The 120,882-nt window shown below is 52.0% G+C and overlaps 31 protein-coding genes across 31 annotated transcripts, besides 1 other annotated feature; 16 read left to right on the top strand and 15 right to left on the bottom strand.

Moving 5' to 3' along the window:
* Positions 1-740: 740 nt before the first annotated feature.
* Positions 741-4,033, top strand: SMAC4_00179 (uncharacterized protein; the record flags this gene model as incomplete). The annotated part of the gene is made up of 3 exons (XM_024655214.2): positions 741-1,398; positions 1,483-1,542; positions 1,653-4,033. The coding sequence occupies 3 exons, from the start codon at positions 741-743 to the stop codon at positions 3,692-3,694; spliced, it is 2,760 nt and encodes a 919-aa protein (XP_024510986.2). The 3' UTR covers positions 3,695-4,033.
* Positions 4,034-4,431: 398 nt separating this feature from the next.
* SMAC4_00178 (uncharacterized protein) lies at positions 4,432-7,048 on the top strand. Its single transcript, XM_003351588.2, has one exon. It carries the CDS (start codon positions 4,473-4,475, stop codon positions 6,567-6,569), a length of 2,097 nt encoding a protein of 698 aa, XP_003351636.1. The 5' UTR covers positions 4,432-4,472; the 3' UTR covers positions 6,570-7,048.
* Positions 7,049-8,033: 985 nt separating this feature from the next.
* Positions 8,034-11,913, bottom strand: SMAC4_00177 (uncharacterized protein; the record flags this gene model as incomplete). The annotated part of the gene is made up of 5 exons (XM_003351587.1): positions 8,034-8,697; positions 8,866-10,086; positions 10,195-11,103; positions 11,164-11,819; positions 11,875-11,913. The coding sequence occupies 5 exons, from the start codon at positions 11,911-11,913 to the stop codon at positions 8,034-8,036; spliced, it is 3,489 nt and encodes a 1,162-aa protein (XP_003351635.1).
* A 3,746-nt stretch (positions 11,914-15,659) lies between these two features.
* On the top strand, positions 15,660-19,831 carry SMAC4_00176 (uncharacterized protein). Its single transcript, XM_024655211.2, has 6 exons — positions 15,660-15,975; positions 16,047-16,611; positions 16,741-17,228; positions 17,342-17,395; positions 17,572-17,816; positions 17,878-19,831. Exons 2-6 carry the CDS (start codon positions 16,572-16,574, stop codon positions 18,947-18,949), a joined length of 1,899 nt encoding a protein of 632 aa, XP_024510985.1. The 5' UTR covers positions 15,660-15,975; positions 16,047-16,571; the 3' UTR covers positions 18,950-19,831.
* Positions 19,832-20,445: 614 nt separating this feature from the next.
* SMAC4_01207 (uncharacterized protein) lies at positions 20,446-21,867 on the top strand (the record flags this gene model as incomplete). Its single annotated transcript, XM_003351585.2, has 1 exon — positions 20,446-21,867. The coding sequence occupies one exon, from the start codon at positions 20,446-20,448 to the stop codon at positions 21,865-21,867; it is 1,422 nt and encodes a 473-aa protein (XP_003351633.2).
* A 1,235-nt stretch (positions 21,868-23,102) lies between these two features.
* On the top strand, positions 23,103-23,540 carry SMAC4_01208 (uncharacterized protein; the record flags this gene model as incomplete). The annotated part of the gene is made up of 1 exon (XM_003352325.1): positions 23,103-23,540. The coding sequence occupies one exon, from the start codon at positions 23,103-23,105 to the stop codon at positions 23,538-23,540; it is 438 nt and encodes a 145-aa protein (XP_003352373.1).
* A 98-nt stretch (positions 23,541-23,638) lies between these two features.
* Positions 23,639-25,880, bottom strand: SMAC4_01209 (uncharacterized protein; the record flags this gene model as incomplete). Its single annotated transcript, XM_003352326.2, has 6 exons — positions 23,639-23,852; positions 23,970-24,354; positions 24,826-25,127; positions 25,197-25,351; positions 25,418-25,553; positions 25,635-25,880. The coding sequence occupies 5 exons, from the start codon at positions 25,878-25,880 to the stop codon at positions 24,174-24,176; spliced, it is 1,020 nt and encodes a 339-aa protein (XP_003352374.2). The 3' UTR covers positions 23,639-23,852; positions 23,970-24,173.
* Positions 25,881-26,772: 892 nt separating this feature from the next.
* On the bottom strand, positions 26,773-30,718 carry SMAC4_01210 (uncharacterized protein). Its single transcript, XM_003352327.2, has 3 exons — positions 30,284-30,718; positions 27,286-30,198; positions 26,773-27,201 (listed from the first exon to the last, which is right to left on the bottom strand). Exons 1-3 carry the CDS (start codon positions 30,569-30,571, stop codon positions 26,959-26,961), a joined length of 3,444 nt encoding a protein of 1,147 aa, XP_003352375.1. The 5' UTR covers positions 30,572-30,718; the 3' UTR covers positions 26,773-26,958.
* A 3,181-nt stretch (positions 30,719-33,899) lies between these two features.
* On the bottom strand, positions 33,900-35,438 carry SMAC4_01211 (uncharacterized protein). Its single transcript, XM_003352328.2, has 2 exons — positions 35,101-35,438; positions 33,900-35,022 (listed from the first exon to the last, which is right to left on the bottom strand). Exons 1-2 carry the CDS (start codon positions 35,392-35,394, stop codon positions 33,979-33,981), a joined length of 1,338 nt encoding a protein of 445 aa, XP_003352376.1. The 5' UTR covers positions 35,395-35,438; the 3' UTR covers positions 33,900-33,978.
* A 160-nt stretch (positions 35,439-35,598) lies between these two features.
* SMAC4_01212 (uncharacterized protein) lies at positions 35,599-36,299 on the top strand. The gene is made up of 3 exons (XM_003352329.2): positions 35,599-35,828; positions 35,913-36,086; positions 36,153-36,299. Exons 1-3 carry the CDS (start codon positions 35,771-35,773, stop codon positions 36,254-36,256), a joined length of 336 nt encoding a protein of 111 aa, XP_003352377.1. The 5' UTR covers positions 35,599-35,770; the 3' UTR covers positions 36,257-36,299.
* A 222-nt stretch (positions 36,300-36,521) lies between these two features.
* Positions 36,522-37,679, bottom strand: SMAC4_01213 (uncharacterized protein; the record flags this gene model as incomplete). Its single annotated transcript, XM_003352330.1, has 1 exon — positions 36,522-37,679. The coding sequence occupies one exon, from the start codon at positions 37,677-37,679 to the stop codon at positions 36,522-36,524; it is 1,158 nt and encodes a 385-aa protein (XP_003352378.1).
* A 648-nt stretch (positions 37,680-38,327) lies between these two features.
* On the top strand, positions 38,328-40,022 carry SMAC4_01214 (uncharacterized protein). Its single transcript, XM_003352331.2, has 2 exons — positions 38,328-38,734; positions 38,813-40,022. Exons 1-2 carry the CDS (start codon positions 38,484-38,486, stop codon positions 39,708-39,710), a joined length of 1,149 nt encoding a protein of 382 aa, XP_003352379.1. The 5' UTR covers positions 38,328-38,483; the 3' UTR covers positions 39,711-40,022.
* Positions 40,023-41,125: 1,103 nt separating this feature from the next.
* Positions 41,126-43,180, top strand: SMAC4_01215 (uncharacterized protein). Its single transcript, XM_003352332.2, has 2 exons — positions 41,126-41,800; positions 42,048-43,180. Exons 1-2 carry the CDS (start codon positions 41,423-41,425, stop codon positions 42,807-42,809), a joined length of 1,140 nt encoding a protein of 379 aa, XP_003352380.1. The 5' UTR covers positions 41,126-41,422; the 3' UTR covers positions 42,810-43,180.
* A 458-nt stretch (positions 43,181-43,638) lies between these two features.
* SMAC4_01216 (uncharacterized protein) lies at positions 43,639-44,875 on the bottom strand (the record flags this gene model as incomplete). The annotated part of the gene is made up of 2 exons (XM_003352333.2): positions 43,639-44,176; positions 44,249-44,875. 2 exons carry the CDS (start codon positions 44,873-44,875, stop codon positions 43,835-43,837), a joined length of 969 nt encoding a protein of 322 aa, XP_003352381.1. The 3' UTR covers positions 43,639-43,834.
* A 435-nt stretch (positions 44,876-45,310) lies between these two features.
* On the top strand, positions 45,311-48,954 carry SMAC4_01217 (uncharacterized protein). Its single transcript, XM_003352334.3, has 2 exons — positions 45,311-48,503; positions 48,572-48,954. Exons 1-2 carry the CDS (start codon positions 47,718-47,720, stop codon positions 48,644-48,646), a joined length of 861 nt encoding a protein of 286 aa, XP_003352382.2. The 5' UTR covers positions 45,311-47,717; the 3' UTR covers positions 48,647-48,954.
* Positions 48,955-49,141: 187 nt separating this feature from the next.
* Positions 49,142-51,456, bottom strand: SMAC4_01218 (uncharacterized protein). Its single transcript, XM_003352335.2, has 4 exons — positions 50,405-51,456; positions 50,177-50,299; positions 49,660-50,076; positions 49,142-49,606 (listed from the first exon to the last, which is right to left on the bottom strand). Exons 1-4 carry the CDS (start codon positions 50,693-50,695, stop codon positions 49,163-49,165), a joined length of 1,275 nt encoding a protein of 424 aa, XP_003352383.1. The 5' UTR covers positions 50,696-51,456; the 3' UTR covers positions 49,142-49,162.
* Positions 51,457-51,831: 375 nt separating this feature from the next.
* Positions 51,832-53,177, top strand: SMAC4_12623 (uncharacterized protein). The gene is made up of 2 exons (XM_066091077.1): positions 51,832-52,757; positions 52,811-53,177. Exons 1-2 carry the CDS (start codon positions 51,941-51,943, stop codon positions 52,915-52,917), a joined length of 924 nt encoding a protein of 307 aa, XP_065945824.1. The 5' UTR covers positions 51,832-51,940; the 3' UTR covers positions 52,918-53,177.
* Positions 53,178-55,748: 2,571 nt separating this feature from the next.
* On the top strand, positions 55,749-56,858 carry SMAC4_01220 (uncharacterized protein; the record flags this gene model as incomplete). Its single annotated transcript, XM_003352338.1, has 1 exon — positions 55,749-56,858. The coding sequence occupies one exon, from the start codon at positions 55,749-55,751 to the stop codon at positions 56,856-56,858; it is 1,110 nt and encodes a 369-aa protein (XP_003352386.1).
* Positions 56,859-60,437: 3,579 nt separating this feature from the next.
* Positions 60,438-61,577, top strand: SMAC4_01221 (uncharacterized protein; the record flags this gene model as incomplete). Its single annotated transcript, XM_003352339.1, has 1 exon — positions 60,438-61,577. The coding sequence occupies one exon, from the start codon at positions 60,438-60,440 to the stop codon at positions 61,575-61,577; it is 1,140 nt and encodes a 379-aa protein (XP_003352387.1).
* Positions 61,578-63,543: 1,966 nt separating this feature from the next.
* On the bottom strand, positions 63,544-65,414 carry SMAC4_01222 (uncharacterized protein; the record flags this gene model as incomplete). The annotated part of the gene is made up of 2 exons (XM_003352340.1): positions 63,544-65,266; positions 65,329-65,414. 2 exons carry the CDS (start codon positions 65,412-65,414, stop codon positions 63,544-63,546), a joined length of 1,809 nt encoding a protein of 602 aa, XP_003352388.1.
* Positions 65,415-67,576: 2,162 nt separating this feature from the next.
* SMAC4_01223 (uncharacterized protein) lies at positions 67,577-68,595 on the bottom strand. Its single transcript, XM_024655221.2, has 5 exons — positions 68,270-68,595; positions 68,154-68,180; positions 68,062-68,091; positions 67,904-67,994; positions 67,577-67,834 (listed from the first exon to the last, which is right to left on the bottom strand). The coding sequence occupies exons 1-5, from the start codon at positions 68,559-68,561 to the stop codon at positions 67,693-67,695; spliced, it is 582 nt and encodes a 193-aa protein (XP_024511132.2). The 5' UTR covers positions 68,562-68,595; the 3' UTR covers positions 67,577-67,692.
* A 47-nt stretch (positions 68,596-68,642) lies between these two features.
* Positions 68,643-73,841, top strand: SMAC4_01224 (uncharacterized protein). Its single transcript, XM_066089555.1, has 3 exons — positions 68,643-69,776; positions 70,051-71,706; positions 71,761-73,841. Exons 2-3 carry the CDS (start codon positions 70,471-70,473, stop codon positions 72,913-72,915), a joined length of 2,391 nt encoding a protein of 796 aa, XP_065945823.1. The 5' UTR covers positions 68,643-69,776; positions 70,051-70,470; the 3' UTR covers positions 72,916-73,841.
* Positions 73,842-74,526: 685 nt separating this feature from the next.
* Positions 74,527-74,598: a sequence feature (Short protein (SMAC4_13112, WPJ58898.1) was converted to a misc_feature.).
* Positions 74,599-80,938: 6,340 nt separating this feature from the next.
* On the top strand, positions 80,939-81,518 carry SMAC4_04512 (uncharacterized protein; the record flags this gene model as incomplete). Its single annotated transcript, XM_066090123.1, has 2 exons — positions 80,939-81,447; positions 81,482-81,518. 2 exons carry the CDS (start codon positions 80,939-80,941, stop codon positions 81,516-81,518), a joined length of 546 nt encoding a protein of 181 aa, XP_065945822.1.
* A 648-nt stretch (positions 81,519-82,166) lies between these two features.
* On the bottom strand, positions 82,167-83,312 carry SMAC4_10028 (uncharacterized protein). The gene is made up of 2 exons (XM_003342752.2): positions 82,496-83,312; positions 82,167-82,437 (listed from the first exon to the last, which is right to left on the bottom strand). Exons 1-2 carry the CDS (start codon positions 83,144-83,146, stop codon positions 82,207-82,209), a joined length of 882 nt encoding a protein of 293 aa, XP_003342800.1. The 5' UTR covers positions 83,147-83,312; the 3' UTR covers positions 82,167-82,206.
* A 2,867-nt stretch (positions 83,313-86,179) lies between these two features.
* On the top strand, positions 86,180-86,518 carry SMAC4_01226 (uncharacterized protein; the record flags this gene model as incomplete). Its single annotated transcript, XM_003352343.2, has 2 exons — positions 86,180-86,199; positions 86,308-86,518. Exon 2 carries the CDS (start codon positions 86,321-86,323, stop codon positions 86,516-86,518), a length of 198 nt encoding a protein of 65 aa, XP_003352391.2. The 5' UTR covers positions 86,180-86,199; positions 86,308-86,320.
* A 4,092-nt stretch (positions 86,519-90,610) lies between these two features.
* On the bottom strand, positions 90,611-92,025 carry SMAC4_01227 (uncharacterized protein). Its single transcript, XM_003352344.2, has 2 exons — positions 91,351-92,025; positions 90,611-91,279 (listed from the first exon to the last, which is right to left on the bottom strand). Exons 1-2 carry the CDS (start codon positions 91,682-91,684, stop codon positions 90,942-90,944), a joined length of 672 nt encoding a protein of 223 aa, XP_003352392.1. The 5' UTR covers positions 91,685-92,025; the 3' UTR covers positions 90,611-90,941.
* A 1,129-nt stretch (positions 92,026-93,154) lies between these two features.
* SMAC4_01228 (uncharacterized protein) lies at positions 93,155-99,932 on the bottom strand (the record flags this gene model as incomplete). Its single annotated transcript, XM_003352345.2, has 4 exons — positions 93,155-96,011; positions 96,069-96,826; positions 96,887-99,436; positions 99,492-99,932. 4 exons carry the CDS (start codon positions 99,930-99,932, stop codon positions 94,004-94,006), a joined length of 5,757 nt encoding a protein of 1,918 aa, XP_003352393.2. The 3' UTR covers positions 93,155-94,003.
* Positions 99,933-100,830: 898 nt separating this feature from the next.
* SMAC4_01229 (uncharacterized protein) lies at positions 100,831-103,032 on the bottom strand (the record flags this gene model as incomplete). The annotated part of the gene is made up of 2 exons (XM_003352346.1): positions 100,831-101,670; positions 102,340-103,032. The coding sequence occupies 2 exons, from the start codon at positions 103,030-103,032 to the stop codon at positions 100,831-100,833; spliced, it is 1,533 nt and encodes a 510-aa protein (XP_003352394.1).
* Positions 103,033-103,522: 490 nt separating this feature from the next.
* On the bottom strand, positions 103,523-105,414 carry SMAC4_01230 (uncharacterized protein). The gene has a single exon (XM_003352347.2). It carries the CDS (start codon positions 105,201-105,203, stop codon positions 103,629-103,631), a length of 1,575 nt encoding a protein of 524 aa, XP_003352395.1. The 5' UTR covers positions 105,204-105,414; the 3' UTR covers positions 103,523-103,628.
* Positions 105,415-105,553: 139 nt separating this feature from the next.
* Positions 105,554-107,802, top strand: SMAC4_01231 (uncharacterized protein). The gene is made up of 2 exons (XM_003352348.3): positions 105,554-106,399; positions 106,470-107,802. The coding sequence occupies exons 1-2, from the start codon at positions 106,085-106,087 to the stop codon at positions 107,187-107,189; spliced, it is 1,035 nt and encodes a 344-aa protein (XP_003352396.2). The 5' UTR covers positions 105,554-106,084; the 3' UTR covers positions 107,190-107,802.
* A 211-nt stretch (positions 107,803-108,013) lies between these two features.
* SMAC4_01232 (uncharacterized protein) lies at positions 108,014-113,631 on the bottom strand (the record flags this gene model as incomplete). Its single annotated transcript, XM_066089556.1, has 4 exons — positions 108,014-112,148; positions 112,201-112,419; positions 112,485-112,556; positions 112,611-113,631. 4 exons carry the CDS (start codon positions 113,629-113,631, stop codon positions 109,597-109,599), a joined length of 3,864 nt encoding a protein of 1,287 aa, XP_065945821.1. The 3' UTR covers positions 108,014-109,596.
* Between the last annotated feature and the right edge of the window lie 7,251 nt (positions 113,632-120,882).

The raw sequence follows: 120,882 nt of genomic DNA, 5'->3' as shown, positions 1-120,882 counted from the left end.
ACATGGCCGGCATGATCTGGATGGGCGGGCGGCAGTGCACCATCATCCTCAGCAAATCGAGGACAAATAGGCAACACAAAAAGCAGGAATTCCACACCTGGCGGAGTGCCATTGGAGTGGGGGAATCCCTCGCTACGACTGTGGTTGGTTGGCGCCTGGTTTTCACATTGCAGTAGACCAAGACATGTTGTGCTGCTCCAAGGGTTCGGATCCCGCTTGTGATTGTGAATGGGTGGTAGTGGTGGTGCTTCAAAGATAAAAGAAGAGGCACCCAGACAGCCAACAACAAGGACAAAGTTCATGAGACCCTTGAAAGAGGCATATGCCTATCTTTTCTTGTCCCGTCCTTTTCTCGTTTTGTTTTCTTCTTCATCTTCTTCCTCTTTTACCCACATGATGCATCGCGGAAAGCTACCTCTACTGCTGCGGAGAGAGCTCTAGAAAGAGCCAACAACAACAGGCCGAGAGAATCGAAGAAGCGAAAAGCGACGAAAACGTTCGGTTGTGCCGTGTGACGCCGGGATAATTGGAGTCTCAACCACTTGTGGTGTTAACACCCCTCCTTCTTCGGGTTCCCGAGGTGGTTACACGAAACGCGCGACGTTCTCTTATCTCGACCTCCAGTACGGGGCTAGCCTGTAAACAACTGGGCGATCCAAAGAGAGAGAGGGGAAAAAAAAAGAACAAGGGCGAGATATCCAATATCAAGGCCGGAAAAAGCTGGGACGAAGACAGACGGGATGGACGCTCCAACAACAGGCCCCGCCCATGCAGATGCAAACTCTGACCCACCAGACGCTGCCATCATCTCAACTTCAAAACAACATGAAGAAACAACACCGGCTTCCGAAAACGAGCCCAGCCTGTTTTCCAAGGCCATTCTCTGGTCGCAGTCGCAGTGGCAGCAGCACTCGACGACGATAACGTCCGGAAGGTCCGGCAGCAGACCACGAGGGCACCCGCCATCCTCCTCCCCGCACCGAATAACACCACCACCGACCCTCGCCATCTATACCGGGGAGGATCCCAGCAGCAGCAGCACCCCTGACCACCACGACGACGACGACGACGACGACGACGACGACGACGACGACGACGACAACAACAACAACAACAACAACAACAACAACAACAACCAAGCCAATTACTATCATCCACAACAAATTACAGGATTTGACGGTCGAGGCCACTACAGCCACCATCGTCGACCTCCGTATTCTCATGACAACAACACCATCACCTTCGGCGGCTTCACTCAACCAGACATCAATGCCACAATGTCGCTTCTCATAGCAGTCGCCAAAGCTGCCCAGTTTACCGATGCTTTTCTGACGGGACTGTTGATCCCTCTTATCCCTACGATTCTAGAAACCAGGGCCGGAGTACACCATAAACATGGTATGTTTGGTCGGTCCAATGCCGTTGTTGCGCTTGTTGATTGAGACATTGGTTGGGCTGACATTTGATGTTACCATTTTTCAGTGCAATTTTGGACATCAATCCTCATCTCAACATATGGTGGCGCATTCGCTGCATTATATTGTAAGTCATCCATCACACCGTCCCCAATGCGGGCACACAACAAGGCTTTGCTTAATTGAATGTTGCTAACATGTTTCCTTTTTTTTTTTTTTTTTGTTGTTGTTGTTCAGCATCCGTCCCCTACCTAACCCGCCAAGGCCCTCTCCTCTGGGTCCTCCTCTTCGGCGGGCTCGGTCTAGCAGCAGGCTCCTTTGTCCTCTTGCAGTTCCACTCCAACCTATTCTTCCTCGTCCTCTCGCGCGCCCTACACGGTATCGCAGGTGTGGCAATTGCGAGAGCTAGCGCCAGCTTGGTGGCCGGCGTGGTCTTGACTTACAGCAGCGAAGATGACGAAGATGACGACGAAGAGCATGAAGACGATGATGGAACCACTGCTGTCGACGTGTTGACATGGATGACGCCCGCGTTTATCCAGAGTTTCGCCATCTCGATCGGCCCGGTATCTGCGGGATTGCTGCATGGTTTCTTTGGCGGACAGGCGGCCGTGTTTACGCTGGCTTATGCGATCATCGCTTTGACGCTTGTGTTTGGCGGGCTCGTGGCGGTTGTCACGCCCCCGGGAAGGTATCCGCGGACAAGAGGCGATCGACATGAGGCGGAGGGGCTTCTGACTTCTCAGGAAGACTCTCAGAATTATGGGACTCTCTCCTCCCGCGGCGGGTATTCCTCAAGAGAAGTGTCTCCCGGCCATGTCTCACGCCAGTCGACGAGACGACCCAGCTTAGCGGCTTCCGAGGTCACTGTTCCTCAGAAGGGAGCACTCGGCCTGCACCCGTCTGTTTTGCGCCTCATTGTACCGATGGGAGGATACGTCGCCCTCAGTCTGATCGGTTCGGCGCTACAGAGTGTGTTGCCGATCTTCGTGCAGCGGACATTCGACTGGCCTATGGCTGCCGCTGGCTTCGTCTTCGTCCCCCTTTCGGCTCCGGCAGCTTTGGTCGGTCTTTTAACGACTCCTCTTACGAATCGGTACGCGCAGGCCTCTCGGCTCTTGACAGCATTTGGCTTCATCGCGGCCGGTCCGGCTTTTACTTGTTTGGGCGGTTTGACTCAGAACAAGATGACCGTTCAGACGGCTCTACTGGCTACCCTTGGCTGGATCTCCGTAGCCTTGGGTCTTTGCGGCGAGCCGCTCGTGAAGGAGATTATCGAAGCAGTCGCCGGAGGAGATGATGTAATTGGAGTCGGCGGCCTCTCAACCGGTGCGGCAAAGGCCGAGAGTCTTCCTAGTCTCGCCAATGCCTGGGGCAGCTTCGTTGGTCCGCTGATTGTTGCAACCGTCATGGGAGTTTCTGGGTGGACAGGTCTGACTACGACACTCTCATGGTTGTGCGGGTGCGCCGGACTAACCGCATTGTTTTTCTTGGGCGGGTTGCTTACCGATGCGGATTTCGAGAGCGCTAGAACATCATCGTCCGCAGATTCGTCCGACGAGGAGGCGGCACCTTTGCTCCAGGACAAGCATGATCCGTCCGACAGGTCGCCTTACTCTTATCAAGATGCCCATACAAGCCAGAATGGGGGTCTTGGTAAACTTCAGAATGGGGTCCTTCATGCTCCTCCCAAAACGGAGCAGAGCAACATGACATCCGGATCAAGCAGCACCTCCGCAACCAAGGCCCGCCGCCGACAGTTCAGTATAGACAACTTCTCTCTTGCCACGACCACGCAGTCCACAATGCCGCCAGGCGAAAGCTTCATGTCGGACGGCTCAACAGCCTCCTCCTCCCAAGTCCGCTTCCAAGCATCCCTCGAGACCGACATACCGGTCCCGGCACGTCTCAAGCACCCCGAGCGTCTCGCGCTTATGAAGCAAGTTCCTCATCTGCCTGAAACGGATCCTCTCCTAGCTACCGGGAACCGCTACGTCACCGACATCTCCTCGAGTTCCAGGAAGCACGTGGTGGTGTTTGAAGAGGGCGCGGCCCCGCCTGAGCTACTCCGGAGTCGGCCACACCATATTGTGGTCATCAATCACGATAACACACCTGAGATATTGTCGCAGGTGGATCCGAAGTTGCATGATCACGCGATGCACATCACGGAAGAGACGACAGGCGAGACGGCCGAGCAAGAGCTACCGGAAGGGTCGAAGCGGTACGTGGTGGTCGTGCTGAACGAAGGCGAGACGGGGCTGGAAATGACTGACTGAGTCTGGATTACGGGGTTTTTGTCAGCACTACCCTAAGCCATATTTACAAAGCAAGAATGGGAGTTGAGAAGAGGAGGATACATACCCGGGGCAGAGATGGATAAGGCCCTCATTGTTTCAAGGTTATGGTTTTCTGCGTTTGCATTGTTCGCTCGGGGTTCCGGTCGTTTTTAGGTGTTTTGCGATGCATGTTGGATCTTATTTCCATCTCATTACTGTCTTATTTCCATTTGACGCATATTTCGACTTTCTGTTTCGCATCATGATAGCTAGCAAGATACCTTGTACCTGATAATCCCAGAGTTGAATACCTAGCTAAGTATCCGTCCTAGTTGACGAGCACCTTGATGACCTTGCATGTGATTGGGCAGTTGTTCTTGCCTGCCCGTTAAAGGCCCCTGTGTAACAGGGCAGCTCAGGGACTGCCCGGCATCTGTTGTCTGGTTGATTTACCGTTGGGATGGCAATCGGTGGGGTGCAGGGTGTTAAGCGTTCCGCCCTGCTGATCCGCTAAACCTTAACACCCAGGCTGGACCTTTAACTTTATCAATGCCTGCCGCAGTTGCATGTCAAGTACCTCTAAGGTAGCTTTGATTCGGGAACAACCAAGACTTGGAGCTTCTTTCTCCCGTCATCATCTTTTGTCCTCAACAAACACCCCCACGTCCTTGGTTCACGTACAGCACAGTCACACGACATCGAATGCGTTGACTATATATACCCGGCATAACTACCACCACAGTCGAACCACTCCACGAATTTACCACCAACACGCACAATGGACGAAGACGATCGAGAATATGGCAGCTCCGACAACGAGCAGGACGAGCTCATGGAGGACGCTGATGACAACGAGAACGACACATACGGCGAAGACTTTAACGAAGACGACGACGAAGAACAGGAAGAGCAAGACGAGCCCGAGCGAGATCCAGAGCCCGAACCTGAAGCAGAGGATGAATCCCAAGCACAAAACGCCCACGACCCAAATGCACCCGACCAAACCACGTCCCAAACAGCTAGACGCGTCTCCGCGACACCCTCAGGCTCAGGATCAGGGGTAAAATGGCGACCGACGATACGACCAGAGTACATTACAGCTTCCACTTACGACATCGTTCCTACCATGGCTGCTCCACAAGCCACCAGCATCAACGCCGTAGCCGTCACGCCCGACATGCGCTACTGGTTGACGGGCGGATCCGACGGCTATATCCGAAAGTTTGACGGTATCGGCACCATTAACGGCAAGCAGCAGCTCACAGTTGCCCAGAAACACCCATTCGTCGACAGTGTTGTCAAGTCCGGGGTGCTCATGAGCTATTGGGACAACCAGGAGTGGACAGGCCAGAACACCAGAGATGACGACAGGATCCTGTCACCGGTATACAGCTTGGCAGTTCACCGTCAGGCCTTATGGGCGCTGAGTGGCCTAGAAAGTGGTGGCATCAACCTACAGAGCGTGAGGCACGACGAGGGAAAGAGGATACACTGTCTACGGACCAATGGCCACACCAATGCCGTTAGCGTGTTACAACTGGCCCCTGACGAAAAGAGCGTGCTGAGCGGAAGTTGGGACAAGACAGTGCTGGACTGGGACCTCAACGACGGGTCGGTTATACGGCGGTTTGAGGGCAGTGGTGGGCAGATAGCAGCTATCGAGCTACGACCGACTTCGGGTGCCCCGATTCCAGCCGTGGCCAGCGATCCCGAGATCATAACAGACACCTTCGAGAGTAACGATTTAAAGCCAGTCATGAATGGCTTTTTCTCGAACGGCGCAAATGGAGACATGGACACGACAGGACAATCCAACGCGAACGACGGCGCCGCGAATGATGTCCCGTCCCCAGAACACGAGTCTCTGTTCGGTAGTCCCGCAGGGTCACTCTTCGGGGATAACGAAACAATAGGCGGTGGGAATGCCTTTGGGGATGATGAAGACGACAACGAGTTTTCCAGAGCTATGGGCATGGAACTCAAGGAGGAACAGAATAACCAAGGGCAGCACACCGACGACTTCCCCATGGGCGATGCCGAACCCCTAACGGACACCAACGACGCTGCCCACGGACCCGGGCCTGATGCCAACGGGCCCGCCGAGAACGGGGCCATGAACATGGACATATCTAATGGAGACTCCAGCCACACAATGTCAGACTCCGGACACCAAGCAGCCGCAATATCCGAGCAACAAACCCAAACACAACAACCACAACAAGACCAGAATCCCGTCCCCCCAACCGACCACGAACCCATCCCCTTTGAGCCCATCGCCCCCGCCTCTCCGAGTATCGTCTTCAACACAGCCCCCCCTCCCGCTGCTCAAAACGACGACACCCAAACATCCCCCAACATCTTCATGGCCGCCTCCATCGACGGCACCATCCGAATCTGGGACCGCCGCGTCCCCGACCCCGTCGCCCGCATCGGCAACCGCCGCGGCGTCCCACCCTGGTGCATGGGCGCCTGCTGGTCCGTCGACGGCAACTGGATCTACGCCGGCCGGCGCAACGGCACCGTCGAAGAATTCAGCATCCACAAGGCGCGGGGCGGGTGGCAACCCGAGCGAACCTTCAAGTTCCCCAACGGCAGTGGAGCAGTCAGCTGCGTGCGACCCATGGCTAACGGGCGACACATTATTTGCGCGTCGCACGACATTTTGCGCTTGTGGGACCTGCAGGGTGAGACGCAAGCGACGAAGCACTCCAAGGTTCCCTTCGTGGTTGTGCCGGGCCCTCCGAAAGCGGGCGTCATCTCGTCCTTGTATATCGATCCCACGAGCAGGATCATGATTTCGGCGGCGGGCACGAGGGGCTGGGATGGTACGAGCACGGAGGTGTTGATCGGGTACGAGATTTCGCCGGTGAAGTAGGACACTGTCGAGGGCAAGCTGCACATGAAGGAATAGAAGGAACGGGAGAAAGGCTCCGAAGGGAAGTTGGAAATTGCTATGATTATGGGGAATAGCCGCATAGACCGAGTTGTCAATGAGGTGCTTAGTGGGTTGTGGGGTAAATGATGGGAGGAGGAGGGACACATTAACTTTGGCTGATACAGAGCTTTTCTTCAGTGTTTTGCATTTTTTGGGTCTTTTTGGGCTTTCTCTTTGCGTTTTGGATATTATTTGCTCTACAGTTTCTTTTTAATTTACGACAAGCCGTCCCTTTCTTTCTACTCAATACCTAGTAGGATTTGCTTCGTGCCTTTGTCGTGGAGGGTTTACCATGGCTTGCAAGTCGAACCCCCTAGAACTGTATGTAACACAGACTGGGAAAGTCTATGTAATAAGTAGCGTATATGAGATTCTTAGAGCGCAGTTTGACCCTGAAAAGGATAATTGAGAGAGCAAGATCCTATGCACTAGAATAACTGGCGGTTTCAGAGGGTTCGACTGTACCTCCAATTCTCTTAGCGGTTATGGCGGTCTATAGCAATGGTTTGAGCAACCTATTGTGAGCGATCTTAATCGTTCGGTAGGAAACAGAGCTGCTGTTCAGACACTCGAACGCTATATCCTCGAAATCACAGTTTTTACTTGCATCAAGAGGTAGCAACTGCAGTGAAGCACTATAATAATATACACGAAAAGTCTCCCTTCTATTTGATAAAGTGGACATTCTTTGGTTGTCATTTCTTCTCAAGAGTGCTCCCCTGTTTTCTTTCTTTTTGAAATGCACTCACGCGCCCACACTTTAGGGCCTCGTTGAATTATGTTCAAACGGGAGAGCGGAATGGATCCGGAGTTTTCTACCATCTATTGTTGTAGGTATGTGCTCAGTCATTATTTTGAACTTGTCTATATTCCTCCATCTCTGCTGCCGTGAGATTCCATCAACATTGGATAGTTAGATACGAACAGGTACCTCTAGTACTATTCACACATCACAATGAAGCAATGGAGCAGGACACAGACTATAGAATTTCTTGTTACATTCCAGCTCAGCTACATACCGAGACCCTCTTCCCCCACGGAAATATTCCTTATTATTGCCCCTCTTGGGTCTTCCGCCCACTCCATTTCCCCTTCGAAGAAAACTGTGCTGGGACACACTCCGCATCAACAGGCTCCTTCCAACCACGGAAATTCTTGTACTTGCAGTACCTCTCCTCTCTTCTTTTGTGTGTTTTCTCTTCATTTTCCTCCCTCCTTTTTCTATCACTTGCCCTCCCTTTTGCTCTTTTCCTTGTTCTTTTTTTGCCCTTTCTTCATTGATATTCCTTCTCATTTTCTTTGTTTTCTTCCCTTCTTCAGCTCACAACTTGAAGCTGCAGAGCGAAGAGCTTTGGCGGAGTAGTCGCTTGCTTGCCAACTTATCTTTGAAGAGACACACGCCCATTAAGCCAAATCAATTAGGTCCTCTTCTTCAACGACCTCCAACTCTTTTGTTGCCTCATTCTCAATGCCGGACGCAGGAGCAGAAGAGTCGTATTCTTCAAATTGAATCAAAGGTTCGGGCTGAGCGACAGCGGCGATCTTCGGGAACTGGTTCGATGCGGGCGCAAAGATTGGACCGACACCAGAGCCAGCACGCAAAGTAATCTCGGAACTAGCCGTCAGAGCGCTTGTGGAGGTCGTGACCGGCAACTCGTTTGAAAACTGGAGGGATTGAGTGATAGTTGGACGCGTGATAGTTGGACCGGTTCGGATACGGGTGCCCGAGGCATCGACGCCCGTTGGCATCCATCGGTCTTGCATGTAATGATTCTGGCTGAGCCACTCCCCGTTCCGCTTCGCCAGCTCCTCGTCAAGCTGCCTGTCTTGCTGCTGGATTACGGCTTCGGCATTCTCCCAATTACCGATCAGAGGACGCAATGGCATTTCCCCAAGATGGCTGTAACGCCCATGAGGACTCCCTGTTAACGTAGGGGTTTTGCGTTTGACCGGCTCCTCATGTCCAAAGTCTTGAGCACCATGTTGGAGCAAAAGATCTTCAATGGTCTTCGCTTTTGGTGATCCTGTTCCTTGTCTCTGCGCTTGCTTGGCCAACGCCTTTGCCTGCCTAAAGGCCTTACAGTTGTGGAAACATCTTTCGCCGCAAAGACCGTCACAGGGGTGTCCACACTCAGGGACGATTTGGAAGCATGGACTGCTACAAGGAAGATTTTCATGCGGAATAGCATGGCACCTCAGAGTGCAAGGATGACCACAAGGCCTAGTCTCTTGACACCTTTCGTGACAGCCACCAGCGTTGTCGGCCCAATCATCAAGGTCCTTGATCCAGACCTCGTTCCCATGATTCTGGCATACCAAAGGAAGTCCAAGCTCTCGGTGGACCATGCCCTGATCCTCAAATCTCTTGAAAATAGTAAGCCATAAGAGAGTTGATTCGATCTTGGCCTCGACCAAGTTGGTGACGTTGCCAAACATATAGAACCCTTGCCGAGCACGACTGATGGCAACCACAGCTCGGTGTGGGTTGTCAAGAAAGCCAATGTTGCAGCCATAGGCTGGATGAGGACTACGAACCAAGGACAAGAGAATAATATCATTCTCTTCACCTTGGTACGAGTCCACCGTAAAGACGTTGAAGTAACAACCAGTAAGCGATGGATGCCCCTTCAGCTTCCTAAGGATCAGACTTCTCTGGCCCCTATAGTATGTCAAGATGGTTATCTTGTCACTAGACACACCATTGGCGACAAGATATACAAAGAATAGGGTGATCATTTCAGCCTCTTGGTCGTTGAGCTTGCTGTTGTCAGAGTTCGTGTCCTCAAGCCATTGGTGATCAAAGAACCAGCAATTACGCCCACCCATCCCGGGGACATCGGGACGTGCTTGTGGTGACAGAACGCTGTAGTGGTCCTGTAGATTGTCGTAGAATGGAGAAACTATGCGCCTCAGCTCTGGCCTCATACGGCGCTGTTTATTGAGCATGATATGATTCATGCTAAGGTTGATGAGTCTTTCAAACAGCGAGACGTTCAAGTTGTAAGGGTGTTGGCCGAGCCATCGAATATCGCATCGAGGCGACATCTGTTGGTGGTCACCAACCAGAATTAGTTGTTGAAGGGAAGGATATAGAGCCGAGGTGATATTGCCTTCCCTCGTTTCGGCAGCTTCTTCGATGAGTAGGGTAAGGGGCTGACACCCGGCCAGGAACGCGCGATACTTGGTGAGGCCGGTTGTTGTGCAGCCGATGACCGCAATATCTTGTTGGAAGACCATGTCGATATCTTGCCGAGCTCTGAGTGCTCTGCGCTGCTTGCATATATCGACGTATTTGGCCAGTAGCTGAGCCAGTGTCGGGGTTGTCGCTTGTACCAATTTAGACTGAAGGTGTTGGTAAACTGCGCCCCTCCACTCTTCGGGTATGTCAAAGAGGTTGCGATTCTCTCTGAGCAAGCGTTGTGCACGATGATTCCAGGTTTTGAAGTGCCCGGGCTCCCTGTTTGAATATTGTTAATATCACTGAAACCAGATACAATGGGTGCCACAAATAAACGCACAACTCAAATGAGCAGTACAAGAGAATATCAGGAAGCCGTCAACTTACTTTCCGGTCCATACATGCATCAGCTTGATTTCCCTGCCGTTGATCCTGTCTGCATCTTCCTCATCGTACGCGATGTTCTCCACGTCACGCTCGTAGTCGAAATCTTCGTCAGCTTCCAGAATTTCTGATACCAGAGGCTGCCTGTCACGAATAATCCGGGCCGGGATTCGGGAGTCTCCCAGCCATAAGGAGAAAGGACCAAGCTTCTCCAGCTCCGGGCATGTCTCCAGTTCTTCATCATACAGTGACTCCAGCTGTTCTTCGGTGATGATGCCATGTGTATGAAGCTCGCGTGGATCGATGAGACTGTCCCCAAAAACACTGTTAACCAGCGCCTCTACTCCGTCGATGTTGGTATGGCGGTTACCCTCGAGTTCTCTGAACCGCTTACCACCCCCACCACGAGAGCATTTGCGGCGGACCTCATACAAGCTGTAAGGCCTCATGTCCTCTCTGTCACTTCTCGATCCAAGACGCAAAATCTTTGCGTTCGCGTCAAGACAATGGCCAAGTAGCTGATCTAAGGCATGATTCGTCTGCGCAGCAACAATGAGCGGTGGGTTGGACCCTGGACGCTTCCGACGACTCGCAAGCATGACTTTGATTGCCTCCACCGAGGTGAAAGTCTTTCCAGTTCCTGGAGGGCCTTGGATGATGGCCAGCTCCTGGGAGACCATTTGATGGAGGGCGGATAACTGCGAGGCGTCGAGAATGCTGATGTCCTCCGCATCATCTGGGACTGGGAGAGATCCAGAGAGTACGTTGAACTCGCGCAGGGACTTGAGCCTGTTGGGGTCTGCAAGCGGTTGGCGCAAAACAGAAGAGAAGTCCATAACTGGATGTTGGGATATGAAGCATGGTGTCTCATTTTTCTGGTGATTGCCGGTGATGTACTTGTCGATAGGGGTACTAGAAAAATCATCATTAGCCTATGGTCCATCTCAGCCTGGGGGTCTACGCTATACATACTCTGCCTGCGCAGCCAGTTGTAGTCCGACCAAAGAATGACGCGAGGATTCGAAGTAGCCGTGCCGGGCCTCAATCATAACAAGCTCGAGATCACAGTCGAAGACAGCGTCTTCTTCTGGGTTGCCCCACATGATGTCGACGAGTGGAGGGGTTTGATCAAGGCCAAGCAAGTACGGCCTTTGGGCTACCACAGCAACCTTGCAAATGGTTTTGAACTTGTCGGCCTTGGTCGTGATGGCAAGGAGACTGCCAGGCTTCAGGCGGCCGGACTTGAGCCATTTGATGGCTCGCTGTGACATGAACTCAACGCGAGCAAGAGGCCCCAATGTTGTCATGACGTACGACTTGATGCGGACCTGATTATAGACGAACTTGTGGTCATCGTCATCCTGGCGCAGTCCGTTGTTATTGTTCCAGATGTAATTGTTGACTGCAAATCGCAAGCCTTCAGTGCCCTCGCGACGAAGGATCTCGTACTGAGCCTTCAAATAGTCCTCCTTCGACTTCCAGGGCTTGTTTACATGGTTGTCAGGAAGACCTTCGGCTTCTTTCTGGAGAAGGAGGATCTCCTTGGCCGTGGGGATTTCAGGGTTTGACTTCCATCCGTCGCCATCTTCGAGCTTGACGAATATATTGCTGCGGACAATCTCGTCTCTCTGTGAAGACTGTGTCAGCAATAAGGCCAACAAAGAGAGGATAGGAGTTTTGTACCATAGCGCTCAATCGCATCCACTCGTCGCGGCTGGCCATGTTGGGAGCGTGATGCTGAAGTGGTCGCGTCGGGCCAGAAGGACGGGGGGGCCGCGGAGATGATGAGCAAGTTGATATCAAGACAGAACCCCATGAAACGTTGACGACGGTCAAGTGATCGTGACAGATAAGTTGTCGCAAATGGTGATGGAGTCCAGAATAGAATGGATGACGAGGACAAGCTTAGAGGAAGGTGAATAAAGAAGCAAAAATGCTTCGACTCAATATCGTCCGGCGAAGCACGGTTGTACTAGAATCCGACAAGTGGCCTTGAGCTTTAAACGAGTAGAGCTGCAGTGTCAACGGCCACAGACTTGCAATGGAGAAACCGGGAAAATTGGAAATATAGATTCACCGACACTTCAGTTCCGTCAGTGGAAAAAGGAGGGAGCGGTTTGGGTAGAGGGTGATTTCCACGTGCTAGTGCCGGTGTTGAAGAGACAGTTTGCATTGGAATTGGAAGGCACGTTTGTCGGCCGGTTTTCCAGGCAGGGGCATCTGACGACCTTTTTTCCTACCAGCTGGAGGAATCAAACATGAGAAGGTCCCGTCGACATCTGACATAAAACTTCAGACGAAAAAGAAAGATTCCCTGGCTCGCCCAATGATTTTTTTGTGAGGTATTCCTTCGCGGTTTGTTCGTTGATTTTTGATTTCAAGCGTTTGGATACATCAATCTCCAAGGTCATAATGTTTTCCTCATGCAACTGCGATGGAAGAAGATCCGGCATGGTGTTTTTCTCTCATCCTGCACATGAAGGTTGTACAATCAGCCCGTTGTTTGACAATCTGATTGTCGCTGATTTGATAGAACATCAATGGACGTGAAGGCGTCACAGGAATCAGACTGGAGATACCCATTCTCCGCCTCACCGTGGCTGACCTGAGGTGAGCACAACAATGTAAGAAACGAATGACTTGCGGGTGGATGTATCGCGTACATCATGGCAGTGCCAGAGTCAAGAACCTCTGATGACTGATGTTTTGGGACACTCGTGCTGTGAGCAAGGCCTCCTGCCCCAGACACCCCAGGATGGTGTTAAAGCCACGTCGTGGTATGATAAGAAAAGCCAGCAAGTTCGGGTCGAAAGAAATCAATGCCAGTGTATTGAGCGTGGGATAAGATCCCGGGGACGCTCGATAATGCTGGTCATGTGCCCATCGTTCACTTAGAACTACAAGGCAGGCGTTGTCCGAATATTATTTAGTGCAGATACAGGTAAGCCGTTTGGAGAGTATATGGTGCCAAGCTGAGTTTCGACGGAAGTCTAGATTTGGATACCGGAGCGCCGGGAAGAGAAGTGGCGTGCTCGGACATACTCTGTCATGACACTACTCATTTGAGCCGCCCATAGGCCGCATGCGAGGCGTTAACCATATACACTATGGTCATCGTCTTCCAGATGCTCTGTTGGAGATGATGGCATTCTCCGGTCCACGTGGAAGCGGGTACAGGTGCGCCCTTGAACTATCGCTAGGCTAGATAGATGGCCCCGGAAATGTTAATCGACCGAACAGCGGAGTCACTTCTCGCCTATTGCCGAACTGACTTCAACGACGTAGCCTCACAGCCTCGGCCTCCCTATTTCCCTCCAGGAGCTCATGGTGTGATTCGTTCCTTGCTGGCCAATACTCGTGCGGATGGCCCAACATCACCTCAAATCTTACAAAAAGGCCCCTTATGACGTCAGGGGCGCTTCTGCGTAACGGAGAAGCCAGCCAGCCCCTTGACCTATTGAAGCATTTGTAGATGTTCCCGTTGGTCGCGGCGTGCGTGGTAAAAGGGACGTCAAGGGCCTGCCCTTTCAATGAACCGATGGAATGACGCGGGGGGACAAGAGTATCTTATACCTAGTACTTGAGCCGCATGCCAACCGACCGTTGACGACAAGAACGGAACAGGATCTGCGGTCTTGTAAACTGTATTACAAAAGCGAACCCGATCAAACAAGCCGTCTCGAGCTTATGAGCGCCGTCTCAGGTAGGATCAGAAGGATTTCCTTCAAGATCACCGGCATCAATGACGAATATCTGAATATTGTACGTGCCGCAGATGTGATCAAGCCCAAAACGCACCGGCTAACTCCCGTTGATGCCGCTATCAACCTGTCAGTACTGCGTTTGTTTGAGGATCTGACATGATGCATGTTGATCGCTGTACATTGGCGCTGTGTCGATTAGTTGTAGGGAACGTGGTAGCCATCCCATCCTTATGATAGGTACTGGGAGTGAATTGCTCCAAGTTCCCAGCGTGGCCGATAGGGGCTATGTCCGGATGACAAAGAAATCGAAGAGAGGATGCCCCTCAGGGGTGACCAAGCCGGGGAAAACGGACTCTCGGCTGGCAAGGGCGGTTGGACGATTCAGTTGGGAACCACGCGACTCATGCAATAGGGGTCTGGTGAAGCATTCGAATCGAAGGCTTTTACACCCACTCATCGGAATGCAAGCTCTCCGAAACGCGTCTTCCAAGAGTTTGGTAACGAGATATGCCTGACCCCGGGCGCCAGAAGAAGGTGGGCCGTGGAGCTGAACTTGGTTTCATATCTGACCTTGATCTGGATGCTTGTTTCGACCTAGACCCAGACCACAAGACCAAAAAAATATATGCCTTGATGTTTATTACATCTGCAGTGGTGTGAAATCTGATGGGGTTCCAACAATATGGGAATGAAGAAGAACTTTCAGGACGGAATGCGATATTGGAAATTGCGAGCAATCGGGCGTCTCGGTCGTCGTTGCAGGCAGTGGTGGCCGATATCTCTTAACTGCGTGGTGGTTGCCTTTTCCTCGCAAAAACGCGAACTGGGAATTTCCTCGGGCGGACACAGATGATGGCGCTAGGCTGCTTTCGGTCAAGCGGCAGTGGGATGACGCTCAACTACGTCATACAAGTGGGAATCCTGGATCTGATCTTGCCGACCGTGGAGACTCTGAATTGTTAGTCAAGCGGGAAAGTGGATGCCAAAGCATGGAACAGCACTCAAGAGTCAGAGGCACGTTCTTGCGAAGTTGCGCTTGTGCCCAATCCCATCGTCCAAACTGTCCCATTCCCATCACGCGTGGTACACCGCCGACATGGGCGGCCCCCTTCTGGACATGAGTGGTATTCCAGTCGGAGCAAGATAACATAAACAAGAATTATTCAGCTCAGCTGTGTAAGGCGTCCAGCGTCGGCGAACTTGACCACGCTTCACGGATTTCTTAGCCTACAAGCACGAGGGGATTTCAAGTCTTCAGCGCTATCGATGTGTCTCAATATCGCGCCGGCCACGAAGTCCGCCAAGGCAACCATTCAAGATCCGTACTATGTTGTTAGCTCGAGACCTCTGGTTTGTTCCATAGCCAAAGCATGATCTTACATTGTATGTGCCATGTTGGTTTTTGTTCATGTCTTTTCCATTTGTACACAGCCATTCATCTTGTCCTTATGGGGTTTGGGACAGTTAGGCTTTTTCTTGTCCTCTGCGGTAGGAGTACCGACTTGAATGAATAAGGTAGGTAAGTCCTGAAGTTGGACTGTAATATCGCGCCTGTCGTGGGTCCGGTTAGGCTCAACAGCTGCGGTCGACATGAAACTGTCTGGATAGTCTGGCATGGCAGCATGGATATGTAGTAGTCTGATGTATGTAGTGTAGTGTAGGTAGGTATCCATGGTAAGTACAGGTACAATGCGGCGCCCGATGATGAAAGAAATGATCACACACCCCTCCACTCCGACTCGGGTCACTCCCACCTGCAGCAGCCCAGCTCCTGCCAGTCCCAGTAAAAATAAGAACAAAATCCCTCCATGCCCCAGGGCCCTTTCCATTCTGTTCCCATTCCCCCCACCTTACCAAGCACAAAAGTCAATCTTCCGCCTTTCCATATCAACGAAACCTCGTTCATTCGGTCTGCAGGATCCTCCTTTTGTTTACGTGCGGCCTTACAACTGCGTCACTGCATTGCAAATTCCCATATTCCTTGGTTCGGTCCCGTGCAGCCACTGTGACCTTCCATTCCAGCCAATAGCAGCGCCCACCTGTCCCAACTTGAAGTCGAGCCTCCCTCCTGATTGCAGAGGTACCAATCTACCGCCCATCCCTCCATCGTCATTGACTTCCGGCAGACGGTTAATATCTTGTCGACTCCAGCGCGCGGTGCCTGCGATCGTCATCTAAAACTCTTTCCATTCCCGGTAACCCTTCTACGACCGACACAAGACCTACTAGACAGAAACGTCCTGTCCCTCCACCTACAAGCCGCGCTCGCCCTACTACAGTATAGCACAGCACCTTCGCGCTCATCTCTCCACATCGCCCTTTGCAAATCGGCACATTTTATCCCGCCCAACACTGCCCGACCCCGCTCACAACCGCTGCACGGAAATCCGCAGAACAACCACTCGAGACACTCGACAACAATCCTTCACTGGTGAAACCGCTTCTCGGCAACCTATTGATACTGTGACGACGCATAGTCTAGACTGCGAATATCAGTCCACCTGATTCACTAGCTAGCCCAAAGCCTCTAGCTTTGCTTAGCACCCAACTCAGCATCAAGGCGAGGATCCAGGTGCATCCTCCCACCGCTGTTCACCAGCCAACTCCTACATACTCCAGCAACCAAACCACCATCAGATCGAGAACAAGGCGTCAGCCTGGTTAATATCAGATAAAATGTCGACAATACAACAGTTGAAGAACTTCATCCGACACGGTATGTTTGCCTTGGGTTGCATGCTTGCACCTGCCCGCACTCGGTGCCTCTCTCCTACCGTCTCCTCGTACCCAGTGCCCCCTTCCTCCCGGCAAGGAATCACAAGCTAATATCGGCCTCATCAAACAGGAAAGCAAGCCCGCGCAAACCCTGAGGAGCCTGCGCGGTCAAAACATGCCGACCATTCTTCCAACCATCATCACCACCAGCCCGCAAAGATGGCGCCCCCTGTCTCAGAACCCAACCTAGGAGGCTCTCCGCCGCGGAACCACCAAGCGCCCGTTCAAGATGCCTATTCGGCCGTGCAAGCTGATGGCCACAACCGTGTTGCCCAGGCTGGCCATGCCGCTGCCCACCATGCCGAGGCCGACCAGAACCTAGCAGCCAAGGCCAAGTCAAAGACCAAGATCCCCGACGAGAACATTGCCAGGCTTGTTGCCGAAGAGAATGCGAGCAAGAGCAAGTTCCCCAAGTACCCCGGCCTTGAGAGATGGGAGCTCGTCGAGAAGATGGGCGATGGCGCCTTCAGCAACGTTTACCGCGCACGGGATTTGGAGGGTAACGCGGGCGAGGTGGCCATCAAGGTCGTTCGCAAGTACGAAATGAATAACATGCAGGTACGTGACAGCATACCGGGGATGTCCTCTTCTTCCTCTTTCGCCATCCCCGTTTCCTTTCGTCTTTGTCGTTTTTATAAGGTTTCAATACCAACCTCCAGGGCTCACTCTAGAGCAACAAACATCTCCATCCGGACTTCAAGCCAAAGGCCCCAAAGGCTGCAGAGGTGCGAGAAAACTCTCTTTTGTCTATTTTCCATTGCTGGTCGTCAATGTACTCGCCTCTCCTGATATGTCTCGACTGCTTTGTTATTGACGACCTGCCCCTACCCCGATCAAGCATTGGGGTAGGGACATACCCGCCTGCTAATGTTCTGTGAGGGTTAACCATGTCTATCAACAGCGAGCCAACATTCTGAAAGAGGTGCAAATCATGCGCCAGCTTGACCACCCCAACATCATCAAACTTGTCGACTTCGCCGAGTCTCGTCAATACTATTACATTATTCTTGAGCTAGCACCTGGTGGCGAGCTGTTCCACCAGATTGTGCGTCTGACGTACTTCAGCGAGGATCTCTCCAGGCATGTTATCACGCAGGTAGCAAAGGCTCTTGAGTATCTGCATGAGGAGAAGGGCGTGGTTCATCGGTACGTTGTCCCACATCACCGTGCCTAATCGTTTGTGAATCTTTGCTGACTCCTTGAAAAGTGACATCAAGCCCGAAAACATCCTCTTCAGCCCCATTCCACATGTGCCGTCGAAGCACCCGAAACCCAAGCAGCCAGGTGACGAGGACAAGGTTGATGAGGGCGAGTTTATCAAGGGCGTAGGCGCTGGCGGAATTGGTCAGATCAAGATTGCCGATTTTGGCCTATCCAAGATCGTATGGGACAAACAAACCATGACTCCGTGCGGCACTGTCGGGTATACAGCACCCGAGATTGTCAAGGACGAGCGTTACTCCAAGGCGGTCGATATGTGGGCGCTGGGTTGCGTTCTCTACACGCTTCTTTGCGGCTTCCCACCTTTCTACGATGAGAGCATTGAGGTCCTGACGGAGAAGGTTGCCAAGGGCCAGTTTACCTTCCTTTCGCCATGGTGGGACGATATCAGCAAGTCTGCCCAGGATCTTATCTCCCATCTTTTGTGTGTTGATCCCGAGAAGCGTTACACGATCACAGAGTTCCTCGCGCATCCTTGGATCGCCGGCTCGGGTCCTACCCCAAGAGACGAGCAGAAGAACCCCACCTCGACCGGTGTGCTGCGGGCCTTCGATGCATCCAAGATTGTGGATGGAGACAGGCGCTATGACTTCCGCTCTCCAGGTGCTGTCAATCTCCGCGAGGTGTTTGATGTCGGTTATGCCGTCCATCGCCAAGAGGAAGAAGGCAAGAGACGTCATAATCTTGGAGCCAAGGCGGGCGTGTCTCGTCTGGTAGGTCTCGACGAGAACTCCGACGAGGGAGAGGATGTTGCTATGCCTGATGCCGTAAATGGCAAGCAATATCATATATCTCTTGAGCAAAGCATGCGCAATGCTCAGATCAGGGACCAGCAACAGGAGCAACGCGGCAGGGACCGCGAGAGGAAGGCTCACCCACCCCCAGCGGCCGCTGAACAAAGAGGCTATGGACAGCACTCCGCAACTGTCACGGCTGCCGCCAGACAACAGGTTCGCGAACGCAACCGACAAAAGGGAGCGTTCGAGCTTAATCTGGACGGTGCCACTTTGCTCGGACGGCGTGGAGTTAAGCCGTCGCCTGCTGCTCGAGTTGCATAGGATACTACTGAGCAGAAAGAAGGCGACAAATCAGGCGACAAAGCCTGACGAAAAGCATGTCCAAGAGACATGTGGTGATGTCTTGCTTGCGAATGAGGCGAGCTCCAAGCTGCTGATCAGCGATACGTAGGAGTAAGGGAATCGTCGAAAGGATATTCAATTCTGTTGTGCATTTTCAGGAAGGGGTTGCTGGCCTACGGAGAGCCAGTAGTAGCATGGAGCATTACTCAACCTCTCCATTCTTCTCATCCCCCGTTTTAGCATTTATCCACGTTCTCGGAAGCGTACCATCATGTTGATTTTCTTGTTGTTGATGAGTCTAACAGGTTTGACCGTCGATATGGGAGGATTTTGGTCATCCCCTTTCATAGCTTTACATGACGGTGTTGGAGGCTAATTGATACTTTTACGATTACGATGCCTTTGTTGTGTTGATGCTTGTCTTACTATTATTCAGCTTTGGGTCGTGCGTTAGTGCCGAGGGATGCAGCTAGTGCTGGTCACGGTATCGTGGTGCCGTCCCATAGAGAGCATGCAAGGGAGGGCGCTTTCGAGTCGCTTCTCGTGGTGACGTCTCAGGAAAAAGAAAAGAGGAGATCGTCGAAATCTCTGAACTGCGTGTGTTGCTGGGATACAAGAGGCTGTCTCAGCCTGTATGCTTGCACCGTTGAACGCCACAACCTGGAGAGTGGCTACGCTAGTTGATGCTCGTGTATGATCTTACATAGGGATGAGACAGCTGCACGTTGTGTCTCTAAAACCGACTTTTTAGGTCACCAAGTCGTTGATATTCATGGTCCAGACCGTGCTCCCTTTATTGTCTTCTTGCTTGCAATTCCCTTTAGGGAACAAAACCCAGTCAATTTGCCTTTCCAAGACTGAAGTCGAGAAGGCGATGACATATCTAGACTCAACATTCGCCCTTTTGGCTTTCCAGGGACTTTGGCCCAAGGGACTGTGAATATGTCTCATTGTTTTTGAGGGGCTGAACTCTGACCTTCCATCATGGGTATCAGAAAATCAATGGCAATATTTCTTTCCAACAGTGTCTATCTGGAGGCAAATCTCCGGGTTCAACCACCGACATATTTGGAAGACTGGCGCTAATGTACGTTCTGCATCCAGAGATTCAACCATATTCAACCAGATAGACGTTGAACTTTCAAGACATGCTGCAAATTGCTTGGGAAAAAAAAAGGAGAGATGGCAACAACTGTCGTAGGCGAAAGGCGAGATCTGGAACATGGAGAAGAAGCAAGGCGTGATAGCCTCAACAACGCCGCACCCAGGGAAACTCTCTATATAACACAAGAGGAGCAGCCCATCATGGACATCACTTTTACTCCTCATCACTCTCATCTTCTTTCCTACCTTCACTACCTACCTTCACCACACAAACGACACTCACTTCACTTTCACACTCTGACTAATTTACACTCTTTAATTCTTCCTTCTCAACAACAATCAACGACACTCTCTCTATGAACTCATTCAAAATGGCTTTGAACCAGCTCCTCCCCCGCCTTCCCTCCCTCTCCGTCCTCGCCACAGCCGACAACGTCTGCCGCATCGACATCACCGTTCTCTTCCCTGACTGTGCCTCCATCGAGATCGGCGTCCCGCCCGAGCAGCCGCACTCGGTTGACGTCCAGCCTTCCACCATCTATGTGACCGTCACTCCTCCTACCGTCACTGCTTACCCTCCTCGTGGCGAGCACCCTCGTGGTCCCGGAGCCGGTGGTCCTGGTGGACATCCCCACTGGCCTGTCACTGCTACTACCACTTGCGATGAGGAAGGCCTCGTGACGGCTATGCCTATCCCTACTGGCAAGCCCCCTTTTGGTCCTGGTGGTCCGGGTAACAATGGCCCTGGCGGACCTCGCAGACCTGGCGGACCTGGCAGTGGTGGTCCCGGTTCCGGTAACAATGGACCGGGCAATGGCAACAGCGGGCCCGGTAATGGTGGCCCGGGTAACAACGGACCTGGCAATGGTGGCCCTGGCAATGGCAACAACGGTCCCGGCAACAACGGTCCCGGCAACAACGGTCCCGGCAACAACGGTCCCGGCAACAACGGCGGTCGCCCCACCACCACCACCCTCGCCACCATCACCCGCCCTGCTCTTCCTACCTCCACCAGCACCTCTTGCCCTCTCCCACCCTTCCTCTCTATCTCCACCACCCTCACCGACCTCCTCGACCTTGACTTCAAGCTCTATCTCGACCTCGCCTCTCTCACCTCCGGGGTCTCCCTTTTGGATTCCGTCATCCCCGGCCTCGGCAACCTTTTGGGAGCCAACAACCTCCCCGCTTCTGCTACCAACCCGCCTACCACTCAGCGATCTCGCTTCAGGACTTTGCCTTGCGGTACTTCGCTTGGTTCGCTGCCTGGTGCTAGCACCGGTACTGTTCCCATTGATGGCCCTGCCGGTAACGGACCTAATGGCTCTGATGGAAATGGAAACGGCCCCGATGGCAAGGACGACGGCAAGAACAACAACAACAACAACAACAACAACAACAACAACAACAACAACAACAACAACAACAACAACAACAACAACAACAACAACAACAACAACAACAACAACAACAACAACAACAACAACAACAACAATGACAAGAACTCCGGCACCTTGGTCATCGAAGAGTGCATCAAGCGTTGCGAAAAGGATGCCATCCGCGCCAGTCTCGAGCTGATGACGCTGAGGGAGTGCTTGGGCGTTACCGTTGATCGCAGGACTACCGTCGACAACTGCTTGTGGTTCGTTGGTCCCCGCGGCGAGAAGTTGCCGGTTTTGGATCTGGGTGTTGTTGTTGACCTGACTGGTCTTCTTGGCGAGGGCGGCGAGGGCGAGGGTGTCGAGAGCGCGGTTAGAAACGTCGAGGAGGTTGCTGGTGACGCCGCTGCTCAGTAGAGAAACATGATCATCATCAGATCATAACCGGGCACCTTATGGCAAGGGCGGGCTTTAAGAACTCTGGCATTTTTGGGGAATTGTATCTGGAGGATATGGTAATGGTAATTACATGAAAGTGTGTTGGGTACATACGCAGTGGGGTCAGAAAACGGGACATATTTCCTTTGTTTTGTTTTTACTTCATTTTTTTTTCCTTTGTCACTCAACTCTTCTTTTTCCTACCTTCGTTTGGGGACACTTATTAAAGGTTTCCTGCATGGTCTTACACTCTGGCTCTAGGAGTAGTAGACATTTTACATAGTATCTTGATATCTTAATTATAGTTACTTGCTGCTTTGCGCTTCAGTTTTCATCAAACGTCCTTAGAGGTACCTCACAGGCCGGTTGCCGCTGCCGCCCGGTCGCACCTTCCACTTCGATGCCTGTCATGCCTACCCCGTGCCTTCCCTACCACAACTTCTCATCCCGTTCGAACTTTGAACCCAAGCATATAAGGCACCCAGTTGGTCCCTCCTTCCAACAACAGCCGCTTGGTCAGATGGCGCAGTGGCCTACCGTTTGAGTCTCAAAACTCATTACTTGTCCGGATCGGGAACGGTTGATTGTGCGAAGACACGTAAGGGGGTCACCGCATACAACCTAGTAGCCGGTCTACCTATATGGTATCTGGGAATACTCCAGTCGACAGAAGAACCAAGATATCTATATGGTATCAACTGAACTTGAACGGTTTACCGTTGGTACCCTCTGCACGAGTGGTTGTTGTTTTTTTGCCTTTTTTTCGCTCTATTTTTTTTAGGGAGGAGAGGGGAAATCTGGATGGACATCTGGATGGACATGCCGTTTGTTCAAACCCTCCTTCGGTCGAGCATGCTTTAAACTCCTTTTTTTTTATCCCCTTTCTTTTTTGCCCGTCTCATTTGTTTGTTTGACGACTTCACTTCCTCAATCCATGATACAGCTTTCATCTACCTTACCTAAGCTACGGCTTCTACCGTATGAGCACCACCTGTTCTTACGTTTGCAGCGCGTACATTCTTCTTGTCTCTGAGGACTCCACGAGACCGGACTTCAGAAGACTCGATCCTCCCGTCTAACTCGAAATTGAGATTCTTGTTTCAAGCAAGAATAATCATCAACAAGTAACCATCGGGGTCCCGTCTATAAGCGCGTTCGATAAATCGGTATCAGTACACAAGTCCTCTTGTTCAACCAACTTCATCCTCGCAGTCATGGCGCCAACTAGACTGAGCGGCCGAGATGCTGAGCCACCCAAATTGCGACGCATACCACAGCTCCAAGGCGAGAGCAACTACCGGGATTGGGAGTCAGCCCTGTTCTTTGTGCTTACGTTCCACGGCATCAAGAGGTATGTCCCCGACGGCGTGGAGGAGGAGGAGGGGGAGGACGACGACGACGACAATGAAGATGAAGATGAGAAGGGACGGGTTTGGCGGGAGCGCATGTGGGAATATTCCCTTGTGAGAGAATACATTGACTCCAGGTTCGTCGACCGTCTCGAGTGCTACGGCTTGAAGTTTGGCAAAGACGAGGAATACCATCCCAAGAAGCTATACGACACCATCGTCAAGTGTATCGGCCCACGTGCAAAACAACAACAACTTGCGACCGAGAAGCTGGTGGATGAGTGGTTGGCCAAGCGATGTTGACTAAACACATCACCACAATAGACACTGGCAGCTAGGTACCTAAAGGTACTTACAATAAATCCTCTTCACTTCGTCGTTGGTGCCTTAAACTCTCCAACCCACTTCTTCATAATTTCCACCGCCTTCTCCTGCACCTTCACTACTTCTGGGTTGATCCTGTGTCCAGCACCCTTCATCCCCGCTTCGGTAAATGCATCATCGGCATGTTGAGAATTCTTGATCAAGAAAACTGGTGCGTCCTCCGTCGATTGCAGCGGTCCTCCCGGTCGCAGTTCGCTGGACATGGTGGTTGATCTCCATGGGTCAAATTCACTGTGTCAGAGAAGCCCAGGTATCCAGACGTTAGCAACCAACACCTTTTCTTTGTTCCTGACATTAGGTGGGAAAGGGTATTGAGCAGGACGTGATAGGTAGGAGACAGGAACTCACCCATTAGTCCAAATCACCCTCCTCCGTTCGTTCACCCTCCCCCACCCACCCGTCTTCATATTCAACATCTCCGTCGTCTTGCCCTTGGCGCTACCATACTGTTCGCCGTTCTCGGCCGTGGGAAAATGCATCTCGCATTGGCGCTGCCAGTACTCGGGTGTCAGTTTCCTCGAAACTATCGAGATCTGCTTCTTTTGTTCTTTGTTAGGAGTGTTCTTGGGCGCCCCAGTGGCCCATGATGCCAGAGGTTCGTTGCACAGGAACCAGTACCATGTTCGCCAGGGGTTGCCGAGCGTGCGGGCTTCGAAGAAGGGGTTGAGGAGGTCGTGTGTGTTGAGGCACCAGAGGGGGTCGTCTTGCCCCCAGACATCGAAATAGGTGCATGCTGTTTGGTGATGTCGGGGTTAGTGATTCTGAAAGGGGAGGAACGAGGAAGACTGAGAAGCTTCCAAGAGAGGAGGGGGGGTTTAGGTGGGGTTGGTAGGGAATGAGCCCCGGGAAAGGAAGGGGCGATGGAAAGAAGGAAGGAAAGGAAGGAACAAACTAGAATCAATAAACTTTTGCACAAAATACGAAGCAAAGTTCTTCACCGGCGCCGGGACCGTTCCCAGCACACTGCTGTCAATGGAGTGGTTGTCAGCCACCACGGCATTGCATAACCGGAGGACATCTTTGTACCCTCCCGTCTCTTGCCAGTATCTGAACGGGGTGGCGATGGCACTGTTCAGCCGAGCCGTCAGTCGTCTCATCTCCTAGAGGTACCAAGCCACTAAGTACCTGAACAGCGAGAAACAAGGACCACGAAACTTACTACGCAAAATCATCATCCTCAATAGGAAACCCCGCCCCAAAGAACTGTTTCAGCGCCTCCACCTTCTTCTCATCCCTCTTTGTCCCGTCTTCGGGAAGCAGTATACTGTCGACAAACTCACTAACGGCGTTGAGAGCCAGACTGCAGCTGGCGCCGCCGTCACCGTACTTGGTACCATTCCAAAGCGCATCGATCCCCTGCCGGATGGTGTCGTAGTAGTACCAGTTGTCCGGGTTGGCTTCGACAATGGCGCTGCTGAGGTGGAAGGCGTGGAAGACGCCCGGGTGAAATTGCTCGATCCAGGAACCAATGGTGGCGGTGTAGGAGGCACCGTAGTAGATCCAGGGCTGTTGGTAATTGCATTAGCAGTTGAGGTAGGTTGGGCCAAGCGGAGAGGTGGATGGATCGAAACTTACAGCTTTAGGAGAGTTACTAGTCTGGTTCTTGTCGAATGGGAACTGGATCTTCTGGGCGAAGTTGACGATATCCGCTGCTGTCTGCTCGGTTGTGAGGTATTGCAGAGTCTCGGAGTCAAAGCCATCGTAGGGAGATGATCCCCCAAAGTAACGATCTATTTGCCAGCCCTAGACGTCAGTGGGCACGAAAAAAGGCGTGCGGGAGGGAAATGATCACTGACGCTCAAGAACAACAGTAGCAGCACCGATAGCCTGCGCATACATCCCAGGCATGGTGGTGTTCTGGAGGAACGTGTATCCAAGACTGGAGGAGACTGATCTGATGATAGGCTCCTCTCCAGGGGTCATGAACACGACCTAACGTAAATAGAGCAGTCAGTGACTGAAGCTATCTTTTAGACCACCATATTTCTTCTTCCTTTTTCCCGAAAAACTCACTGGTGACCCCGGACCGGCCCACCACTCCCTGCTAACGCAGTACTGCTGCTGCCATGTTCCAAGCTTAGGGTCGTTATGGTCAACGGGCTGCTCGAACCAGCCGCAGGAAGCTCCAACAAGGCTGTTGATGGCTAGACTGATTCCCTTCGTTGTCGAAGAAGAAGTAATTTCCGGTATTCCTCTCAAGCTCGCTTTAGGTGCTGTCCATGCCGCAAAGGAGAGGACTGCCCCAGGGGAGAGCTTCATGGTGAATTTCTTTCGGTAGCCCGTTGTTCTTTTTCTTTTGGAAGTATGAAAATGGGGCGGGTGGGTTTCGAAATTTCGGTCTTCCCCATGGGGCCGTTGGTGCTTGTTATACGAAGGCACACATTCGAGAACAAGCCATCAACCCTAGAGTATACAGAGATCAACGAAGGTATATTTGTTTTTAATACAGGGCGTGTTACGACCCTGAAAGCGGTTATGTCCTCGTTCAGACTGCCGGACACACACACGCATCCAACTTAACAATGGTCCCGTTACCCCAGATTACTTTGGCGGATATGTGTTGTCTGATATACCTCATATGAGAGGGAGTCGCACGAGAAAGCGGCAGTTGTCTCCAAGTGGAAAAAATCAATGGGTAAGTCGACAAGCGCATATTGTGGATGGACTGAGGAGACTTTCCCATAGGATGAGGCTAAATGGCCGGACCCTGGGCCTGCTGAGGTGCATATGCCATTTTCCGATGGACGGGAGATTTTGACTTTGGACCAATACCTGTCTGAACGTCGGCATCACAGGATTGGGTTGGATATTACCTGATTGGAGAGCTCGTACTGCACAAGTTGGGATTTGGTGGCAACACCAAATATGGTTGAGTGAGTCGTTGACGCGGGCTTTCGGGCGCAATGTGATGAGCGGGGAATATGGTTTGTGCTCGTAAAGTCGGGGCGCAGAAAAAGGTGCGACATCGAGTGCCAAATCGACCAAGTGATATTGTATATGGCGGGTTGAGGCCAAACCACCGCGCCGCATGAGCAGCAATAGCTGGATAGCCATTAGAGAGGCCATGATGCAAGTCAGTCGCAACGGTCAAGATGTGAAGTCACCATGAGCACCACGTTCGTTGTCGGAGTGCCCTTCGGCTAGATTTGACCGCTGTCCATTATTTTGCAAGTCATATACACTAAATATACGAGAGATCTGGACCAATTTATGTCCCTTTTTTATCCCGAAGATAACCTTTTCCGATATTCCTATCCATAGAAAACCATGCCAAATGTCTTTTGCTTTTCTCTACCCAGGTTCGCCCAAATTCATACAACACATAAGGAAAAATCGTTTAGTGAGCACCACCACGACCACCGGTAGCACCACCAACCGCCAGGGCCTTGAGAACCTCAGGCTGAATCTGCGGCAGAGGACGACCCCTCTCGGTAGGCTTGGGGACATAGTTGATCTCAGAGAGGAAAGCAAGGAACTTGCCGACCTCCTCTCTGCCGATACCGCTACCAGTGGAGTCATCGACGCCAGTCCACTTGTCGGCATCGGCCTTCAAGACAGACACGGCGTTCCGGTCGTCCATCTCAGGGGCACGAGTGTTGGCGGGAAGGTCGTTCATGCAGAAGTGGTAGAGGGGCATGAGAGCGTGCTGCTCCTGATCCTTGACCAAGGAACCAGCAGAAACGAACTTCTCGAGCTCGGCCTTCCACTTCTCATAGCTAGTCTCGGGAGTCTTGTAGCCGTAGTACTCCAGGATAGCGAGGTACTCGTTCATGCGGAGACGAGGATGGGCGGTGACGTGGATGACGTGCACACCGCTGGGGATGGGGTTGAGCGCAGCAGCCACGACGGTACGGGCGACGTGGTTGACGGGAACGGCGTTGACAGTGTTGACGATGTGGGGACGAGAGGAGATCTGAATGCAGCCCTTGAGCATACGGACCAAGAAATCATCGACGTTGCACACACCGGTGTTGGCATCACCCAGGATGTAGCCAGGACGGACAACGGAACCCAAGAGACCACGCTTGCCGGCTTCACGGACAAGCTGCTCAGAGACCCACTTGGTCTGGCCGTAGCCAGTTCCGAGACCACTACGGCTACCCTCCATGTCGTCGGACTCCATGATGGCACCACGTCCGGTGCTGACTTGCTTGTCAGACAGGTTGAAGTAGTAGTCCGTGTCAAGAACACTGGTGGAGCTGACAAAGCAGAAGGCCTTGGGCTTGCCCTCGTTGCAAAGCTTCATGGCGTCAACGGTGGACAAGACGTTGGCGGCCATCATATCGTGGTAGCGCTTGACCCAGTGAACAGTGGCGCCGTTGTGAATAACAACGTCCACCTTCTGAGCAAGCTCCGCCCAATCGGCATCATCAATGCCGAGGTTGGGCTTGGCCAAGTCACCGACGACGGTGCTGAGTCTTCCAGTCCACTCATCATTCCAAAGGCCGTAACCCTGGAGAGAGCGACGGAGACGCTCGAGCGCCGCCGTGGAGTCCTTAACACCACGGACGTGGGCAATCAGCTTGACGGTGTGGGCCGTACGGTCAAGGACATCCTTGACCAAGTAAGAACCCAGGAAGCCGGTGGCACCAGTGAGGAAGACAGTCAGCTCCTCGGAGCGAAGGGTAGCGGGGTCGGCTGAAAGATACTTCTCGGGAAGCTGAGCCAAAAGCTCATCCAAAGACTTGGCGTATTCGTCCTCACCAGCCTCAGCAGTGACACCGCTGGTTTCCTGTCCGAGCAGCTTGTCAACTTGGGCACAGAAACCAGCGAGGCTAGGGTGTTCGTAGATAGTGTTGATAGACACATCCCTGCCAATTGCCTTACGAATGTTCAGGAGGAACTGCTGAGCCAACAAACTGTGACCACCCAGATCAAAGAAAGCATTCTCACGCTTGATCGTCTTGGGGTTAAGACCAAGGATAACATCGGCCCACAGCTGGGCCACGGTGCGCTCGGTCTTGGTAAGCGACTCCCAGTTCTTCAGGTCCTCATCGGAGGCATCCTCAACACGCTCAGCCACATCGGGGAAAGGAAGGTTAGGCTTGTCAACCTTGCCGTTGGGGTTCAGAGGCATCTTCTTGAGGACGACATAGATGGTCGGGACAGCATAGATGGGGAGGCGAGAGCTCAGATGATCGCGGATCTCAGCCTGCATGCGTCTGTACTTCTTGAGATAGACGGTGACGGGACCCATCTCAACACCCTCGTCTTCGACATCAGCGAGGCCACGGACCTCGAGCCACTTGAGCCACTCCTTGTGCTCAGGGACAATGTAGCTGACAAGAGTCGGCTCTTCGTTACGATCCCTGCGGACGAGGGTCTTGCAGTCACGGATGAGAGGGCTCTGGCTCAAGTTGCTGTCAATGTCGTTGAGCTCGATACGGAAACCACGAATCTTGACCTGGTCATCGGCGCGGCCAACGCACTCGACATCACCAGACTCGAGGTAGCGTCCAAGATCGCCAGTGCGGTAAAGTCTATCTCTAGGGCCCTTGTAGTACTTTCTCCAGGGCTCGTTCTTGTTGAGCTTGGCGTCCGCCTCAACCCACTTGTTGTTGTCAACAAACCAGTTGTTCAAGAACTTCTGCTCGTTCATGGCTGGGTCGCCGAGGTAGCCTTCGGCAAGACCGGCAGCACGGACGTAGATTTCTCCAACCTCGCCAACCTGGCACTGCTGCTCGCGGTTCTCACGGTTGACGACCAGGAGCTGAACGTTTTGCATGCCCGTACCCGCAGGGACAGTGTCCTTGAGCTCTCTTTCGAGGAAGTCAGGGTCCCTGTTGCGACTGGGGATCTCGAAGTAACTGACAGCACGCTGGGTCTCGGTGGTGCCGTACATGTTGATGATGTTGGCATTCTCAGCCAAACGTCTCAAAGCACGACAGTCGCGGGTGGTCAGAACGTCACCGACGAAGAAGACATTCTCCAAGCTGGGGAACTCAGCGGTAGCACCACCGACAAGAATCTGACCCATGGCGGGAGTCAAGTGGGTAACAGTGGGCTTGTGCTCCTTCATCCACTCAGCAAGCTTCTCATGCTGAATATCCTCGCGGGACGGGACAAGAAGCTGGGCACCAAGGAAGAGAGGGGTGAAGATGTCGCGCTGTACTGGATCGTGGGCAATGCCGGAAAGGAGGGTGTATCTGCTCTCGGAGGAGAGGTTGAAGCGCTCGGCCATCCAGCCAAAGTACTTGACCAGACTGTAGTGACGGCCGAGGACACCCTTGGGGCGACCCTCACTTCCGGAAGTGAAGGATAGTGTGGGGTTCGAGTCGGGACCGACTATGACATCGGGAGGCGCGGAAGCCAATTGCCTTACTTGGGCAAAGATATCCTTGCCATCGACCTCACCACCGTAGAGAATACCGTCGTCGCGAAGACGCAAGTCTGGTACGTCAGTCTTGAGCTTGAGCTCGTCGTCAATGTACTTCTGGACCAAGGGGGCCAACGGGCCATTCTCGTCTGTGGCACGGCCAATTCGTAGGAGCGCACTGGGCTGGGAGACCTCGAGGTAAATCTGCTGTCTTGCCGGAGGATAGGCAGGATCGAGAACTGTCATGGTTGCGCCAGAGGCCTACACATGTAAGGCACACCGTTAGACACGACTGCGGCCATGTGACACGGTATCATAGAGGAAGCAGTAGGTAGGTACCACATACCAGAATACCCATGAGGGCCACCACCAGGTCGACGGACCGATGGGCCCAAATCATGACGACATCGCCGTTGGTAATGCCGGCCTTGTGCAGGTACCAGGCTAGTGTGTTGGAAGCCTCATAGATCTGGCGGTATGTGAAACGTCTCTCTGGTGTTGTGGAAGTCTTGGTCTCGACGACGCATGTCCTTTCGGGGTGCGCCTCGGCGTTGCGTCTGAAGTGCTCCTGGATGGAACCGACGTATCCGGACCAGTCGAGGTCGATTGTGGGATCGGGTAATACGGACGCCATTGTGATTGTGTCGAGTTGTTGTGTATGTGGAGGGCGGAGGCCGATCTGGGTGTATTAGGAGCCAAGACAAGACCGAGGAGAGTTTCAAAAAAGGGCAATTGATAAATATTCTTGGAGAGGAGTAGCGGGAAGAGGAAGAAAAGCGCCCGCCGGCTTCGCGATATTTTATTTTCTGGACAAATGACGCCAAGTGTGAATCAGAGGGCCTAAAAGTTTAGTGGCTTCAAGTGTGACTCAATGGTGCAAGTTGTTTGGTTGAGATGTCCTCCGAAACTCCGACGTCGGCTGGGGGCCACTAACAGTCATCATCCAGTTTGGAGCTCCAATCCCGGCTCCACGGCAAACAGAATTGTGGGGATGTGGTGGGTCAACCTTGCGAGCCCCTCCCCCACAACTTTAAATTCCGAACTTCATTGAGAGCTTTTCTCTTGGCATCAACTTCAATCCCAGGGACCCTGCCTCGCGTCGCCCGTAACATCTTTCCGTGGAAAGGGACTCCTTGTTGCTTCTGATGGAGATGGCTTCGACTTGATTCATTACTTGGTGTGAGTCAGATTGGTCAATATCGTTGACCGAAACCCGACAGACGAACTTGGCAAGCACGCGCCATATAATCTCGTCAACTCAACAACGTCAAACGGCTTTCTCACAGATCGTTCCAGGTTGAGACTTTGAGTATCTCCACCGACTCACATGAACACGGGATCACAGAAATTCGACTGCATCAAGAACCGACTGAATGATGTCTACGTTTCACCGCTCTCTATCTCTCGGATTCCTGATCTCATAGTCCTGTTGAAGATGCTAAGTGCTGTTTACAGTTTTACACGTGTTATCCGATATTGTTCCAACTATCATTACCGAAGAAGCAGTTCACGCGCGGCAAGATTCCATCCAAAGTCTCATAAGCCTACCAGCACCTTCTACCTATGGTACTCCTCTCCTAAATCTCCGCCCATGCGTCTCTTGACCTCATTTCCATCCTGCTCCGGACGATACACACCATTCGCCAATGCCGCAGCCCTAACAGCAAGCTTGAGACGTCTAGGGTCCAAGAGCATGGAATCATTCACTTGTCCGCGACTCGGCAAGACAGAGCCCCTTCACTAGCCCCTTGAACACCTGTTATTATTGATTACTAGGGCACCTGGTTGCGCGGGTACATCTGCCATCCTCAGTGGCCAACAGCTCGGATCACCAGGCGGCTTTCGAAGAGGCTGTGGCTGATATGATTCAGTCTTGAGTCTTGTGGAAAGATTTCTGGTTTTGTTCAATCCCATGCCAGTGGCTGATTGCTGGTGGACTAATATTGTCAATTCCTCCAGGGAAGAACAAAGGTCGAAGTTGCATACACTGTACTCCCTCCACTGCCATCTACCCATACACGCTATCCTATCCATTCATTTATGATCGTTTACGTCTTCCACATGTCGGCTCAAAACCAGCGCATAAGAGACCTATTATAAGACGCAAAAAAAGGGGGACAAAGGACAAAAGAAAGTTACCCGTATAGGAGTCAAACCTGTAACCGGGCAATGGTGATACTGTTTTCATCTACCAGTACTAAGGAGCTGGTTACCCATATTCCAAGGCATTTTCAGTTGCAACAGTGGGCCACAAGACCACAAAACTTCCACGATAAACGCCGGGCTATTTCTAGCCATTATTCCTCACAGTTTCGCAGATAGACCTGCCTCAACCGCTTGAATGGTTTTTGTCTTATCTCTTTTATAATTATCACTGTTTCGGATGCCCTTCTGTGGCGTATGGACAAAACAGGTAGCGGTGTTCACATCAAGTATCATGTCCAACGATTTAAGGCTGAGGACTGGAAGTTTATTGTGCACAATTAGAAAAAGCTCAGCGGTTGGCAGATAGTCTCAACTCTCCCATATCAAGGCGGACAACCTGCGGAAACTAGAAGTCGAGACGTCCTTTACGACAGTAAGTTATGTTTCGGGCATGTTCCTGAATACGCAATCCAGTCAACAAGATCACAATGACGAACACTAGGACAATGCTGACCTGGATGAGATTATACCCAGTTCCAGCATCAGGAGATCCAAGTGAAATATGCAGCACCCAATCCTTTCCAGTATCATCAACCCAGCCACGTCAACAAATCAGGCAGTTCCTGGCTTTCATCCCAAGCTCAGAAGGACGTCCTAAGTCACCACAAGTGTCCATAATGTGATGTTTACTCAGTTCTCGTATTCCCCGATGATGTTTTGCAACGAAGTCCCCCCTCAAAGCTCCACCACGGAGGAAGTGAAGTCTCAAACATACACTCTACATAAGTCATCCCAAACCATCACCAAAAGCCCAAAAAGCTCAGACCACGCTTCATCCCCAAAAAGGTTTAGATTCACGGGACGGTCCGCTGTGGAGCCCACAAATTGCCGCAAAAGCTGGGATCCACTTGCAAAGGGCTTGGCAAGCACAGGTCTTGGCATACTGCGAGCTCCAGGTTGACATGAGTATTCCTCGATTTCCATGGTTTTGGATTACTCAGTTCCCGAAGGAGCTATCATGGAGGGAGCGCCCACGTTGAGTGCTACGAGACCGACTTTGGAAGAGAGTTCTAGCGTGAGGGTTGTTTCATGGCAGCTAGAAAGTGCGTGGAGGGAAGAGCTTTGGCTTTGTTCCTAGTACCGGTAGAACACACAACCTAGGTAATGGAAGCTAACTTGTCTGCGTCATGTTAACTGTGGTGTACCTACGGCATGGCTTCGGCAATAGGCAGGTACCTTGCCTTACATGTATGCAGGCGAGTGCCGGTAGCTGTGTGAATGAGATTTGCAAACTGCACACACCGTAGAGTCTTTCCCGTTGGAATTCTAGACGACCTGTACATGTGCCTATCAAGTGTTCCGAGACAGTCTTGAAGCGCTGAAGGTGAGGACAACAGCAGACTGTTGTCATCGATATGAAAGAGAACAGGAATATGCACTCTTCACTTCTCTCTCCACTTCTCCATCCACCTCTCTTTTCACCTCTCTATTCATCTTTCTTCACCACTGGGTAGACAGACGCAGCCATATCGATGGTGATATTGTCAGGCGGTTATTGCTATTTTGGTTGGGCACACATTTGGCTGCTAATTCAGCCTACGGGAATTATTGTCTTCTGTGCACACCTCTCTTTTTTTCTTTCCTTTTTTTTCTTCTTTTCCCTTTTTTCCCTTTTTTTTTTGGAAACATGATTGCTGATGCTGGTGCTCAGGAATCACAGGACAAAATACGGCTTCACGTAGCGGAGCGAAAGGTCAGGAGGGGAAGAAGAAGTAAGTTCCATCTGAAATGGTATCCATCAACAACTCTGTGTTTCTCCAAGTCTAGATTCTAGTGACTACAGACAAAACGCCAACATGCACATCCTCATTATCTCTTGACTTCGTAACAAATCGCTTAAGCAGAAAGAGCCTTTAGATCACCGGCGTTGATCTTGCCGGCACCGACGAGGCGGGCGGCCTCCTCGTTCCAGACAGCCTTGATCTCGTCAGAGACCTTGAGGCCGTTGAGCTTGCCAGCGAGAGCAGCGAGCTCATCGGGATCGATCTTGCCCTGGATGAGCTCGACGTCACCGAGAACGGCATCGATGGTGGCGACGGAAGCATCACCCTCAACGAAGTAGTTGGCATCCTTGACGGAGCCACGGAGGACACGCTTGTTCTTCTTGACAGCGTTCTTGGCAGCCTCCTTGGCCTTCTTGCTGGCTTCACGGTCGGCCTTGGCCTTCTCCTCGGCCTCCTTAGCGGCAGCCTCCTCAGCAGCCTTCTTGGCAGCAGCCTCCTCGGCGGCCTTCTTCTCGGCAGCCTCCTTCTCGAGCTTCTTCTTGTTCTTGGCGGCGTTGGCCTCCTGGCGGAACTTCTTGATACGCTCATCGGCGGCGGAGCAGTCGTCGAGCAGCTTGCGGAGACGAGCATTGTCCTCGGCCTTTCTCTTCTTGCGGCTGTTGAGGTTCTTGCGCTCGGTGTGGCGTCTCTGGTCGCGGGACTCGCTGTCATCGGGAACATCCTCATCGAGGTACTCGAACGACCTCCAGCTGTCGAAGTTGTAGAAGAAGTTGTAGAAGTTCTCGACCTCCTCGCGGGTGGAGTCCTCGTTGCCGAAGCTGGGGACGGGCTGGATGTTGCTGAAACGGCCCTCAGCCTTGAAGACGTTGCTCCAGAGCTTGTAGAAGTTGCCCTTCTGGAGCTGCTTTTTGGTGGGGGGCTCGACATCGGCCTCCTCATCAACGGAATCGAACTGGCGGCGCTTGATGGGGTCGAGAAGGACCTCGGTGGCCTTCTGGATGCACTTAAAGAAGTTGTCGTCCTCGGTGCGGCCGGCGGCAGCCTTCTTATCGGGGTGGTGCTTGAGGACCTTCTTGCGGTGGGCGCGCTTGATCTGCTCCTCAGTGGCCCTCCAGCGGTACTTGGAGAGACCGAGAACCTTGTAGTGATCTTGTTGCTGTACAGGGGCGCAAATAGGTTAGTGATCAAGGTCTCGCGGTTTCCGTGCAGCATTACTCCTCAATTGGGCACCAACCTTCCAGTCCTTGGCATCGCGAGAGAGCATCATGGGGTCCTCGGGCTCGCTGACGTCGCTCTCGTTGTCCTCCTCGACGTTCTTGGCGCGCTCCTGGGCCTGGATGCGGTCATCCTCGGAGAAGGTGCGCTTGTGGCGGGCGCGGCGGGCGTGGGCGAGGAAGTGAGGGCCGACGGGCTCGATGGCGCGCTGGGTAACCTCATTCTGGGCGATCTTGCCGATGGCCTTGAAGTCCTTCTCGGCGGTCCAGCCCTCGGGGAGGGTGGGGAGAGGAAGGGGAACCACAGTAGTCATTTTTGCGGTTGATGATGAGGATGGTGATGGTGGGTTGGGAGACAGACAGTGACAGGCGCAGGAACTGGAAGCTTGTATAGGCGGGCCCCTCTACTGTTTTTTTACGATTTCTGGAAATTTTTCGATGGCCAAGCTCCCCACATCTGGCTTATCGACCGCCAATCATGGTCCTCACAACTTCCAAGTCCACTCCGGCCGGCAAACCAACCCGGTCCTGGGCGACATTTTTGGAGGTCGCATTGCCGTCACTGCGACTGTTTTCAGACAAGCCTTCGATCTTCTTGTTAGACCAGAAACCCGGCGATAGAATACCATTTACCATCTTTTGAACTTGCATTCCCTTTCCTGACGCTCGTTTACCAGCGCACTTGTCATCATGTCTGCCCTCCACGCCTACCGTCACCTCATGCGCGCCGCGAGAGTTGCCTTTGATGGTACGATGTTCCCCTGCAGTCCCCTTGGTGCACCCGCCGGCCTATGTAGCTCCCCGGACTAACCGGCTGTGTCAAATGTTATAGGCGATGCCCGCACCCTTACCGCCGCCTACGAGTCTATCAGCCGTGGTTTCCGCGAGAACCAGAACCTTCCCGCCAACGATCCCACAATTGCGCCCGCGATTGCGCATGCCGAGGAAGTTGCCAGCTTCTTGAGATCCAACGTTGTTCAGGGCCGCAAGGACGGCGAGACCTACAGTGAGTGGAGTCCAAAGGTTCGGAGTTGTAAATAGGATACGCTTGCTGACTAGTGGTTCCTCACAGAGCTGCGGATTCACAAGGATACCGAGCGCGGCGACAACGATACCATCAAGCTGGGGAACCAGAACATCAAGATTGGCGGCGAGCACAAGTGCTGCTCGGCATAAAGAGAATACAAAGTCACGGTTGGAAAAGAACAGGGATTTTGGAACCTCAAGTTCGTGAGAACGTAATGGACCAACAGGACAGTACTGTTGCCCGTGTATATTTGTAAATCATCTATGATACCCCTCAATGTAAACAAATACTGGAAAACCCCATCCGATATTAGGAAATGCAATGTATCTGAGATACCCTGAGCCCAGCCCGCCAAATCATAATAGCCCTACAACGCCTTGCAATACCATGACCAAATCACTTTTCTGTCTCCTCTTAGTTGCCAGAAAGACTGGCGTACTGCACGTCTGCTGCACCGGGCGGTGCTGCAATAGTGAGGTTGGATGTCTCGTCTTTCTGCGCTCCTGATGCACCACCCTGAGCAGTTCCTCCCTCGATCGCCTTTCGGCCGCCCGTCTTCTGAGCACCGCCAAAGGCTGACCGACCATCTCGTAGCATCTCCGAGCGCTGCTCCTTGTTCATTGTTCCCAAGGCCTTGGGTACGCTCCATCTGACCCTCAAGGGGCATCCGGCAACGACAGCACGGCCCTTGCACTCCAACGAAGCCTTCTCAGCAGCCTCCCGAGTTTCGTAGTTGACGAAAGCGGCATGCGACATGTGTGACACAACCAACGACTTGATCTTTCCGAACGCTTTGAAGAAGTCACGGATCTTGAACTCGGGCAGGTCATCCTCAATGCCGGTTACGAAGAGAGACATGATGCTCTGATCGGCAGGCGGTTGCCAATCCTTGGGTCCGGGAGGAGGCGCCGGGGCAGCGTTAGGTCGTCGTCCACCGCCGGGTCTGGCGCCAGCAGCCGCGGCCGCCCTGGAGTCTCTTGTGCGAATCGGACCAGCCCCACCAACACCAGCTCCTACGGCAGGATTGCCTCCTGTCGCCCTTCCAGCACCGCTCGATGATCCGCCGACAGGGTTGCCATCTTCGTCAACCTCCCTACCCTTCCTGAAATAGGGCTTGCTTTGCGCCAGCCTCCTCAGCAGCTCTCTCGCCTTCTCGTCCGCCTTTTCGTATTCCTCGATACCAGCTCTTCCTTCTTCGATCGCGCGCTCGTTGTTTTGCGCAAAGTACTCGCGGTTGATTTCGCTCTGAGGACCGGGGGCCACGAGCTCGAGGGCTTTGTCTCTGATGATGATGGGTAGTCCGAACTGAAGATCGAGGATGCAGCATTGGCAGGCGTTCTTGAGGCGGGCGCAGGTGAGGCAGATGTTGGTGCGCTTCTTGCGGGCGTGGGCGCGGTCGGCGGCCCAGCTAAAGACGGTGAATGGGCGGGTGCAGAGCTTGCATTCGGCACCGTAGTCTTCCTTGAGCATTTTGACGTAAGGGTTCTCGGGCAGGCAGTTTTCGCAAACGGAGGGGAAGTCGGTCGCTTCCCAACCGGAGCGGTTGAGATCGTGTTTGATTTGCGGCGGCATCTCGTCTGGATTGATGCAAAATCGTCGTGGGATTGAATACGCGTTGATGGTCAGGTGGTGACGCGATGGTTGGTGGCGGGTGGGTGTGCGCAAGTGGTGATGATCTTGGGAACTTTCAACTTTCAACTGACGAAGGTGACCTGCTTAAGTTCGGGCCCTGGGCTTGTCCAGAACGCTCCTTATCAGAACTGTTATCGGACGGTGTGGCGTAACATTACACCATGTTTTCCGTTACACGCGTCACGGTACCGTAAGAAACCCCGGCGTGGCTAAGCTATCCGAGGACACCCCCACATCTCGGTTTAGTATTCGTATTCGGGTTCTGAGTGCACGGGCGCGAGGGGCGAGACCGTCCCAGTTGAATGAGCTTTCACATGGATTTCGAATTCGAGTTCGCATGTTTCGAGTGCTTCTTCGTCCAATTCTCTGGCGCCAAGTTTCACGGTCACAACGGTTCAACCCGAAGGTTGAAAAGGGGGTGGATCTTTCAGATTGGCCGAAGCCATTTTGTGGGGCGCTCGGACCAATTCACGATTGGGATTCGCCTATTTTGGACAGACTACAGCAGCTATCGCATGCTATCGCTGTACACCCTGGCACAACTCTCATCCAGGGGTAATTGCAAGGTGCCAGCGAGCACGAGGAGGAAAGGGGTCCGGGGTCATTATTTTTTGTTTATATGGAGGATCCCGACTGACCGCAACGTCTTCTTGTCTTCTGCTCATCGTTCGTGCCTATCCCATCTTTACTTCTTTCCTTCGTTCAACCACTCTTCCCCGTTCAACACCACAACCAGCTACCAAAATGCCTTCCGCACCACAAGTCGTTGCCCTCGAGAAGGAGGACCACCAGCGCGATGCTGAGTTCAAGAAGGTCATGCACGGCGACTCTGCCAAGGCCGCTGGTGGTGTCGCTGCTCTGCTGAAGAAGAACACCGAGGCTCAGCAGATCGCCGTTGACGAGTACTTCAAGCACTTCGACAACAAGACTGCCGAGGGCGAGACCCAGGCTGATCGCGAGGCCCGTACCAAGGAGTACGCGACCTTGACCAGGCAGTAAGTTCCCCCCGCCTTGCCTCGCAAGATGCTTGACTTTGTGCGCAAACATGGAGACTGACCATATGTTCCTCGCAGCTACTACAACCTCGCGACCGATATCTACGAGTATGGCTGGGGCCAGTGCTTCCATTTCTGCCGCTTCTCCCCCGGCGAGCCCTTTTACCAGGCTATTGCCCGCCACGAGCACTACCTCGCTTCCCAGATCGGCATCAAGAAGGGCATGAAGGTTCTCGATGTTGGTTGCGGTGTTGGTGGCCCTGCGCGCGAAATCGCCAAGTTCACTGACGCCCACATCACCGGCCTCAACAACAACGACTACCAGATCGACCGCGCCACCCACTACGCTGTTCGCGACGGCCTCTCTGGTCAGCTCAAGTTCGTCAAGGGCGACTTCATGCAGATGTCCTTCCCCGACAACTCGTTCGATGCCGTCTACGCCATCGAGGCCACAGTCCACGCTCCCAAGCTCGAGGGTGTTTACGGCGAGATTTACCGTGTCCTTAAGCCCGGTGGTGTCTTTGGTGTCTACGAGTGGCTCATGACCGACAACTACGATAACGACAACGTTGAGCACCGTGACATCCGTCTCGCCATCGAGGTCGGCAACGGTATCTCCAACATGGTGCCCATCAGCGAGGGTCTTGCCGCCATGAAGAACGTTGGTTTCGAGCTCCTCCACCACGAGGATCTTGCTGACCGCAACGATCCCATGCCCTGGTACTGGCCGATTGCTGGTGAGCTCGGCTACATGCAGAGCTACCTCGACTTCTTCACCGTCGTCCGCATGACCCACACTGCCCGTCGCATCCTCCACGGTTTTGCCGGTGTCCTCGAGACCGTCGGCCTTGCTCCCAAGGGTACCAAGAAGACCGCCGATGCGCTCGCCCGTGGTGCTGATGGTCTCGTCGCCGGCGCCAAGAAGAACCTCTTCACCCCCATGTACCTCATGGTTGGCAAGAAGCCCCTCAACTAAAGATGTGCTCGAAAAGATACCCCATATAATCATTTCCATTTCTTTGTACATTTGTTTTTCGGGCGGGGATATAAGGTTTACACACCAGGGTCATCATGAAGCGGATAAAAAATAATGACAAGGAGGGACGGCAACAAACTATTGCATTTACACGCTGATTTAATCAATAATTGCCGGTCAGACCGGGATTTTTGTTCGAAGGTTAGATCTTGGCTACAGCAAAGAGCCAGCAAGAGACCGCACATTAGAGTTGGCTATAGGTAGTTTACGACGTCGTGTACAATGACCTGTATGAATGAACCTAATATACTCTAACTACCACGTCTTTGAAGAACTAAACACAAACCGTTTCCATTCTTCTTGTTTGGTGAATTTTGTTGGTTTTTGTGGCATGTTTGAACTGTTGCACAACCACTGCTCAACAGCGAAGTCCGGACGGAATGCAAGAGCTGGAGTGACACGGTAGCATTTGTGCGACACCGACTCCGGCGGTTCATCTCACACCCACGGCGTTCCTGTCCATCTGCGGCGCGGCTTCGGCGTGTTATTGTTTGCCCCAGCGGACTTTGCTGTATTGGTTATAGTAACGTGTTAGATAGGTTCCTGAGATACGGACCTTCTCCAAATCTGAGGAGGCCGGCATGGAGAACGCTGGTGCCCTTTTGTGAGGCTCAAAACCTAATTTGAAGTATCAATCATACAAGTTCTATAAGATCGACGCCTTTCTTCCAAATGAAAGTCGCGGTGTTGATATTCGGGACCCTTCAGGCTATGACGAGCCTGACGAGGTCTCATGCTAACGAACTTGGCAGGGGTGTATTGGAGAGGAGGGGCAGCAATCCACTCTCAACGCCGTCAGATCCATCGACGGCGAGGCAAACAGTTGCCGATATGTCTTCCTATCCATGCCATTGCCCGCCATGGTTTTGCAACGCATTTTGCCATCAGAGACATTATGGGTTCCGACCTCTGGTTGACTTTGTGACGATAGCAATGACAACCCTAAAAATGCTCCGATGCCAGCCGGCGATGCCCATTGCTTATGAGCTAGACGAAGCTTGCTTATCGTGAGCGAAGCGGGATCGTGAGGAGTCGCGGCGTTGACAGGGCTGTCTCTCCAAAATCGATTGCCTCCGCAGCTGTCATTGCAGTGGGCCAGGGCTTGTCGTCGAAGGCGGCCAGGGTGTATCGAGCCAATCGATGGGCCAGGGCACCCACGAAACTGTCATGGATGACCCTTTGGCTAGGCCTTTTGTAAGCTAGCGCGGAGGAAGCGTTGGGGTTCAACGTTCCAGCTGTGAGAAAAAGCTCGAGTGCGGCGTAACGAGAAAGCTGGATCCAAGCTCCCTATCTTTTGATGGCGGATGGTGCAAGGCCCAAAAAAATCCCTCCCGCTGGTCTCTGCATTTTCTGATCATCAAACATCATCCCCAACCTGACACTTTGCCCTCAACAGTCAGCCAAGTGCCTTCTTTCCCCCGTCCTCACCTCTCTGTCTTCCTTTCCCGGCTCCGTTCAAAGAGTTGCAAGCTGCAGTCGACACTGACGGCAGAAATTAATCGGCAACAGCCCGTCATACCCAAAACCCTTTCATTCCATTTACTCCGCACTGTCGGCTAGTCAGTGCACTGCATTATTTCTGACCTGAGTCGGGACACCCTCTTTTTCTCCATATTTTCTCCAACCCACGAACAACCCAAGCACCCAGAGCCATGTCGCGCTATCTCCGACCCGCAGTCCGCCTGGCTTCCACGGCCTCGCGTGTCCAGGTTGCCCGTCCTGCGGCCCCGACCTTCTTCAAGCCCGCCTCCGTCGCCGGTCTCCAAAAACGGACCTACGCCGATGCCCCCTCCGGCACCAAGGACTACACGGTCCGCGATGCCCTGAACGAGGCCCTGGCCGAGGAGCTCGAGGCCAACCCCAAGGTCTTTGTCATGGGTGAGGAGGTTGCTCAGTACAATGGCGCATACAAGGTCACCAAGGGCCTACTAGACCGCTTCGGCGACAAGCGTGTTATCGACACACCCATCACCGAGATGGGCTTCACCGGTCTTGCCGTCGGTGCTGCTCTCAGCGGTCTTCACCCCGTCGTAAGTAAACTTCCTAAAGGAGGGACCCATCATGACGCACTGGATCGGCCCATGACTCGAAACCCGCCCTTCCCTGTCCACTAAAGGCTTGGGTTCGTCCCGAGCCATAGCCCTATGAGCAACATCGGTTTCAGCCCTATGGTTTGCGAATACGCGCGCCAGGACAGAGAAAGGACGACAGCAAAGAAACAGAAAAACAAACATGTAGTAGAAAGCGTACACAAGCTAACCATGCCCCCACCTCTAGTGCGAGTTCATGACCTTCAACTTTGCCATGCAGTCCATCGACCACATCGTCAACTCCGCCGCCAAGACGCTCTACATGTCCGGTGGTATCCAGCCCTGCAACATCACCTTCCGCGGCCCCAACGGTTTCGCCGCCGGTGTTGCCGCCCAGCACTCGCAAGACTACAGCGCCTGGTACGGTTCCGTGCCCGGCCTCAAGGTAGTGTCCCCCTGGTCGGCCGAGGACGCCAAGGGTCTTCTCAAGGCCGCCATCCGCGACCCCAACCCGGTCGTCGTTCTCGAGAACGAGCTCATGTACGGCCAGGTCTTCCCCATGTCCGAGGCCGCCCAGAAGGACGACTTCGTGATTCCCATCGGCAAGGCCAAGGTCGAGCGCGCCGGCAAGGACCTGACCATCGTGACCATGTCGCGCTGCGTCGGCCAGTCGATCGTCGCCGCCGAGGCCCTCAAGAAGAAGTACGGCGTTGAGGTTGAGGTTCTCAACCTCCGCTCCATCAAGCCCATTGACTTGGATGCCATCATCGCTTCCATCAAGAAGACCCACCGTCTCATGACCGTCGAGTCCGGCTTCCCCGCCTACGGTGTCGGTGCTGAGATCGTCGCCCTCGCTGTCGAGTACGGCTTCGATTACCTCGATGCTCCTCCCCAGCGTGTCACCGGTGCTGATGTCCCTACTCCCTACGCTCAGGGGCTTGAGGAGATGTCCTTCCCTACTGAGGCTCTTATTGAGAACCACGCTGCCAAGCTCCTCAAGCTTATCTAAGTGGTTGTGGTGTGATATAAGGTGTGTGTTGGGGTACGCTACGTTGGGTGTAGAAAAGGCACGGATGGGATGGGAAAATTACAAAAGCTATAAAGAGTTTCAGATGATTAGACTTAGCTTTTGAATGTAATGATTGTGAATGCATATGTCGTGGGCTTCTTGTTGCTTGGAGTTGTTGGCGAGAAAATGGGTTGTGGAACACTTTGCTATTCTCGTGTCCTTTTCTGGTGAGGTCTGATGAGGTCTGATGAGGATAGATAGTGACCCTAGCGGGAAGCTCTCAGCGGAGGGCAAAAGCTTGCTACCTAGACTGCTAGAATGGTCGGCTTCTACGAGGAATGGAATATGCTGTTTGGCCTGTCTGTCACAGCCATGAACACCACAGAGCACGCCAAGATGATAAAACCACAATCAAAAGGAGCATGACCACGCCCTATGCCCTATTTTCGCTGTCTGGTGCTGTATATCTGGCCATCTTCAATCTTTCATTCGCTCGTCATTACGCTTCATCTCTCAGTAACGACAGTGTCCTCCGCCCGGTCCGAGGCAATATCCCATGTGCTCAGATACGTAGTGTAGTAATTCTTTCTGAATCCTATAAAATGCTGACGATACTGCACCAAGTATCTTTTTAAAACTCTTCAGTTTCCTTCATTGCTTTCATCTCGGGTATCCGGGTATCCGTCTCTACCAAAAAAACTGTAAAATGCAACAAGCACACATGATCGCTTTTCTCTTGAAAACCATCAAAAACAAAAGAAAATGAAAAGCAAATGATCCACCCCATGACTATCCCAGGATACCTTCCATCACATCATTAATCGACTGAGAACCAGCTCAGGCCCAGATCCCGGAAATGGTGAACTTCCAAGCTTTGATGACAAGCACAGTGAGCCGGTTGTCTAAAGGTTGGCAAGTGGATGTTGATTTAAGGCGTCGATACCCCTAATCAATAGAACGTGCGGCAAGGGGAGACAGCCTGAGGATACATACGCATCCTCAAACAGTGGCCCGTCAAACCCCTTCTAGCGCTGGATCTGAGCCTCTCCACTGCACGGTCCAACACCGCCGACGACCTTCTTGGCGGCATTCGTGCTGAAGAAGGTCGTAGCCGCCTTGCCCCTGGGGCACTGCTTGTTCGGGTTTCCTTCGTCCTTGGTGACCATGACCTTGGTGCACGGCGTGAACTTGTTGGCACCGTCGTACATCCAGCCCGCGCAGCCGGGATCGCCGGAGAAGCAGCGGTTGCAGCACTCCTTGCCGGAACTGGCTGAGTCGTAAGTGGCCTCGTAACTGCCGGTCTCGGTTCCCATCCAGGAGAGGTGTTCGATGAAGGTGGTGTCGTCGGTGCATTGCTTAGCGAGGTTCTACGTACAGTCTTTGTTAGCGGAGAGTACTCCGTGGCGATGAAGCGACAAGGTAAAATGAGGTTAACTCACGGTTGAGCTGGGTGTGGCTGCGGACGAAGTCGAAGTTCCGGTAGCCGATGATGAGGGATCGATCGAGGAAGTGGCAGAGGCCGAGGACTCAGCAGTAGGCGTACTTGTTGACGTTAGTGATGTGGACGTTCCTGATGGATATGGATCACTCCTATTGGGGACAGACTTGTTGTGGTGGCCACCGAGCATGCCCATGGCTCCGAGAATGGCCAAGATGACGGCGATGATGCCCAGGGTAGAGATACCGCCAATCATCCACCATAGCTTCGCGCTCCTCTTGTACCAGGGCTTGTCGCTAGGCGGGACCCAGATGACCTCAGGCGGTTCATCCGCGGTTTGTTGCGACTCCTTGGTCCTGAAGCTGCCGCCAATGCTTGCGAGATTGGCGGCTCCTCCAGGTCCGCCGCCGCTATGATGCACCTCTTCCACCAAGCCGGGGTTCTGGTTGTTGCTGGCGGCGGCACCGGTGCTGACGACGAACTCAGGAGGAGGATTAGCCCAGGTCTCGGCGAACTGGTAGTCCTGGCCGTAGGATTTGAGCGTCTGGCTCTGTTGCGACGTCAACTCCGGGCGAGCTCCCACTGCTGATGGGTCGCTCGGCCCAGCGTTGTGGCTTTCTGATGCCATGGTACGGATACTCTGGTGTAATTCCTAATCCCGGGTCCTGGTCAGTTGGAAAATCCACGATCCGTCTTGGGCCCTTGATTGCAGAGTCCAGTGGAAAAGAAGATGCAGAAATCAGAATTGGGTAAGAATTGCTGACGCGGGTTGCAAGAAACCGCTTCAGCGTCGTAAAAGGAGTCACACTGGTTCCGGGGATGACGGGGACTGTCTCCTTACCTTTTTCGTCTCTACAGTATCACCTCGCTGGTCAGAATGGAGGCAAAACCAAAAGTCAAAGCCCGCCGGTGACTCGCGGTAACGTAGTGACGGTAGCAAGTTGAGGTGTGATGTGGAAGAAACACCAGAGTTTGACAAGCCCCTCGTGCGGTAGATGTCTGGTCGTCCGTAGGTTCCAGGTGTTGGTGGCCGTGGGTATTTCCGCGAGTCCGGGCCCGAAAATGTTCCAGGTTTGCGACGGTATCGGGGATCGTGACGTACCTGAAAGATTGTTCAAAATTCTAGACTCCTTGGCGAAGCGTTCTTTCCTTTTCTGCAAGTAAAATGAAGTGGAAGTCAGTTCGTATGTTCCTTCTTTCTGACGGAAGTTTCAACTTGGCAAAAAGTGGGAAAGTGGAAGGGGAAGAGAAGGGGTGTCGCAAACACTGACGGGTTTGGTGGGAGTCGCACCCTTTCACGTCCACTTCACTCAGCTATGGATCCCGTCCAACTGAGATTGAAGTGAAGGGCAAATGTTGAATGGAAAGGGAATGAGGGAAGACTGCGGGTGTGCACCACCAGGAAGAAACGTTCACTGAGTGCCGATGGTATTAGCGTGTAACTCGCAAGTCGTCGCACAATAGCCGTTCGTGCCTTCCCAGCCAGTTCTTGACCGTGTACGGGTTGATCATCTATGACACAGGTCTGAATCCATCGTTCGATCTCGTCTCCCCAACGCCACTTGTCAACAACTTGAACAGGGAGGGATCGTGACAGGACCGGAAAGAGGCAGGAAGTTAACGAATGCGGCGATGAACAAGAGAACCGAATAGAACCGAACCTTTTATTGTCGACGCGAAGGCCTACGGACCGGTCACAGTTCAATGGATTTCGCGACCAACACAGCACAGAGCAGAAAGGCATTCCCCTCTCAGTCAGTCGTCGGTTTTTAAAGAGGCCACCGTTGGAGGAAACACGAGCAAACCACTGGAATGCAAACAACACCACAGCCCTCCCTGGTTTTTCGCCATTCTGAAACCTCCAAACCATGCTATGTGCAACTATCCGTCCCTCTCGGCTCACAGATTACCTTCGCCCATGAAATCTACGATGGCTGAGAGAAGAGAGGAGAGTGGGTGGACAATCCGCGAAGAAAAGGTCATAGTCGACTAACGACCTTGTGCAAGATGTTATCCCCTGAGACATGTCGTGACCAACTCGGAAACCAGCCAAAGCGTCATCGCGCTTGAGATGAGCAGTCAAAGGACAAGGTAAACAGGTAAACAGAGCTTGAATGAAACATGAAACATGTCGTTCGAGATAGTGGCAGATCCATCCACGCGGCTCGCATGTCTCGTCAACGATATGTACCGCGATGTTAACATGCAAGACGAAAATGCCAACGCTGTTGTTGACTGTGGATGCGAATCGGGTCCTTCCGAGATTGACCCCTGACAAGAGCCTCCGCTGCAGCTGTCAAAAACCCCCTGCAGACATAAGCAAGCGCTCAACGCACGGATCGCCATCTTGGTTTTGAAGCTCCCGAGGATGAACCTGCCAAGCCAAACCTCCTCCGATTCCATATCGGGTCTATCTAACAACCGGCCATCCTCCTCCGGGACGGGAGAATGTCATGGTCACATCACTCCTCCACAAGCAAGTGATCAACACTGCGGTCGAGGGACAGCTACCCGGTATTCCGCACTCTGGTTCGCTTCATGGTTTAGGGTGGCATTTTCGGATATGTTTCTGATCTCTCAGTAGTCAGTACGCATCCTCGGCCGTCACCGTTGACCTGCCACTCTCAGCTTCACTTGACCAAGACCAAAACCCAACAAATTCAATATTTACAAATCTTCAACGTACAAAGCCTTCGGTGATATTGACAACAATGAAAAGAAAAGTCTCTAGATGCCATGCTGCCACCTGGCTTCGGCCTTCGATACTTGTGAGCCAGCGTCTTACTACCGAAGCCATCCTGTCTTGCTCACGACGACCCGCGTCCCAATATATTGGCCTCCTTTATCCTGAATAGCCAGGGCTATATCATTGGCCCTGTGTCTTCTATGCCCCCATCCTTCAATTTAATGTTTCAAGACTCTCTCGATCTACGCTGTGCCACCGCCAATTATTCAACCCCCGATTCTTTCCCCGGACCCCACGGCGCCGTGCAGACGCCATTCTCAAGGATATGATATATGTCACTTACAGCTGGTCAGCCATCTACATGACCCAGCTGCTCACCCTCGGTGTTTCTTTGACTACCACCCTGACCCATACCTACGTTACCACGTAGCTCTGCCACCACAACTGATTCCTGGAAAAGGAAGTCCATCAAGCTCGACTTGCACCCATCTCCCTCCGTTTAATCTATTTGATCCCTCGTTAATGCCACTCTAGGGTCATCAAGTCTCCGTCGGACCGCTAGCCGTGGGCTCGCATTGACCTTTTGCCATGGCTGCCCAATGTCACGAGAACAGAATTTCTCTTTCTGGATATTACGTGCCTTCAAGTATGGTCATCATCATAGAACCTGGGTGTGGCTTGAAAATTATGCGGGATGGTGAGGAAGTGCCGATGAAGACCAAGGAAACTCAACGTCGCCCAATCTAACCCATCCCGGACTCTGGGACGCATTGATTATCTTGTAATGTGGATGGGAACGGGGAACAGGTATAAGAGGCGGCGAGCTCTCACTCCTTCTGGTTTGCCTTCCGTCATCCACTCATCACTCACCACCACTACTATCAACAAGCAGAGGCAAACATACGCTCGACGACCAGACATCATGCGTTTCGACCACCTTGCTCTCTCGGCCTTCGCGCCGCTCGTCGCCGCCCATGGTGCCGTAACCAGCTACATCATTGGCGGCACTACCTACCCAGGCTACGAGGGCTTCTCCCCTGCCAGCTCCCCCAAGACCATCCAGTTCCAATGGCCCAACTACGATCCGACCATGACAGTTTCCGATGCCAAGATGCGCTGCAACGGCGGCACCTCCGCCCAGCTAAGCGCCACCGTGCAAGCCGGGTCTAATGTCACCGCCATCTGGAAGCAGTGGACGCACGAGCAGGGCCCTGTTCAGGTGTGGATGTTCAAGTGCCCCGGTGCCTTTGGTTCGTCCTGCAAGGGCGACGGAAAGGGCTGGTTCAAGATCGATGAGATGGGCATGTGGGGAGGCAAGCTAAACAGCGCCAACTGGGGAACCGCGTTGATTGTGAAGAACCTCAAGTGGAGCAGCGAGATCCCCAGGAACCTGGCGCCCGGGAACTACCTGATCAGGCACGAGCTGTTGGCCCTGCACCAGGCCAATACGCCGCAGTTCTATGCCGAGTGTGCGCAGATTGTGGTCCAGGGCTCCGGCAGTGCGGTTCCGCCCAGCGACTATCTGTACTCGATCCCGACCTATGCGCCCCAGAATGATCCCGGCGTCACGGTATGTTCTAGACCTTGAATCTGATAGGAAGTTTCTGGGCACCAAAAAGCTAACGCGAGATATTTAAGGTCGATATTTACTCGAGCAAGGCCACGACATATACCCCTCCCGGTGGTCGCGTTTGGTCCGGATTCCAGTTCTAGAATACGGAATTCAGGCATGACTGGATGCCCAACAGTGGCGATCCAAAGGATCATGATCAAGCGCAAGTGCCTCACGAGCATCCCAAGGTTGACATGTAGAGTCTATTATCCAACGATCTATATAGTACATACAAGTAGCACAGGGGGTATATCACAAGTATCCTTCGAGAACAAAACAAACCAGCACCCCGTCTATCCAAAGAAGCTGGAGTTACAGCCACCAACTGGGCGATCTATCTGCAATTAATCGCCCCCAACTTCGATGTCCTCTTCATCGTCACTATCAAACCTGTCAAGGTTCCCACCATCTCCTACCCGGAAACGGTTCTTCGCAAACCCCAACAAACTGTACCTAGCACCCGCCCCGACGAATATTGCGATTTTCCCCCTCAAGACACTCGCCCGGGCTCCTGGCTCAAGAAATTCCTGAAGCAGAGTCGGGCGCTCGATAACAGCAACATTCGGCTCGCCGTTCCGGAGCCGTGGCACGCCGGACTGATGACGCGTGTTGGAGCCCTATACGTAAACCTTGCCTTCTTGATCGACCGCGATGCTGTGCTTTTCGCCCGTGGCCACGAGGTCGAATCTACAATCCTCGCGGTGGTAGTGCCACCCCGCAAACTGCGGCGCCTGGGTATATCTATTACCAGGCGGCACGGCGGGAATCACCGGCTCGTTGTCCGCGTCCACCACCCCCATGGCACTCGGCAGCTCATGCTCGTTGCCCCACGCATCGCCCCATCCGCTGTGGCGGATCGCCAGCCCGTACCGCAACGATCCGGAAATGGCCTTTAGCGCCGACTCGGGCTCGTCGACTCTGTGTCCGATCCCGCTGAACCAGGGCGCTTTCGTAGGGAACAGCATAACCCGCATGTTCTCCCCGTCGGGGGCGTCGGGGTGTTCGGGCGTGGCCACGACTGTGGTTTTGGAGAGCGGGAGCGTGGTCTGCATGTCGTCGTTCTGCCCCACACGTAGCAATTCTGCATGCCCGACCTGACCACCGTCTTGCTGACGGCCATGCTGTAGTTGGCGCCGCAGGCTACGTAGCGGATGTTCTGCAGCTCGGCGACGAGCCCCGGCGCGAAGTGGTGGTCCATGTTCGCGTAGGGATCCAGCTGTTCTGCGTCGACGTACTGGCGGCGCGGGGACCGCCGGTAGGCGTTGCGCGGCATGAAGCGGCGGCCCAAAATTTGCGCGTCGTTGGTGCCCCACGAGTAGACCAGCCCTGACTTGGAGAGGGCGAGAACGTGGTTGGCGCCGCACGCGATTTGCACGATTTGCGGGTTGTCAGTCCCGGGAAAGCGAATCTTGAGGGGGTATTGCTGGTTGCGCCGTGGTCGGTGCTGGTCGTACTCCATTTGGCCTGGGTGGAAGGCATAGAAATGGTGGACGTGATGGAAGTCAATGAAGTCGTTTTCGCCGACGTAGTACTGTTGTGAGATTGGGAGGGTGAGGTTAGTTGATGTTGCTTGTTGGGGATGGGAGAGAGGAGGGGGTTAAAGAGAAAAAAGAGAGATAGAAAATGCATACCTTGAAAGCACCCCATCCATAGACCTGACCCGTTTCCGTCAAGGCAAAAGACGCATGATCACTCACTGCCACCTGAGTGAAGACGGTGTTGCGCTCGATGGCGAGATGGTTGATATTCCGCGGCTGTTGCAGGATGCCGCTGATTCTAATTCCGTCCGGATGGCGTGGATTCGGGTCCGGTCCTTCAGCGTGCTGAGGACTTACCCAATTGCCGTTCTAGAGCTGGACCAAGTGCGTTACCCGGCCGAGGGCGCCGTGGTCGTTCGAACCCCAGGACATGACCCGGTTGTCGTCCGTGAGCGCCAAGCAGTGGTTGTTTCCACAGGCTATATCGACGATGTCCTCCTCATCGCTAATCCAATCATTTCGCCGCGGAGATTGAGCGATGGTGAAGACTCTTTGACCGGGTCCCAAGCCCAGCTGCCCTTTCTCGTTGGCCCCCATGACGAAGACGTCCATGGCCTCCCTGGGGGCCCGGTTGATGATTTCATGTCGTTGTCGTTGAGGTCGTTGAGCCATCTTGACTTGGATGGTGAATGTATTTCCTTCACTCGAGTGTAAACTTTGTATATCCAAGTGACTCTGGCTGTTCAATGAACACCATGACTACGGCATCAGAGGTTATACCCCTTCTTATGCTGGACGGAACATGGTGATGGCCATGGTCGTCGAGTACCGAGTAGAGAATCGAACAATGGCACCTCAAGTGAACATCTCAAAAGAGAGTTAACAAGGCGCCATTGTTCAACCCATTTTTAGGAACCGAGTCCATTGTGCTGGCCCGAGACTGAAGCCCATCTTTGTCCCGGCTCTTTCATGAGCCCGCTTTGTGGTGAGAATGTCATTGTGTGATGTTCTGAGCTTTGTCCGTATTTTGAACAACGGACGAGATACTGGTAGGTAGTGTAACAGTTGAGTATGATTGGGGAAAATCGTCGGGTTGTAGCGGGGATGGTTGATGAGTGGCTATAGAAGAGTTGAGGAGGAAGTTTGTTGATGTTGATGCCAAAACCTCACGGCGTGCACGCCACTTGAATTCCCTGTCCACTTCTTAGTGCGGGACAATCATATCGCCATGGGGAACCGAAGACACGTAGAGTGAGGCAAGACTATGAAGTAATCAAAGAATAAGAAAATGGAGTTTGATATTAAACGTAACTGAATTACTCTCCAGGATCCTTTACATCGACTTTTGTTGTGATCGGACTGTGATGCTGCGATGGGTGGAAGAGCCAGGCTACCTTAACACTTTGAGACCACCACCGCAATTGTCGGTACCTCCCGCGATATTGTTAAGGTAGCAATCACGGGTTAGGGTTAGAAGAGTAACCCCTCTCTCCCGTCAGAAGCCCCGAAATGGCGCGGCCCGGGAGCGGACCCTTCTGGGGAGATCAACGTCATTCGTCTCGAGTTCACAATCCGCGACGACTTGATTTTCGATATCTGTAAGTGTAAATCCTCAGCTGCATTGGCCCGGAAGTCCTTTTGCATATTTCCTCTTTTTTCCAACCACTGCCGAATTTCCTGTTTCGGGCCTCTTCCGGACATTGAGAGCTGTGCAGCGGGTATTATCGGAGCTGCACCGGCGTGTCTTCCGCTCATCTGATTCCGCCACCTTTTAAGTGTCCTCTTCATAAGTGTGACTAAGACTACGACTATTTCTACACTATTCAAAATAATTTTTGGAACCGTTAACTAAATACCGAATCCCATCACTCACCAATCCCACCTTCAGGACTCATCGCAAATAAAAAATCGCCCATCATGATTGACATGGCCCTCGACCACGGCTCCCTCGAGCACATCCTCCCCGTTTCGTGGAAATCCCAAATAACGGCCTGGCTCGCTGAGGACACCCCTTCATTCGACGTCGGCGGTTTTGTTGTCGGCGACGCGCCTCGCACCGCCACTCTCTGGGGCAAGTCACAGGGCATCCTGGCCGGCGTGCCCTTTTTCGACGAAGTATTCAAGCAGTGCGGCTGCACCGTCGAGTGGCACGCGACCGAGGGCTGCCACGTCGAGACCCACGGCGGAAAGAAGGCTTTGGCGACGGTGAGCGGACCCGCGCGCGGCCTGCTAGAGGGCGAGCGTGTGGCCCTCAACATCCTGGCCCGCTGCTCCGGCGTGGCCACACAGAGCCGGCACCTGCTGGTGAACCTGCGCAGTGCCGGATACAAGGGCATCGTGGCGGGTACTAGGAAGACCACGCCCGGATTCCGCCTTGTCGAGAAGTACGGCATGCTCGTCGGAGGAGCCGACACCCACCGCATGGATCTCAGCACGATGACCATGCTCAAGGACAACCATGTGTGGAGCCGCGGCAGCATTACCGAGGCTGTCAAGGCGGCCAAGGCGGCCGGTGGCTTCAGCCTTAAGATCGAGGTTGAGGTGCAGAGTGAGGAGGAGGCCGACGAGGCGATTGCTGCTGGTGCCGACATCATCATGCTGGACAACTTCACTGGTGAGGGTGTCAAGGTGGCGGCTCGCAGCCTGAAGGAGAGGTGGGCCGGCAAGAAGCAGTTCTTGCTTGAGGTTTCCGGTGGTTTGACTGCCGACAACGCTGAGTCCTACATTTGCCACGGTAAGTTCTCCAAGGATCATTCACGCGGAGCAATATGGCTGACATGACACCAGATATCGACATCCTTTCGACAAGCTCCATCCACCAAGGTGTGCCGCACGTTGACTTCTCGCTCAAGATCAACGTTGACAAGGGCAGCGGCCCCGAGGTTTCGAGCTGAAAGCCATGTACCGAGTTTTAGAGTGTATGAGTTGTTCCTACGACATTTTTAAGAGTCAAGCACGTAGTTATACCCGACGTTGGTGAGCTGGTTGTGATAGGCCAATTCGACCACTGTGCGTGGTGATACGAGGTTGGTGGAACTGGAGTCACACCGCAGAGAAGAACGCCAGCAGCGTGCCACCAACAACGCCATAGAAAAATGTATCAGTAATCACGCTGCATCTGGTGTGTCTGGCTTTCCATGTCAAGTATCTGGAATATTATTTTGTTCCCAATCCAGCTCAACCAGGATTGTGGCACGGTGAGTTATTGACCGTGCCCTGTGAGGTGCACCGTAAGTGCAGGGTAGGTGACAAATTTGGCCCTGCCCGAGAAGGATCACCCAGCTCCCATCTTGACTCGTAAGGCTGTGGTTGCCTGCCCTGTGCCTCCTGTGCCCCTGACTAGAAGCCCCGTGCCCCCACAATTCCCCGCTGTCAGAGATTGCGCAGCAACCCGACCCGACCGGTCAACGGCGATAAGAGGTCCCCGCTCCGTACCGGACCAGTCAGTCGGTGTGTCTTGTTCGTTTCGGGATCTGACAAACCGGCCAGTGGATGATGTAACCAAGTCCAGGCCCGACGTCCACTGTAACTTCAACTGGAGCCTCATCATCGCCCTTTCCACCAACATCGTTCAAATCTCATTTCATCATTGTTTGTGCTTCATTTTAAACTCAATCAAGGCGAAACAACACACAGCCTCATCCGAGTTACACATCTGTTCCTGCAACACATTGACCGTTTGCTCGTATCGCAATCTCTTATCGCCAAAAAAGCCGTCAAAATAGGCCGATACGGGAATCACGGCCTCAGCGCCAAAGGAAAACTCACAGACTACGACGACGACGACGACGACTTTGTCGGCTTTGACGATTTTGCCGTCGGCGGGAAAAACAACAAGAAACCCAAGAAGCTCAAAAAGCCGAAGAAGCCACGAAGGAAAATGGGTCAAGAATTTTCTGCCGTTCCTGAAACGACCAAGCCTGAGAACCTCTCAGAGCGCAGTCTGCCCGCGGTCGCCGACTACATCAAGTCCGGCAAAGCTAAAAAGGTTGTTGTCTTGACGGGCGCGGGTATTTCGACTGCTGCTGGCAGTAAGTTTTTTCTCACTCAATATTGCTAAGGAACCTTTAATTCTTTGCTTACCCGTATTTACAGTACCCGACTTCCGCTCTCCCGAGACTGGCCTCTACGCCAACTTGGCCGCCTTGGATCTTGAGGAGCCCGAAGATGTTTTCAGCTTGCCCTTCTTCAAGGAGAACCCAAAGCCATTCTACGTGCTCGCCAAGGACCTCTACCCTGGCAAATTCCATCCTACCATCTCACATGTCTTCATCAACCTCCTGGCCACCAAGGGCCTCCTCTACCAGCTCTTCACCCAAAACATTGACTGCCTGGAGCGCCGCGCCGGTGTCCCTGCCGACTTGATCGTAGAGGCCCATGGCAGCTTCGCTTCCCAGCGCTGCATCGACTGCAAGACGCCGTATCCCGACGATAAGATGCGCGAACATGTCAGCCGTGCCGAGGTCCCGCACTGCGAGAAGTGCAACGGTCTAGTCAAGCCCGACATCGTCTTCTTCCATGAGAACCTTCCCTCCCTCTTCTTCGACAGGAGGCACATGGCTGAGGAAGCCGACCTCGTCCTCGTCCTCGGCACAAGCTTAACCGTCCACCCCTTCGCCGGTCTTCCCGACCTTGCCCCCTTCGAAGTGCCCCGCGTTTTGTTCAACATGGAGCGTGTGGGGTCTTTGGGATCCCAGCCCGATGACGTCCTGGTCCTCGGAGACTGCGACACTGGCGTGCGGAAGCTGGCTGACGCGCTTGGGTGGCGTGAGGAACTGGAGGCCGAGTGGAGGAAGCTGGTTGGAGACGAGGAGGCGGACAGGCAGTTGAAGGGCTCGGCGAAACGCGAGGTCGAAGATGAGGTCTCGCAACTGGTTCATGATGTCGACAAGGTGCTGCATGTGCATGATGTTAGCAGCGGCAGTTCTTCGCCTAGCCCCGAGGCTGTGGCGGCGAAGCAACAAAAGGAAACGCCTCCGACAACTCAGCAGCAAGTTCAGCAGAGCGGGCCGGCGGCTGTGGAGGAGAGTGTGGAGACGACAACGGGGACAGAGGAAGTCAAGCCTACCGGGGCCTGAGGAAAGGGAATGAACTGGCGCAGGCGCCACGAAAGAGATGGCTCATGTTGAGAACGGCATCGCCCCCTGCGGATTGAATATGGGCTATCGAAGGGGTTGGAAGAGGCCGTACGATACTAGCATCAGTGCATGATGGCGTTCGCAAGGTATGGGAATTGGGTATGAGAAAGGTCCGGGTGGCGAGTTGTCTCGCCTGTATCACGCTGTTTGTTTTTTTACTGTTGTTCACAATCAAGGATACTTGTCCATGGTGTTTGCCTATTATCACTCCTACTTCCATGTGCATCGTTTTCGCGTTATTTCATTGTTCGCTGATCAGGGTCTCCGCTCAGCAACCGCCGCATGCATAACGCCAGCACTTTTGCCCCAAGCACAACAGGACTGCTTATTTACCGGGACCACTCTGCATCGTTTATGCTCGCAGATGGTGTGTTTGAGGGATTAATTACTACACAGCTGCATCGTGAATGCGTTATGAGGAGAATGCATAACATGCGTCGCGCGATGTATAAGAATCCGCCTTCTCCTCTTTCAACTTCATCCGTCATCATGTTTGAGTTGAGGCTTGCTTTGAAAGCCAACACGAATCACACACAGCACGATTTTTGGCGCGGATTTGCGGCCTTAACGGCGCCTCAGAGACCCCGATGCTTTCATCCTCCAATCACCCTAGCGTGGCAGAAAACAGATACACCGACGTCTGGGAGGACACCGAATCGGACTCGTGCGGCAGCCCGTTGCCTGGCGTGATGAGCTTCTCTCGTCGGCCAACAACAGAATTCGGACGTCCTAAAGGAGGCATATCAGCTATCTCCAAACTTGTTGCAGCACAGAGGAAACAGGTCGCTCAGAATGCAAAACCTTCTCTCGTAACCGCGCTACTCAAGCCATCTCCAATCGTCGAACCGCTAGTCTCACCCACGACCACCAATGACCCCATAATCTTCCCGACCAACAGACCTGGTGGAACAAGGGTTAGCTGGGGCCTCGAGTCTCTTCGAAACTTTCAAGTCTTGGGAACATCGACCGTTCCCAATGTGCCCGTCTCTTCCGCACCCCAAGTTGCCGGAGCTTCTCCTGCCGACTCGACAGAGCCCTGCGAGGAGGATGTCCTTTCACCTTCGACTCCTCCCGCATCACTCGTCGTAGAATGTTTTGATCCCGAAGAATATCAGTATGGCCAAAAATACCGACCGAGCATCCCCGATCACCAACACCAATGGCATCCCATCCGCGAGGTCCAGCCGGTGTACTACGCCTTTCCCGCCTACTGCCCACAAGAGCAGCAGCTGCAGGAATTACTAATCTCGGCATCCCCTCTATTCAACAACTCGCCAATAACACCACGTGAGGAATGCTTCCACACCCGCAGTGACAACGCCATCGCCGGAATTTCCCCCGAAGCCGATACCGGAGTTAGCACCGAAGCCGTAACCATACCCGGAACCGCACCAGACACTCTTCCCCCGCCTCTCCTCCGTTCGCCACCCTTGCAGGCCTCACCCATCATGTCATGGATCGCTGACCCCAACGCTGACCCCGACGCTTATTACCCCGATCCAGCCACCTACCTCGACCCCGACCAAATCATCACCCCATCACCACCTGCAGCAACCTCACCGAAAACTGCAAGCTCCGCCTCCCTCTCTTACTGCACCCGTTGCGTCATACCCCTCACCTTCGCCATCTCGACTTCCTGTCTTGACCAAGACGAAGGTTGGGAATGCTGTAACTGCGCTGGTAAGAATTTGAAGTAGGAGTTTCATTGTTCTGGGTGTAGGGGGCATGGGAAGTGTGGGGAGTGCGAGCATGGAGATGCGAAATATAGGGGATGGAAGACAGGGCGGGAGGGTATTGGTAATGTGGTGATGGGCAGGAACTCGATTTTGAGGGAGTGGGTTGTGAAGGAGGAGGGGGAGGGGGGAGATAGGTTGGAAGGAAAGCGGCGAAGAGAGGGGGTGAGGGAGTGGGTTTACTACTGGTTTTGAGGCTGCTGTGGTTGGTGGTTGGAGAAGCTGGTAAATCGACCCGACGGCTCAAGAACCGGAGAATTGTTCTGCGACCGCGCCATATCTCTTTGAGATGTGTTGTGGATTGCTATGGTCGGGTATGTCAGCTTTATCAACAAGACCATGAATCCATGAGAGGAGCCTTGATTAGGTTGTTTTGGCCTACGTTCTTTGTTTGTGGAGAAGTTGTGCTGGAAACTGGACTGGACAAAGGGACTAACTGGATGTTGAAAGGAGAGAGATGTTGTAGCCGGTCTACATACATACACAGTCACTCGAGCAATAAGAACTCGTATTTGCTTGAATGACGATAGCGAACTTAACATATTCCCCGTTTGAAAGTCTTGAACTGTCCCTATCATCAGTGCATTTGTGATTCACAAACAAGAAAGTTTCATCCGCTACCAACACAGACCCAACACAACACAGTATGAAGGCTCTGTTCAGGCCTACCTCAGTAAGTTGGAAAACATTTTCGAAGGAGGTGGTGAGAAGCCTCTGGGCAATGGTCTGGTTGACGCACGCCTTCTCATCCTCGACCATGGTGACGTGATCATGTCCATTGGACACCATGCTCACCGGAGTCGAGGACTTTGTATATATGAGCCTTGGAAACATCGCCCGCTCTGATACAACCACCTTAAGCAGTCCTCTCTTCACATTCCTTCATCACACTCAAAATTTACTTACCTCGCTCCAAGACCCAAAGATTACCACGATCTCGATTCTCGACACCACTCCACTCCACCTACCTACCTGCTCAACAAAAAATGTCCTCAACCGGTTGGATCTGCTGCAACTGCCAAACCAGCAACTCTTCCTAGGGGCACTTGTGCTGGTATTGCAAGATCCACAGCAAATGCGACAAGTGTGACAAGGACTCATCGGGCGCGTCGTCCGTCGTGGCATCTGGGGCAGTCCGTTGGTTCGGCAGTCTACTACCTCTACCGGAGGTTCTTACGTGGCTTCTTCGAGTTCTACGTCCGGAGGAGGAGGAGGATGAGGAGGGCAAGGGTTGAGTTCTAGGGGGTTTCCTGGCCAGTGGGTTAGTGGTGGTGGGAAGACGACATCAAACAACAGGAAATGAAAGAGGGGGTGGTGCTGAAGAGGAATTGAGGAGAGGGTAGTGGTACTGAGGCAAGGAGAAATAATTGGGAAAATGCATGGTTGGTTGGTTGGTTGGCTTGGTAGATTGAAGAGGAAGGGGAATAAGTCCTTCAAGTTTTAGCTAAAGAGTCTACAAATAAAAGTTTCACGCGGGATGCACTTTCTGTTCGTAAAATTTTGCTCTTGGCTTCTAAACGCTCGAGACAGATTGCCAATGACGACGGTGTCTCTGTGTTAGCTCTGTGGATAACGGAGTTTTGCGGTCTTCAAGTAGTGGAGAACATGTTTACACAGTGATCAGGAGGCAATTGGGATAATAATAATAATAGGTATTTACCAAAGGAAAGGGGTTGGATTGAAGCTGGAAGCTATTTTACGTGGAGGAGGTGGATACGCCACAATCAATCGAGGTGGACAACTGGAAACATGACTATTGAGACTGTTTTAATGATTCAAGTATTGACGGATTTGATGAAATTTTCTTGCAGTCCTTGATCGTTGTTTGAAGAAACAATCCTTCGTCTCTATTAGATCATCTTTCTGTCAATCATACCTCTAGCGACCGTTCATCGGGTATCAAGTCGAGATGCCCAAACAGTACGTTGGGGGACTCCTCGGCCAGGCTTCAAGCTGCAAACGCTTCTAGATACGGTTGGAGAGACCACCGAGCAGTTGGCTGACACACTCCAGCCCAACCGTTAACAACCATGATTTGACGATGAAGATAAATCAATGTGTTCTGGCATTGACGACCATGTATATATCACCCATGAATTCCCCTTCCTTTCTGCAACCTAATCACCCCCGATCTTCATCGTACATCACTCTCCAGCTCTGGTATCCATAACTCTTCACCTCTACAACACCAAGTTTCTTTACCGCGACAAAATCCCAAACCGGAGTTGAGCAGTAAAGTCGACGGTCACCAACCCATCAAGAAAGAAGAAAGAAGAAAGGATCTCGAATCAAAATGGCCTGGGAATGCTTCAACGGCAAGACCGACAACACAGATTTGGAAAAGCTGTGCTGGTTCTGCAAGACCCATTCCAAATGCGACGACTGCAATTAGAGGTATCAACGGCAACGGCGAAGGCGCAGGGTGGCAAGACATGACGCGTACCGCCGCTAATGATGGGGTGAGAACATGAGTTTTGGTTCCGGTGGACATGAGAGACGCCCGTGCAGGAAGGAACAGGCAGGAAGCATGGAAGCAATGGTGGGGTAGGAGCGATGTGTTTTGAGTCTGCAAGTCTTGAGAGGAAGGAGGAGGGAAGGAATCAGTTGAAGGGAAGGTGAAAGGGGAAGGAGCGTACGCTCGCTGTTTCACCATCGGACTGTACAGTCGGGAGAAAATCTGGGATTCGAAGAAGCGTCACCGTGGTGAAGACTGCAGGAAGTTGCTACTGGTATGGTTCCTTGCACTTTGGGCACGGCGGGATAAAGATGGGAAAGTTTGTGAATCAAAAAGAAGGGCGGAATGTTCTGACATTTGAGATGGGCTCTCTGGTCGATGGCCGGCATGATCGAGGTAGGGAAAAAGAAATACCATTATGCGGCTTGGACCGTCAACACGTGAATGTAGAGCTGCAGAGAAAATTTTTGGAGCATTTGTGAACTGTTTGTTTCAACAGAAACACAGTCGGTAAGGTAGGTTGGGACAAGGGAAGAGAGGACTCGAGAGTATTGCTGAATATTTCATCCATAGTCCAATTCCTGCATGTGAAGAAGTCTTTCTCGGAGCCTTGCTGCGTGTCCATATTACATGTACGAGGTTGCACATGTGCCGGAATTTGACTCAGAGAGTAGTTCCGGTATTATTCCCACCAGCCTCATTGGACATGCACCTGGATGGAAAGGAAACAAGGAAGATCTTGGACACTCATGCAAGACCCATACCTGCATGGACGCAGAAAAGAGCTCTCGGATATTTTCTTTCAAGAACTAGTATAAATACCTCCCATCCCATTATTGAAGCATATGTTCTCTTCTTCCTGAACATTTATCCATCTCCACGATGTTCGTCTAACAACATCTCGCAATTTTAACCTGGCCACCATCCTGTCTTCACGGAACTCGATAAACATCCCCCTCAACTCCTATCACACGACAAACATTGCTTCTACCCAACAAAGCAGAGCTTGCCTTCTGAGAAAAGTTAGTGTGAAGCCAGTTTGCCAACATATGTCTAAAGTTCTGACGATTTCATTGTAGGAGAATACCATGGATCAACACATTTCCACTCTCACTACCAAAGTGACGCAAGCCAACATAACAATACGGCCACATAACGGGAAGCGCTCAAGGAAGATACCGATACCTGATAAGGAGTTCATTTTCGCCATGAGGCGTCTCAAAAGTAACGACGAGTACCCCACCGTTTGGGAAGAGGAAGGTGAAGAAATGCATGATAGCGGTTGCGACATTTCAGACAAGCCCCAGTCCCTTCTGACTGAGGGACCACGGAAGCAAAGAAAAAATTCTATTGCCCATAAGCTTGGACCTACCCTTCCAAGTGGCCAGATCAAGACGAGAGAGAGAGACGCTTGTGCTACCACCGCAGCCATTATCAACAAGCATGGAGAGCCGGAAGCCAAAAAGACACTGAGGCAGAATGCATCGACTGCCATCGCTCCAGTGCATGTCATGGCGATTATCACCAAATCCAACCCGACAAAGCCCATATTGAATAGGAAGGTCAACACTTATGGACAGTCAGACTTGAAAAGTCGACTTTTGTCGGAACAAATCAGGTTCATCGACCGCAAGATGGGTTGGACAGGTCCGTTCACATCACATAATCGGAAAACTTCATTGAGCTGGCACTGGCCATCTTCCGCTCTCCAGATCAAGGCAAAAACATCTCTGCAAGACGTGCTGCAGAATGACCAGAACAAAAGAGCAGCCTCATCTTCACCATCCACAGATTCCAAGAAGAAGGAGACCGAATACGTACCTGCCGATGACTCGGACAACAAATGGTTCAACCTTCCCGGTCAAATCTGGAATACCACCACCATATTCCTCACCAACACCGTCGAGAAGCACCTCCCTTTCTACGCGTCCCCCAAGGAGAAACAGTGGCAGGAAGCAACGCGAATGTGGAAAGAGGAGGATACCAACAAACGCACGACCGCCCCCAGCGTAACCAGAACTGAACAGGAACGCCGAGAAGCCCCACTATCACATCTCTCACAACACCACACCTTGGCTGCGCAACGAGTGATACACCCAGAAGGAAGTTTCGGCGAGGGAGAAAAGCTAAGGGTAGAAGGGAAGCCAACTCCTTGCTCCTGGCGGAACATGCCTTACGCAAAGGCTCTTGGTTGGTTATATGCTCCGTATACCACTCCCTGGCGCTAAACGGGAAGTGGTTCTCTGAATGCCCTCGCAACGGAGAATCGGGGGCTCGTTTATCAACCTGGTGCATCCCACAGCGAAGGAAAGAAGGAAAGAAGGAAAGGAGGAAAGGAGGAAAACACGAACGGACCATGGTCGTCAAGAAAACGGCAGCACTCATTCGACACACACGGACAGCACGACACCGGCGGAGAAGAAGAAGTACATAGCAGGAAATGGGAAGCAGGATATGGGAAACGAAACAGGGCGTCAGGAATTTTGGGCGAAAAAATCACTTTCCTACCAACGTCACGGCTTCTTTCGGCAATTTTGGGGTTTTGTTAGGTAGACCTGGGAGGTTTGAACTTTGAGGAGAGGCTCTTCAACAGGGAAACATGGTTTGTGATTTGAAGATTGGTCATCAGCGCAGCATCTGGGAGGAATTGGATATGGGAAAGGTTGGATATCGAGATACTTGGAGGAGGATGGAGGATTCAGTTTGGATTTCAAACCACAAGGCATTTTGGAAAATGAAACCAGGAAAATTTTCAGATCCGTTGAACAATGAATGAAGTTTGAATCTGAAACTATCAACACCGATTATGTTCTCCTTTGGACATGGTACTGTGGAAGGTGCAGTGATTAAAGCAACTCTCAAATCTCCAACAGGTTGGCGAAAATGCGAAGTGGCGATGAAACAGGGACAAATTCTGAGCATGCGACAACAGCTCGAAAACGCAGGTAAAAGTCCATGCTAAAGCAGACATTTTGAGATGAGATCTATTAATATATCTTCGTCTTATCATGTCTGTTTTTCTGGATATGCATGCAAGTTATGCCCGAGTGTCCTGCAACCCTTTCTTTACTGCTCCGTCCGCATTCGGTAATACGTAACTTACGCCTCGTAATTACGACCTACCCAAGCCTCCCGCCCTCGCGCTTGCCAGCTTGTAGCCAACACCGGTCCCTCCTCGTCCAGAAAAAAGCTTCTTCTCTGGACACAATCACCAGCTTCAAGGCAATCACAGAGTGTTTGGAATTCCTAACGAGAGTCTATCTGCCATGAAGGACCCGAGGTTGTTCCAGCTGGATATAAAAGTAGCTAGCTCTGATTTGACCGTAGATACTGGTGCCTGTAAGGTAATTATACTTAAGGTACTTACCACCACCACCGCCGTCCAGCCACTGCAGCCTGCACACCTCTTCCCGTCGTCGAACATCGGACGAAACTCACCACCTTACACTTCCCGCATACCTTCCAAGACTGCCTGAACCAGGGCACAGGTACCTTACCCGTGGCAGCCCCAGGCACCATATAAGGCCCGTAGCCTAGCCCCTCTACCACAACGGGGAGCCCTGCAGTCACCGATGCCCCTACGGGTGGTCTTATGGCGCAGTGGTTATCGTTGATGAAAACTTGCGTGTGGCAAGTTTTCGTAAAGTTGCAGCTGGCGGATTGTCGTTCGTTCTACAAGCGTATCTGGGTGACTTAGCTTTTTGCATTTTCCAATCGATCTAGCAAGTATGGGAAATGTCGGAAATGATGTCCATTCCTTTTTCTGATTTATTTTGGGGGTTTAAAGGCAGTTTATTGTTTGGGTGGTCGGTGATTGTGATGTTCGCATGGATCACTGATGTCCGTCGCTTTCTGAAAATCTCCGTTCAGGTGCTGCAAGACTTGCAGTCCGAATCATGGCAATGCGTGTCCAACTCCTTCACAATCCGCAACCTACTGCAAATCCCTCTTCCTCTCCCAATTTTCCTGCATCAACCTAAAGAACGGAGCTACAAACGGGCCAGCGTTCACCAGTAATGAGAGCTTTGAAATCAAAACATCCGACGGTCCGAAGACCACAACAATAACTATGATTCAAACAAAAGGGTATTATGTACCAAAAAATCGCCAGCCCAAAATTACACCTAACTCCCAAGTCCCTCCCATAGTTATGTCACCTACTATCCCTTACACCTCCTTCGCCCTTCCAGGTTATTATGTCCCACTATCAATCTGATCAACAACCTTAATCTGGCTCCACGCGTCCCACTCCCCACACACCTGCTCCATCTTCCTGGGCTTCCCTAGTCCTCCCCATCGTCTCTCTATCTCCTCCGGCTGAGTCACAAAACTCGAAAAGAACCCCGCCGACGCATGCCACGCAATATGGCAATGGAAAGCCCACACGCCGGGGTTCGTCGCATCAAACTGCAGCACCAAGTGTCCACTCGGCCTCACAATCTCCACATCTCGTCTTACGGGGTTCCTTGGGCGGGTGATGGTCTTGCCATCCCAGTTGCCCGGGCCAGACGACAAGACGTAGAAGTTGTGTCCGTGGAGGTGCATCGGGTGCGGCCCCGGGCCGTGGTGATTCACCACGATCCTGATCGTTTTGGCGTCGCCAAAATCCCGGACGTTCCACACCTCGGGGAAACTCAGATTTCCCCTTGTAACCATGTCCAAAGCCGGGTGGTTGTAATCTACCCGGGAACTGACGGCGTCGAACTTGAAAAGGAAGATATCCGACGCGTTTCGGTAGGCTTCGATCTTCATCTCCTTCGTCACAGCCGGGGTTTCGGTGACGGGAATAGGGTAAAGCGGTTCCCTGGTGTCCAAGTCGTCGCTTGCGCCGCAGTTCCTGTTCGGATCCCCCGCGTCTGCCCATGGCCGGCTGGCTGGTTGAGAGTCGGGGTCGGCTTGGTCGTAGTAAACGGCTGCTAGAGCGAGAGGCTGCTTGGAGGCTGAGCATCTGGTTAGATCGGAGCGCATCCAGAAGGCGGATTGGGGAGTTCCCGCGTTGGCGGTGACGAGAACATCGGCGCGCTGACCGACCGCGAGCGAGATGGCTGTAACGTTGTAAGGCTTGACGGGGACGAAATCGTTTGCAATGACGGTCATGGTATGTCCGTCGATGGAGAAGCGCTGGACGCCGTCGGCGCCGGAGTTGACGAGCCGCAGCCGGTGCGTCTTTCCGGTTTGGAACTTGAACTTGGCGATACCTGCGTTGGGCGTGCAGGGGGTCTTGTCGCCTGCGGCGGCAGCGGCGGCGCAATCAAAGTTCATCTTGCCGTTGATGAGGTTGTTGTCCGAGGGCACGCGGGGCGAGCCGCCGGGGGCGAGCATGTCCTTGATCAGATCAAAGTAAGGGCGGTGGTACCAGTCGGAGAGCATGACGGGGCCGAGATCGATGTCGTACTTGGTCTGGGTAGGGCCGTGGACGACAATGGGGCCGACGATGCCGCCGGCGTATTGCGCCGAGTAGTGGGCGTGGTACCAGGATGTGCCGTAGAGGCTTGCTTTGAACTCGTAGGTGTATGACTTGCCGGGAGCGATGGGACATTGAGAGACACCGGGTGCGCCGTCGTCCCAGGGGGTATCTTGATGGAGGAAACCGTGCCAGTGGATGGATGTGCCCTCCTCCGGAGAAGAGATGTTGTTGAAGACGTTGACAACGATCTTATCACCCCAGTTTGCTTCGATCAGGGGGGCGGGAAAGGCGCCGTTGACCAGCAAGACGTCCCTTTGGTATCCATCTGGTGCAATGACTCCTCGGCTGATGACAAAGTCGTAGGTTCTCACTGCTCCTGTTATGGGACACTCGGTGTATTGATTGTTGCCCCAGTCTGTTAGGTTTCCCCACGGATATTGCCCATCTGGTGTTAGGTTGCCCAAGAAGAAGGCTAGTAATGGAAACAGAAATGTCCCTAGTCGTGATGAACTAGAACGAGATGTTAGCGGTACTCTTACTCTTACAACGTTTCGAAAGGAGTGAAGACCTACCCATTTGTTTTCTCTTGGACCAGGTTCGCAACAACGCCTGATAGTTTAGAGCCGACCTCTACTATGGCGCGTCCTATTACGCCCATGATGAGTGTTATGAGAAGAAAGGAGGGTTTGGGTTTGGGTGTCATAAAAAGAACCCGCCTTCCTCGACAACGAAGAACTACATCGTCCCTACTTATACAAAACCCCCTTGGGAGAGATTACAACCGCAAGGAGCCTACCGCTTCGGGTCCATGACACAATGCTCACCACATGCGGCCCATGGCTGACCTGGTAAAAGCACCCCGTAATGTGACTGGCACACCGGGGAGAGAGATAAAAGAAGAAAACGCAGGGGTAGAAAGAGATCGCAGATGCGGTTTCAGTATTGACCCACACTACCTAAATCGACATCTTCCCGTCTCTGTCTCTGTTGCCCTTGTCGATGCTAATGTACACATCATCCCTGAGGGTGATGACGATGCGGTCTACCAAAGGGAATCTCGTCAGGTACCGCCCACCCAAGATCCAGCGTGGAAACTACATAGATTAGGTAAGTAATGTCCACCTCGTCGGAGTAATAAAGATCAGCATTGCCCTTAAGCCATGTCACATGCGGTTATGGAGCTTGATGAGCTGTCGAGCTCAGCTGGACCAGCAAGCATAGTAAGTCGGTGAGCACTAAGGCCAAGCTTGTTCTCGGCCATCGGATTTTGCGGGACGAAAGGTCTTGAGTAATTCGGTCTGTTCACCGCCAGGGATGGGAAACCGAGAGACACCAGCTGGGTAGAGTGAAGACAGCACAATGGAGAGGTCCACCGCTAAAGTAGTTGCAAGGCGGCAGGTTGGCCAAAACACCGGGCAGAACCACGAAGGGGTCACCGAAGCTGTGATCCGGGAGTCTGGGGTAAGCGCTAGCGTTGAGATCGCCGCCCCACAGCGGCTGAACTAGACCGCTGACGGAACCGCAGTCCAGCGTCCTCTAGGTGGGCAGACATTGAATTGTCAACGGTGCGATTGGTACAGCTCCTGGCTTTCGATGTTCGTAAGACGCGAAATGGCGAGCATTTAGTGAACGCATGAGGAATACTGGAAGTGATGAAAGGGAGCAAGCCATAAAAAGATGTAGTACTGAGTTGTTTCTCGTAAAGCCTGGCGACTTTGAGGGAGAGTCGATATGAACCACTCAGTATCGTGAGCCTTCAGTAGTCGATCATGCATTCAACCTCCTCGAAAGTGAAGAGACTATACCAAGATGTCAACGCCCCGGAAACGTACTGTGGAGTCTCCCACGGGTTTGATATGTTCCTCTAAAGTCGAAAGTGCACATGCACCTAGACTCTGATGCAAGGGGGTCGTTGGAGGCTCAATCACAACTAGGATCGCCGGTGCAGGACGCAAGAAACTGATGAAACAGAACACAGCACGGGAAAATGGAAAGGCTGTGGACAACCACGGAAATCCAAAGTATGGCTACGGATGCTGCCGAAACAAAGGGAAACTGTCCGGTCTAGACCCATCAGCCAAAGCGAGTGAACCAACGAAATGTGATGGGCTTTGGTCTCTTTGCTTGAAGAGAGAGGCGAAGTGTTGCTAGGTAGAAAGGTCCGGAACACGGCCGAATGTGTGCAGATGACACAAAACCCAGGAACCAATCCCGTTAAGACCGTGCCGTGTATAGAGGTAGGTACATCGTCTCGGAACGAATCTGAGAATCTTTGCATGAGCATATCTTGCGGTTTTCGAGCTGCTACTGTTATCGATATCCCATACAGTCGCAATGATGATTTTTCTTCAAGATTTTCTTCCGAGTCTGGGTCTCCGTCGGTGACTTGGCGATGTTCAGGGAGCAGACCATTCTCAAGGAGTGGTCGTTTAAAATTGCAAGTGTGACGAATTTCTGGAGTTGCATGTAATTGTCTCGGGCCGTAATAAGGTGACTTGTGGGCATCGATTATTTGACCGTCTTCAACCATAGTGTGAAGTTTTTGAGCGCTTATCTTGTTTCGCATAATATGGCTGTTGTCGAACTCCCCGTCGAGCAAAGATGACATGCTATCCAGGGATGATGCTGTACCACAGCCGAAGAGCCTCATCATGCCGGTCGGCTTGCACAGCATGTCATGGGTAAGGCTGACCTGTTTCCCATAAAGGTTAGCAAACACCTGCTGAACGTGAGCGCTAAAGCCACAACCATCCTTCTCGGATTATAGCCCGTCAAACGTCGTGTCAGATGCAAGAGGGCGCAAACTGCTCCGCCAATGATCAGAATTTCTGTGAATTTTGAACAAACCCCCAAGACGCCGTATCCACAGTCGCTCTCGCGGGCGACCCTGTTATTTACACATAAAGTACAGCAAATGGTGCCTCCTGCGTGGACGTTTAGTCGGAGCGGGTCGGGTAGTAGGCGGGGCGGAAGGCCTGGGCAGCCATGATCATGGGCCTCCTCTGGGCGCGATAATAGGCCTCAGCGACAATGGGGGAGGAGTCGGAACGAATGACGCTGCCGATGGACATGAAGAAGCTGGAAGGACGATGGTGTCAGTGCTAAGGTCTAGATTAATGGAGAGGTTCTGATCCGAGGATTTCTTACCCGAAAGTAGCGCCCGAACCGAGCATGTACTGGCCCAATGTCCTCATGATGCCGTTGGGGCCGGCACCATATCTGAAGATGTTGACAGTTCCTGGAGAGTCGCGCGCGTCAGGACATGCCTGTAAGTCAAAAATCGAAGCATTGGGCGATGGGCATACCGAAGATGAAGCCAATGATGCAGCCGACAGCTATAATCGCGAAAGGTTAGCGACTTTAACGCAGATCACTAGGAAGGGAGGATAAGACGTACTGCCGCCCATCATGGCACCCATCTTGACTGCGAGGATGGCATCATGTTAGCAGGCTCCTTGTTGTTTCTGTTATCGCAAACCCCTCTTGGGTTGTTGCCGCGGAGTCAGCCCATACACTTGTCAAAGTTGGAGGGCCCAACGGCACCACCATGCTGAGGAGGAATGGCAGGCATCTTGGTAATTGGTGGTATGGGATTGACGACAAAGCTAATTGCGGCCAAAGGAACTGCCAGAGCTATTGCGCTTGCGATCTCGAGAAGTGGGAGGAATTCCGCGATAGAGCTGGTTGCCGTGGGCAATTGCAAAAGGCGATGCACGGACCTCAGACGATCCTGGGGTTTGAACGACGACCCCACCCCCAACAGCCTTGTCCGCCGGGAGAAATTGGTAAGTGCTATAGGCAGCATTCTATGGTGATAAGGTCATATGAATGCATGTCACACGGTTTTGATCAAGCGTAAGTCCTCCCAAACCTCGAAGAAGTACATGGGTCTCCGTAGAATGTCTTCTTGAATCAATCGTACTGTATTATGATTATTTAGAACTTCCTTAACTCATCGTCGTGGCCAATTGCTGCTGTACTCTTCCCGAAAGCTTTAACACTTGGCATCTGAAGCTCTAACAAAAGAGACTCTCCCTCAACCTCGCCAAGGCGGGGATCATGGAATCTCTTCAAGGCTTTGGAACGTCCAGACGCTCGGGCCAACAACCTCGGCGTTGCCCGTCAAACTAGTCCCCTGGGCCGGCGACGTGCCATCGTCAACCCATTTCATATCCGTTCCAATTCCCCTTTACAGGCATTTCTCACGTGATAGGTCATTCCTGCTGGAGTTGGTAACAGACTGACAGTCGGCGAAAGTCAAAACCTCGTCTCTTCCTGATCTCGTTGGTGCTCTCTACCTTTTCTGAAAGAAGGAATCTCACCGGCACATATCATTCTATTCTAGCCCCTGGCGGTTGACCTGCACAAACCGCACCCTATTCCCATACAAACACTGTATCGTATATACAGGACACCGTAAGCAGTGGCTGCCGCTGCCTTCTTCAACTGGACCGCATCAAAAGAACCAAGGAATCAAACAGGACGAACCAGAGAGGTAAGAGCAAGCTTGTCATTCGAGCGAAGCAATCGGAGGCCCCCTATCGCTTTGTGGGAAGAACCAAGGACGCTCTCCATCCAGATCTTCCATCTCAACAAGGCAAAGGGACCAAAGCAACGGAACGTTGAGATTGTCTTTCTGTCACTTCCGCGCGTGCCTACCACTGCAGAAGCCAGCGTCCACTGGTCAGAGGCACAGCGGCAGTGCAGTCAAAGGCCCAATCGTGAGGAACGGGCGAGTCCTGTTTGGGATTTGGTGGGAAAGTTTAGTTGAGCCAGCTGCACGCATGGACCATCATGTGGCACGGGCGTGCTTTATCCCCCTGCTCGTAAGCGCTTGAGGTCACGGTTCGTTCCTCTCCAAGGCAACGCCAGGACTTCTGGAAACGTGAGTCGCCTCAAATTCTTGTTCAACCTCATTGATTTTATACTATTGCCCGTCGCGTCTCGAAAAACGTGCTTGCCATTTTGAACATCTCCCCTCGAAATCGCCGTCATCAGCTTACAATTACTTGATACCTAGGTATGCTGCTTCTCGCTTGCTCCTTACTTAGCACAACATCACGATCGCCTCTCGACCCAGTGGCTGCCCCTCCACCAACAAGGGCGCGAAGTTACCAAAGAGCAGTGCGCACTCCTAACTCGACAGTCGTCGGTGGCCATTGTCCACTTGTCCAGAGTCCACCTTGGAACCCCCGAATCCCTGCGCCAAATGTTCGACGTCACGGCCAGATTACCGCCGCGTGCTAAGTAACATTACCTTTTTTAACTGACCCTTTTGCTTTCAACCCCTATAGTTGCCAACAACCCGTCCGAACTGGCCAGAACCCACCCGCCCCGCGCTCCGTTCAATTAGATAGTCTTTGTCGTTGCCGTCAATAGTTGGTGCAGGTAGATTACCAGGTCAGAAAGAGAAGAAAAAGAAGTCGCATGAGTTAGGTCGAGCCTGCACAAAGGTCGCCAGCAACAGCGAGTTCGAGCCCGCGCGCCTGCTCCCGCTCCCCGTTTCCAGCTTTCAGCAAAAAAAAGCAGGAGGACAGTCTGTTGCAACTTCCACTTGCAAAGGAACAATCTCAAGAGAACCCCAGCGTCGACGGCAGCGACTACACTAGCGACCAGCGACACCACAACTGCTGCTTTTCCATCCCAGCACCCACGGCCCGTATCCACTTCGCTCCATTCCCCCAGAGCCCCGTCCACCACGCCCAGAGGTCTCAATGACGGCTGTCGCGAATCCCCCTAGCTTCGCAAATCTCAATCGGCCGGGATGGACTGATGGCGGCCAATCGCTAAACTCGATGAACCCCGACGACAATAGAATGAACATGTTCATGTCGCGAAAATCTCTGCAACGATCCAATTCGTCGTCGTCGATTTCGTCGACGGCGTCCTCCTCGTCCACCTCCACCGTGACCTCGACCGGCTCCGTCTCGACTGCGCCGACCAACGGCAGCCCCAGCAGCACCACCAGCAGCGGGAACGGAAACGGCAACCCCATGTCGGTCGGTGGAGACACCGCGCCTTGGTCGAACTCACAAGCTCTGCGCAAGAAAGCGCAACCAAAAAACAACACCAACACCAACTCATGGACTAATGCCAGGCCAGAAGGAGCGTCCGACTTTTCACGCTCAGCAACAGGCCGCCCGCCCATGGCGAATGGCGTCAACGGCGCGCCTCCAACTATGCACCACCAACAACAGCAGCCATCATCACAACCCCAGCCCCAGCAACAACCGCAGTCCGCCTTGTCGGCGCCGAACCAGATGATGTCACAAAACAACATCTCGAGGCCAGGCGCCGACCAAATGGCTCCCCAACGCCTGCCCGTGCTGTCGCTGCTGTCGCTCAATGGCACCTTCGAACGCAAGACCATCTCCGTCCCCTTTTACCCCGACATTATGAAAATCGGCCGACAGACGAATGCGAAAACCGTCCCTCTCCCTACCAACGGCTTCTTCGACAGCAAGGTGTTGTCGCGTCAGCACGCCGAGATCTGGGCCAACCAGGACGGCAAGATATATATCAAGGATGTCAAGTCATCGAACGGCACCTTCGTCAATGGCAACCGCCTGTCGCCAGAAAATCGCGAGTCGGAACCCCACGAGCTCCAGTCCCAAGACCATCTCGAACTTGGTATCGATATTGTTAGCGAGGATCAGAAGACGGTAGTTCACCACAAGGTCGCCGCCAAAGTCGAACATGCCGGATTCGTTACCCAAACAAATAACCTCTTGGACATGAACTTTGGCGATCTCGATCCTTCAAATGGCGGCATGATGATGCCCATGGGCGGCATGCCTCCCTTCCGCGGTCGAGCTGGCAGCGCAGCATCGCTAGCAAGCAACGGGCGTATGATGCCTGGAAATATGGGCGGTCCGATACCCGGTCTGGCGCAGCAGAGGCAGTTTTGGCTGAACCCTGTCACGACTGAACATATTGTCAAAAAGCTTCAGGTTAGTACAAGTCTTTGCACGTGGTTCCTGATTCATCTGCTCACACTACGAAAGACGGAAATGCGAAATGCCAAGCTGCAGCACCACGACCTTATCCGAACGGGACAGTTCATCACCGCCTTGGTCACCAAGGACGACATCAAGAACCAAGAGAAGCCCGATGGCATCGAGCCTCCCAAACCGCATGTAAATGGCAACGTCCCCTTCAAATCGGATAACAGCAAAACCCGGTTCTCGGAGCCCCCTGCTCCTCCACCATCACAGCCTGTCCCCGAAGTGCCGAGTGTTGCTCGCGCTTCAGATGCGCCTTCGCTAAAACGAGGAATCACCGAGCGACCCAAATCACACCCTTTCCCCAAGGATGCGAACGTTAATCAAGTTATGCAACTTACGGAGGCTTTGAACATGGCAAAGAATGAGCTGGACAGTAACAGTGCTCGGGTGCGAGATCTGGAAAGGATGCTTAACGAGGAACGTGAAGCCAGGTTACAGGCGGAAATTTTGATGCAAAAGATGGCAGTAAGCCAGCAAGCAGTAACGAATGGTACAAGTGTGGCAGCTTTGACCAACGGCCACTCAGAGCTGGAGAAGGCTTTTGAGCCACCGACGGAGCAGTCTCAGGCAAACAACTCGAGCGCACTCGGCGGTGTTGAACCCAAAAAGAGCTCCAAGCCGGAAACTAGCAACATCGAGGCCATGGCAGCAGCTTTCCAGGCTCGGATCGAGTCGATGACGACGGAGATGAAGGGGCTTAGGGAGCAGCTAGAAGCTTTTAGGAACAGGGCTGAGCAGGCAGAGGCAGAGCGAGATGCTGACCGCAAGACTCTCAGTCAGTTGATTTTGCAAATACGCCAGCGGGATGAGAAGGAGCAGCAAGCCGCGGCGCGCAAGTCGCGTTCGTCCTCCCGCGGTAGATCACGCCAGGGCAAGCAGGAGAAGGAGGCTGAGCAGGCGTTGCCCAAGGCCAATGGTGCTGCAGTGACCGGACCCACCCAGTCCGATGGTTCCTCCGAGGATCAGGCTGAGGAGGTGCCCAGTCTGGCGCTGACGGACACGTTGAAACCGTCGTCCTCGTCCGCGCTAGTATACCCGCACCAGGATCGTGCGTTGATACAGGCCATGCCCTACGTATCCGTTCTTGGAGTTGTACTCATCGGCATGGGTATGATGGCTTACCTCAATGGGTGGCAGCCGCAGGCGAAGAACTAGGGCAGACCGGTACTCACTCACACTACCACATCCCACACACACATCTACGCACGCACACCGTATCTTCAATCTCCTTTGTACAGTTTATAGGAACTTTTTATACCTGAAGACTACTTCTCATCACGTTTCTTGCACATGCACTTCAGTCTCTGTCTTTCTCATACCACATGTATTATGCAATCCGAACCCAGGCGGTAGGGCTTTTTGACAGAAAATCACCAGGAGTTTTAAGTGATAAGGCAGCTGGGCTAGCGTGGTTTAAAACATAAGATGCTTCAATAGGGCCCTACCTTCGCTTTCCCGTCACTTTATCTTGGTTTCCTCATCTTGCTCTCCTTTCGAGCTAGCTTTCGTTCCTATGCTTTACCTTTCCTTCTTCTTAACAAATACTACTTCATCAAATCAACAACGGGCTGAGAACTGTTACGAATGTTCTGGGGGTTATTTGTCTTCCGGACGGTTTGCAATTACACAAGCGGCGACTCTTGGTTTTTTCTGAGTTTTACAGTTACAGCAGTACAATAGCAGGGTAGCATTGCGATCACAGTCGGTGGTGGGTTGAGAGAGGGGGGCTTGTATGTATGTATCACAACACGGGACGGGAAGAAGCTTTTAGTAGTCGTTGGGAAGCAGGAGGCCTTGGTGTATGGTGCGGAAAAGAAATAAACGAAGCGCAAAGCATGGCTTTCCGTCCACTGTTATTGAAGTGATCATTTCTTTACCAACCAACGCCTTTGAGTTGGGCCGAGAGTTGACGAGCATGAACGGAGTGACTGACCCAGCTGATAAGAGAACAGTTGAGTGAGAAGCACTGACCAACATGATCTCACCCACACTGATCAATAAAATGGGTGACCACAGGCACTGACCACCCAAAGTTCACACACACCATTGCGTTTCCTAGGAATCAAGCATCACGCGGCAGGGGAAACATGGGCACCATCAACAACAGCCAAGATAAAACATCAAGCAAAGGTTGGTGGGTGGTGACAACGTGTGTCACAGCTGATCAATGCACTCTACATTTTGTCGCAGTTCGATGGTGGTGGGTGCACGATAACGCTCAGTCCGGCTGCCGGTAATTTTGGGTCACGACAGCGGGTTTGTATGACCCTGAGGTGATTCGCTTGGCGAAACGTTAGGTATTTACGTATGGAAAGTTACGGAGAGCAGGATACCAAAAGTGACGAGCGACACTCGCGCATTTACTGTCATTCATAGGTTTCACAAAGGTTTGATTGCGTATCTTGCCATTGGTACTAATTGCATTATCAGTTCCTTTACCCTATAATTTATAGGAATATTAGGTGGAATATCAAATGTTAAGTGTCCCAATACCTCTCTCCCTTCCTCTCGCCGAAATGCATCCCTATGTAAACGTACGTAATGACATTTCCTACCCTTCTCCACCAAGTCCCTGCCAACTCCCGCTGGTATAAATGCATAGCAGCATAGAAGTAGGTAAAGTGAAGCACGAAATAAAACGCCGTGTTTTTACCTTCTCTGTCGATGTCAAATGACATTTTTATTTCATTGTGCACAATTTGCCCATCCATATGCAGAAGCACCTGCCTACCAGGCATATATGCCTGCCTGGTCTATTCGTCGTCATCAATCCGATCGAGCTTCTCCTTCTTCCCTGCCAACTCCGCCCAAGCGTCTCATGACCTGCAGGAGAACCATGGAATGGAACAAATAGGCTATCGATCCGTGCGGGCTGGCACTGACACACGCGCTCTGCTCGCACCACAGCTCCCAGAGGTCGATGCCTAGTCTGGTCTGCCTGTCGGTTACCAGCCTTCTCGCTTGGTCGAGAAGACTGATGTTGGGATTCGGATCCCAATCTGTGAATAAGAAGAAAAGACGTCAGCTAATAACCGGCATGGACGTTGCTGAAGAGAAGACCATTTGGCCTGGTGAAATGCCGATGAGGGAAGGAGAATTCGATTTGACTTACCGCGAGGGAAGCAGATATGCCTGAGGGAGCATTAGTATGTTACTGGGAACCTGTGGCTAGGTAATGGTTGATTGGAATGCGTGGAATGCTTACGGCATGGTTTTTTTTTTTATGTTTGTTTGCTGCTAAGGTGACTGGCTTTTCTTGTCTGTGATGATGTGAGAATGTTGGCGACTGTGATAAATACAAAAAGGCTAAGTTATGTCGCGGTGCAGAGGGATTTATGGAACAGAGAAAGGGAAGGAATGACAATTAAATAGCGCAGGGCTCTGGGACGTCGGAGCGAGTGAAGCATCTAGGGCGGTAAGGTTTGGCTGTCTCGCCGAAAACCTTGGGTGTTTTCCCCCTTCACTGCGCATTTCTTGTTATCCGTACCAAATGTGGTCAAGGTTTGCGAAGCCAGGCAAAATGAAGAGAGGATGGAGCAGAAACAGAAGTGAGACTAGAGATCAGCGAGACCGAAGCAATTTTCGAGCAGAGTAGACGAAGCAAAGAACGCAGTGAAGGGGAAAAGGTAATCCACAAACGAGCAAAGGTTCAATCCATATTGTACCAGAAAAAGAGACTATGACTAACCAGAAGCCTCCATTATGCGCGATGCAGGTTTGTTCCTTAGTCTCTTCTATGCCCCCGTTTGAGTAAAGTAGAGGTGCCTATGCCGTGGCCAATCCTGAGACGTCGGGTAATACCCATATCCAGGCCGTACCTAGAGATACTGCAAAAGTCGACCGACCGATGTCAAGTATCCCGGGGTCTCAAGCTCAGTGACAACAACGGTGTGGAACAGCCAGACCATGCTGTTTGGCGGGCTGCTCTCATGAAGATCCCTTTGCTCCTTGAGGAGAATATCGCGAGTCGCGCCGGCGTTTAGAGCCTTCTGAATTAATTCGACAGCTTGAAAAGCGAGAGATCTTTTGCAGTCCCGGTCTATGAGATAAGCGGGGTCAGTATTTGGTTTACCGTATTGAGAACGACGGTGGCAACATCTGAGACATCAAGCATGTGCTTCCTGAGTGCTGACAGTCATAGAGTAGGCTAAATCGGGTGCTTTGATGTGAAAGCCTGAAGCCATTTGGAACACGGATGGAGTACTAACCACGGGCAAACTCAATGAAACTGTAAAGAAGTACATCAGTATGATATTCGAACAATCTCTAATAGCCGGCCGAAAGAGCGAAATGCAATACTTACGCCATTTTAGAAAACTTTGTATCTATGTGTTGAAAAACACGCGGAAAAGCCAGTTGGATTTGACAAGGAGATGTCTCGTCGTGGTGTTGAAGATTCCCAAAGACAGCTAGTTGGCGACAAGATAAACCCAGTATAAATAGGTAGGTAGTGAGAAGCATCGCAGGAGAACACAACAACAGAATTAGCATCCCAACTGCTTTTCCATTCACTTCCCAGCGGCCAAGGTTCCTTCCCATATTAATAATATATTATATGCGACTAAGCACAGGGGTTTAACTTAAAGGTAAGACATGACCGACTCAATGCCCTTCACTTGCACCTGCCATCCCATTACGTAGAGGTTGGAGAACCTCGGGCAACCTAAGGTGGGCGAAAGAAAGTAATCTGAGGATTTGTATCCGTAAAGCCTTCCTTTGGCGACCGCGATGAGTTAGGCGTTTTTCGAATCATGTCCGCGCTTTGAGAGTGTACACCACAAACTTTATCCATAGGTCCCATAACCTTCATTCTAATCCCCTCCAATACCATGGACTTTGCCGATGCCTTCAGAAAGCGTAGCTTGGTTGCTTCAATTCATCCACTTTCCGTAAGCATGCGAAGATAGTTCGCTTTTGAAGGATGATTCGCAAAGACACCACGTGGGAACGTTGGAAAAATCTAGACAAACGGGATGTAAAAGCTCTGGAGTCTGCTGCCACAGTAGCCGGTGAGGTATATTAGCAAATATTTCTACTCAACAGGAGTATCGAGAAAAAAAGTTGGGAGAACTTACACATGTAAGATGGCCGTTGCCGCACGGTTCGCCCTCTTTCTGTCCGTTGCCTCCTGCCACCATTTGCGATCTCTTCTGGTGACTGATTCTCCCTTGAGACGGGTGCCCCGGATGAATCTTTGATGTAATGGGCTCTGTCGGTGCAGGCGTGCCTCTGCCGCATGTTGACTAAGTACTAGGACCTACCACGCGTGGAGGTTAAATGGTAGATAGGCGGGTTGTGCAGGCAGCACAAGCGGAACCTAAGCGTCAGAGACAAAGAGGCAGGTGCAGTACACTCGCAGCAGCCAGAGGTTTCCGCTACTCTCACCCCGTCAGCACTTTCAAATTCCATGGAGGTACCGTACTAATTTCGCACTTCCTTTGCTCTGTCCGTCGCTAACTTTCCCGTCGTTAGCCATCTTTTCGACACGCCCCGCGCAATTTCCACCAGGCGCGCCGCTGAACTCGATGGCTATTTCGACCTCTCCAATTGCGCCATCATGCCTCTCCCCAACTCGGTCCAATGTACGTGGACATGCACCCCAACGACTCGCCGAAGGACAAAAAACCAACGAGCCCCTTCATCTTTGGTGACATCTTCCGAGATGCACCGATGAGGAAGCGGTTTGCTATCCCAGCCGTCATCGGACTTTTCACTCAATAGTCTGGGAATGCTCTTCTGTCTCTGTGGTTTCTCTGTTGTTTCTTATGAGGTATGGAATATGTGACTGCAGCGGATGTACTGCCAGATCAAATGCCAAGTGGGATCCGGTGGAACAGGTCAAACGCCAAATTGCCGAAGCTGCTCGGGTCTACTTCTGCGGTGTTTGCCTAGTCTCTTATGTCACCCAGGGGCACCTTGACCTTGATAATCACAACAGCTGCAAACTTCATTTGAGGAGTGTTCCTGCGGCTGAGATCAACAAACCTGTCATCATGGTCAAGCATTGGGGGAACGTAAAGACCGAGTTAAACAAACGTATGACAACATACCCTTCAGAGCACCCTAAGGTAGGACAGAAGATGAAGAAGTCAGAATGGACCATCCCATCACTTGGAGTCAACAATCTGTGAGTTTGGAACCTAATTACTGCCATTCCAAATCTGTCCCCCAGACAGGCACAAAGGGCAGAGAGACAGGAGGACAAAACTCAGCAGATCACAAAGGCCATTGATAATACATAGATTGGCAGAACGCAGAGTCTATCCCAAGGTAGAAGTGCTACTTAGTCCGACAGAGAAATCTCGCCAAGCAACCCTATCGCCCTCCAAACGAACCAATTCGACCCCCTTTCATTCCTCCCGAACAGTCCCGAGGATCTGAAAAATTGTCAAGTCACTTGGCTCCAGATATAACTTGTGAAATTCTCAAGGGAATGGGACGACAAGGTTAACAGAATTAATAACAACCATAGTTAAATTTTGAATTTGTATATTCCTCTATCTTAAGGATAATTGGATATCTGTCGTACGCGTAAGAAGTCTAATAGATAGAAGAATCGAAAATATTAAGATCGTCTAGAGCTTTGTATCGACATTTCAATGAAGGCTAAAATAATAGTCGTCTGTGACGATATGGATCCCGCAACTCTCACACATTATGAGATTAGATAAGGAAGACGGTAGAGACTGGCAGAATCTAGGCTCCTCTCATGTGAGGATGCACTTTAGAGCCCAGCTCTCAATCTCTTCCTCTTTTCTTCTTTAGCTTTAGTTATTTATTCATTTGTACCCAACTACGCGTTACGGAACTACGTGAGCTGGTGCATCGTAACAGAGTATATCGGAACCCGCCCCCTGTAGATTAAAAATTCCCTTCCAACTACAACTACTGTGACGGCGCGGCTCAACCGCTGGTCAGCATTGCTCCTATGGCTGCATGGTTCTTGGCAGTGCACAGTATATCCTTTGCGCCGCAGCCATCCTTTGTATTCTAGTTCTTCTTTTTCCTCATCTTTCAATCTTCATTCAATAGTAGGGTCATTGTCGCTTTGCCGCATTCCTTCCCTCTATTCGCCGTGACAATGACGGTCGACGATGTTACAATGCACCAGCTCACGTAGTTCCGTAACGCGTAGTTGGGTACAAATGAATAAATAACTAAAGCTAAAGAAGAAAAGGGGAAAAGATTGAGAGCTGGGCTCTAAAGTGCATCCTCCCATGGGAGGAGCCCAGATTCTGCCAGTCTCTACCGTCTTCCTTATTTAATCTCATAATGTGTGAGAGTTGCGGGATCCATATCGTCACATACTCCAATATTGGCGAATATTCTCAAGTAGTCTTCGGTGCGCTTAATGCGCTTCCGTACTTTATTAATTTGCTTTAGTATTTTGTTGTTGTTTATAGAGCTTGCCTTGCGCTTACTACCAGCTTACGTGGCAGTAACAAGGATAAAACTATACCAACGTTATTACGATATATCAATTTGGACTTGATGGCGTCCGTTATAGACCTTAAGCCCTAGTATATCACATCATCTGCGTTAGACTATTTTTGATACTACCTAAATAGGTTCTTGATCTGGCTGCGGTACCGCTTATAGTCCAGGTTCTCTAAGTCCAAAACATGAACGCAATACGAAATTGGGTATAAGTTTGATAGTTTATATTATTAGCGCTGTAACTTCGTACAGTTTCCCAGTTTAGCAACGCCACTGTCACAGGCATTACTGCCCTGTTCCTGTATATAAGTGCACATGCACATGTGCTGCAGTAGTGTAGCCAGCTGAGTGCAGCTGTCTAGCTGCAGTACATTCAGCAGTCTGAGCACAGACTGCTGTCATGGCTCTGGGTGCCCTACATAGTTCTCGTGCGCACACAAGATTCTCTTCCTGTTCTTCGTATAATAATTAAAGTCTTAGCTTAGTGCTTGCTCGCGCCCCATAACAGCCACCCACGATACTGGTAATTAGGAAAAGGAGCTTCCAGTTAGTTACGCCGATCTACTATACAATAAGGGCGGGACCAGGAGCGGAACTAGGGGCGGAACTAGGAGCTGGATAAGAGGCTCGGAATAATTGTCATGGAGCTGGCGCCTAGGGGTATTTGCCTGGCTTGAACTCTATGAAAGCCAGGCCTGCCCTCTAACTGGGTGCACTCCTAGGGTATGCCGCACGAACCACATTTTCGACCTTGGCGTTTCTAGCACCTTCGATATACGCACCTCTCTTGTGTATTTAGCTGTAAGCTCCATGCCATACTGGCACAGACTTCCCTTTTCCTCTTTGTCGAATATTATCACTTTCACCAAGGCCTACCTGTGTGTATACCTCGTAGAACCCTTACAATAATGAGTAGATTGTTAACGACTAAGAAAATAGTATCTGGATACTCGAAACTGGGTATAAGTAAAAAAAAAGCTACATAAAGAGACTTAAACTTACTTAAAATAATAAAAGTTTCACCCAGAGTGTGTTAGCTACGTACATTAGTATTGGTATAGAAAATATTGAGGAAATAGCGCCCTTCCGGTTCCTATATCCTTTTAGGGAGATTGATACAATGGTCAAAAGTAACGAGAAGTATATATTTACAAACCTTGGACACTATAGACCTAACGTACAAATAGGCCTCGGACCAACCTCAACATACTTAAATCAATTGATTTTATATTTAGCTTAATTATTTGGAATCATCATGTTACGAACTTATGAGGGAACACGGGCCAACCACGAGGCTGGTAACACAGACAACCAAAAAGGGTTAGACCGTGTAACGCTAAGACATAGGAAGGCTCACGATAAGCGTGACAGGTCAGGACAGTAGGCTCACGCGGCAACAAGGCTCACGGTAGTCATGGTGAGCCACCACACATTAGATAGACCTATGGGGCTCGACAAGAGCATCCGGAGACAGATATCTCGCAGAGGGCGAGCAGGTATAAAGGGACTACGGGAGAACTCAGATTGTCAGATAGTTCGACAGTAGTCAATTGATCATTATCACCGAGACTAGTATCAACACAAGCATACTTGTTGTGAACTCTTTAGCTTCACCGAACGTCTTCTGGTAGTATTTACCTTCAGCTATCCCACTTAGGCAGATCAGACTGCCGTTCGTCACACGTTGACTACTCCCTTTGGCCTATCTCGGATAGTGTACTGAAGGTATCTTCGCTTCATCATGTCTTCCTCCGCCGGTACCTCCACTCAGGGTGAACCCCTGAACGCCACTGCCCTGAACCGACAGCTCAAGGTCATGCAGGACCGCATCAACCAGCTGGAGGCGCAGCTCCAGGCTGGATCCGGCGCCCCCAGAGCGAAGGCAGGAGAAGGCACCCCCAAGGAACGCAAGAGAGTTAAGTTGTCCGCGCCCAGAGAGTTCGACGGCCAGCAGGCCGCCCTCGCAGGATTCTTGATCCAGATGCAGGCCTACCTTCACTTCTATGAGGACCAGTTTGCTTCTGAATTCGAGAAGGTAACCTACGCAGGAACTAGGCTCGTGGACAAAGCTCTCACTTGGTTCGAGCCCATTCTCAAAGACTACTACGAAAATGGAGACCAAGCCACGGACTTCACCAAGAAGGTCTTGAACTCCTATGCCGACTTCACCGAGGCACTCTCCAGAGTCTTTGGAGAAAAGGATGAGACTCGACGCGCGCAGGAACGCCTGACCCATCTCCGACAAACCAAGTCTGCCTCAGCCTACGCTGCACTCTTCAAGCAGGATGCACTTCGCAGCAACATCAACGACGACGGGCTGATGCAGCTGTTCTATAACGGCCTTAAGGAGAGAGTCAAGGACGAGCTTTACAAGGAGGACAGGCCCGAGTCCATCGACGCTTACATGGACAAGGCCATCCGCATCGATGATTGCCAGTTCCAGCGCGAGCAAGAGAAGAAAGGCAGGACGTCTGCTTTCGTTCCTCTCAGGTCCAATGGCAACCACAACAACACCAAGAAGAAACGGACCTGGGGCACACACATCTCCGGAACCACTCACTCCGGACCCATGGAAATCGACGCTGCACAAGCCAGCCAAGGCAAACGTGACCTCTCTCAGGTCGCGTGCTTCAACTGCGGAAAGAAGGGACACATGAAGAGAGACTGCCGTGCTCCCAAGCAGTTGAAGTGGAAGAAGGCCGAGGCCGCAGCGGTAGAAGGAGCAAGAGTCGTCGAAATCGCCAGCATGGAATACGGGCAAGACGACCTTGAGGATGCGATCGACCGCGCTATAGATGCCGACCCAGACAATCAGTGGCAGTCGCCCACGGGACCTGATCACGAGGACCCCCGACGGGACAATCAGGACCCTCCCAGGGGACGAACCACCACCCGAGACTATCAACCCCCGACATGGGAAGCAGTCAATCGCATTGCGAGCGTCGACCGTGGACTCCTCACACTTGTACAATTGTCTAACACGACACCTGCCGAAGGAGACATGGGTGATTACATCCAGCCTTGCAGGTTCGCATACCCCAACGATTCGGCTATGGGACGTTGGACGGAGTACTCCATGAACTCGACGCCAGTCTTCCAGCGCCAGGTATACTTGTCACCACCGCTCTGGATAACGTCCAGATCGTCCTGAATGCCAGACAGGATCTCAGGGCCAAGCAGCATAGCGGTACGAATGATCTTGACATCCTCGTCAACATAGAGGAAGGGGTCGCACTTCCACTGACAGGATGCGGAAACGCCATGCCTTGAAGATCTCGCATCTGCGGGCGGCACTGACGTTCTCCTTGCCAGTGAAGATAGGTGGGTTCTCCACCGTCTGTCTGAGGGAAGACATCTTGCCCGGGGTCTCAGCGAGGTTGTCGTACGGGGCTCGAATGTTGGCGCTGCGAGACTTGAGGGCGTTGTAGTCCGCGACCAGCTCGTCGTGCTTCCTCTGGAGGCTGTTGTACGAGGTTTCAAGGTTGACGTAGTCGAGGTTCTTCTGATCGAAGTTGTCCTGGGCCGCATTGGCAACGGCGCGGGCGGTCTGCAGCTCCTGCTCGCTGCGCTCGAGGTCGCTGGCGACGTCGTCGTAGAGCGCAAGGTCAGTGTGGTGAAGACGACCGAGCGGGGCGATGATCGAGCGGAAAGCGGGATGGTCGGCGATGATGGCGGCGTCTGCGAGGTGCTCCCGTGGGACGACTTGTTTGTCTTCGTCGTCGTCGATGCCGGCGATGAGGTCTTTGGCGGCGGCGGACTGAGGGAGCTCGAGAAGCGCGGCGCGACAGACGGTCGTATCAAAAGTGCTAACAACGTTGTCAAGGACCTCACGGACGTCGTCCAAGTTGAAAGACGTGCTGGGGAGGGGGATACCAAGATCAAGAAGATCACCGCTAACACTGCCAGCGGCGGGTGAGAACGTAGCGGAATCGCTGTCGTCGCTAGACATAAAGAGACAAGGGATGGTCGCTTGAGGCGAGGCTCTTATCCACTGGATGAAGAGTGCCTACCCTTATTCACTGAATGAAGGGAGGAGTGACCGATTGACCGTCGCAACTGCGACTGTTGTGGAGTGCTGGATTCAAGGTGATTCCTGCACGCGCGCGCAATTGATAAATCAACCGCACGATGAAAGAAAAGGGTTTGCGCTGTGAACGCAATAGTTAAGAGGTGCAATTAACTATCACGGGCAAAGGGTCGATGGTAGATGTGAATATGCGTAATTGCACGAAGGAGAAAGGAAGAGAGTGCAGACAAGTGCCCAGAAGGCTGGCCTTATGAGGGCAGTCCAGCTGTGGGCCCAATTGTGGGTCCATGGCTGGGAGCCGTCATAGCCAGCCTACTGACAGCGACAGCAGTCTCAGAAGCTGCTGTGCGCTGGCACAAGGCACGTGACTAATCACGTGCAACGACACAGGCTACCCCTGTGACAAATTGCACGAAGGAGAAAAGAGAACAGTCGCAAGCTGTGCGCAGAGGACTGGCCTTAAGTAGGGTCCCAGCCGCGTGGGGCTGGGAGAACTTGGACAATCAGGCTGCAGCAGTCTCAGAAGCGGCTGCAACCTGCACCAGCGTGCGACAGTCACAGAGGTCTAACCCTGTGACACAGTCGCAGCTGTGTGCAAAGGACTGGTCTTAAGCAGGGTCCCAGCCGCGTGAGGCTGGGACTCGGCCAATCAGGCTGCAGCCTGCACGAGCATACGACTAACCCTGTGACACATGTCGCTCCTCCAATCTGTAGCGGGAAGAAAGATTTATGTTAGATTTGTTTCATGAAGATGATGACACTTGGGAAGATAATTTCGGAGCGCGCGATCATGTGAGGAAGTCCTTACCTCTCGGATACTCAATCCACCTTGACAGCAAAGTCAGTCTCTCATTCAGCCGGGTTGGGAAGTTGGTAGCTAGTGCAATGAGATTACCTACAGAATTTTGAATTGGAGATGCAATGGAATCGCGAGTAGGATTGACGCAGGTAACGTCCGTTCGATATCTCCAGCGATTCTTCCGTGACGTGAAAAATGTATTCGCAAAATTTGGGGGGCGGGGGGAGTTGACGGTCGCAACAGAAAGGTGGAAGGAGAAGAAAAAGTTCTGGAAGGCTATATATGGAAGGAACGAGTAGTTAAGTGAATGGACGCGCCTTCCTGACCCCACCTCATTCAGGGCAACAATAGAAACGGTGACGGGATGAAAGGACACAAGATTTTCTGCGCTCGACATCCAGCTTTCCTAAATTCTGGCAAAGTCTTCAGACGAATCTTCCAGTTGCCTTCACTGCTCGGTCATGAAGTCATACCTCGCAGAAACTTGGACATCAGGCGTTTGTATCGACCAAAGACCAAAGGGGTCGACTTTCACCTGAACTTTGGTCCTTGTTTCCCTTCACGTTCGAACTCGATATTCATCATGTCTTGGTAAAAAAGACAGAGGATGTCACAAGGGAAGCTCTCGGAATCTCTGTGCTTCAAACCCCAAGTCGTAATGGAACCACACTTGCTCGCCTTGGTCGAAAATTGCCAGTGAGAAGTGTTCCTTGTGGCAGATTGGCAAACACCGCCACCTGGTTTCTTGGAGAAACCTGTTCACATCTCCCACGGTAGGGCTGTATCTTTTGAGGCAAAAGTATCCCCAGTGCTCGTAGGCCTCGACCAGGAAGATATGGGCTCTTTCCCAGTTTTGCGGGTTGGTGTAGAAGCGCGCTAGTGATTCTAGGGCTCTGATGGCCCCTCCCTGATCTAGCACGACATCCTCCTTATAGCGTTGGATGATGGTGAGGGGAACAGAACAAGATCTCCCAGACCAAACCCTCGCAAATTTTTGTTATGTAGGAGGTAGCAGTGCGTACATGTCGGCTGCGCCTGTCGTTAATGACAGTCTGCACCTGCCTATGCATGCTGGCTGCGTCAAGGAAGAGTGCTGACACTCTCTGCCATGTGCCGGAATCCCCCGCATCAATCGCGCACAGGACTCGTAATTCGACGGTCTTTCCAAGGGATCATGTCTCTGGCAATCTGGTTAACGGCACAAAAAGAAAAGATTAGCATTCAAGAGCATCTGCGCGATCTCGTCCCGACCCTTCCTCCTCTCGGTCCTGCACTTCGCCGGTACCGCCGAAGGAAACCAGTTTCAGAGCATCGGAAGCTATCCAAACTTCGTGTTTTCTCCTGGCTTAGTTCCGATGAACTCATTTTTCGTCAACCCTGTCCAGTTATCAAGAAGATGGACAAAGCCCTAACAGGAAAGCAGACGCCACTTATTTCCAGCTGATGGAATGCCTAGAGGTACCTATTGAGAGCCGCAACCCCTGGTGCGGCTTCTGATTTGCAGTCGGGTCATGATGAATTCAGACTCGATTCGCACCTTCCCCTGAATTTCGAAAATTGCTTGGCGCGCCACGAGTCGATCTTTCCACACCTCGATGGTCCCACGACACCGAAAATACCGCCCCGCCTTGTGCAAAATAAAAAAGTACAATACCATGAATACGCTGTTTCCAATACGCTCACCCATATTATATCATCATTCTGCCATTCTTCAGACGAAAAATGTTTCAAAACTTTGAGTGTCCACCCGATGTCCAATCGTTGCGAGATGGAGACAACAAACAATAAGAAAGCTATCTGACCCTGAGAAGGTAAGGATGAATAGAAGACATTTGCTATTGACATATCCAAGTTCTAGTTTATCCTCATCCTTCTCTCCTCCCCAATAAATATCACGGTTCTTCTTCCACTTGGTTATCCGGGAAAGGACATGAGAGTTTTGACCTCAAACTGTTGCCACCTTTCTTTTTCCAGCTTTCAAGCCAAATCAAAAACACTAGCCAACGATCATAATTCTCCCACCATCTTGCTCCCTCGGTTTCTTTTTTTTTTCTTTTTAAAAAAAGTCACAAGTAGCAATGGCGTAAGTAAACTCTCCTTTCAAATCTTCTAATCCATATCCAAGCAGCAAGAACGAAGCTAACTTCTACGTCCAGGTGGATCGAGTTTGAGAGAGGTATGCAACACACACATCCTGCCCGGAATGACCACAGCAAAGCCAACACCACTACACGTTCCCCCAAGCCCACAACCCACGACTAACCATATCTTTTCTTTCTGCTAGACTGGTCCAACCAATGGCCTCTGGTTGTTCAGGCCAGACGCCTGGTCAACAACCGTCTGGCGCACGGTGCCGACACCAACGGGCTGCTCTTCGAGCTGCACTGGTTACGGGCCGCCCAGCTCGAGCTCAACATCCCCTGGATGTTTTACAACGCCTGTTGCCTGGAGCTGGAGGGCCGGTTTTAGGCGGGTTGCGCGTGCTGGTCTGGTAAGTGTCTCCCTTTTGCGATCGCAGATAAATACGAAAAACCGAGACTGACGTAATTGTCGTTAAACATATCCAAGCCTACGCAAGTTTGCCTTGCTGGATGTCGTGGTTGACGCCGACTCCTCAGATTTCCCACAGACGAGCCGTTTTTTTTTTCCTTTTTTTTTATAAAAAAAAAAAAAAGAATTCGATAACTTGCTCCCTACATCTTTCTCTCCCTCCTTTTCCCATTGCTTGTAGTTGACAAGACCCTCCACGCTCTCCCTTGCCCTGATATTTATCCTTTCCCCCTTGCTTTCTGCTTCCATACTTCCACGTGCGCTTACTCATCTTCTTTCGACCGTTCAACTAGTGGTTGGTTCTTTGCTCTCGACAGTTCCCATCGCCTCTCACCCTCCTGCTCCACACAAGTTGCTTCTCTTCGTAGTCCTCGCTTCTGGAACCCACTGACCACTCCCCCTTTACCACTCCCCCTTTACCACTCCCCCTTTACTTGCTCGTAGTTTCAAGCAAGGGATGCGGGTTGAATACCCTGCCAGTTCACCACTGTTAAAGATATTTCCTAGCAGCTGACATCTTTCGCAACACTTACAGACTCTCTTCTGCTCGATCTTCCAAGCCTCCCAGGCTCGCCAAAACAAAGCATCATGAGATTTAGCTGCCGAAGGGCGTAAGAACATGCCCCGATTATACGATACGAACAAGCGAAACCCAAAAAATGAAGGGAAATAGCCATCTGGAACACGCGTCCCACCGAGCCTCGAATGCATCCCTAGAACGAGGGCCACGCAGAGCAGGAGACAGCAGCAGACGATCAAAGCGCAGGATAACCGAGAATGATTGAAGGAACTTAGGACAATAAAAGCTTCGACCCCAATGAAAAAAAGCAGAAGCGGTCGACGGACGAATCCATCGACCGACCTAATCCCCGCCGTAGAATTACAACAACTGGAATAACATATCCTCATAAAAAGCTCAGATCTAAAGCCACCTAGTATCTCGGCAACCCGTCAAAATGCTCCAATAAATGCTCGGTCAAAGCGACAACAAGTTTTCCAACTCCAGCATGATGGCATGGTGGAAAAAGCATGCCATGCTTCCCTCGGGGCACAGGGACATGAGGTACCTCTGCTGCCCCCACAGATCTGCCTGACTGATGCTGGAAGAGAGCTGCAGCAGGACTAGGAGCTTGACGTGGAAATCGAGGGGCACGTTGGTGTTACGATCCAATCGTTGAGCCTCATGTATCTAGATAGAATTTACCAATCGGATAGGACCCGGGGTCCCGAGTTTACGGGACCACGGGACGGGGCTGAAGACCAGTATAGAAGAAGGCCTCCCGGCCTTTGTTATTATGGTTCTTCAGCAAGCAATAGCTTTCACAATCAACCAGTACCTTTTGGCTACTACTACCGTTGTCCTACGTCCCAGCGATATACTCCTGTGCTTGTAACGGTTCGTCACAGTTGGGCCGGTAGTCTATGATAAAAGATTGTTAGTTTGATTATGATGATGATGATTATGATGGAGGTGTATAGGGTATGTGATTGACGACGGGACGCATACCTCTGGTGTATGAGACTTTTCTGTAATGACGGAGATTGGTTAGCTTTGTTGAAGGCATATGAGAAGGCAATACGCCTGTCGAGAATTCGGTGCTTACATCTGTCTGGCACAGATCTGGGCATAGGCGTTGTAGCACGCCATGGTTACCGGCCCTCTCGAAGTCCGAATGCGAGGGAGAGGCTCCATGTTAGAGAGTTGGTCGGCGTAAAGATGGTGAGGATGTGATGAATGTAGTGCGCTGTGGTTGTGACAGTGGTAGAAGGACAGCGGTAGAAGGACCGTGGTAAAAGGACTGTGGTAAAAGGATGGTGGTAGAATGATGTTGAGTGGGAATGGAATTTGGAAGCTTGAAAAGTTTACATTTATATCTAGGTCAAAGAAGAAAAATGCACTTCACAGGCCAGCCCTTCAACTTCCCAACCTGAAACCTATCCGCGGGACAATAAAATGAATAGGTAGGTCGAACCTGAAAAATAAAGTGAAGAAAAAGCCGAGAACCTCCAGCAGACCGGGCGGCTTTGAGCCAGGTTCTGCCCTGGTGAGGAAGTTCACAACCTTGAATCTCTTCACGTTGGTCACTGCATGAATAAAAAGTCCGCACCTTTACCCCACGAGAGAAGCTCTCGAGTAAAACTACAACATGCAGAAAAGACGAACCCGAGGGTTTGGAGGGCTGAACAAAAGATGTCGACAGGAGCAATCAGAATTTTTTAATTTTGAAGGCCAATCACTCCCAACTCTTATAAAACCACAAGTCTCTCTCCAGCTCCCTAATGATTGCCTCGTGAAAGATGAATGGCTGACGTCCCGGGTGGCTCAGACTCCTCATATTGTAGCTATCCCTCGCTGCTGGCATTGTGGATGTCTGACGTGAAGAAGAAATAATTTTTGGGAAATTTGGATGCGAATGCCCGTGGATGGAGAACGGATGCAGTTGCGGTTGCGATGTTGGTAGAAGAGTGGTGTGTAGGAAAAATAATCTGGAAGCATGGAGTTTTTATATCTATATCGACGAGGAATGATTACGCTTCACTGGCCATCGAACTTCCAAACCTTGAACTTTCAGAAACCGTGTTGTGGCGGCAGTGAAGGGAATAGGCCTGGCAAAATGTAAAGCTTGAGAACCTTCGTACAACAGCCAGGTTCTGGTCTGGCAGAGAGCCTTGCATGCTGTTACGGCAATTTCTAGGTGCCTGTCGAAAACATGATCATATCTCAAGGTGAAGGTTTGTACCAGACTGGACCTACGAATGTAGAAGCGTCAATCCCAACAGGGGTTGCATAACGAGCCACAAATTGGTGCAGAGCACATTGAATGACAGAAGAATAGATAGTTTCGCGTTGACCATTTTATTCTAGCTTGTGTCCGGATCCCTCCAAGTTTAACATCATTTCAGCTTCTAAAGTTGCCATCGACACTCCCCCGCTACCCTACCCTTCACTCCTTTTACTCTCAAGCCTCTAGATATGATCCATCTTCGAGTGTGGCCACGATCGCACTGTGAAACGCATGTTTCCTCGTTCCCAGCGGACTGTTGTCGAGCATACGTTTCTGTTCCATATACAAAGCAAAGTGTCCGACACCGGAAGCCAGTTGAAAAAGGATGAGGGCTTTGGCCTGATCGCGCGGCGGGAAGGGTGTCCAATCTATGAGTGGGGATATTAGTTCTCACGGCTTTTTTGCATGCATGAGGACGGAGGGGGGCGAAGAAAGGGGAGGAAGAAGGGCAGGTTAGGGAGGTGATGGCGACGTGATGCTCTGCATTCATGTGTGAGAAGAGCAGGAGCCACACGATGCTGATGGAAGCAGATAATGTCAGCATACCTCTCTCGAATGAGATATAGCTGGGAAGAACGATCGTAGCTTGAGTAATGAAGAAAGAGAGGAAGGTATGGCCAGGATGGTACCTACGGTTTCTTCGGGGTTTGCAAGGTCGGATCTCTGATGGAAGGCATGATGGACTGATGGTAGAGATAATTCTGTACGTAGGTATGTGATTGGTAGATTTGAGGAGTGAGCGAGGAAGTATTCCCGGCAAATGTTTGCGTTGACGATGCAAAATAGAAATATCAAAAGTTTTGATCGGTGAGATGCAAAATGGTGGAAAATCGGTAGCCAGGCAGATAATTTGGAACATGGACGAGTTCAACTAATTTCTCGACGTCGAGAATAATCGTAATGCACACACCCTTGAACCTTACGCTGAGCTGAGCAGGTATCGTGCATTATGCTACGCAGAAGGGAACAGGCCAGATTTCTGCCCTAAATCTGTGAACAGCACAGCTGTTCCATGTTTAGGTCATGGTACATGTACGTTCGGGTTAGTCGGAGGTCCGGAACCTTGAAATGTATCTTCACCATGCGCATGATCGAGCACATGTACCTTTGGGCATGGAATACCTTCTACGGAGCTTCATCGTGTGAAGCGATTATTCTGACACTGATGAACAAGAAACTAAAAGCATCGGGGAGAGCAAATGTCAAGCAAGGGTAGGAATGGAAGAAGTGATAAAAATCAAAATTTGCTATGCCATATCCAAGCTATGAACCGTGAGACAGGTCTCCGTAAATTCGAGAATAACCGCCAAGATCATGTCTCCCTCCTTTACATGTAATTCGTCTCTGCCACTATCGAAAATATGTCCATGATCTGTCCTTGCTGCCGCCAATTCCTTTCCGTCGGGGGTGAGATGTGAGTTAGGTAAGGTAAATCAGGGCTATAAAGGGGCTCGTCGTCGCCCGAGTGTCCAAAAAAGCTTCTCCAATTTTGTGCCAACGCGAGGGCAAAGTCCATACATATGTACCATCATCATCATCGCCTCCTCCTCCTTCTCTGGAAAAGAGCAATCCAATTCGATCTTTACATCGTGCAGCAGTCGTGGCCGATCGTCGACAGCTTTGCTTCGAACAGCGAGCGAGTTCCCTTGCGGGTGGTGGACACAACAGGGTTATGTTCGAGGGTGAGGATGATTGCCGTGTAAAAGCAATACTCATCCGAACGCACGTCGGGCACCACGGTCCAGATGCCGGCCAGCGGTCCGTCGTCAGGGCCCTTTTGCTCCAGAAACCTCCGGTCTTGAGCTTTCTTGCGGAGGACCAATGCCTCAATCAGAAGTTCTGAGTGGTCGAGTCCAAGATTGAGACGGTCTTGTACGAGGCGGCGAGCGAGGTCGTGCATGTTGGCATTGGGGTCGAAGTCTGTGAGGAGAGAAAAAAAAGTCAGTTGGGTCGGAAAAGATATGGTCACTATGCACTAGGAAGATATTTACCCTTTTCGAACGAGATGCATGGTTCCTTGGGAGTCTCAGGCTCCTCGGAGAGTGAGGTGGATTGAGTCTCGTCGACGACAGTATCCGAAGATGTGGGAGGAAGAGACCCTGGAAGGGTGGGAGGAAGAGTACCGTCTCCTACGACAGTGGTAGTGGTGGAAAAGGTCTGTTCAGGAGCTACGAGCGTTAGGCCCGGAATGGGAGGGCAATGGTAACCTCCAGTTCTCGTCTTCGGCTGAGCAGGGGCATTTTCGATCATGGTAAACGTTGAGTTGCCGCCTTGGGACAGCAGGTTTTGATAAAGTGATGGCTGGATGGTGTTTGAGCCGAACATGATGATGAGATTTTGGATCGAGGTATCGAAGATTGATGGTTGATAAACTGGGAGTATGTGACCAAGAAGATGATGAATTTGTTGATGGATAGAGGGAAGAGAAGAAGAGAGAAAGGAACACGGGGGAAGAAATGATTAAATAGTGCCCTGGATGCAGAAACCAGAAAAAAAGAATGAGAAGTTGGTGCAGCACCGATGTCCGTCCGAATATTCCTGCATTGCAGTATCTGCCTTTGGAAATTTCCTTCCATGCAGGGAACTCTCGCCTTAAGAAACAAAAGAAGTTGGTGCAGAATGTCGGAGTCCGCATATTAGTTCAGGAACAAAGTGTTCAGGTCCGGTGCGGTGCCGCTATGCGAGTCAATTGCCCGCAGCTTTCGTGAAGCACAATTTACATGGTGTGCCTAAAAGCACATTTAGTTTTATCAATATCATTGCAAATGGGTGATGGAGAGAAGCAAAGAAGAGAGACACGTGGTGATGTGCACATTGTGCCGAAGTGTGCAAACCGTTCAAGGGGCCAGTGGAGAGAAGAACCGATGCAGTATCAAAAGTCCAATGAGAATAGAAATGAGTTTGTAGATTGAAAAAGAAAGGAGAAAAAGAATAAGATGAAAACAGGATGGGGAAAGGGGCGCAAACCCGAGGGAAAGCAAAAAGAGAAAAAAAGTTGGAAATCCTGCGTCGTCCATCGCAAAGCCACATACGTTCGAAGCCCGCATATGCGTTCAAATATGCGGGACCCGGTGGTAAGTAACAGTCAGAGACCAAACTTGAGATCCCCTACCTTTTCCCTCATGCAGTTTGACCAGCTGGCCAAATACCCGATTTGATGTAGCCTCGCCATCACCTCCCTACCTACCTACCTACTCCCCGTTCGTACTAGAAACGCACCCCGCCAGGTCTTCACAGCATCGAATGCGGCTTATACGGCCGACGCCCGTCCATCCCAAAAGTTCGTTCCAACTCGCAGACGATGGCGTTATGGAAGAGGTACATCATGGTTCCCACGGGGCTCGCACGCCTAGACTCGCGCTGCTCCCTTAATAACGCCGGTACTACGCGGGTTCCTGTCGACCTGATGCAAGCCCCGATGAGCAACGGGGCTTGTTCAGTGAAAGGTCTGTTGGCGTCCCAATCTAGAGAGAGTAGTAGTAGTTGTTAGCCGGTGTGATTAGAGGACTCAGAAGGGCAGGGAAACTCACCGTGACTGAAGCTAATGTAACTGAAGGTAGGTTAGCTTGTGATCAAAGTCAATGCATCTGAAGACTACCAGAAAAGTTGCATACTTACGGGGGTCTTGAAGTTCCTTGGTAGCGAGCATAATACCTGTTGCGTGACATGTTGTGAATGAATTCCTGTAGCGCTGAAGTATTTTCACCTTTGTGATCCTACGACTACTCTCCTCTCGAGGCTCAAACACCAAAGTTACGGGGCGGACTGGAACGTGAAAGTAGGGAAGCGCAAGACAGGGAAGGAAAGCTTAAATAGGAGCTTAGAAGACATCAATGACCTATGTACCCATTTCTCTTGTATCTATCGCGACCAGTCATCAGTGACTCAGTCTGGATGAAGAACAGGAGGTTTTGATTGTTATTGTGTGTTTGGCGTTGAGAGACCAGATTGTGGCATTTTCACCTGACGAACTCTGGGGCAACAACTTTTGTTTCCGTTCGAGTCCTGGTCATCATGACCACCGATCCCATTTGTTATCGTGAGTCTTGTCCAGCATGTTTGCTTGACGGAGTCAAAGTGGTGTCAGAGCTCATGTCGTCTATTCTGATGTGGTGGCCTAGAGGTATCCAACCACCAGGTTGACGAAGGCGTACATGGCTCATTCTGTCCCAGGAGCTGAATGAAAAACAAAAACGTTCTCCATGTTGGGTCCAGGCAATCCGCCAGCCACACTCTCGCAGCCGCCAGCCGGCATTTGAGATGCGCACCTTCCTTCTTGCCTCCCAAACTTGCACACTCCCCCTCCGCGCCCGTGCCTTCCCGCATTTCATTTCATCCCATCCCATCCCGCCTCAGCCCTCAAGCCCCAAGCCCTATGCCCTAGGCACCAGGCACCACCTGCAGACCCGTAGGGCACCTTATAAGGACCCTTAATCGACTGCTCTACCACAACAGGAGCCCAAAAAGACTGTGTCTATATGGCGCAGCGGTTCCTTTGATGAAAACATTGCCGGGTGCGTGGTATCCCGTGGTACAGTGCGCCTTCCTACGGGTCACCCGCATCCGACGACACTATCCAAGCCGCGGACCTCGTGTGCTCCTCCTGACCCCGTCATATCGTCTTCCTACGCCCGATGCTCAAATCTATGAAGTGCTGCTCTTGTTGAAAATCCCCTTAAAGAAACTAGAACTCTGCGGCCTAGGCTGGCGCTGCAATCCTGGAGGTGGTGCCGGCCGCAGCGGCGGTGACGTCGGCGTTGAGTTCCTCGGTAATCCTCCAGCTACACTGACTTGACTATTACTGACAGTGGTGCTGCTTCCGCCGCCACCAAGACTTGATCCGCTATTGCTGTTGGTGTTGAGGAGAGGCCTGCTCCCCTGATTCCGGATGACGTGGTACGGTTGGTAGTACTGTGACTGCCCTTCGTTTGTGTAAACGATGTACCCGGCAATAGGGGGCCCAACCTGTGTTGGTACTGTTGGGTTGTATGCCCCTGGTTGTGATTGCGGCTGCGGCTGCTGCTGCTGCGGGATTTGTGGCTGAGGCAGAGTAGTTGACGATACAACCTCAGGAGCATTCTGGGGATTATGAGAATGGGGTGGTGGGGCATATGCCTGATACATGTTGCCATAGTTTGCAACCATGCCCGCTGCAGAAGCTTGCTGGCCCCATGAACTGCCATCATACGAAGACATATCACTGTACGCCATATACTGACCGTTTTCTGTTTGTGCCGCCATGGAAGAGAGCGCTTGGTTGTATGCTGCCCACTGCTGGAATGCCTGTTGTGCTTGTTCATTCTCAGACACCGTGGCTAACCCTGGAGCTGCTACAGTGCTAGGCAGCTGCTGTCTTTGGAACGTGGGCGTTGTTGGGGCTTGCGGGATCTGATCATTGGGCTCGGCCGAAGAGAAGGTCGGATGGGTTGGCTCTGACATCTGCCGCCCTGCTGATGCTAGCTTCACAATGGCAGCATCTGGGTCGTATGGTCGCTGCTGCTGTGGTTGCTGAGGTTGCGCTTCCTCTGATTGACCGTGGTGACCATCACCTGCGGACTCCCGTCGCTTGTCGCCGGCTTGCCAAGTGACTCTACGAGAGAATCCACGGGAAATCTGAGCGTCAGATCTGTCATGAACATGGACTTCGTACGAGTCCTCGGCAGTCATCTCGAAGGAGTCCGCGTTTGACTTGAGATCATCTCCTCCGTGCTCGGAATGCGCCATGTCCGTTTCATTCGAGGTTTCGTTCTCAAAACGAACCCGTCCATTTGTTGGCTCCTCTTGGTCTTCTTCGTCACTGTCTTCTTCTGGTTCGTCATCCTCATCTTCTGAATCCTCATCCGAGTCTTGGTTCGGATTTTTCGTGCCGTCGTCATAGCTTAGACCTTGCGGAGCCGCCATGGCAGCTCGCACAACTCCAGCTACCTCAGTGTTTCCAGAATCCATGGCGGACTTGAGCGCCAACATGATCTTTGAGACATGGTTAATCAGAACTTTGAGGCAAGATGTTTGGTCTTCTGCGAGTGCCACTTTCAGTGCGTTCGTTCCATTGTTAGAGAAGTGCATAACATCTGCACCATTCTTCAGCAGGAACCGGACGACACTCCGATCTCCTTCCTTCGCCGCAACAATGAGAGCGGTCTCGCCATCCTGGTTGGTCGCGTTAATGTCGGCTCCGGCATTCAAAAGCTTCCGAAGGGGATCCGTGCCAAAGATCTGCTCCACTGCATTGATCAGAGGAGTAGAGTTGTCCTCTCCACCGTGGACGTTGACATTTGCTTTCTCATCAACGAGCAAATCCAAAATTTCTGAATTGCCGTACATTGCCGCTGCGAGAATTGGAGGTGCGTCTGGCCCACCGCCAAGGTCTGGATCTGCGTTGTGTTCAAGAAGCAACGAGACAATTTCCTTCCAGCCAGCCTCGGTTGCTGCTTGCAAAGCTGTTCCTTCAGGAAATTTCTCACTTTTCGTGAACGCGTTTACATCCGCACCTCTGTTGAGAAGTTCCTTGACGATGTCGTAATGGCCTTCCAAAGCTGCTGTCTGGAGGGCCCATCCATCTGGCGAATTCACGTCAGCGTCTGCGTCTAGTAGGAGTCGCAGTATGTCTAATCTCCCATCGTATGCTGCGGCTGTGAGTGCATTTCCGTACCTGGCGTATAGCTGTTAGCGGTGAACAATAATTGAGAGACCGTGTGGGGCTACTTACTCTTCCCCAGTAGCATTGGGGTCAGCAGCAAATGTGTCGAGAAGAATGGTGACGGTACTGAGCTTTTGGTTATCGGTGGCCTCATATAACGATTGACTTAGTTTCTCTTTCGAGACAGTCCCGTCTGAATACTCCCACAGAATCCCGAGACTTTTGTCCTTGTTTTCCGTACTAACAGCTGCCTGATAGAAGGCCTCATCGCAGTTCAGCCCACGACAACTCTTGAGAATCACAGGTACGATGTCCCATTTTCCGTGAGCTGCTGCAGAGTCGAGGGCCTTTTGGAACCACTCGTTACTGTGCTCAAACCCGAGGAGTTTGTTGAAAGCCGTTAGTCTCCCAGCTCTAGCGGCCGCAACCATGGCTTTGCTGTAGTCTTCGGGCGGAATCTTATCCTTGAACTGCTCTATCAAGCAATCAAGCATGGATATATCTGTCATTTCAGCCGCCTGTTCAAGTGGAGGCTGAGTCTCCCAGGACTGAGTAGTTGGCAAAACGCCTTTCTGTACCAGCAGCTCCACTGCTTTGAAGTTTCCTGAAGCAATAGCTGCATTGATGACGAGACCGGTGTACTCGGAGTAAGCATTTGGGTTGGCTCCCCGGCTGATGAGTTTGTCCATCACATTTACATGGCCAATTCCCGCAGCCATATGTAGGGCTGTATCTTCAAAACGACTTTGGGTGAGGTCGATCACTGCGTTTCGATTCAACAGTTCCTCAACGGTATTCGTACGGCCAAAGTACGCTGCAAGATGAAGCTGGATTTGGCTGAATATTAGTCATACGCTTTCCCCAGCACAACAAAGGAGTGGACGTACCGGTGTGTTTTGGAGCGAATCGTACGTGTGCATTTCATGCTCATGCCCGTTGTTCCACAGCGCAACAACAAGTCGACTAAACCCGAGAGAGGAAGCAACATGCAGAGCAGTGAGAGACTTGCTGGCCCAGCCTTCAAGTTTTCCTGTCATGCGAATGTACTCAGTAAGCCAGCGGCGTCTGATTGACGAATCGGTTGTCCAGAATTCTTCATCCTGGCTAAGGTCGTCGGCAAACTCTGGAGTCGATTTGCTTCCGTGGTGAAGCCAATGCTTGACAGGATATTTTAGTGCTCGATCCCGAATTTCGTCGGCTTCCGGATCGAGATTTGCGCCTGCCTCCTCCCACTCCTCCGAGTCGTAATCAGAAAAGTCGGTTGTCGAATCGTCATCATCATCATCGTCATCATCCATCCCACCAATCTCAGAAATTGCATCCTCACCGGGGTCATTGTCCTCGCCCTGAGTTTCGCTACCCGGGTATTGATCATCCCCTCCATCCACACCATTCCCTTCTCCATCTCGTTCATGAGTTCCATCTTCTCCGACATGGTCTGCCACGGTTCCGTTTTCGGCAGCAAGGTCCACTCGTTCGGGGAAGTCAAAGGCTTCTTTCAGGTGTGTAAGTGACCTAAGAGCTAGAATGCCGTGCTGCCACTCAATCTCATCTTGATCCATTCCCAAAAGCTGTAACTTATTGTCCTCAAGATGCTTCTTCACGGCCGCATTCATGAAAGTCACAGTCTGCTTAACAACTGATAAGAACGGTTTGCACTTCTCGACCAGGCCCTGAACCTCTGTCCGTGAGAGCCCTGCAAGTACAGCAAGCTCTTCCTCAGTCGGATCTTCGAACGTCAATAGGAGAGTTCGTAGCAGCTCCTTGATTCTTTCACCGGCTTCCCCATTGGAGCTGAAGATTTCGTTCCATTTGTCCTTCAGAAGGTCGCTGAGGTCTTTGGGTGTGGTCTCGAGGATGAAGCGAATCTTGACGTGGCTTTCTGTTTCAGGAAGCTCTGCAAGCTGGACGCAGGTAAGATCAATCCAGTGCATGTTGGTTGCCCGCCTACCAATCAAGCTGCTGGCGTAGTAAGCCAGCGCCTTATTGTACTTCTTCTGTTTTTCCAGATCCTTGATCTTGCCCTTGGCATGTAGTTGTAGGTCTTTCTGAACCTGGTTTACGTATTTCACGTCTCGGAGGTTTACCAGACGTACACGCGGAGTGGTCAAGGCCTGTTCAATAGTCTTGAATTCCCTGCTTGTGAGCAACCACCGCGTGGAAACAGGGTAGCCTTCGCCCTCATCTTTGACGAGCCTGTAAGTTGAAAGTTCAGCATTGAGGTAGTGCATCAGCTTTGTTGTCGATTCAGACTCAGGCTGCAGAACATGAAGATTGTTGATGACAATGTAGATTCGGCGGCCTGCAAACTCATCGGAAAGCATGTTGAGCAAACATTGCCACAAGTTATCGACGGTTGGTTGGGATTGAGCTTTGTCTTTCGAGTTTTTCTTGACAAAGACGCTTGCGTGAGCAGCAAGTGCATTCTGTTGGTTGATGAGCTGGCTTAGAAGAGATCTAAGCACATCTTCAGCTGTGGAGTAATCCGCGACGGGTTCGCAGAAGAAGTATGCCAGAAGAATACCGTCTTGACCAGAATTTCCCCGCTTTTCCTGGAGGGCTTCGATGTCACTGAGTACGGCCAGGGTCGCGCCTGTCTTTCCTCTTCCTTCTGGGCCTCGAACCCACAAGTAGTCCACAAGCGATTCGCTCTTCGGTGCCTCTTGTTCAGCCACCTGGGTCTTGATGATGTTGACCCATTCGGCATACTCGGGAATGCCGGTTATCCATGTAGATCCAGATACGGCTCTTCCCAGATCCCTCCTCTTGCGGTGAACCGATGCACCGTCCAGAGCGTCGAGAATCCCCTTGAGTGCTGTCAAGTCCAAGCCGCGGGCCGAATTAAGGCGGTTTTTGGCCGTGAGGTAGGCACCGCTAATGGCATTCTTGAGCTTGTCACGAAGGACCTGGGACCAGATCTCGTCCTTTGGGCCGTTGAATTTGAGCAAGTTGCGATGGTGGCGTGCTAGACCTAGTTTTTCATAGCCATCAAGCGTTGCTGACTCTTCAGTGACAAAGTCTTTGTATTCCTTGGGAAAGACGATGTTGGCCAATCTGGGCAGGTGTGCCATTTCGGCGAAGTTGGTTGGTTGCTCTTCGTAAAAGCATATGACGTGGATCTTGTGGGTGAGCTTGGTGATCAAGGTCGCAAACTCTTCTCGGATAGATTTGAGATAACTGTTTCCCGGGGTCAGGTCTTCTAACAGCTTCGAAGCTACTGCACCAAAGCCAGTCCTTTCGGCGAGACGGGAGAACATGACGGCGGCAGAAGCGATATCAGCACCCTTGAAGGGGGTCCCGAAGAAAATGGTGGCGGAAATGGCTTCAAACATGAAGGGATACTCCCCACGGTGCCTGTCAGCAAGAGCTACTGCCTTTGCGATGACCAGGCCTCCCATGCTATGTCCGATGAACACAATCGGTCGGGTTTTGCAGTTCTGTGGAAAGGTATTGTAAGTAGGGAGCTGCAAGCGTGGAGACGTGAGTACCAACCTTTCTCAAGTTATTCAAGCTTATTACAAGAAAACGGGCAATGTTGTCCATGAACTGCTTGACCTTGTAGTCGCCGGTCCAGGCCGACTCGTACATGTAGAGCAAAACGCGAGCCTTGGGGAAGTCCTTGATGATGCCGCCATCTTTGTCGGTAGTCCAGTTGAACTTTGACTTTTCATTTTCTGACTCCCAGCTTTTCTCGGGGTGGGCGCCTAGGCCAGGAACCAGGACGATGTCAATATTGCAATCGTCGGATGCATTTTCTGGATAGAGCTGCTTGATGCCCTGTGAAACATTGTCGTAGCTCTTTGCTTTCCGTGCCTTCTGTGTAGGAGCGCGGTGTACCGACTGGCCACGGCCGGGAGCTCTCTGGGTGACGGTGCGATTGAGTGACATGACGAAAGGTTGTTGGTGGTCAGTCCATGCACCCCTGGTGAGCATGAGACATTGGTGGAAGACTATCTATGGGAGAAGCGAAGTGGCAATCATGGGAGAGGGTTCATTATATCGAACTTCATTCTGGGCCAGCCTCGTGCGGCTGGATATCCGAAGGAGCTTAATCGACCATTCGCTTCTGGTTGAGTAATCTCCAGGTTGCATCGCATAATCTGAGGGTGGCCAAAATGGCGCCGACCTCGTTTTGAGACTAGCTAGTCATTTTTGGTTGTCCCAATCTGGAACGACGAGGCTCTGGAATGCTGGTGCCTAGAAGCGAAGATATGGAGGGCTGTATGTAGATACTTCAACCTTGAGGGCCGAGGCGCGACGGATGTGATTATTTGGGTAGCATCGTGATGGGCGTCAGAGACACCATGGATCAGCTTCCTATAAGGCTGTGCAAAAGAAACGAGAAATTGAAGGTGGCTCAAAACGGGCTTGAAGACAAAATATGAGGGATCGATACTCACAGGTGGGAAGAGGGGAGATCTGTGTGAGAGCGAAAGGTGAAATTTTCTCATCACGCAATTTCCGTGGATGATTGAAGTTGGGCAGTCACATCCTCAGGCTCTTTGAGGTTGTACTTGCTATCAAGTACGAATGCAGGTGTTGACCAATGTCGCGAAACTTTCGGCAGGCACTGCTGTTTGCTTCATTCCAGTTCCCGTCGCCCCTCATTCAACACTTCTTGGCCTACGGATCCGTGTCTGACTCTTTCTACAATAGCCCTTATATCTACGGACTCAACCCTCATGGAATAGTTTCCTTTCTTGTGCCCTTCTATTCTACAACACTGATGTCACGACAGGACGCTGCACCTAGGAAACCAACAGCAAAAATTCTCTATTAATGGACTTCCCCCTTCTCCTCAAGATGATGATTTGAACAAGGCCAAGGCTCCTCAGTCCACGTTATAAGACACCCTCGAAGTTCCCTTACTCCTCGAAATCTTCTTCACCGTCGTCTTCCCGCACAAATCCGTGGTATCAACATGCGTCCCGCCGCACGGATACACCTCGGCGCCCGCAATCTTGACCACCCTGAACTTCTCCCCCGGCGGCGCCAAGCTCCGGTCGGGAATAAGCCTCTCCAGCCCGTTCTTCCTGAAATCCTCCTCGTCCCAGAAATCCACCTCGACCGGCATCGCCTTGTCAATGTACTCGTCCACCTTCTGCTGGATCGGCTCCTTCCATTTCCCTTCAATCGAGCCCTGAAACTCGCATCCTGCAATGTCTGGGAAATGCGAGGCCTTCAGCTCGTCGAACCCGGGAATCTCCTTCTCGAGCAAGTGCCGGACCGCAGCGCCTAGGACGTGACCCGCCGTGTGTAGGCGGGAGTACAAGAGACGTTTGTCGATGTCGATGGATTGTTCGATTGTGTCGCCTACTTGGAACTTGTTGGCAGAGGAGGAAGAGTCGAAGCGACCAAAATGGAGGACCTGTCCGTCGTTCACGGCGTCCATCCGAACCATGCTCACGCGGAAGACACTGTCATTGCACTTGGTCATGACGCCTTCATCAGAGGGTTGACCGCCTCCTTGTGGGTGAAAGATGGTCTTCTCGGCCACTATGGCGAACTCATCATCTGAGCTTTTCGACTCATCGTCCTTGCCTTTCTTGAAGAGAAGCTTGTTGGCTTCTTCCAAGGCAGAAAAGGGCTTGATTGCCGAGACTACAGTTGAGAGCTTGTAGAGCTTGGCGTTGTGGTGAAAAGCCAGGTATGTTCGCGCGGCGGTGCTGCCCTGTGCGAAGTGTTAGTGCTCAGTCAGCGCTATCATTTCCATGATGAATTTGACACTGACCATTTTTCAATTCTGGACTGTTATTGCTTTTCAACTCTTCTTTTGTCAGACACGAAAGATTGTGATCAAGAGTTGGAATCGATTGATTTTATTCACTCAAGCTTCCACCAGCTTCCTTCTATGATCCCTTTAAATATTGACAGTGCCATGTGCCGGGAAACCGATTGGGGGGGGGGGACAAATCTCACTGGCACAGCGTTGCAACGTCCTGTGGATGACAATAAACCCGGGCTGCTTTCTCCACTACTGGCCGCTCGTTGCCGTGGACACGGATGGCCCCTAAAGATCATGACAGTATCAAAACATTCCCAATGGGGCATCTACACAACCTGTACGCCAAGCGGCGAGAAGGACATGGAATAAAGTCTGATTCTCTGATCGATAGCCAACACTAAACAACCAGCAACCCCCCATCACTCCCCCCCACAGCCCCCGTCGCATTCCCGTCCCTGAGCAACCACATATACCCCTCCACCACATCCTCCACCCGTCCCTCCCATCCCGTCAACACCTTTTCTCTAACACCCTTCATCATCTCCTCCCTCGCCTCCTCCCCAAACTATCGCTCCATAACCCCGTATCGACAAACCCAGCCCTGACCACATTCACCCTCACGGGCTTCATCTCCAGCGCCAACGCCTTAGTGAGGCTGATCAACCCGCCGGCGAAGTAACTGAGCAACGCACAACCAGGTGAGGGCTTTTTGGCTAGGGTGCCGGAGGTGAGGGTTAGGGAAGAGGTAGTGGATGCGGGGAGGTGTTGCAGAGAAACCTTGGCGAGGAGGAGCGGGAGGGTGAGGCGGAAGTGGGTTGCTGTTGAAATGGTGGAGGGGGTTAGACCACTTGGGGAAGAAAGGGGGTGGACGGAAAGGGGGTCGGCGGCTGTGAGGATTACGTGGTTGACCTTTTTGGGGTTCGGGTTTGAGATTCCAGATTCGGAGCAGGAGGAGTGTAAAGTGGGTGTGGTAACGAAAAGGTGGTGGAGTTTTTGTTCGAGGGCTGTGTCCGAGTCTGTGTCTGCCTCTGCCTCTGCCTCTGCCTCTGCCTCTGCCCCAGAGTGCTGCGAGGAGGATGAAGAAGAAGCAGAAAGATCAACGGCGATCCTCTGGACCTTGGAATCAAACTCTGGGTAAAGTTCGCGAAGACGGTCGATGGTGGCGTCGATTATGGATTGAGAGGAGGCGATGGTGACGAAGGCTCCGGATTCCAGAGAGGCTTCGGCGACGCCGGCGCCTAGGCCGGAAGAAACGCCGATGACGAGGACGTGCTTGTTGAGGAGCTTTTGGTACGTTGTCGGGGGCATTTTATAGTAGCTTTGAAGTCGGGTGAGCTGGAAGACACTAGACATGGATGTGTCTTGAGCGACGTGACTGGAAGTGATGTTTCTCCACGTTCGTAAGGACGGAGTTGTGATGGCTCCAGATAATATACACATGGGATTTACGGTCCGCGGAATACCGTCGTGGTGGCTCTTGGGCATGTTTATGACGATGACAGTAGTCAAGAGAGTTTAAATCCGATAACTTACTCTACTTGCCCATGATGCTCTTATCCCCGATCAATGGTGGTGCAATTGGTGATCTTTGGGTCGTAACGCCCGATGAATCAAATCGGGTTTCTTTGTCGACGACCAAAAGGCAAGGTAACACTAACAGCTTTGCAGCTTACTTCGGCGGCAGCTTGTCTGTGATTGATTACTGATCATATAACCATTGATTACTTTTTGCGGATCATGACGCAATGGCCGGCCGACAAGAAGGGGAGAGAGATGTGCTTGCGTGTGGTATGGCTCAGGGTCTGTGATTCCCGTTTCGCTTTCTGCTTCTATTACTGTAGCTTCCTCCACGTTTGAAAGTTAAATCCCTGGTATTATACAACTTTCCCCACGTAGGTATTGACTTATTGCAAAAAGTTCTTGATAGCTCCTCCCACATTCTTCACGTCCAACAAGAACGTGTCATGACCAAACATGCTCTGCTCTTCGTTCAGCTCGTAATGCGCCACGTTCCGGTTTCCGGTCAACCTCAGCGCATCGGCAATCTCGCGCTGCTGCCATGCCGGGAACAGGATATCGCTGGCCACACCCATGACCAGCGCCGGGTGGTCCCGCAAGGCAGACAAACCCTGGATCAAATCCTCGGGTGGCTTGTTGGACGAGTCTGACCGGGCGGCCGACTTGCTATCGGGCTGTACCTCGCCTGCAGACTCGACTTGCTCCTCGTAGGGCTTGTCCGGCAGCGTCAAACTGCAGGACGCGTTTCCATTCGATGCGTACACTCCCTTTTTGATCGACTCCAACCGCTCAGCCCGTCTGACGGCCGCCGCCTTTTGGCATGATTGACCAAGATCGAAGAGATCCATGGCCTTGCTGACGTACAGCAAACTGTTGGGGTCGTAGGTCAGGCAGAACTTTTCTCCCGCGTGGTCCAGGTAGGTCTCGATAAGGAAGTCCGGGCAAAGAGCGGGTGGCTTGCTGGGATCTGCCCTCCTACGGCCGAATCTCAGCTCCCACTCCGGACCTGACCGGTACGTGACGGTCGCAATCTCGCGCGCCAACTTCATGCCAGCGTGTGGAGGGACGTTGTCATAGTAGAATCCTCGGTTCCAGTTGGGGTCCATCATGAGGACTTGTCGCTGTGTGTGACGCATCGCAATGCTGTATGGGTGACTCCGGGCGCAGCCACTGATGGAGACGATCCGTCCAACACGTTCGGGGAATAGCACGCCGGCAGCGAGCGATTGCATGCCGCCCATACTGGACCCTACACTAGCGTACAGCTTGTTGACTCCCAGGTTGTCCAACAGACGGAACTGGGCCCGCACCATATCCTCCAGCGTAAGTATGGGGAACCTGGTGGCATACCGCTGGCCATCGGCCGGGTCGATGCTACTCGGTCCCGTTGAGCCGTAGCAGCCGCCGATGACATTCGTGCAAATTATGTGGTATTTGTCGGTGTCGAGGGACAGGCCGGGCCCGATGAACTTCTCCCACCATCCGGGCTGGGGGTTGGCTGGCGTCGAGTGGGCGTGGGATGAGGCTGAAAGACCCGTGTGTAATAAGATAACGTTGGACTTGTCGGCGTTCATCTCGCCCCACGATTCGTAGGCCATGTCGAACTCGGGGAGCATGCCACCCCAGTCGAGAAGTAGGGGATCGTCGCAATGGAAGGTCTGTGTGGCACCGGCAACATAGGATGGCTCAGGGCCGCTCGAGTCGGAGCGCTTCTTGAGGGTTTCGGACCGGGTTTCGAGGGCGTCAAGGCATGGGAAGGCCATAGCTGGGTTGGAAGCACCGCTACGCCGGGGCGCCTGTTCGTGTAGGCATCGTTGCTGTTGTGGTTGAGGTCGAGATAACCGCAGTCCAGCTACCACACCAGTTCTGGACGATTGTGACGTCGCGGAGTTGGAAGATGCGTGGGACAAGGCTGCCGAAGCCCTCCGCAGTGACGCGGCGATCTGTTTCTGTGACCGCATGGTGATGATCTGTCTTTAATCAGGAGGACGTTGCTACCGCCGGTAGACAAAGGCAGACACGAAGAGGAACAAATGTTGTAGCGCGAAGGTGACGGGATGATCAATGTTTGTAATTTTACCTTACAAAGGTGAGTCTCAAAACTGCGAACCCGGAGCTCATGGTGGGGAGGGAATGGAGCTTGGTAATCCCAGTTGCCCAGTTCGGGGGCCAAGACGAAATTGAATTGGATGCCCTCGAATCCGGGGAATCATAAAAGAGGTTGCGGCAAATCCACAGGCCCTCGCTTAACCCCATTCTGCCTTCATCACGATCGGGATTTGGGACATTGTTGCAGTGTTCTGAGAAATCTCGACGGCGCTAATATAAGTCGTCATTTCACGTGCTGCCCGGGCGCGGGATGTTGCGACATTATGCACCCTCAGGGTGTGTTTAGAGTGATTGCCGGACCCCTGTGAGTCCACTGCACTGCGACCATCCGGAGGCCAGCGGGAAGTCCCCTGTCACGCCTGTCTGGCGCCAATGTGCCCCAAGACGGGACAATTGCGGGGTACAAGGGTGATGTCATGCCCCACATGACCGTCCAGCTGCTACAACACCGCACCGCGGTTGTCGGTTCTAATGCACCACGTCGACTAACAACAACCCTTCACGGATTCCAGAACCTTGACGGTCTGTCGTTCTTGGCGTAGGCTTCCATTCACCGTTTATCGTTAGTTGGACATTCACCACCGCAATCCTAGTGCTATCTTGTTGTCTTCCATCTGTTGCCTAGTCACTTGACTGTTATTGTGCTCCGATATCTTGCCGCCCTTTCAGGTTATCACATTCGAGGTTCCCAAAAACGTTAAATAGTCAACAGCCCCGAACACTCTTCGAGGCCATGGAATTTCTGTCCTCCATATTCAAAACACTCGCCCTAAACATGGTCAACCCGCCGAGTGCGGATGACTCCGCGCCCAAAGAGCAAGATGTAATCGATCGTACCGCAAACCCTTACCAACCTACCGCCATGGAGGTAATCTTCGTGAGGGCGATGCTGGAAAGGGCTCTTCAACTGCCACCTGAGATTATTAACAGTGTCATCGATCATGCCGAGTACTGGCCCCATGCATCGACCCTCATCGACTACAGTAGTTGGCCCCAAACAGAAAGGGTTGTCCACGCGGGAGACCCCAACTCGGAGAACGTCTTCTTGGTGAGTCTGGGTACCCCCGTCCTGTTGGGTCTCGCCCCTTATACTAACCTGTTCATGCTTTGACAAACAGCTGCGCACGCTTCCCCTTGGTTTCGTCAAGCCGCCTTCTTCGTTCTTCAAACATGACCGCAACCGCGAAGCCCCGCTTGAGCCCATTCCTCGCGAGCCCAAAGAGTTCCCCGTCGACGCTTATCAGTCCCGCATATCCCCCACCCTCAGCCACCCATGCCGCAAAATCAAGTTCACCATCGTCTCCCACGACCAAGGCTGGGGCGGGCAAGGCCACCGCCGGACCTACAATCAGTCTTACACCTGGTTCGATGTCGGCCTCGAAAGGTGTCTCCAAACCAAGGACGGCATTGACCAGCCGACATTTGATCCGCAGACTCTCTCCACTCTTATTCCCAGAGTGCACGAGGTTGATCCCGAGGCTGAGGGCGATCGCCATCTGCAGGGACCGCACACTTTCGACTTTCCGCTCATTGCTGAGCCAGATACTATGATCCAGTGCAACGAGGTGGCTAATTCAACATACCACCAATACGAGGTAGAGTGGAAGTGGACCGACGACACGTCGAGCGCTGATTTTTTCGACACCGGCCATGGTTGTGAGGAGGGCATGCTGGAAAACCCCTTGCCCAAAATCGGCCGCGGCCAGGCCACCGGCGACGGAAAGTTCGTACGGGATTTGAAGCTCGGTGATGTGGTCACTGTCTGGGCCAAGGCGAGGTTCCCAGGTTGGGCCAACCATATCAAGCGCATCCAGGTGGATGTTTACTGGGTCGTTTGAGGTGGTGAGTATAGCCCTAGGCGCTCAGCTATACGTGGGTGGGGTGGAGTTTTCGGAGCGAGCATTGTCTCTCTTTTTTATTTTTTTCCCACATGCACGTTCTATTCCATACGCCATTCATTTCTCTCTCCTAAGGCACAGTGACAGGAAGTCCATGAAAGAGAAGGATCACAGAACAAGAAAGGAAAACAGAACACAAAGGGCCATGGTTCACGATAATCATGGGGATGGAATATCACAGGGGTTTTTGCTAAAGTGCTTTACAGTCAGGTTAGCATAGGCTTCATGGGCACCGATCAAAATCCATCGATGTTATAATATCTTGATGGAGCTTGGCTCTTCATATACCTCTGCACCATAAATGTTTCTACAATGGTATAGTTCTACTGGGAAAGTATTCGAACTAGATCTTGTTGGAGGCGACGTGTTGATTCTCAGGTTTATTAAAGTAAACCAAACGACACCTTGGAGGGAGCTCAGGGTGAGTTTGAACGTTTTAGTGTCTGGAAAGGGTCAGATTTACCTCATTTTCTGTAGGATGAACCACAATAATGAGAATTATGATAATGGGGGATTGTCTATGTGATTCAGCTAATCTGCTGAAGAAAATCGCAGGCTATGTATGTAGCTGGTGATGGCAAGGGTGTACAAAATGTGACTGTGCCTGTCATCTGTGTGACGAGATACAGATGATATTTCCTTTTGGTGTCCGTTTTTCCTGCTGATGATATCTTTAGACAAATCTGTGATGACAGGAAACTTCAAACCACAGACACACAGAACAACAAGGTAAGGGAAAAAAAGATTTTGGAAGATTTTGATATTTTTTACCATTTTTTTCTTGCGTTTTTTATGATTGCTTTTTGACTAGGTACTTTTATCTTATGCTTTCTCCTTCGTCTTCGTCGTTCGTCTTCTTTATTCTTTTTACATGTTCGCATTGCAAAGCTGACCCAGAAACCGAAAGCCAGAAACCAAACCAGACCAGACCAGTATAACCCAATGAACCATAACCATCCATCCATCCCCAGATTTGCTTGTATCAATTCAACCAATCATCCCTTTCTTTAATGTAAAATAAGAAAAAACACACAACCCCCTGTGCCACACTCCCTTTCCATGATCTAATCAAACTTTATGCGACGGTCTTGGTCGTTCGCTTCTAGTATACTCTGGTATCAAATGTGAAACCAAACAAGTGTGCGTAGGGAAAGAAAAAGAAACAATGAAATAACCCGAAAACTTGCTATATCCTCTTCCCCTTTCTCTTCGTAGCCGTTCGATGCCCTCCTTTTTTTTTCTGTTCGCTTTTTTCCGTATGCAAGCGACGTCTCCCCCCAGTTCCCTGCTTCCCGAGTTCCGAATGGGTGAATTGCTGACAGCATCCTTTATGAAGTATGAAGGAAGGATGGCGAGCCCGAGCTTCAGAATCGGTCTGGTCTCCGAGAGACTCCGCGCCATTTCGATGCAGTCAACATGTCCCACCGGAAGTAGGTCCCTAAAAATAACGGGCAGGAAGCCCCTCGTCTTGAGGGGTGAGTTTTGCGGTAAAATAAATGAAACTTTCCGAGGAAGAGGGAAGAGAGGGAGAGATGGTGTTGAGCGAGGAAAGGGAAGGAAAAAGTCCCCCAGATAAAGCAATGATATCATTCAGGCCGGTCAATGATGCGTCGACAAACAAACAAAAGAAGCCACAGCATGATCCCAAATGAAGTTTTGAACCCTGTGCTATAACCTTTAAGCTTTCCGCCTGCCCGCCATGTTTAAGAGAGACGCTCCTCTGTAAATGCGTTCGAATGTGTGAAATGCAGTGTATATGGCCCAAGCCAACCGATACCAACGATGACAGGAATGACATTAAAAAGGGCCAAGCATGGCCGAACAGACCCTCCCTATCCGAACCAAGTTCATCGGTCCGTCTTAGGACTGTAAATGATGCAACCTAGTCGTTTCGCTTTTATGAAATGAAATAAAGACGCTTAATGCTGATGTATCCGCCAGTTTGGAAGACTGTAGGTAGATGACCCGTTTGTGGAAGACAACTGCCTGTCGGAAGAGCCTGCCAGTCTCCAGTGGTGTTGTGAATTTCCAAGGGTGGTCGGAGCGGCGACCATCCATAAGAGGCTCCATAGCTGAGCTTAGTCGTTGACCAGCAGCAACATGAAAATGACGAGGAGGTCGATCTTCCACCAAGCAGCATGTGCCATCCGAGCTTATGTTTATAATCCTGAACCAGATGTCCAATATAGGGCCTAAACTTCCGATGGACGAACCCAGACAAGGATACGTATCCAAGAAAGCCATCGTCCCAGATTTCGAATGCTCGGATGCAACACGCGGCTAATCTTCGTCCGACAGAATGGAACGGAGGATCATCCCAATTCACTATGCCGCGCACGTTGATTGATCAACCGCCTCTTCGCTCCCCGTCATTTTTGGGTAACTGTTCGCTTTGGGCAAAAGTGTTCGCCACATGTTTCAAATCAGCCATGCCCTTCTTCCGAGGCTTAGACTTTTGCCAGTCACTGAGCCCCTCATTCTGACCCTTGTTCCCGTTCCGCATGTGTCCATTGCCCCTGGAAGTTCCATTACTTCGCTGATCTAGAACTGGTGAGCGGGTCACAGAGTCAGGTTTTGCTGCAGGACCTGCTGGTGGAGATTTCACCGGAGATGTCTTGTGTCCTGATCTCCAGTTATCGGAACGTTCTGAGCGAGTCTGGCCGTGTGCAGGCTCATGGGCTGGCGTGGAAACAGGCAGTGAGGATTCATATTTTCGCGTGAGGGTGGGCGATGGCGTTCGCGCCTCATATACCGGTGAGAGATGCTGCAAATCTTGAGCGACGCCAAAGCTACCAGCAGCAAGCTCAAGTGGCGCTATCCCGTTCTGCTGTTGGCGAGCTATGGGTCTCATACGATCACCATTCGGAGGAGACAATCCAGGCGACGCAGTGGTATCGTTAGCCATAGGCGCGTATGGAATGCCAGGATGGAAACTGTTGGCCATTGCGATGCGCTGTTGGAATGATGCGTCCCCCATGTTCTTGGATGGAGACCGGGTAGCTGTAGTACTATTTACAATTACCGGCCGGTCCGGGAACTGAGCTGGGTTGTGTCCAGTAGCAGTGGGTAAGTGAAAGTTGGCCGGGTCGGCCCACCCGCCATTGTAGAATCCTTGGTGGATATAGAGAGGATTCTCATAAGGCGCATCTTCCGGTACCGCAGGCTCTGCGACTGGTGGTGGTTGGCGAGAGACACTGGCAGCAGGTTTGGTTTTGCCCATCGAGCCGTTGACAATGAGGGGCCCACGACTGGGAGCGAGCTTGCCATTGGTTTGCGAAACAGGCGCTGACGGCGCAAAACCATTCCCAGCCGATGGAGTCCTGCTGTGGCCTAAAGGCGAGGGAGACCGCGAGGTGCGCTTCATTCTTCTATCAAGGACCGACTGAGGCAGCTGGTCACTCGATAGTCGGTGGCGAGTCTCATTGCCGAGCGTCAGTTCACCGAGGGAGGGTATGATGCCGTGAGTACCGTTCGTGACGGGGCTAGAGCCTCCATGCATGAAATAGTGGTTGTATCGCGAACCATCATCCTCAGGCGGAGAATCGGTCACACTGTTGGCTGACGCAAGATCGATATCCGAATCTATCGCTTCGTCTGGCATGTAATGGGGCATTGCCATTCGCGGGAATGGGATGGGAATTCCAACTGAAGGCTGACTCGTCCCGAGATAACCCGTCATGTTCTGACTAGAGGCCGTAGGGGTCCTTGCTGCTGGCTGGGATTGCGACCTGAGCGTACCGCTACCAGAAGAAGCACCAGACTCATTAGCCGCAGAATTACGATGAAGGCTTCGCCTATACTCGGACCCTCCACCAGCTGTTGCAGCTGCCGTCACAGGGGAAGACGGATATGTCTGTAGTGCGGGGTGGTAATAGGGATGATTCTGCAACGGGAATGCGTACCCGTAGAGTAGTTGTTCAGGCCGCACTGGAGGACTTGTTGGAAGATTGTCAAAAGAGTTCGTCCGAGACCTATCGGTATTCTGCGAGCCGCCTGTTCTCGTCCTATTAGCATGGGCGAGCAACTGCTGTTGATTGATCTGTTGTGATTGTGCAAACAACTGATACCGGATATTATCTTGTTGCTGCTGGTGCTGCTGTTGCTGTTGAGCCAATGCGTTGAGCTGGGATGCGTAAACCTCCGCAGGTATCCCATGTTGGTGATACCATTGCAGAAACTCTGGAGCACCCATCGGCCCTGGAACTCCAGCCTGCACATAAGTTGAATTAGGATCGTGTGCTACGCTCGATGAGCCCCGGCGACCGGAGTTCCCGTTCCCGTTCCGATTGAACTGTCGAGCGTTTCGAAAGCCGCCGTTCCGAGGGTTACGACTCGAGTGCGTCTGCGAAGAGCTTCTAACCAAGATTGGTCTTGATGTACTCGCTGGCTTCTGGAAGATTGTCCTTTCCTCCTCCTTCGGGAAGACATATTGCTCACAGCATTCCTCGAATTTGCCGTCGGCAATCAGTTCAAATGCCCGACGTAGCTCCATATGGAGACCCCGGAAAGACGTGTCGTCGGCTGTGTTTCCAAGATTGCGCATGGTGTTGAACGGCTCCTCCACGCAGAGCATGTTGTTAACCCCAATATGCCAGCGTTTCTCAACCTTACTCAGTAGCTTGCCGGTTCGTATTGACAATGCGTACTTGTCGTAGTCGAACTCGTGTGCGTAAAATCGGAAGAATTTGAAGAGAAGAACCGCCAGGCTATCCTCGTTCTTGTCCCCAAACCCACGCAACTTGTCGATGTCATCAGCAAAATCACTCTTTGTCCCATCTGGCCTGAGAAGCTTCAGGTTGTCTTTTTGGTGAAGCGCTGGGAGAACTGGAGGGTCTCGTAGTTGTAGAAATGCAATAGTCAAGCATATCCATGTATACGAGCTGAGCGTGCCACCAAATGCTGTAAAAAGGTAAGCGAATGCATGACAAAGAACGGACACAGGGCGACTGACCAGCATCATTTATTATCCTCCTCCTTGTCCAATACTTGATGATCATGGCCAAAGGCCGCACACGTTCGTCGATTTCGACATACGTACGCACCATCCTGGTATTCTCCAGTGCCAACGTATTGTTGACATTCATATCACAAGCTAGTTGTAGTTCGGGATCCCATATCTTAACGATTGGTACTTTTGCTGATGAGACACAAACGACCTTCTCCATGCCATCTGTAAGGACTGAATCAGTACTTGAACCGCAGACACGTTGTTCCAAGGAAAGCGGGAAGACATACGTTTATGAAGCAACTCAGCAATCATGCAGACGCTCTCCAATTCTTTCCATGGAGTTGTGATGCAGATATCAACTACCAAATGTCAGCACTCGGACTCAGCCATATAGCGCGTAAGGGTGGACCAACCGTCAGAGTCGTCAGAACACAGCAGGTTGCCTGAGGATCCGAAAAGGTGTACCTGAATGTCGTGCCCAGGCCACTCGTCATTGAGTATCTTTTCCAGCTTTTTGACCAGCGTTTTCCTCTTACGCTCCACCTCTGGAGTCGGTATTAGGCTGTCATAAAGCTCGCGCAGGGTCGTTGTGAGCTTCGCCTCATGGTCCTCTGATAACCTGCTCTTAATCTTGTCGGGATCAACGGGGTCCAGTCTATCCGCTCCGATACTGTATGGCATTCGTCGTCTAGAGAATGGAATGGCGGTCTCGAAGCGACAGCCCCCTAGCCTGGGAGGCAGCGGCCGAAGTGATGGAACGTTACCATTCGTCTCCGAATACGCAGAACGGGGCGAATGGTTTTGTGTGGCGCCAGGGGATGGATCACGGGACTCGAAGGAGAATTTCCTAGCATGTTGGTGAGGCGTGGATGGCACCGAGCTCGTTACTGTAGCTGGAAGGTGATTCATCTGGTCGGTTGGGAGCGGCGGTCGGGCAGCTAGGCCGTGCGGGCCGTTCTGATCTGGTTGTTTCTTTCCCGACATCTTGACCGACATTTCCTTTGCGGATGTTATAAGCGCACGTTCGGCGTTTTCTGTGTGCTTGACTGGCCTATTCCCATGACAGCTCAGAACGCTGAGCTTCCCCTGCAAGCCGTCCGTGGTCGACACCTTGGAAGATGATTGCGACCGCGCGGCAGGCTGAGATTGCGTCAATGAAATCGCAGTCGGCAATTGCAAGTTGTTCGCACCACTACCGCCTCCTCGACTAGAAGACACAAGCTTGCTGTAGGACTGGAGCCTGTCCTGAGAGATGCTCAAGTGCTGCGGGAGCAAAATCGGCAAGAGCTCGAGATGAGAGGGAAAGTATGCGACGGCAGACTCAGGGCCGTAAATCGAGGTCGTCTTCGATAGCGCAGGTTCGGCGGGTAGACGCGTCCACAGGTTCGCTTGATAATGATGCTTGAGTTCAGCCGCTGTCGGCTGGGCGTCCATCAAAGGTTGTGATCGGGATATGCTCTCGGTGCGATTCCGGCCTGCGGTTCAGATCTGGTGGTTGAACGGGCGCGGTGGGCACACTGCTTCTGATATGTAGAAGGCACGCTGATAAATGTACAGTCGTTATGCGCTTTGCTCGTTTACTAAGGCAACGCGGTTAAAGGTTATGTACTCTTGGTAGGCGCAATATGCACACTTGTAAGAGACGCTTCGTCTATTTCCCAACGACCAACTGGTACCTGGTACGTTATTGCTCGCCGTCAATGCTTTAGCGCGGTCTTCAAAATCGCTTCCAGAGCACGAGTTTCAAGTTTGCAAGCACACGTCCCTGTCTGAAGGTTGAAATGTCCCACGACAACTAACCGTCCACTGTGGCGAATCTCGTGACGAGAACCTTGGGACCTGATTTCGAGCTCCAGGATAGCCGTTCCAAACACCAAACCCCTTATCCTGGTCTAAAAACGATCGCCTCGGAAAAACCCTGTCCCACGTTATTGACAGGTTCGAGAACGGGGCTATCGGGAAGAGGACGGGGTCGAACGAGGGTCGGAGACGAACGAGGGGATGGGTGTAGGTCGGTTGACGAGCGCGTCAAGTCGAGAAACGAGTCGTGGATCACCACAAGCCGTTGCAAGCTGGGAAGATCAAGGCTGAACAACCGATGACCGTGATATCCGAGCGAATCTGCGAAGATGCACACTCGGGCGTAACCGCAGAGTAGAGTAGGCGTGTAAAGGCTAAGGTGCGCAAGTAGGGTATCAAAGCTAGAACATTCGGGAGGTGCTCGGCGTCGTTCGGACGGAAGATCTCTTGAATGGCATAAAAGGAATAAGGGTGAAGAAAAGCGTGGTGGGAGTAGTCGAGAGGAGACGATTCCAGGCCGACGCGTTGAAGGTCCCTAAGAACAAATGCCGGTGAGCCCGGGATTGAAGAGCAGAACCAACCACAGGCGGTCTTTGTGTCGACAGGGGGATATAGGGAAGAAATTGATGCAGGCGAGGGGGGGCGAGCGATCGATCTCCAAGCAGGCAGGCGGTCGAAGAAAGCTAGTTGCCGTTGTTGTCGAGGTATAAGTGGAAAAGGTAGAGCAGCAAAGACGACGAGACGACACCGACGAGTGACGGAGTGGGTGGAATAAAGGGTGATGTCGGCGCTCGGTACGATGCGGGTGCGGAAATGTCAGGTTATGCGTGAGTGGTGGAGGAGGTGGTTCCTTGAAGTGCCTCTACCGCTTCGCAGTTCGCTTCGCTGAACCTAAGTGGGTGGTTGTGTGGTGGTGGGCGGAAGCGGAAGATCAGTTGAAAGTGGAAGCGCGGCTCCTTGGTTTGGACGAAATTCCAATCCTGATGTGCAATGCCGTGGTGGGTGCAGTGCGAGGTGAACCGCAACCAAGTGGAAGTGAGGTATTGGTGCAGCGACAGGTGACGGATAGGTGGTATCAACCGTCAAGCGTGGGCAACCCTTGACAAGACGGGAAGGAGGTCAAAGTAATGCGATCTGACCCTGCTCTGCTTGGACGTCAGAGGTGCAGAAAGAGATACCGAAGAGTGTTCAAGACTGGAAGGAGTCGAAAGAAAGGAATGGTGACGGCAGCCGGTACCTTCCTCACAATCGCTGTGTTTCGATGGGAAGTGGGAAACTAGAACTGGGCGCCCGCTGCTTTCCAGTCGCAAGTGCAAGTGCCACCCAGATCCCGTCGCTAGCGGTAGCGGTACACAATCCCTTTACCTGGATGGAGTCACTGACGCCGGGGCTAAACTCAACTCGAACAAATAAGGAGCATCCAGCAGTGGTTCGCTCCCGCCCTTGATTCGTTCATTCGCTGCTCTCCCCTCGACGGCAACCCGTTCACGCCGTTCCCCCATTCAATATTCCCGTGTCGTAGGTCGGTCCCAGCGGTCCTTGGACCCCATTCGAGTGTGCGGTGGTCCCCGGTTGTGCCCACAATGGGCGTGCCGTTCATTACGCAGTTACAGCGGATTACCGACCGCCTATCCTTACGGTACCCCGGACGGGAGGACATCAAGCGCCATGGGATTGGTCAAGCCCCGATGACGGTGCTCGGCGACGGTCTCTTGAATGTGTAAATTACCGTAATTTCATTGTCATGGAGCCCCTTTGCTGTCTCCTCTGCCAATCAATGGTCTTGTTGCCCCAAGTGCGAACGGTACAAGAGCGCAAACCACATGCCCCCGCTGGAGCAGAGCCAAATCCGACCTCAGAAGGCCAAAGAAACCCGCGAAATACACACTGTGACACTGGAACTCCGACGAAGAAAGACAAAGTGCAGCGGTGCGCAGGGCAACAGTGGACAACAGGGCTTTGCAGAAAATACCGAATTCACAAAAACCCGCGCGACATTTTTGCAGAATTTGTCTGTGGAATTTTCACCTTCCACTTTGATGGAGATTGAGTCACGAAACAGAACGACGCACCAGCCAAACGTATCCGCAATTTTCCTCCTTCGCCGAGCCGGAAGGGACAGGAGCGCAAGCGCAGCTTTCGGGGTTGGAATGTTTGGAAGGTACAAGACACGCAGGTACCTCTGCGGCTTTGTAGTCCAGTGCCATGCACGTCATAGTGTCCTTGGCTCTACTTGCTCAACCGGTCCCGTTGCATCATCGCGATGCCCCCTTTCTAGCCTGACATGTCATTCGCTCGTCTCTGGCACGCTGCACTACTGAATGTCGTCCAGAGTTTCGGCTGGCATAACCCGATCACGGCCCTTTGTTAGATAAACGCTCGACCTCAGCGCGTGGAAGAATCAAAAACGATGACAAGAACTAAACGCCAGCTCTTCATCTTATCGGACGACCTTTCCCCGGCCCCGGCTCCCGTCTCTTTGGATGAACAGGAGACGGGACCAAATGCAGTGGAGTCGATAAATCGTGATGGTTCGGTTGTGTTACCGCGACCTCTAAGAGGCCGGGCAAGTAATGGCTCTTTGCGCCATACCTGCGAGATTCATTGTTTGCTCTTGCCAGAGGCGCCAGATCGGCATTATTTCTTTCTTACTCCTGCCCATCAAGTACAACGGTTCCTCTTCGAAGCGGTAGGTAGTCGTAGGCTTGGCCCCGGCCGTTCTTTTTGCTCCTGCCGTGTCCAGATGCGATGCCGCCAGACCTACCTACCAGATTTCCTCGCCCATCCCTTCCTCATCAAATAGGTATGAATCGACCCCAATGTTTCCTCTACGAAATGCTGCTTGAGAGGAAGGAGAAGCCTGTGAAGATAGCATGGACCTACCACGATTCTTTGACAACTGAACAACCATCTGGACTGAGCATATACCAAGATCCCGTCTACCTTGTTCGGCAACAGGAAAGCAATATGGATCAAGAAATGAAGTACATCACGTAACTCATGCCCTTCCCTTCTTCATCATCGCCTTGATGACCCCTAATTCTTGGTACCCGTGTTTTATCAGCCCGAGGCGCGCGCTCCCCAACTTGGACGGGGATCCCTTTGTCCCCACGAGGACGTCACTACCCCAGACTCGACTTGGGCCAGGCCGTTTGACCTCCCCTGCCCCGTGCCCCGTGCACCGTCGAGCCCCCGCCCTCGGTGTCCGCCCGCGCAGGATCTAGTGGCAGCAGGCATCTCAGATCCTCGACTCGTCTTCCCTCACCGGCCAGGCATCAGATGTTTGTCTGTATGTACCTACCGGATGGCATCGCACAAGGCTTTTGTTAGTTTTGCTGGGTCCTTCTCCTTTCGGTCGGTATCACGAACTCAATACTTCGGCAGCCGTCCCCTTGCCCGGTTATTCGCAAATCCAGGTTTTTGTTTTCCAGATTCCTGACCTGGAATTCAAGTCTCCCATCAACATGGCTGTCAACGGCAACTGCGGCTTTTCACGGCGCCCTTCTCAAAGAGCATGGGCTGTGTCTCCAGCGCCTCTGAAATGAACACCTTGACATCTCTGCAAATATCGATATCCCAGCTCGTACCCAGCACACTAACCGCATGATGCTGAGGGTGCATGCAGTAGTGTCCCTTGGGGCTGCCTCTTCAAGGTCCCGCCTCACCCGCCGCTATACTTTGTGCGGCCCAGCTATTGTCCTAGCTGGAATTGGGTATGGGTACGCCATGCTCCCGTCATCTTCAACTCACCTCGGTCACAGTTATTGTTGTCATCGTCCGTCAGCCGCCGCCCGACAGGGCGAGTTTTGAAGAGATGCCATCCCTTTCCCATCACGGTTGTCTGGACATCATCTTTAGTCTTCAATCGAAGCGAAAGCCATGGCGAGCAGTCATCAACTTGGGGGGGGGGGGGGGGGGGGGGGGGGGGGGCAACACCAGTATCACACCTGAGCAACTGCTGCAGCATGGAGAGTTGCACAACATTCTTTCAACGTCAATTGCCTTGGTGTGTTTTTCCCCGATGTCGAGAAGCAAGGGGGTTGATGGAGGGGTCAGAAATGCAGGATTGAGTAGTCTGTCACCCGCGGGTTATACATGGATATACGATGACCTTAGCAGTCAGGAGAATTTTCTGTCCGTAAACAGGGCATCACATGTTTGGTATCAAATCATTGTTCTTCCATATATTCCCACACGAGGCACTTGGGACTAGGCTGACACACTTCCAGACCACCGGAGATATGCGGTAACACTGCGCCAGCGCTTGGAACGTTGAATGTCTGCCTATTCGCGGTCAGCTTGACACAGTATGGCAACAGAACAGGTGTGATCAACGAATCCGAATCTGGTCATGATAGCCTCAATATTCTTCAAGACTGAAGCCAAGCTGCTCTTCAGCACACCTAGGCAACCATGGGAACGGCCAACGAGCGCATCATGGGCTTACCTCACCCATAATCCCTAACCGGAACACGATGTGCGCCCCAGTGAGCATGCGAAACGGAAAATACGACCACAGCTAGAGACCAGGGCGCCAATATCTTGGTGATTTGAAGCTGAAGGAATCCATCCCAGACCACTCGTATAACCGTAGGTGCGGTTCTAAAACGCCCTCAATGCCGTCATCAGCATTCAACGCCTTTGGTTCAGGTATGAAAACCCAAGTTTTGACAATTTGGCAAGCTCATGGGGTCTCACTTCCTCAACTATTAATAACTCCGGATATTTGCAAGTGCACTGGGTACACTGATCTGATATTTTGTTTGGTATATGTAATTTGGAGCCAGTCTGGTTTGACAACCATTCAACAACTCTGCTGAAAAGGTGAGGGACAGGCCATGCATGCGGCCTGCTCGGAGCGAGCCGGGCCACGCTATTTGGTGGACGGGACGCACTGGACGGGAAGTTTCCCGGGGCCCCACTCCTAGCTCCGGATTAGAAGGACCCACAAAAGTTCGGGGTAGTTCCCGTCTGTCATCCATCTGGTCTCACTGATGTCTAAGACGTCGTCAACGACCAACGGAAGCGCAACACTAACGGAAAGTATCATGTGTAGCCGCACCACGACATCTGATTATACAAGGCATATCTGCATCATGTATGTCAAGCCACATGTCAGGAACCTCGCAGAGGCGCTTCGTGCCTCACAGAATGCGTGATGGTTACAGCTGTCTCGCGGGATTGGCTGAACCAGAGTCAAGAAAGTCACATCGCCTTGAGATTTTTTGATTTTTTTTTTCACGTTTTACTTTGAACGGCCTCAGCTGAGTGAATACATCAACTAGACCAGACCTTTGAAACTGGCACTATTGGTTGGTCGACAACGCCATTTTCGGCTACATGTTACGCATCGTCTAGCCGGTAAGTAGTGTACACTGGCTTCGGGTCCTTGCTTGGCCCTCGAATCAAGCATACAATATACCCCTGGTTTGTTTGTTAGCTCGGTACGAAAGACTCCCATCTCCACTCTCCGATGCCAATAGGAGTGGAAAAGCATTCGGGCTTCGAGCGGACGGTAACTGCCCTCTTATATCTTCCAGTTGAAGGCTTGGAGAGAGACGGAGAAAGGTAGAGGGAGCGTTGGGAATAGACGGAGAGAGACAGAAAATAGGCTTCTGTGGCATTCTAAGCCCTGGTCATTGTCAGTTGCTTCAAACGAAAGCCAGAAGGCCGCCAATAAGAATTTCAAACCCCCCTAGCTCAACCTATGACCGAAGAACCAAGCTAACAAACAAACCAGTATTGTATTGTAGAGGACAGTCAGACAGCCACCGGCGAGTGTTCGGGATTTATATATCTCTTTCGGGAAGTCCACTTGCGTCATTTCCGCCTGATATGCCTTGTTTTAGTCAACGACTCTCCTTTGAAAACAGATGTTGGTTCAGGTGCAAAGTGACACTCAAATCGTCAGATTAAAGCTTTACTCAGCGTATTATCTGATGGGATGACTAACGGTGATATTTCTCGTTCGTCTGCCTGTGTCGATCCCCCACGATATCTCGTGGCAGATGCGAGATCGCTCATCATCAACTGCCCATCACCTGCTTCCTATCCCGGATTACAGGTTTATGTTGGTGCGATCGGCACGCCTCCTCTCTTTCCAGCATTCAAAACACGGACAAGTCCAGAAGAGAACAGTCAACGAAAATACTCAACATATACAATAATAGTTCTAGTGGCTGCTTGAACATTGTGAACTGAAGAATCACACGCCGAAGAGGTAGACCAGCAAGAGAGTTGTCCCTTTGGCAAACATTCCGTCCAATTGGAAGTCCTAAGGTCTTAGCACTGAACTTGCAACTATATACCTTGCCTAATAGGTATGCTCGCATATATTCAAAGACGTGGCATGACAAGCTTCAATTTCCAACGGGATGGATCATTGCTCTGCAATGCCTTCATCTACCCAGTTATGGTCATCTCCTCACAAAACATCCAGGGGAAAACGTGCTTGGTATCCCTAGTGATAAAAGGTTACTTCACCCGATAACACAAGAGAAGCAAAACTGGAAAACAGGAGCAGACAGCAACCGCAATTGGTACCACTCTGGATGGTAAACTCCTCCGATAATTACGGACTCCATCTGCAAACCCCTGAGCTTCCAGACCGTAGTGGTAGTGCACGCACGCGACCGTGGCGCGAACCCTTGTCAATGAAGACCAGGACCACGGCCAAGGGGCCAGGACCATGCCCTCCCTTGAAGATCTTGATACCCCTAAACTCCCATATCCTCGGGTATGGCCATTTCACATGCGATTTTATCCTCTGGGAAAGCAGTCATTCCAACGATATGCTAACTCCCTTGTCTAGTACTGCCCTGGCTGTCTGGTAGTACCATACGAAGCGCTGAACTGTCTCGCTTTTTTGTCTAAATCAGTTTCGTT

The sequence above is a fragment of the Sordaria macrospora genome, chromosome 1 (assembly GCF_033870435.1).
Source record: "Sordaria macrospora chromosome 1, complete sequence".
Classification (NCBI taxonomy): Eukaryota; Fungi; Ascomycota; class Sordariomycetes; order Sordariales; family Sordariaceae; genus Sordaria; species Sordaria macrospora.
Note: the sequence above shows the minus strand (reverse complement) of the source record. Positions and strands in the feature narration are given on the sequence as shown.

Coding starts and splice junctions, on each gene's coding strand:
- SMAC4_00178 (XM_003351588.2), top strand. CDS start 4,473: ATGGACGAAGACGATCGAGAATATGGCAGCTCCGACAACGAGCAGGAC.
- SMAC4_00176 (XM_024655211.2), top strand. CDS start 16,572: ATGTCGACAATACAACAGTTGAAGAACTTCATCCGACACG. Junction 17,229..17,341: donor ACGAAATGAATAACATGCAG/GTACGTGACAGC, acceptor GGCTCACTCTAG/AGCAACAAACATCTCCATCC. Junction 17,396..17,571: donor AGGCCCCAAAGGCTGCAGAG/GTGCGAGAAAAC, acceptor GTCTATCAACAG/CGAGCCAACATTCTGAAAGA.
- SMAC4_01210 (XM_003352327.2), bottom strand. CDS start 30,571: ATGGCGTCCGTATTACCCGATCCCACAATCGACCTCGACTGGTCCGGA. Junction 30,199..30,283: donor TGGCCCTCATGGGTATTCTG/GTATGTGGTACC, acceptor TTACATGTGTAG/GCCTCTGGCGCAACCATGAC. Junction 27,202..27,285: donor TCGTTTCTGCTGGTTCCTTG/GTCAAGGATCAG, acceptor CGTGCCCCTGAG/ATGGACGACCGGAACGCCGT.
- SMAC4_01211 (XM_003352328.2), bottom strand. CDS start 35,394: ATGACTACTGTGGTTCCCCTTCCTCTCCCCACCCTCCCCGAGGGCTGG. Junction 35,023..35,100: donor GCGATGCCAAGGACTGGAAG/GTTGGTGCCCAA, acceptor GCCCCTGTACAG/CAACAAGATCACTACAAGGT.
- SMAC4_01212 (XM_003352329.2), top strand. CDS start 35,771: ATGTCTGCCCTCCACGCCTACCGTCACCTCATGCGCGCCGCGAGAGTT. Junction 35,829..35,912: donor CGCGAGAGTTGCCTTTGATG/GTACGATGTTCC, acceptor CAAATGTTATAG/GCGATGCCCGCACCCTTACC. Junction 36,087..36,152: donor CAAGGACGGCGAGACCTACA/GTGAGTGGAGTC, acceptor GGTTCCTCACAG/AGCTGCGGATTCACAAGGAT.
- SMAC4_01214 (XM_003352331.2), top strand. CDS start 38,484: ATGCCTTCCGCACCACAAGTCGTTGCCCTCGAGAAGGAGGACCACCAG. Junction 38,735..38,812: donor TACGCGACCTTGACCAGGCA/GTAAGTTCCCCC, acceptor TGTTCCTCGCAG/CTACTACAACCTCGCGACCG.
- SMAC4_01215 (XM_003352332.2), top strand. CDS start 41,423: ATGTCGCGCTATCTCCGACCCGCAGTCCGCCTGGCTTCCACGGCCTCG. Junction 41,801..42,047: donor TCAGCGGTCTTCACCCCGTC/GTAAGTAAACTT, acceptor CCCCACCTCTAG/TGCGAGTTCATGACCTTCAA.
- SMAC4_01217 (XM_003352334.3), top strand. CDS start 47,718: ATGTGGATGGGAACGGGGAACAGGTATAAGAGGCGGCGAGCTCTCACT. Junction 48,504..48,571: donor AGAATGATCCCGGCGTCACG/GTATGTTCTAGA, acceptor GAGATATTTAAG/GTCGATATTTACTCGAGCAA.
- SMAC4_01218 (XM_003352335.2), bottom strand. CDS start 50,695: ATGGCTCAACGACCTCAACGACAACGACATGAAATCATCAACCGGGCC. Junction 50,300..50,404: donor TCGGCCGGGTAACGCACTTG/GTCCAGCTCTAG, acceptor ATCCTGCAACAG/CCGCGGAATATCAACCATCT. Junction 50,077..50,176: donor ATGGATGGGGTGCTTTCAAG/GTATGCATTTTC, acceptor ATCTCACAACAG/TACTACGTCGGCGAAAACGA.
- SMAC4_12623 (XM_066091077.1), top strand. CDS start 51,941: ATGATTGACATGGCCCTCGACCACGGCTCCCTCGAGCACATCCTCCCC. Junction 52,758..52,810: donor TGAGTCCTACATTTGCCACG/GTAAGTTCTCCA, acceptor ACATGACACCAG/ATATCGACATCCTTTCGACA.
- SMAC4_01223 (XM_024655221.2), bottom strand. CDS start 68,561: ATGCTGCCTATAGCACTTACCAATTTCTCCCGGCGGACAAGGCTGTTG. Junction 68,092..68,153: donor GGGTGCCATGATGGGCGGCA/GTACGTCTTATC, acceptor TCGCGATTATAG/CTGTCGGCTGCATCATTGGC. Junction 67,995..68,061: donor CATCATTGGCTTCATCTTCG/GTATGCCCATCG, acceptor GCGACTCTCCAG/GAACTGTCAACATCTTCAGA.
- SMAC4_01224 (XM_066089555.1), top strand. CDS start 70,471: ATGACGGCTGTCGCGAATCCCCCTAGCTTCGCAAATCTCAATCGGCCG. Junction 71,707..71,760: donor ATATTGTCAAAAAGCTTCAG/GTTAGTACAAGT, acceptor ACACTACGAAAG/ACGGAAATGCGAAATGCCAA.
- SMAC4_10028 (XM_003342752.2), bottom strand. CDS start 83,146: ATGTCTAGCGACGACAGCGATTCCGCTACGTTCTCACCCGCCGCTGGC. Junction 82,438..82,495: donor TCTTCACTGGCAAGGAGAAC/GTCAGTGCCGCC, acceptor GCATCCTGTCAG/TGGAAGTGCGACCCCTTCCT.
- SMAC4_01227 (XM_003352344.2), bottom strand. CDS start 91,684: ATGTTCGGCTCAAACACCATCCAGCCATCACTTTATCAAAACCTGCTG. Junction 91,280..91,350: donor ATGCATCTCGTTCGAAAAGG/GTAAATATCTTC, acceptor CTCTCCTCACAG/ACTTCGACCCCAATGCCAAC.
- SMAC4_01230 (XM_003352347.2), bottom strand. CDS start 105,203: ATGCGGTCACAGAAACAGATCGCCGCGTCACTGCGGAGGGCTTCGGCA.
- SMAC4_01231 (XM_003352348.3), top strand. CDS start 106,085: ATGGAATTTCTGTCCTCCATATTCAAAACACTCGCCCTAAACATGGTC. Junction 106,400..106,469: donor ACTCGGAGAACGTCTTCTTG/GTGAGTCTGGGT, acceptor TTTGACAAACAG/CTGCGCACGCTTCCCCTTGG.